The sequence below is a fragment of the Miniopterus natalensis genome, chromosome 11 (genome assembly GCF_054644295.1).
Source record: "Miniopterus natalensis isolate mMinNat1 chromosome 11, mMinNat1.hap1, whole genome shotgun sequence".
Taxonomy (NCBI): Eukaryota; Metazoa; Chordata; class Mammalia; order Chiroptera; family Miniopteridae; genus Miniopterus; species Miniopterus natalensis.
The window spans coordinates 3482937-3627115 of NC_142091.1; positions in this window are offsets into that span (position 1 = coordinate 3482937).

The following is a 144179-nucleotide window of genomic DNA, read 5'->3' on the forward strand; positions in this document are numbered from 1 at the left end:
CCTTCAACATAACCCTAACCCTTGGTCCAATCGGAACCCTAACCTGATATCTAACCCTAGCCCTCAACATAACCCTAACCCTAGGTCCAATCGGAACCCTAACCGGATCTCTAACCCTAGCCCTCAACATAACCCTATCCCTAGGTCCAATCGGAACCCTAACTGGATCTCTAACCCTAGCCCTCAACATAACCCTAACCCTAGGTCCAATCGAAACCCTAACCGGATCTCTAACCCTAGCCCTCAACATAACCCTAACCCTAGGTCCAATCGGAACCCAAAATGAATATCTAACCCTAGCCCTCAACATAACCTTAATCCTAGGTATATTTGGAACCCTAACAGGATCTCTACCCAGCCCTCAACATAACCCTAACCCTAGGTCCAATCGGAACCCTAACCGGATCTCTACCCCTCGCCCTCTACATAACCCTAACCCTAGGCCCAATCAGAACCCTAACCGGATCTCTAAACCTAGCCCTCAACATAACCCTAACCCTAGGTCCAATCGGAACCCTACCCGGAACTCTAACCCTAGCCCTCAACATAACCCTAACCCTAGGTTCAATCGGAACCCAAAACGGATATCTAACCCTAGCCCTCAACATAACCCCAACCCTAGGTCCAATCGGAAACCTAACCGGATATATAACCCTAGCCCTCAACATAACCCTAACCCTAGGTCCAATCGGAACCCTAACCGGATCTCTAACCCTAGCCCTCAACATAAACCTAACCCTAGGTTCAATCGGAACCCTAACTGGATCTCTAACCCTAGCACTCAACATAACCCTAACTCGAGGTCCAATCGGAACCCTAACCGGATCTCTAACCCTAGCGCTCAACATAACCCTAATCCGAGGTCCAATCGGAACCCTAACTGGATCTCTAAACCTAGACCTCAACATGACCCTAACCCTAGGTCCAATCGGAACCCTAACCGGAACTCTAACCCTAGCCCTCAAAATAACCCTAACCCTAGGTCCAATCGGAACCCTAACCGGATCTCTACCCCTCGCCTTCAACATAACCCTAACCTTTGGTCCAATCGGAACCCTAACCGGATATCTAAACCTAGCCCTCAACATAACCCTAACCCTAGTTCCAATCGGAACCCTAACAGGATCTCTAACCCTAGCCCTCAACATAACCCTAACCCTAGGTCCAATCGGAACCCTCACCGGATCTCTAACCCTAGCCCTCAACATAACCCTAAACCTAGGTCCAATCGGAACCCTAACCGGAACTCTAACCCTAGCCCTCAACATAACCCTAACCCTAGGTTCAATCGGAACCCAAAACGGATATCTAACCCTAGCCCTCAACATAACACTAACCCTAGGTCCAATCGGAAACCTAACCGGATATCTAACCCTAGCCCTCAACATAACCCTAACCCTAGGTCCAATCGGAACCCTAACCGGATCTCTAAACCTAGCCCTCAACATAACCCTAACCCTAGGTCCAATCGGAACCCTAACCGGATCTCTAACCCTAGCACTAAACATAAACCTAACCCGAGGTCCAATCGGAACCCTAACCGGATCTCTAACCCTAGCTCTCAACATAACCCAAACCCTAAGTCCAATTGGAACCCTAAACGGATCTCTAACACTAGCCCTCAACATAACCCTAACCCTAGGTTCAATCGGAACCCTAACCGGATCTCTAACCCTAGCACTCAACATAACCCTAATCCGAGGTCCAATCGGAACCCTAACCGGATCTCTATCCCTAGCCCTCAACATAACCCTAACCCTAGGTCCAATCAGAACCCTAACCGGATCTCTAAACCTAGCCCTCAACATAACCCTAACCCTAGGTACAATCGGAACCCTACCCGGAACTCTAACCCTAGCCCTCAACATAACCCTAACCCTAGGTTCAATCGGAACCCAAAACGATATCTAACCCTAGCCCTCAACATAACCCCAACCCTAGGTCCAATCGGAAACCTAACCGGATATATAACCCTAGCCCTCAACATAACCCTAACCCTAGGTCCAATCGGAACCCTAACCGGATCTCTAACCCTAGCCCTCAACATAACCCTAACCCTAGGTTCAATCGGAACCCTAACTGGATCTCTAACCCTAGCACTCAACATAACCCTAACTCGAGGTCCAATCGGAACCCTAACCGGATCTCTAACCCTAGCGCTCAACATAACCCTAATCCGAGGTCCAATCGGAACCCTAACTGGATCTCTAAACCTAGACCTCAACATAACCCTAACCCTAGGTCCAATCGGAACCCTAACCGGAACTCTAACCCTAGCCCTCAAAATAACCCTAACCCTAGGTCGAATCGGAACCCTAACCGGATCTCTAACCCTAGCCCTCAACATAACCCTACCCCTAGGTTCAATCGGAACCCTAACCGGATCTCTAACCCTAGCACTCAACATAACCCTAACTCAAGGTCCAATCGGAACCCTAACCGGATCTCTAACCCTAGCGCTCAACATAACCCTAATCTGAGGTCCAATCGGAACCCTAACAGGATCTCTAAACCTAGACCTCAACATAACCCTAACCCTAGGTCCAATCGGAACCCTAACCGGAACTCTAACCCTAGCCCTCAAAATAACCCTAACCCTAGGTCCAATCGGAACCCTAACCGGATCTCTAACCCTAGCCCTCAACATAACCCTAACCCTAGGTTCAATCGGAACCCTAACCGGATCTCTAACCCTAGCACTCAACATAACCCTAACTCGAGGTCCAATCGGAACCCTAACCGGATCTCTAACCCTAGCGCTCAACATAACAATAATCCGAGGTCCAATCGGAACCCTAACTGGATCTCTAAACCTAGACCTCAACATAACCCTAACCCTAGGTCCAATCGGAACCCTAACCGGATCTCTACCCCTCGCCTTCAACATAACCCTAACCCTTGGTCCAATCGGAACCCTAACCGGATATCTAAACCTAGCCCTCAACATAACCCTAACCCTAGTTCCAATCGGAACCCTCACCGGATCTCTAACCCTAGCCCTCAACATAACCCTAACCCTAGTTCCAATCGGAACCCTAACCGGATATCTAACCCTAGCCCTCAACATAACCCTAACCATAGGTCCAATCGGAACCCTAACCGGATCTCTATCCCTAGCCCTCAACATACCCCTAACCCTAGGTCCAATTGGAACCCTAACCGGATCTCTAACCCTAGCCCTCAACATAACCGTAACCCTAGGTTCAATCGGAACCCTAACCGGATCTCGAACCCTAGCCCTCAACATAACCCAAACCCTAAGTCCAATCGGAACCCTAAACGGATCTCTCACCCTAGCCCTCAACATAACCCTAACCCTATGTTCAATCGGAACCCTAACCGGATCTCTAACCCTAGCACTCAACATAACCCTAACCCGAGGTCCAATCGGAACCCTAACCGGATCTCTAACCCTAGCTCTCAACATAACCCAAACCCTAAGTCCAATCGGAACCCTAAACGGATCTCTAACCCTAGCCCTCAACATAACCCTAACCCTAGGTTCAATCGGAACCCTAACCGGATCTCTAACCCAAGCACTCAACATAACCCTAATCCGAGGTCCAATCGGAACCCTAACCGGATCTCTATCCCTTGCCCTCAACATAACCCTAACCCTAGGTCCAATCGGAACCCTAACCGGATCTCTAACCCTAGCCCTCAACATAACCGTAACCCTAGGTCCAATCGGAACCCTAACCGGATCTCTAACCCTAGCCCTCAACATAACCCTAACCCTAGGTCCAATCGGAACCCTAACCGGATCTCTAACCCTAGCCCACAACATAACCCTAACCCTAGGTCCAATCGGAACCCTAACAGGATCTCTACCCCAGCCCTCAACATAACCCTAACCCTAGGTCCAATCGGAACCCTTGCTGGATCTCTACCCCTCGCCCTCAACATAACCCTAACCCTAGGTCCAATCGGAACCCAAAATGAATATCTAACCCTAGCCCTCAACATAACCCTAACCCTAGGTCCAATCGGAACCCAAAATGAATATCTAACCCTAGCCCTCAACATAACCTTAATCGTAGGTATATTTGGAACCCTAACAGGATCTCTACCCAGCCCTCAACATAACCCTAACCCTAGGTCCAATCGGAACCCTAACCGGATATCTAACCCTAGCCCTCAACATAACCCTAACCATAGGTCCAATCGGAACCCTAACCGGATCTCTATCTCTAGCCCTCAACATACCCCTAACCCTAGGTCCAATTGGAACCCTAACCGGATCTCTAACCCTAGCCCTCAACATAACCGTAACCCTAGGTTCAATCGGAACCCTAACCGGATCTCTAACCCTAGCCCTCAACATAACCCAAACCCTAAGTCCAATCGGAACCCTAAACGGATCTCTCACCCTAGCCCTCAACATAACCCTAACCCTATGTTCAATCGGAACCCTAACCGGATCTCTAACCCTAGCACTCAACATAACCCTAACCCGAGGTCCAATCGGAACCCTAACCGGATCTCTAACCCTAGCGCTCAACATAACCCTAATCCGAGGTCCAATCGAAACCCTAACCGGATCTCTAACCCTAGCCCTCAACATAACCCTAACCCTAGGTCCAATCGAAACCCAAAATGAATATCTAACCCTAGCCCTCAACATAACCTTAATCCTAGGTATATTTGGAACCCTAACAGGATCTCTACCCAGCCCTCAACATAACCCTAACCCTAGGTCCAATCGGAACCCTAACCGGATCTCTACCCCTCGCCCTCTACATAACCCTAACCCTAGGCCCAATCAGAACCCTAACCGGATCTCTAAACCTAGCCCTCAACATAACCCTAACCCTAGGTCCAATCGGAACCCTACCCGGAACTCTAACCCTAGCCCTCAACATAACCCTAACCCTAGGTTCAATCGGAACCCAAAACGGATATCTAACCCTAGCCCTCAACATAACCCCAACCCTAGGTCCAATCGGAAACCTAACCGGACATATAACCCTAGCCCTCAACATGACCCTAACCCTAGGTCCAATCGGAACCCTAACCGGATCTCTAACCCTAGCCCTCAACATAACCCTAACCCTAGGTTCAAACGGAACCCTAACTGGATCTCTAACCCTAGCACTCAACATAACCCTAACTCGAGGTCCAATCGGAACCCTAACCGGATCTCTAACCCTAGCGCTCAACATAACCCTAATCCGAGGTCCAATCGGAACCCTAACTGGATCTCTAAACCTAGACCTCAACATGACCCTAACCCTAGGTCCAATCGGAACCCTAACCGGAACTCTAACCCTAGCCCTCAAAATAACCCTAACCCTAGGTCCAATCGGAACCCTAACCGGATCTCTACCCCTCGCCTTCAACATAACCCTAACCCTTGGTCCAATCGGAACCCTAACCGGATATCTAAACCTAGCCCTCAACATAACCCTAACCCTAGTTCCAATCGGAACCCTAACAGGATCTCTAACCCTAGCCCTCAACATAACCCTAACCCTAGGTCCAATCGGAACCCTCACCGGATCTCTAACCCTAGCCCTCAACATAACCCTAAACCTAGGTCCAATCGGAACCCTAACCGGAACTCTAACCCTAGCCCTCAACATAACCCTAACCCTAGGTTCAATCGGAACCCAAAACGGATATCTAACCCTAGCCCTCAACATAACACTAACCCTAGGTCCAATCGGAAACCTAACCGGATATCTAACCCTAGCCCTCAACATAACCCTAACCCTAGGTCCAATCGGAACCCTAACCGGATCTCTAAACCTAGCCCTCAACATAACCCTAACCCTAGGTCCAATCGGAACCCTAACCGGATCTCTAACCCTAGCACTAAACATAAACCTAACCCGAGGTCCAATCGGAACCCTAACCGGATCTCTAACCCTAGCTCTCAACATAACCCAAACCCTAAGTCCAATTGGAACCCTAAACGGATCTCTAACACTAGCCCTCAACATAACCCTAACGCTAGGTTCAATCGGAACCCTAACCGGATCTCTAACCCTAGCACTCAACATAACCCTAATCCGAGGTCCAATCGGAACCCTAACCGGATCTCTATCCCTAGCCCTCAACATAACCCTAACCCTAGGTCCAATCAGAACCCTAACCGGATCTCTAAACCTAGCCCTCAACATAACCCTAACCCTAGGTACAATCGGAACCCTACCCGGAACTCTAACCCTAGCCCTCAACATAACCCTAACCCTAGGTTCAATCGGAACCCAAAACGATATCTAACCCTAGCCCTCAACATAACCCCAACCCTAGGTCCAATCGGAAACCTAACCGGATATATAACCCTAGCCCTCAACATAACCCTAACCCTAGGTCCAATCGGAACCCTAACCGGATCTCTAACCCTAGCCCTCAACATAACCCTAACCCTAGGCTCAATCGGAACCCTAACTGGATCTCTAACCCTAGCACTCAACATAACCCTAACTCGAGGTCCAATCGGAACCCTAACCGGATCTCTAACCCTAGCGCTCAACATAACCCTAATCCGAGGTCCAATCGGAACCCTAACTGGATCTCTAAACCTAGAACTCAACATAACCCTAACCCTAGGTCCAATCGGAACCCTAACCGGAACTCTAACCCTAGCCCTCAAAATAACCCTAACCCTAGGTCCAATCGGAACCCTAACCGGATCTCTAACCCTAGCCCTCAACATAACCCTACCCCTAGGTTCAATCGGAACCCTAACCGGATCTCTAACCCTAGCACTCAACATAACCCTAACTCGAGGTCCAATCGGAACCCTAACCGGATCTCTAACCCTAGCGCTCAACATAACCCTAATCTGAGGTCCAATCGGAACCCTAACAGGATCTCTAAACCTAGACCTCAACATAACCCTAACCCTAGGTCCAATCGGAACCCTAACCGGAACTCTAACCCTAGCCCTCAAAATAACCCTAACCCTAGGTCCAATCGGAACCCTAACCGGATCTCTAACCCTAGCCCTCAACATAACCCTAACCCTAGGTTCAATCGGAACCCTAACCGGATCTCTAACCCTAGCACTCAACATAACCCTAACCCTAGGTCCAATCGGAACCCTAACCGGAACTCTAACCCTAGCCCTCAAAATAACCCTAACCCTAGGTCCAATCGGAACCCTAACCGGATCTCTACCCCTCGCCTTCAACATAACCCTAACCCTTGGTCCAATCGGAACCCTAACCGGATATCTAAACCTAGCCCTCAACATAACCCTAACCCTAGTTCCAATAGGAACCCTAACCGGATCTCTAACCCTAGCCCTCAACATAACCCTAACCCTAGGTCCAATCGGAACCCTCACCGGATCTCTAACCCTAGCCCTCAACATAACCCTAACCCTAGTTCCAATCGGAACCCTAACCGGATATCTAACCCTAGCCCTCAACATAACCCTAACCCTAGGTTCAATCGGAACCCAAAACGGATATCTAACCCTAGCCCTCAACATAACCCTAACCCTAGGTCCAATCGGAAACCTAACCGGATATCTAACCCTAGCCCTCAACATAACCCTAACCCTAGGTTCAATCGGAACCCTAACCGGATCTCTAACCCTAGCACTCAACATAACCCTAATCCGAGGTCCAATCGGAACCCTAACCGGATCTCTATCCCTAGCCCTCAACATAACCCTAACCCTAGGTCCAATCGGAACCCTAACCGGATCTCTAAACCTAGCCCTCAACATAACCCTAACCCTAGGTCCAATCGGAACCCTAACAAGATCTCTACCCCAGCCCTCAACATAACCCTAACCCTAGGTCCAATCGGAACCCTTGCTGCATCTCTACCCCTCGCCCTCAACATAACCCTAACCCTAGGTCCAATCGGAACCCTAACCGGATCTCTAACCCTAGCCCTCAACATAACCCTAACCCTAGGTCCAATCGGAACCCTAACCGGATCTCTACACCTCGCCTTCAACATAACCCTAAACCTTCGACCAATCGGAACCCTAACCGGATATCTAACCCTAGCCCTCAACATAACCCTAACCCTAGGTCCAATCGGAACCCTAACCGGATCTCTAACCCTAGCCCTCAACATAACCCTAACCCTAGGTCCAATCGGAACCCTAACCGGATCTCTAACCCTAGCCCTCAACATAACCCTAACCCTAGGTCCAATCGGAACCCTAAGCGGATCTCTAACCATAGCCCTCAACATAACCCTAACCCTAGGTCCAATCGGAACCCTAACCGGATCTCAAACCCTAGCCCTCAACATAACCCTAACCGTAGGTCCAATCGGAACCCTAACCGGATATCTAACCCTAGCCCTCAATATAACCTTAACCCTAGGTCCAATCGGAACCCTAACCGGATCTCTAACCCTAGCCCTCAACATAACCCTAACCCTAGGTCCAATCGGAACCCTAACCGGATCTCTAACCCTAGCCCTCAACATAACCCTAACCCTAGGTCCAATCGGAACCCTAACAGGATCTCTACCCCAGCCCTCAACATAACCCTAACCCTAGGTCCAATCGGAACCCTTGCTGGATCTCTACCCCTCGCCCTCAACATAACCCTAACCCTAGGTCCAATCGGAACCCTAACCGGATCTCTACCCCTCGCCCTCAACATAACCCTAACCCTTGGTCCAATCGGAACCCTAAACGGATATCTAACCCTAGCCCTCAACATAACCCTAACCCTAGGTCCAATCGGAACCCAAAATGAATATCTAACCCTAGCCCTCAACATAACCTTAATCCTAGGTATATTTGGAACCCTAACAGGATCTCTACCCAGCCCTCAACATAACCCTAACCCTAGGTCCAATCGGAACCCTAACCGGATCTCTACCCCTCGCCCTCTACATAACCCTAACCCTAGGTCCAATCAGAACCCTAACCGGATCTCTAAACCTAGCCCTCAACATAACCCTAACCCTCGGTCCAATCGGAACCCTACCCGGAACTCTAACCCTAGCCCTCAACATAACCCTAACCCTAGGTTCAATCGGAACCCAAAACGGATATCTAACCCTAGCCCTCAACATAACCCCAACCCTAGGTCCAATCGGAAACCTAACCGGATATCTAACCCTAGCCCTCAACATAACCCTAACCCTAGGTCTAATCGGAACCCTAACCGGATCTCTAACCCTAGCCCTCAACATAACCCTAACCCTAGGTCCAATCGGAACCCTAACCGGATCTCTAACCATAGCCCTCAACATAACCCTAACCCTAGGTCCAATCGGAACCCTAACCGGATCTCAAACCCTAGCCCTCAACATAACCTTAACCCTAGGTCCAATCGGAAACCTAAACGGATATCTAACCCTAGCCCTCAATATAACCCTAACCCTAGGTCCAATCGGAACCCTAACCGGATCTTTAACCCTAGCCCTCAACATAACCCTAACCCTAGGTTCAATCGGACCCTAACCGGATCTCTAACCCTAGCTCTCAACATAAACCAAACCCTATGTCCAATCGGAACCCTAAACGGATCTGAAACCCTAGCCCTCAACATAACCCTAACCCTAGGTTCAATCGGAACCCTAACCGGATCTCTAACCCTAGCACCCAACATAACCCTAATCCGAGGTCCAATCGGAACCCTAACCGGATCTCTATCCCTAGCCCTCAACATAACCCTAACCCTAAGTCCAATCGGAACCCTAACCGGATCTCTAACCCTAGCCCTCAACATAACCTTAACCCTAGGTCCAATCGGAACCCTAACCGGATCTCTAACCCTAGCCCTCAACATAACCCTAACCCTAGGTCCAATCGGAACCCTAACCGGATCTCTAACCCTAGCCCTCAACATAACCCTAACCCTAGGTCCAATCGGAACCCTAACAGGATCTCTACCCCAGCCCTCAACATAACCCTAACCCTAGGTCCAATCGGAACCCTTGCTGGATCTCTACCCCTCGCCCTCAACATAACCATAACCCTTGGTCCAATCGGAACCCTAAACGGATATCTAAACCTAGCCCTCAACATAACCCTAACCCTAGGTCCAATCGGAACCCAAAATGAATATCTAACCCTAGCCCTCAACATAACCTTAATCCTAGGTATATTTGGAACCCTAACAGGATCTCTACCCAGCCCTCAACATAACCCTAACCCTAGGTCCAATCGGAACCCTAACCGGATCTCTACCCCTCGCCCTCTACATAACCCTAACCCTAGGTCCAATCAGAACCCTAACCGGATCTCTAAACCTAGCCCTCAACATAACCCTAACCCTAGGTCCAATCGGAACCCTACCCGGAACTCTAACCCTAGCCCTCAACATAACCCTAACCTTGGTTCAATCGGAACCCAAAACGGATATCTAACCCTAGCCCTCAACATAACCCCAACCCTAGGTCCAATCGGAAACCTAACCGGATATCTAACCCTAGCCCTCAACATAACCCTAACCCTAGGTCCAATAGGAACCCTAACCGGATCTCTAACCCTAGCCCTCAACATAACCCTAACCCTAGGTTCAATCGGAACCCTAACCGGATCTCTAACCCTAGCACTCAACATAACCCTAACTCGAGGTCCAATCGGAACCCTAACCGGATCTCTAACCCTAGCGCTCAACATAACCCTAATCCGAGGTCCAATCGGAACCCTAACTGAATCTCTAAACCTAGACCTCAACATAACCCTAACCCTAGGTCCAATCGGAACCCTAACCGGAACTCTAACCCTAGCCCTCAAAATAACCCTAACCCTAGGTCCAATCGGAACCCTAACCGGATCTCTAACCCTAGCCCTCAACATAACCCTAACCCTAGGTTCAATCGGAACCCTAACCGGATCTCTAACCCTAGCACTCAACATAACCCTAACTCGAGGTCCAATCGGAACCCTAACAGGATCTCTACCCCAGCCCTCAACATAACCCTAACCCTAGGTCCAATCGGAACCCTTGCTGGATCTCTACCCCTCGCCCTCAACATAACCCTAACCCTAGGTCCAATCGGAACCCAAAATGAATATCTAACACTAGCCCTCAACATAACCCTAACCCTAGGTCCAATCGGAACCCAAAATGAATATCTAACCCTAGCCCTCAACATAACCTTAATCGTAGGTATATTTGGAACCCTAACAGGATCTCTACCCAGCCCTCAACATAACCCTAACCCTAGGTCCAATCGGAACCCTAACCGGATCTCTACCCCTCGCCCTCTACATAACCCTAACCCTAGGTCCAATCAGAACCCTAACCGGATCTCTAAACCTAGCCCTCAACATAACCCTAACCCTAGGTCCAATCGGAACCCTACCCGGAACTCTAAGCCTAGCCCTCAACATAACCCTAACCCTAGGTCCAATCGGAAACCTAACCGGATATCTAACCCTAGCCCTCAACATAACCCCAACCCTAGGTCCAATCGGAAACCTAACCGGATATCTAACCCTAGCCCTCAACATAACCCTAACCCTAGGTCCAATCGGAACCCTAACCGGATCTCTAACCCTAGCCCTCAACATAACCCTAACCCTAGGTTCAATCGGAACCCTAACCGGATCTCTAACCCTAGCCCTCAAAATAACCCTAACCCTAGGTCCAATCGGAACCCTAACCGGATCTCTACCCCTCGCCTTCAACATAACCCTAACCCTAGGTCCAATATGAACCCTAACCGGATCTCTAACCCTAGCCCTCAACATAACCCTAACCCTAAGTCCAATCGGAACCCTAACCGGATCTCTAACGCTAGGCCTCAACATAACCCCAACCCTAGGTCCATTCGGAACCCTAACCGGATCTCTAAACCTAGCCCTCAACATAACCTTAACCGTAGGTCCAATCGGAACCCTAACTGGATTTCTAACCCTAGCCCTCAACATAACCCTAACCCTAGGTCCAATCGGAACTCTAACCGGATCTCTAACCCTAGCCCTCAACATAACCCTAACCCTACGTCCAATCGGAACCCTAACTGGATTTCTAACCCTAGCCCTCAACATAACCCTAACCCTAGGTCCAATCGGAACCCTAACCGGATCTCTATCCCTGGCCCTCAACATATCCCTAACGCTAGGTCCAATCGGAACCCTAACCGGATCTCTAACCCTAGCACTCAACATAAGCCTAATCCGAGGTCCAATCGGAACCCTAACCGGATCTCTATCCCTAGCCCTCATCATAACCCTAACCCTAGGTCCAATCGGAACCCTTACTGGATCTCTACCCCTCGCCCTCAACATAACCTTAACCCTAGGTCCAATCGGAACCCTAACCGGATCTCTATCCCTCGCCCTCAACATAAGTGTAACCCTTGCTCCAATCGGAACCCTAACCGAATATCTAACCCTAACCCTCAACATAACCCTAACCCTAGGTCCAATCGGAACCCTAACCGGATCTCTACCCCTCGCCCTCAACATAACCCTAACCCTAGGTCCAATCGGAACTCTAACCGGAACTCTAAACCTAGCCCTCAACATAACCCTAACCCTAGGACCAATCGGAACCCTAACCGGATATCTAACCCTAGCCCTCAACATAACCCTAACCATAGGTCCAATCGGAACCCTAACCGGATCTCTATCCCTAGCCCTCAACATACCCCTAACCCTAGGTCCAATTGGAACCCTAACCGGATCTCTAACCCTAGCCCTCAACATAACCGTAACCCTAGGTTCAATCGGAACCCTAACCGGATCTCGAACCCTAGCCCTCAACATAACCCAAACCCTAAGTCCAATCGGAACCCTAACCGGATCTCTAACCCAAGCACTCAACATAACCCTAATCCGAGGTCCAATCGGAACCCTAACCGGATCTCTATCCCTTGCCCTCAACATAACCCTAACCCTAGGTCCAATCGGAACCCTAACCGGATCTCTAACCCTAGCCCTCAACATAACCGTAACCCTAGGTCCAATCGGAACCCTAACCGGATCTCTAACCCTAGCCCTCAACATAACCCTAACCCTAGGTCCAATCGGAACCCTAACCGGATCTCTAACCCTAGCCCACAACATAACCCTAACCCTAGGTCCAATCGGAACCCTAACAGGATCTCTACCCCAGCCCTCAACATAACCCTAACCCTAGGTCCAATCGGAACCCTTGCTGGATCTCTACCCCTCGCCCTCAACATAACCCTAACCCTAGGTCCAATCGGAACCCAAAATGAATATCTAACCCTAGCCCTCAACATAACCCTAACCCTAGGTCCAATCGGAACCCAAAATGAATATCTAACCCTAGCCCTCAACATAACCTTAATCGTAGGTATATTTGGAACCCTAACAGGATCTCTACCCAGCCCTCAACATAACCCTAACCCTAGGTCCAATTGGAACCCTAACCGGATCTCTAACCCTAGCCCTCAACATAACCGTAACCCTAGGTTCAATCGGAACCCTAACCGGATCTCTAACCCTAGCCCTCAACATAACCCAAACCCTAAGTCCAATCGGAACCCTAAACGGATCTCTCACCCTAGCCCTCAACATAACCCTAACCCTATGTTCAATCGGAACCCTAACCGGATCTCTAACCCTAGCACTCAACATAACCCTAACCCGAGGTCCAATCGGAACCCTAACCGGATCTCTAACCCTAGCGCTCAACATAACCGTAATCCGAGGTCCAATCGGAACCCTAACTGGATCTCTAACCCTAGCCCTCAACATAACCCTAACCCTAGGTCCAATCGGAACCCCAACCGGAACTCTAACCCTAGCCCTCAAAATAACCCTAACCCTAGGTCCAATCGGAACCCTAACCGGATCTCTAACCCTAGCCCTCAACATAACCCTAACCCTAGGTCTAATCGGAACCCTAACAGGATCTCTACCCTACCCCTCAACATAACCCTAACCCTAGGTCCAATCGTAACCCTTACTGGATCTCTACCCGTCGCCCTCAACATAACCCTAACCCTAGGTCCAAACGGAACCCTAACCGGATCTCTACCCCTCGCCTTCAACATAACCCTAACCCTTGGTCCAATCGGAACCCTAACCTGATATCTAACCCTAGCCCTCAACATAACCCTAACCCTAGGTCCAATCGGAACCCTAACCGGATCTCTAACCCTAGCCCTCAACATAACCCTATCCCTAGGTCCAATCGGAACCCTAACCGGATCTCTAACCCTAGCCCTCAACATAACCCTAACCCTAGGTCCAATCGAAACCCTAACCGGATCTCTAACCCTAGCCCTCAACATAACCCTAACCCTAGGTCCAATCGGAACCCAAAATGAATATCTAACCCTAGCCCTCAACATAACCTTAATCCTAGGTATATTTGGAACCCTAACAGGATCTCTACCCAGCCCTCAACATAACCCTAACCCTAGGTCCAATCGGAACCCTAACCGGATCTCTACCCCTCGCCCTCTACATAACCCTAACCCTAGGCCCAATCAGAACCCTAACCGGATCTCTAAACCTAGCCCTCAACATAACCCTAACCCTAGGTCCAATCGGAACCCTACCCGGAACTCTAACCCTAGCCCTCAACATAACCCTAACCCTAGGTTCAATCGGAACCCAAAACGGATATCTAACCCTAGCCCTCAACATAACCCCAACCCTAGGTCCAATCGGAAACCTAACCGGATATATAACCCTAGCCCTCAACATAACCCTAACCCTAGGTCCAATCGGAACCCTAACCGGATCTCTAACCCTAGCCCTCAACATAAACCTAACCCTAGGTTCAATCGGAACCCTAACTGGATCTCTAACCCTAGCACTCAACATAACCCTAACTCGAGGTCCAATCGGAACCCTAACCGGATCTCTAACCCTAGCGCTCAACATAACCCTAATCCGAGGTCCAATCGGAACCCTAACTGGATCTCTAAACCTAGACCTCAACATGACCCTAACCCTAGGTCCAATCGGAACCCTAACCGGAACTCTAACCCTAGCCCTCAAAATAACCCTAACCCTAGGTCCAATCGGAACCCTAACCGGATCTCTACCCCTCGCCTTCAACATAACCCTAACCTTTGGTCCAATCGGAACCCTAACCGGATATCTAAACCTAGCCCTCAACATAACCCTAACCCTAGTTCCAATCGGAACCCTAACAGGATCTCTAAACCTAGCCCTCAACATAACCCTAACCCTAGGTTCAATCGGAACCCAAAACGGATATCTAACCCTAGCCCTCAACATAACACTAACCCTAGGTCCAATCGGAAACCTAACCGGATATCTAACCCTAGCCCTCAACATAACCCTAACCCTAGGTCCAATCGGAACCCTAACCGGATCTCTAAACCTAGCCCTCAACATAACCCTAACCCTAGGTCCAATCGGAACCCTAACCGGATCTCTAACCCTAGCACTAAACATAAACCTAACCCGAGGTCCAATCGGAACCCTAACCGGATCTCTAACCCTAGCTCTCAACATAACCCAAACCCTAAGTCCAATTGGAACCCTAAACGGATCTCTAACACTAGCCCTCAACATAACCCTAACCCTAGGTTCAATCGGAACCCTAACCGGATCTCTAACCCTAGCACTCAACATAACCCTAATCCGAGGTCCAATCGGAACCCTAACCGGATCTCTATCCCTAGCCCTCAACATAACCCTAACCCTAGGTCCAATCAGAACCCTAACCGGATCTCTAAACCTAGCCCTCAACATAACCCTAACCCTAGGTACAATCGGAACCCTACCCGGAACTCTAACCCTAGCCCTCAACATAACCCTAACCCTAGGTTCAATCGGAACCCAAAACGATATCTAACCCTAGCCCTCAACATAACCCCAACCCTAGGTCCAATCGGAAACCTAACCGGATATATAACCCTAGCCCTCAACATAACCCTAACCCTAGGTCCAATCGGAACCCTAACCGGATCTCTAACCCTAGCCCTCAACATAACCCTAACCCTAGGTTCAATCGGAACCCTAACTGGATCTCTAACCCTAGCACTCAACATAACCCTAACTCGAGGTCCAATCGGAACCCTAACCGGATCTCTAACCCTAGCGCTCAACATAACCCTAATCCGAGGTCCAATCGGAACCCTAACTGGATCTCTAAACCTAGACCTCAACATAACCCTAACCCTAGGTCCAATCGGAACCCTAACCGGAACTCTAACCCTAGCCCTCAAAATAACCCTAACCCTAGGTCGAATCGGAACCCTAACCGGATCTCTAACCCTAGCCCTCAACATAACCCTACCCCTAGGTTCAATCGGAACCCTAACCGGATCTCTAACCCTAGCACTCAACATAACCCTAACTCAAGGTCCAATCGGAACCCTAACCGGATCTCTAACCCTAGCGCTCAACATAACCCTAATCTGAGGTCCAATCGGAACCCTAACAGGATCTCTAAACCTAGACCTCAACATAACCCTAACCCTAGGTCCAATCGGAACCCTAACCGGAACTCTAACCCTAGCCCTCAAAATAACCCTAACCCTAGGTCCAATCGGAACCCTAACCGGATCTCTAACCCTAGCCCTCAACATAACCCTAACCCTAGGTTCAATCGGAACCCTAACCGGATCTCTAACCCTAGCACTCAACATAACCCTAACTCGAGGTCCAATCGGAACCCTAACCGGATCTCTAACCCTAGCGCTCAACATAACAATAATCCGAGGTCCAATCGGAACCCTAACTGGATCTCTAAACCTAGACCTCAACATAACCCTAACCCTAGGTCCAATCGGAACCCTAACCGGAACTCTAACCCTAGCCCTCAAAATAACCCTAACCCTAGGTCCAATCGGAACCCTAACCGGATCTCTACCCCTCGCCTTCAACATAACCCTAACCCTTGGTCCAATCGGAACCCTAACCGGATATCTAAACCTAGCCCTCAACATAACCCTAACCCTAGTTCCAATCGGAACCCTCACCGGATCTCTAACCCTAGCCCTCAACATAACCCTAACCCTAGTTCCAATCGGAACCCTAACCGGATATCTAACCCTAGCCCTCAACATAACCCTAACCATAGGTCCAATCGGAACCCTAACCGGATCTCTATCCCTAGCCCTCAACATACCCCTAACCCTAGGTCCAATTGGAACCCTAACCGGATCTCTAACCCTAGCCCTCAACATAACCGTAACCCTAGGTTCAATCGGAACCCTAACCGGATCTCGAACCCTAGCCCTCAACATAACCCAAACCCTAAGTCCAATCGGAACCCTAAACGGATCTCTCACCCTAGCCCTCAACATAACCCTAACCCTATGTTCAATCGGAACCCTAACCGGATCTCTAACCCTAGCACTCAACATAACCCTAACCCGAGGTCCAATCGGAACCCTAACCGGATCTCTAACCCTAGCTCTCAACATAACCCAAACCCTAAGTCCAATCGGAACCCTAAACGGATCTCTAACCCTAGCCCTCAACATAACCCTAACCCTAGGTTCAATCGGAACCCTAACCGGATCTCTAACCCAAGCACTCAACATAACCCTAATCCGAGGTCCAATCGGAACCCTAACCGGATCTCTATCCCTTGCCCTCAACATAACCCTAACCCTAGGTCCAATCGGAACCCTAACCGGATCTCTAACCCTAGCCCTCAACATAACCGTAACCCTAGGTCCAATCGGAACCCTAACCGGATCTCTAACCCTAGCCCTCAACATAACCCTAACCCTAGGTCCAATCGGAACCCTAACCGGATCTCTAACCCTAGCCCACAACATAACCCTAACCCTAGGTCCAATCGGAACCCTAACAGGATCTCTACCCCAGCCCTCAACATAACCCTAACCCTAGGTCCAATCGGAACCCTTGCTGGATCTCTACCCCTCGCCCTCAACATAACCCTAACCCTAGGTCCAATCGGAACCCAAAATGAATATCTAACCCTAGCCCTCAACATAACCCTAACCCTAGGTCCAATCGGAACCCAAAATGAATATCTAACCCTAGCCCTCAACATAACCTTAATCGTAGGTATATTTGGAACCCTAACAGGATCTCTACCCAGCCCTCAACATAACCCTAACCCTAGGTCCAATCGGAACCCTAACCGGATATCTAACCCTAGCCCTCAACATAACCCTAACCATAGGTCCAATCGGAACCCTAACCGGATCTCTATCTCTAGCCCTCAACATACCCCTAACCCTAGGTCCAATTGGAACCCTAACCGGATCTCTAACCCTAGCCCTCAACATAACCGTAACCCTAGTTTCAATCGGAACCCTAACCGGATCTCTAACCCTAGCCCTCAACATAACCCAAACCCTAAGTCCAATCGGAACCCTAAACGGATCTCTCACCCTAGCCCTCAACATAACCCTAACCCTATGTTCAATCAGAACCCTAACCGGATCTCTAACCCTAGCACTCAACATAACCCTAACCCGAGGTCCAATCGGAACCCTAACCGGATCTCTAACCCTAGCGCTCAACATAACCCTAATCCGAGGTCCAATCGAAACCCTAACCGGATCTCTAACCCTAGCCCTCAACATAACCCTAACCCTAGGTCCAATCGGAACCCAAAATGAATATCTAACCCTAGCCCTCAACATAACCTTAATCCTAGGTATATTTGGAACCCTAACAGGATCTCTACCCAGCCCTCAACATAACCCTAACCCTAGGTCCAATCGGAACCCTAACCGGATCTCTACCCCTCGCCCTCTACATAACCCTAACCCTAGGCCCAATCAGAACCCTAACCGGATCTCTAAACCTAGCCCTCAACATAACCCTAACCCTAGGTCCAATCGGAACCCTACCCGGAACTCTAACCCTAGCCCTCAACATAACCCTAACCCTAGGTTCAATCGGAACCCAAAACGGATATCTAACCCTAGCCCTCAACATAACCCCAACCCTAGGTCCAATCGGAAACCTAACCGGACATATAACCCTAGCCCTCAACATGACCCTAACCCTAGGTCCAATCGGAACCCTAACCGGATCTCTAACCCTAGCCCTCAACATAACCCTAACCCTAGGTTCAATCGGAACCCTAACTGGATCTCTAACCCTAGCACTCAACATAACCCTAACTCGAGGTCCAATCGGAACCCTAACCGGATCTCTAACCCTAGCGCTCAACATAACCCTAATCCGAGGTCCAATCGGAACCCTAACTGGATCTCTAAACCTAGACCTCAACATGACCCTAACCCTAGGTCCAATCGGAACCCTAACCGGAACTCTAACCCTAGCCCTCAAAATAACCCTAACCCTAGGTCCAATCGGAACCCTAACCGGATCTCTACCCCTCGCCTTCAACATAACCCTAACCCTTGGTCCAATCGGAACCCTAACCGGATCTCTAAACCTAGCCCTCAACATAACCCTAACCCTAGGTCCAATCGGAACCCTACCCGGAACTCTAACCCTAGCCCTCAACATAACCCTAACCCTAGGTTCAATCGGAACCCAAAACGGATATCTAACCCTAGCCCTCAACATAACCCCAACCCTAGGTCCAATCGGAAACCTAACCGGATATATAACCCTAGCCCTCAACATAACCCTAACCCTAGGTCCAATCGGAACCCTAACCGGATCTCTAACCCTAGCCCTCAACATAAACCTAACCCTAGGTTCAATCGGAACCCTAACTGGATCTCTAACCCTAGCACTCAACATAACCCTAACTCGAGGTCCAATCGGAACCCTAACCGGATCTCTAACCCTAGCGCTCAACATAACCCTAATCCGAGGTCCAATCGGAACCCTAACTGGATCTCTAAACCTAGACCTCAACATGACCCTAACCCTAGGTCCAATCGGAACCCTAACCGGAACTCTAACCCTAGCCCTCAAAATAACCCTAACCCTAGGTCCAATCGGAACCCTAACCGGATCTCTACCCCTCGCCTTCAACATAACCCTAACCTTTGGTCCAATCGGAACCCTAACCGGATATCTAAACCTAGCCCTCAACATAACCCTAACCCTAGTTCCAATCGGAACCCTAACAGGATCTCTAAACCTAGCCCTCAACATAACCCTAACCCTAGGTTCAATCGGAACCCAAAACGGATATCTAACCCTAGCCCTCAACATAACACTAACCCTAGGTCCAATCGGAAACCTAACCGGATATCTAACCCTAGCCCTCAACATAACCCTAACCCTAGGTCCAATCGGAACCCTAACCGGATCTCTAAACCTAGCCCTCAACATAACCCTAACCCTAGGTCCAATCGGAACCCTAACCGGATCTCTAACCCTAGCACTAAACATAAACCTAACCCGAGGTCCAATCGGAACCCTAACCGGATCTCTAACCCTAGCTCTCAACATAACCCAAACCCTAAGTCCAATTGGAACCCTAAACGGATCTCTAACACTAGCCCTCAACATAACCCTAACCCTAGGTTCAATCGGAACCCTAACCGGATCTCTAACCCTAGCACTCAACATAACCCTAATCCGAGGTCCAATCGGAACCCTAACCGGATCTCTATCCCTAGCCCTCAACATAACCCTAACCCTAGGTCCAATCAGAACCCTAACCGGATCTCTAAACCTAGCCCTCAACATAACCCTAAACCTAGGTACAATCGGAACCCTACCCGGAACTCTAACCCTAGCCCTCAACATAACCCTAACCCTAGGTTCAATCGGAACCCAAAACGATATCTAACCCTAGCCCTCAACATAACCCCAACCCTAGGTCCAATCGGAAACCTAACCGGATATATAACCCTAGCCCTCAACATAACCCTAACCCTAGGTCCAATCGGAACCCTAACCGGATCTCTAACCCTAGCCCTCAACATAACCCTAACCCTAGGTTCAATCGGAACCCTAACTGGATCTCTAACCCTAGCACTCAACATAACCCTAACTCGAGGTCCAATCGGAACCCTAACCGGATCTCTAACCCTAGCGCTCAACATAACCCTAATCCGAGGTCCAATCGGAACCCTAACTGGATCTCTAAACCTAGACCTCAACATAACCCTAACCCTAGGTCCAATCGGAACCCTAACCGGAACTCTAACCCTAGCCCTCAAAATAACCCTAACCCTAGGTCGAATCGGAACCCTAACCGGATCTCTAACCCTAGCCCTCAACATAACCCTACCCCTAGGTTCAATCGGAACCCTAACCGGATCTCTAACCCTAGCACTCAACATAACCCTAACTCAAGGTCCAATCGGAACCCTAACCGGATCTCTAACCCTAGCGCTCAACATAACCCTAATCTGAGGTCCAATCGGAACCCTAACAGGATCTCTAAACCTAGACCTCAACATAACCCTAACCCTAGGTCCAATCGGAACCCTAACCGGAACTCTAACCCTAGCCCTCAAAATAACCCTAACCCTAGGTCCAATCGGAACCCTAACCGGATCTCTAACCCTAGCCCTCAACATAACCCTAACCCTAGGTTCAATCGGAACCCTAACCGGATCTCTAACCCTAGCACTCAACATAACCCTAACTCGAGGTCCAATCGGAACCCTAACCGGATCTCTAACCCTAGCGCTCAACATAACAATAATCCGAGGTCCAATCGGAACCCTAACTGGATCTCTAAACCTAGACCTCAACATAACCCTAACCCTAGGTCCAATCGGAACCCTAACCGGAACTCTAACCCTAGCCCTCAAAATAACCCTAACCCTAGGTCCAATCGGAACCCTAACCGGATCTCTACCCCTCGCCTTCAACATAACCCTAACCCTTGGTCCAATCGGAACCCTAACCGGATATCTAAACCTAGCCCTCAACATAACCCTAACCCTAGTTCCAATCGGAACCCTCACCGGATCTCTAACCCTAGCCCTCAACATAACCCTAACCCTAGTTCCAATCGGAACCCTAACCGGATATCTAACCCTAGCCCTCAACATAACCCTAACCATAGGTCCAATCGGAACCCTAACCGGATCTCTATCCCTAGCCCTCAACATACCCCTAACCCTAGGTCCAATTGGAACCCTAACCGGATCTCTAACCCTAGCCCTCAACATAACCGTAACCCTAGGTTCAATCGGAACCCTAACCGGATCTCGAACCCTAGCCCTCAACATAACCCAAACCCTAAGTCCAATCGGAACCCTAAACGGATCTCTCACCCTAGCCCTCAACATAACCCTAACCCTATGTTCAATCGGAACCCTAACCGGATCTCTAACCCTAGCACTCAACATAACCCTAACCCGAGGTCCAATCGGAACCCTAACCGGATCTCTAACCCTAGCTCTCAACATAACCCAAACCCTAAGTCCAATCGGAACCCTAAACGGATCTCTAACCCTAGCCCTCAACATAACCCTAACCCTAGGTTCAATCGGAACCCTAACCGGATCTCTAACCCAAGCACTCAACATAACCCTAATCCGAGGTCCAATCGGAACCCTAACCGGATCTCTATCCCTTGCCCTCAACATAACCCTAACCCTAGGTCCAATCGGAACCCTAACCGGATCTCTAACCCTAGCCCTCAACATAACCGTAACCCTAGGTCCAATCGGAACCCTAACCGGATCTCTAACCCTAGCCCTCAACATAACCCTAACCCTAGGTCCAATCGGAACCCTAACCGGATCTCTAACCCTAGCCCACAACATAACCCTAACCCTAGGTCCAATCGGAACCCTAACAGGATCTCTACCCCAGCCCTCAACATAACCCTAACCCTAGGTCCAATCGGAACCCTTGCTGGATCTCTACCCCTCGCCCTCAACATAACCCTAACCCTAGGTCCAATCGGAACCCAAAATGAATATCTAACCCTAGCCCTCAACATAACCCTAACCCTAGGTCCAATCGGAACCCAAAATGAATATCTAACCCTAGCCCTCAACATAACCTTAATCGTAGGTATATTTGGAACCCTAACAGGATCTCTACCCAGCCCTCAACATAACCCTAACCCTAGGTCCAATCGGAACCCTAACCGGATATCTAACCCTAGCCCTCAACATAACCCTAACCATAGGTCCAATCGGAACCCTAACCGGATCTCTATCTCTAGCCCTCAACATACCCGTAACCCTAGGTCCAATTGGAACCCTAACCGGATCTCTAACCCTAGCCCTCAACATAACCGTAACCCTAGTTTCAATCGGAACCCTAACCGGATCTCTAACCCTAGCCCTCAACATAACCCAAACCCTAAGTCCAATCGGAACCCTAAACGGATCTCTCACCCTAGCCCTCAACATAACCCTAACCCTATGTTCAATCAGAACCCTAACCGGATCTCTAACCCTAGCACTCAACATAACCCTAACCCGAGGTCCAATCGGAACCCTAACCGGATCTCTAACCCTAGCGCTCAACATAACCCTAATCCGAGGTCCAATCGAAACCCTAACCGGATCTCTAACCCTAGCCCTCAACATAACCCTAACCCTAGGTCCAATCGGAACCCAAAATGAATATCTAACCCTAGCCCTCAACATAACCTTAATCCTAGGTATATTTGGAACCCTAACAGGATCTCTACCCAGCCCTCAACATAACCCTAACCCTAGGTCCAATCGGAACCCTAACCGGATCTCTACCCCTCGCCCTCTACATAACCCTAACCCTAGGCCCAATCAGAACCCTAACCGGATCTCTAAACCTAGCCCTCAACATAACCCTAACCCTAGGTCCAATCGGAACCCTACCCGGAACTCTAACCCTAGCCCTCAACATAACCCTAACCCTAGGTTCAATCGGAACCCAAAACGGATATCTAACCCTAGCCCTCAACATAACCCCAACCCTAGGTCCAATCGGAAACCTAACCGGACATATAACCCTAGCCCTCAACATGACCCTAACCCTAGGTCCAATCGGAACCCTAACCGGATCTCTAACCCTAGCCCTCAACATAACCCTAACCCTAGGTTCAATCGGAACCCTAACTGGATCTCTAACCCTAGCACTCAACATAACCCTAACTCGAGGTCCAATCGGAACCCTAACCGGATCTCTAACCCTAGCGCTCAACATAACCCTAATCCGAGGTCCAATCGGAACCCTAACTGGATCTCTAAACCTAGACCTCAACATGACCCTAACCCTAGGTCCAATCGGAACCCTAACCGGAACTCTAACCCTAGCCCTCAAAATAACCCTAACCCTAGGTCCAATCGGAACCCTAACCGGATCTCTACCCCTCGCCTTCAACATAACCCTAACCCTTGGTCCAATCGGAACCCTAACCGGATATCTAAACCTAGCCCTCAACATAACCCTAACCCTAGTTCCAATCGGAACCCTAACAGGATCTCTAACCCTAGCCCTCAACATAACCCTAACCCTAGGTCCAATCGGAACCCTCACCGGATCTCTAACCCTAGCCCTCAACATAACCCTAAACCTAGGTCCAATCGGAACCCTAACCGGAACTCTAACCCTAGCCCTCAACATAACCCTAACCCTAGGTTCAATCGGAACCCAAAACGGATATCTAACCCTAGCCCTCAACATAACACTAACCCTAGGTCCAATCGGAAACCTAACCGGATATCTAACCCTAGCCCTCAACATAACCCTAACCCTAGGTCCAATCGGAACCCTAACCGGATCTCTAAACCTAGCCCTCAACATAACCCTAACCCTAGGTCCAATCGGAACCCTAACCGGATCTCTAACCCTAGCACTAAACATAAACCTAACCCGAGGTCCAATCGGAACCCTAACCGGATCTCTAACCCTAGCTCTCAACATAACCCAAACCCTAAGTCCAATTGGAACCCTAAACGGATCTCTAACACTAGCCCTCAACATAACCCTAACGCTAGGTTCAATCGGAACCCTAACCGGATCTCTAACCCTAGCACTCAACATAACCCTAATCCGAGGTCCAATCGGAACCCTAACCGGATCTCTATCCCTAGCCCTCAACATAACCCTAACCCTAGGTCCAATCAGAACCCTAACCGGATCTCTAAACCTAGCCCTCAACATAACCCTAACCCTAGGTACAATCGGAACCCTACCCGGAACTCTAACCCTAGCCCTCAACATAACCCTAACCCTAGGTTCAATCGGAACCCAAAACGATATCTAACCCTAGCCCTCAACATAACCCCAACCCTAGGTCCAATCGGAAACCTAACCGGATATATAACCCTAGCCCTCAACATAACCCTAACCCTAGGTCCAATCGGAACCCTAACCGGATCTCTAACCCTAGCCCTCAACATAACCCTAACCCTAGGCTCAATCGGAACCCTAACTGGATCTCTAACCCTAGCACTCAACATAACCCTAACTCGAGGTCCAATCGGAACCCTAACCGGATCTCTAACCCTAGCGCTCAACATAACCCTAATCCGAGGTCCAATCGGAACCCTAACTGGATCTCTAAACCTAGAACTCAACATAACCCTAACCCTAGGTCCAATCGGAACCCTAACCGGAACTCTAACCCTAGCCCTCAAAATAACCCTAACCCTAGGTCCAATCGGAACCCTAACCGGATCTCTAACCCTAGCCCTCAACATAACCCTACCCCTAGGTTCAATCGGAACCCTAACCGGATCTCTAACCCTAGCACTCAACATAACCCTAACTCGAGGTCCAATCGGAACCCTAACCGGATCTCTAACCCTAGCGCTCAACATAACCCTAATCTGAGGTCCAATCGGAACCCTAACAGGATCTCTAAACCTAGACCTCAACATAACCCTAACCCTAGGTCCAATCGGAACCCTAACCGGAACTCTAACCCTAGCCCTCAAAATAACCCTAACCCTAGGTCCAATCGGAACCCTAACCGGATCTCTAACCCTAGCCCTCAACATAACCCTAACCCTAGGTTCAATCGGAACCCTAACCGGATCTCTAACCCTAGCACTCAACATAACCCTAACCCTAGGTCCAATCGGAACCCTAACCGGAACTCTAACCCTAGCCCTCAAAATAACCCTAACCCTAGGTCCAATCGGAACCCTAACCGGATCTCTACCCCTCGCCTTCAACATAACCCTAACCCTTGGTCCAATCGGAACCCTAACCGGATATCTAAACCTAGCCCTCAACATAACCCTAACCCTAGTTCCAATAGGAACCCTAACCGGATCTCTAACCCTAGCCCTCAACATAACCCTAACCCTAGGTCCAATCGGAACCCTCACCGGATCTCTAACCCTAGCCCTCAACATAACCCTAACCCTAGTTCCAATCGGAACCCTAACCGGATATCTAACCCTAGCCCTCAACATAACCCTAACCCTAGGTTCAATCGGAACCCAAAACGGATATCTAACCCTAGCCCTCAACATAACCCTAACCCTAGGTCCAATCGGAAACCTAACCGGATATCTAACCCTAGCCCTCAACATAACCCTAACCCTAGGTTCAATCGGAACCCTAACCGGATCTCTAACCCTAGCACTCAACATAACCCTAATCCGAGGTCCAATCGGAACCCTAACCGGATCTCTATCCCTAGCCCTCAACATAACCCTAACCCTAGGTCCAATCGGAACCCTAACCGGATCTCTAAACCTAGCCCTCAACATAACCCTAACCCTAGGTCCAATCGGAACCCTAACAGGATCTCTACCCCAGCCCTCAACATAACCCTAACCCTAGGTCCAATCGGAACCCTTGCTGCATCTCTACCCCTCGCCCTCAACATAACCCTAACCCTAGGTCCAATCGGAACCCTAACCGGATCTCTAACCCTAGCCCTCAACATAACCCTAACCCTAGGTCCAATCGGAACCCTAACCGGATCTCTACACCTCGCCTTCAACATAACCCTAAACCTTCGACCAATCGGAACCCTAACCGGATATCTAACCCTAGCCCTCAACATAACCCTAACCCTAGGTCCAATCGGAACCCTAACCGGATCTCTAACCCTAGCCCTCAACATAACCCTAACCCTAGGTCCAATCGGAACCCTAACCGGATCTCTAACCCTAGCCCTCAACATAACCCTAACCCTAGGTCCAATCGGAACCCTAAGCGGATCTCTAACCATAGCCCTCAACATAACCCTAACCCTAGGTCCAATCGGAACCCTAACCGGATCTCAAACCCTAGCCCTCAACATAACCCTAACCGTAGGTCCAATCGGAACCCTAACCGGATATCTAACCCTAGCCCTCAATATAACCTTAACCCTAGGTCCAATCGGAACCCTAACCGGATCTCTAACCCTAGCCCTCAACATAACCCTAACCCTAGGTCCAATCGGAACCCTAACCGGATCTCTAACCCTAGCCCTCAACATAACCCTAACCCTAGGTCCAATCGGAACCCTAACAGGATCTCTACCCCAGCCCTCAACATAACACTAACCCTAGGTCCAATCGGAACCCTTGCTGGATCTCTACCCCTCGCCCTCAACATAACCCTAACCCTAGGTCCAATCGGAACCCTAACCGGATCTCTACCCCTCGCCCTCAACATAACCCTAACCCTTGGTCCAATCGGAACCCTAAACGGATATCTAACCCTAGCCCTCAACATAACCCTAACCCTAGGTCCAATCGGAACCCAAAATGAATATCTAACCCTAGCCCTCAACATAACCTTAATCCTAGGTATATTTGGAACCCTAACAGGATCTCTACCCAGCCCTCAACATAACCCTAACCCTAGGTCCAATCGGAACCCTAACCGGATCTCTACCCCTCGCCCTCTACATAACCCTAACCCTAGGTCCAATCAGAACCCTAACCGGATCTCTAAACCTAGCCCTCAACATAACCCTAACCCTAGGTCCAATCGGAACCCTACCCGGAACTCTAACCCTAGCCCTCAACATAACCCTAACCCTAGGTTCAATCGGAACCCAAAACGGATATCTAACCCTAGCCCTCAACATAACCCCAACCCTAGGTCCAATCGGAAACCTAACCGGATATCTAACCCTAGCCCTCAACATAACCCTAACCCTAGGTCTAATCGGAACCCTAACCGGATCTCTAACCCTAGCCCTCAACATAACCCTAACCCTAGGTCCAATCGGAACCCTAACCGGATCTCTAACCATAGCCCTCAACATAACCCTAACCCTAGGTCCAATCGGAACCCTAACCGGATCTCAAACCCTAGCCCTCAACATAACCTTAACCCTAGGTCCAATCGGAAACCTAAACGGATATCTAACCCTAGCCCTCAATATAACCCTAACCCTAGGTCCAATCGGAACCCTAACCGGATCTTTAACCCTAGCCCTCAACATAACCCTAACCCTAGGTTCAATCGGACCCTAACCGGATCTCTAACCCTAGCTCTCAACATAAACCAAACCCTATGTCCAATCGGAACCCTAAACGGATCTGAAACCCTAGCCCTCAACATAACCCTAACCCTAGGTTCAATCGGAACCCTAACCGGATCTCTAACCCTAGCACCCAACATAACCCTAATCCGAGGTCCAATCGGAACCCTAACCGGATCTCTATCCCTAGCCCTCAACATAACCCTAACCCTAAGTCCAATCGGAACCCTAACCGGATCTCTAACCCTAGCCCTCAACATAACCTTAACCCTAGGTCCAATCGGAACCCTAACCGGATCTCTAACCCTAGCCCTCAACATAACCCTAACCCTAGGTCCAATCGGAACCCTAACCGGATCTCTAACCCTAGCCCTCAACATAACCCTAACCCTAGGTCCAATCGGAACCCTAACAGGATCTCTACCCCAGCCCTCAACATAACCCTAACCCTAGGTCCAATCGGAACCCTTGCTGGATCTCTACCCCTCGCCCTCAACATAACCATAACCCTTGGTCCAATCGGAACCCTAAACGGATATCTAAACCTAGCCCTCAACATAACCCTAACCCTAGGTCCAATCGGAACCCAAAATGAATATCTAACCCTAGCCCTCAACATAACCTTAATCCTAGGTATATTTGGAACCCTAACAGGATCTCTACCCAGCCCTCAACATAACCCTAACCCTAGGTCCAATCGGAACCCTAACCGGATCTCTACCCCTCGCCCTCTACATAACCCTAACCCTAGGTCCAATCAGAACCCTAACCGGATCTCTAAACCTAGCCCTCAACATAACCCTAACCCTAGGTCCAATCGGAACCCTACCCGGAACTCTAACCCTAGCCCTCAACATAACCCTAACCTTGGTTCAATCGGAACCCAAAACGGATATCTAACCCTAGCCCTCAACATAACCCCAACCCTAGGTCCAATCGGAAACCTAACCGGATATCTAACCCTAGCCCTCAACATAACCCTAACCCTAGGTCCAATAGGAACCCTAACCGGATCTCTAACCCTAGCCCTCAACATAACCCTAACCCTAGGTTCAATCGGAACCCTAACCGGATCTCTAACCCTAGCACTCAACATAACCCTAACTCGAGGTCCAATCGGAACCCTAACCGGATCTCTAACCCTAGCGCTCAACATAACCCTAATCCGAGGTCCAATCGGAACCCTAACTGAATCTCTAAACCTAGACCTCAACATAACCCTAACCCTAGGTCCAATCGGAACCCTAACCGGAACTCTAACCCTAGCCCTCAAAATAACCCTAACCCTAGGTCCAATCGGAACCCTAACCGGATCTCTAACCCTAGCCCTCAACATAACCCTAACCCTAGGTTCAATCGGAACCCTAACCGGATCTCTAACCCTAGCACTCAACATAACCCTAACTCGAGGTCCAATCGGAACCCTAACCGGATCTCTAACCCTAGCGCTCAACATAACCCTAATCCGAGGTCCAATCGGAACCCTTGCTGGATCACTAAACCTAGACCTCAACATAACCCTAACCCTAGGTCCAATCGGAACCCTAACCGGAACTCTAACCCTAGCCCTCAACATAACCCTAACCCTAGGTCCAATCGGAACCCTAACCGGATCTCTAAACCTAGCCCTCAACATAACCCTAACCCTAGGTCCAATCGGAACCCTAACCGGATCTCTAACCCTAGCACTAAACATAAACCTAACCCGAGGTCCAATCGGAACCCTAACCGGATCTCTAACCCTAGCTCTCAACATAACCCAAACCCTAAGTCCAATCGGAACCCTAAACGGATCTCTAACCCTAGCCCTCAACATAACCCTAACCCTAGGTTCAATCGGAACCCTAACCGGATCTCTAACCCTAGCACTCAACATAACCCTAATCCGAGGTCCAATCGGAACCCTAACCGGATCTCTATCCCTAGCCCTCAACATAACCCTAACCCTAGGTCCAATCGGAACCCTAACCGTATCTCTAACCCTAGCCCTCAACATAACCCTAACCCTAGGTCCAATCGAAACCCTAACAGGATCTCTACCCCAGCCCTCAACATAACCCTAACCCTAGGTCCAATCGGAACCCTTGCTGGATCTCTACCCCTCGCCGTCAACATAACGCTAACCCTAGGTCCAATCGGAACCCTAACCGGATCTCTACCCCTCGCCCTCAACATAACCCTAACCCTAGGTCCAATCGGAACCCTAACCGGATCTCTAACCCTAGCCCTCAACATAACCCTAACCCTAGGTCCAATCGGAACCCTAAGCGGATCTCTAACCATAGCCCTCAACATAACCCTAACCCTAGGTCCAATCGGAACCCTAACCAGATCTCAAACCCTAGCCCTCAACATAACCTTAACCCTAGGTCCAATCGGAAACCTAAACGGATATCTAACCCTAGCCCTCAATATAACCTTAACCCTAGGTCCAATCGGAACCCTAACCGGATCTCTAACCCTAGCCCTCAACATAACCCTAACCCTAGGTCCAATCGGAACCCGTCACCGGATCTCTAACCCTAGCCCTCAACATAACCCTAACCCTAGGTCCAATCGGAACCCTAACAGGATCTCTACCCCAGCCCTCAACATAACCCTAACCCTAGGTCCAATCGGAACCCTTGCTGGATCTCTACCCCTCGCCCTCAACATAACCCTAACCCTAGGTCCAATCGGAACCCTAACCGGATCTCTACCCCTCGCCCTCAACATAACCCTAACCCTTGGTCCATTCGGAACCCTAAACGGATATCTAACCCTAGCCCTCAACATAACCCTAACCCTAGGTCCAATCGGAACCCAAAATGAATATCTAACCCTAGCCCTCAACATAACCTTAATCCTACGTATATTTGGAACCCTAACAGGATCTCTACCCAGCCCTCAACATAACCCTAACCCTAGGTCCAATCGGAACCCTAACCGGATATCTACCCCTCGCCCTCTACATAACCCTAACCCTAGGCAAATCAGAACCCTAACCGGATCTCTAAACCTAGCCCTCAACATAACCCTAACCCTAGGTCCAATCGGAACCCTACCCGGAACTCTAACCCTAGCCCTCAACATAACCCTAACCCTAGGTTCAATCGGAACCCAAAACGGATATCTAACCCTAGCCCTCAACATAACCCCAACCCTAGGTCCAATCGGAAACCTAACCGGATATCTAACCCTAGCCCTCAACATAACCCTAACCCTAGGTCCAATCGGAACCCTAACCGGATCTCTAACCCTAGCCCTCAACATAACCCTAACCCTAGGTCCAATCGGAACCCTAACCGGATCTCTAACCCTAGCCCTCAACATAACCCTAACCCTAGGTTCAATCGGAACCCTAACCGGATCTCTAACCCTAGCACTCAACATAACCCTAACTCGAGGTCCAATCGGAACCCTAACCGGATCTCTAACCCTAGCGCTCAACATAACCCTAATCCGAGGTCCAATCAGAACCCTAACTGGATCTCTAAACCTAGACCTCAACATAACCCTAACCCTAGGTCCAATCGGAACCCTAACCGGAACTCTAACCCTAGCCCTCAAAATAACCCTAACCCTAGGTCCAATCGGAACCCTAACCGGATCTCTACCCCTCGCCTTCAACATAACCCTAACCCTTGGTCCAATCGGAACCCTAACCGGATATCTAAACCTAGCCCTCAACATAACCCTAACCCTAGTTCCAATCGGAACCCTAACCGGATCTCTAACCCTAGCCCTCAACATAACCCTAACCCTAGGTCCAATCGGAACCCTCACCGGATCTCTAACCCTACCCATCAACATAACCCTAACCCTAGGTCCAATCGGAACCCTAACCGGAACTCTAACCCTAGCCCTCAACATAACCCTAACCCTAGGTTCAATCGGAACCCAAAACGTATATCTAACCCTAGCCCTCAACATAACCCTAACCCTAGGTCCAATCGGAAACCTAACCGGATATCTAACCCTAGCCCTCAACATAACGCTAACCCTAGGTCCAATCGGAACCCTAACCGGATCTCTAAACCTAGCCCTCAACATAACCCTAACCCTAGGTCCAATAGGAACCCTAACCGGATCTCTAACCCTAGCCCTTAACATAACCCTAACCCTAGGTCCAATAGAAACCCTAACCGATTCTCTAACTCTAGCACTAAACATAACCCTTACCCGAGGTCCAATCGGAACCCTAACCGGATCTCTAACCCTAGCGCTCAACATAACCCTAATCCGAGGTCCAAACGGAACCCTAACTGGATCTCTAACCCTAGCCCTCAACATAACCCAAACCCTAGGTCCAATCGGAACCCTAACCGGATCTCTACCCCTCGCCTTCAACATAACCCTAACCCTTGGTCCAATCGGAACCCTAACCGGATCTCTAACCCTAGCCTTCAACATAATCCTAACCCTAGGTCCAATCGGAACCCTAACCGGATCTCTAACCCTAGCCCTCAACATAACCCTAACCCAAGGTCCAATCGCAACCCTAACCGGATCTCTAACCCTAGCCCTCAACATAACCCTAACCCTAGGTCCAATCGGAACCCTAACCGGATCTCTAACCCTAGCCCTCAACATAACCCTAACCCTAGGTCCAATCGGAACCCTAAGCGGATCTCTAACCATAGCCCTCAACATAACCCTAACCCTAGGTCCAATCGGAACCCTAACCGGATCTCTAACCCTAGCCCTCAACATAACCCTAACCCTAGGTCCAATCGGAACCCTAAGCGGATCTCTAACCATAGCCCTCAACATAACCCTAACCCTAGGTCCAATCGGAACCCTAACCGGATCTCAAACCCTAGCCCTCAACATAACCTTAACCCTAGGTCCAATCGGAAACCTAAACGGATATCTAACCCTAGCCCTCAATATAACCCTAACCCTAGGTCCAATCGGAACCCTAACCGGATCTTTAACCCTAGCCCTCAACATAACCCTAACCCTAGGTCCAATCGGAACCCTAACCGGAACTCTAACCCTAGCCCTCAAAATAACCCTAACCCTAGGTCCAATCGGAACCCTAACCGGATCTCTAACCCTAGCCCTCAACATAACCCTAACCCTAGGTTCAATCGGAACCCTAACCGGATCTCTAACCCTAGCACTCAACATAACCCTAACTCGAGGTCCAATCGGAACCCTAACCGGATCTTTAACCCTAGCCCTCAACATAACCCTAACCCTAGGTTCAATCGGACCCTAACCGGATCTCTAACCCTAGCTCTCAACATAACCAAAACCCTAAGTCCAATCGGATCCCTAAACGGATCTCTCACCCTAGCCCTCAACATAACCCTAACCCTATGTTCAATCGGAACCCTAACCGGATCTCTAACCCTAGCACTCAACATAACCCTAACCCGAGGTCCAATCGGAACCCTAACCGGATCTCTAACCCTAGCGCTCAACATAACGCTAATCCGAGGTCCAATCGGAACCCTAACTGGATCTCTAACCCTAGCCCTCAACATAACCCTAACCCTAGGTCCAATCGGAACCCTAACCGGAACTCTAACCCTAGCCCTCAAAATAACCCTAACCCTAGGTCCAATCGGAACCCTAACCGGATCTCTAACCCTAGCCCTCAACATAACCCTAACCCTAGGTCTAATCGGAACCCTAACAGGATCTCTACCCCACCCCTCAACATAACCCTAACCCTAGGTCCAATCGGAACCCTTACTGGATCTCTACCCGTCGCCCTCAACATAACCCTAACCCTAGGTCCAATCGGAACCCTAATCGGATCTCTACCCCTCGCCTTCAACATAACCCTAACCCTTGGTCCAATCGGAACCCTAACCGGATATCTAACCCGAGCCCTCAACATAACCCTAACCCTAGGTCCAATCGGAACCCTAACCGGATCTCTAACCCTAGCCCTCAACATAACCCTAACCCTAGGTCCAATCGGAACCCTAACCGGATCTCTAACCCTAGCCCTCAACATAACCCTAACCCTAGGTCCAATCGGAACCCTAACCGGATCTCTAACCCTAGCCCTCAACATAACCCTAACCCTAGGTCCAATCGGAACCCAAAATGAATATCTAACCCTAGACCTCAACATAACCTTAATCCTAGGTATATTTGGAACCCTAACAGGATCTCTACCCAGCCCTCAACATAACCCTAACCCTAGGTCCAATCGGAACCCTAACCGGATCTTTACCCCTCGCCCTCTACATAACCCTAACCCTAGGTCCAATCAGAACCCTAACCGGATCTCTAAACCTAGCCCTCAACATAACCCTAACCCTAGGTCCAATCGGAACCCTACCCGGAACTCTAACCCTAGCCCTCAACATAACCCTAACCCTAGGTTCAATCGGAACCCAAAACGGATATCTAACCCTAGCCCTCAACATAACCCCAACCCTAGGTCCAATCGGAAACCTAACCGGATATCTAACCCTAGCCCTCAACATAACCCTAACCCTAGGTCCAATCGGAACCCTAACCGGATCTCTAACCCTAGCCCTCAACATAACCCTAACCCTAGGTTCAATCGGAACCCTAACCGGATCTCTAACCCTAGCACTCAACATAACCCTAACTCGAGGTCCAATCGGAACCCTAACCGGATCTCTAACCCTAGCGCTCAACATAACCCTAATCCGAGGTCCAATCGGAACCCTAACTGGATCTCTAAACCTAGACCTCAACATAACCCTAACCCTAGGTCCAATCGGAACCCTAACCGGAACTCTAACCCTAGCCCTCAAAATAACCCTAACCCTAGGTCCAATCGGAACCCTAACCGGATCTCTAACCCTAGCCCTCAACATAACCCTAACCCTAGGTAAAATCGGAACCCTAACCGGATCTCTAACCCTAGCACTCAACATAACCCTAACTCGAGGTCCAATCGGAACCCTAACCGGATCTCTAACCCTAGCGCTCAACATAACCCTAATCCGAGGTCCAATCGGAACCCTAACTGGATCTCTAAACCTAGACCTCAACATAACCCTAACCCTAGGTCCAATCGGAACCCTAACCGGAACTCTAACCCTAGCCCTCAAAATAACCCTAACCCTAGGTCCAATCGGAACCCTAACCGGATCTCTAACCCTAGCCCTCAACATAACCCTAACCCTAGGTTCAATCGGAACCCTAACCGGATCTCTAACCCTAGCACTCAACATAACCCTAACTCGAGGTCCAATCGGAACCCTAACCGGATCTCTAACCCTAGCGCTCAACATAACCCTAATCCGAGGTCCAATCGGAACCCTAACTGGATCTCTAAACCTAGACCTCAACATAACCCTAACCCTAGGTCCAATCGGAACCCTAACCGGAACTCTAACCCTAGCCCTCAAAATAACCCTAACCCTAGGTCCAATCGGAACCCTAACCGGATCTCTACCCCTCGCCTTCAACATAACCCTAACCCTTGGTCCAATCGGAACCCTAACCGGATATCTAAACCTAGCCCTCAACATAACCCTAACCCTAGTTCCAATCGGAACCCTAACCGGATCTCTAACCCTAGCCCTCAACATAACACTAACCCTAGGTCCAATCGGAACCCTCACCGGAACTCTAACCCTAGCCCTCAACATAACCCTAACCCTAGGTTCAATCGGAACCCAAAACGGATATCTAACCCTAGCCCTCAACATAACCCTAACCCTAGGTCCAATCGGAAACCTAACCGGATATCTAACCCTAGCCCTCAACATAACCCTAACCCTAGGTCCAATCGGAACCCTAACCGGATCTCTAACCCTAGCCCTCAACATAACCCTAACCCTAGGTTCAATCGGACCCTAACCGGATCTCTAACCCTAGCACTCAACATAACCCTAACTCGAGGTCCAATCGGAACCCTAACCGGATCTCTAACCCTAGCGCTCAACATAACCCTAATCCGAGGTCCAATCGGAACCCTAACTGGATCTCTAAACCCAGACCTCAACATAACCCTAACCCTAGGTCCAATCGGAACCCTAACCGGAACTCTAACCCTAGCCCTCAAAATAACCCTAACCCTAGGTCCAATCGGAACCCTAACCGGATCTCTAACCCTAGCCCTCAACATAACCCTAACCCTAGGTTCAATCGGAACCCTAACCGGATCTCTAACCCTAGCACTCAACATAACCCTAACTCGAGGTCCAATCGGAACCCTAACCGGATCTCTAACCCTAGCGCTCAACATAACCCTAATCCGAGGTCCAATCGGAACCCTTGCTGGATCACTAAACCTAGACCTCAACATAACCCTAACCCTAGGTCCAATCGGAACCCTAACCGGAACTCTAACCCTAGCCCTCAACATAACCCTAACCCTAGGTCCAATCGGAACCCTAACCGGATCTCTAAACCTAGCCCTCAACATAACCCTAACCCTAGGTCCAATCGGAACCCTAACCGGATCTCTAACCCTAGCACTAAACATAAACCTAACCCGAGGTCCAATCGGAACCCTAACCGGATCTCTAACTCTAGCTCTCAACATAACCCAAACCCTAAGTCCAATCGGAACCCTAACCGGATCTCTAACCCTAGCACTCAACATAACCCTAATCCGAGGTCCAATCGGAACCCTAACCGGATCTCTATCCCTAGCCCTCAACATAACCCTAACCCTAGGTCCAATCGGAACCCTAACCGGATCTCTAACCCTAGCCCTCAACATAACCCTAACCCTAGGTCCATCGGAACCCTAACAGGATCTCTACCCCAGCCCTCAACATAACCCTAACCCTAGGTCCAATCGGAACCCTTGCTGGATCTCTACCCCTCGCCGTCAACATAACCCTAACCCTAGGTCCAATCGGAACCCTAACCGGATCTCTACCCCTCGCCCTCAACATAACTCTAACCCTAGGTCCAATCGGAACCCTAACCGGATCTCTAACCCTAGCCCTCAACATAACCCTAACCCTAGGTCCAATCGGAACCCTAAGCGGATCTCTAACCATAGCCCTCAACATAACCCTAACCCTAGGTCCAATCGGAACCCTAACCAGATCTCAAACCCTAGCCCTCAACATAACCTTAACCCTAGGTCCAATCGGAAACCTAAACGGATATCTAACCCTAGCCCTCAATATAACCTTAACCCTAGGTCCAATCGGAACCCTAACCGGATCTCTAACCCTAGCCCTCAACATAACCCTAACCCTAGGTCCAATCGGAACCCTAACAGGATCTCTACCCCAGCCCTCAACATAACCCTAACCCTAGGTCCAATCGGAACCCTTGCTGGATCTCTACCCCTCGCCGTCAACATAACCCTAACCCTAGGTCCAATCGGAACCCTAACCGGATCTCTACCCCTCGCCCTCAACATAACCCTAACCCTAGGTCCAATCGGAACCCTAACCGGATCTCTAACCCTAGCCCTCAACATAACCCTAACCCTAGGTCCAATCGGAACCCTAAGCGGATCTCTAACCATAGCCCTCAACATAACCCTAACCCTAGGTCCAATCGGAACCCTAACAGGATCTCTACCCCAGCCCTCAACATAACCCTAACCCTAGGTCCAATCGGAACCCTTGCTGGATCTCTACCCCTCGCCCTCAACATAACCCTAACCCTAGGTCCAATCGGAACCCTAACCGGATCTCTACCCCTCGCCCTCAACATAACCCTAACCCTTGGTCCATTCGGAACCCTAAACGGATATCTAACCCTAGCCCTCAACATAACCCTAACCCTAAGTCCAATCGGAACCCAAAATGAATATCTTACCCTAGCCCTCAACATAACCTTAATCCTACGTATATTTGGAACCCTAACAGGATCTCTACCCAGCCCTCAACATAACCCTAACCCTAGGTCCAATCGGAAACCTAACCGGATATCTACCCCTCGCCCTCTACATAACCCTAACCCTAGGCAAATCAGAACCCTAACCGGATCTCTAAACCTAGCCCTCAACATAACCCTAACCCTAGGTCCAATCGGAACCCTACCCGGAACTCTAACCCTAGCCCTCAACATAACCCTAACCCTAGGTTCAATCGGAACCCAAAACGGATATCTAACCCTAGCCCTCAACATAACCCCAACCCTAGGTCCAATCGGAAACCTAACCGGATATCTAACCCTAGCCCTCAACATAACCCTAACCCTAGGTCCAATCGGAACCCTAACCGGATCTTTAAGCCTAGCCCTCAACATAACCCTAACCCTAGGTTCAATCGGACCCTAACCGGATCTCTAACCCTAGCCCTCAACATAACCCAAACCCTAAGTCCAATCGGAACCCTAACCGGATCTCTAACCCTAGCCCTCAACATAACCCAAACCCTAAGTCCAATCGGAGCCCTAACCGGATCTCTAACCCTAGCCCTCAACATAACCCTAACCCTTGGACCAATCGGAACCCTAACCGGATATCTAACCCTAGCCCTCAACATAACCCTAACCCTAGGTCCAATCGGAACCCTAACCGGATCTCTAACCCTAGCCCTCAACATAACCCTAACCCTAGGTCCAATCGGAACCCTAACCGGATATCTAACCCTAGCCCTCAACATAACCCTAACCCTAGGTCCAATCGGAACCCTAAGCGGATCTCTAACCATAGCCCTCAACATAACCCTAACCCTAGGTCCAATCGGAACCCTAACCGGATCTCAAACCCTAGCCCTCAACATAACCTTAACCCTAGGTCCAATCGGAAACCTAAACGGATATCTAACCCTAGCCCTCAATATAACCCTAACCCTAGGTCCAATCGGAACCCTAACCGGATCTTTAACCCTAGCCCTCAACATAACCCTAACCCTAGGTTCAATCGGACCCTAACCGGATCTCTAACCCTAGCTCTCAACATAACCCAAACCCTAAGTCCAATCGGAACCCTAAACGGATCTCTCACCCTAGCCCTCAACATAACCCTAACCCTATGTTCAATCGGAACCCTAACCGGATCTCTAACCCTAGCACTCAACATAACCCTAACCCGAGGTCCAATCGGAACCCTAACCGGATCTCTAACCCTAGCGCTCAACATAACGCTAATCCGAGGTCCAATCGGAACCCTAACTGGATCTCTAACCCTAGCCCTCAACATAACCCTAACCCTAGGTCCAATCGGAACCCTAACCGGAACTCTAACCCTAGCCCTCAAAATAACCCTAACCCTAGGTCCAATCGGAACCCTAACCGGATCTCTAACCCTAGCCCTCAACATAACCCTAACCCTAGGTCTAATCGGAACCCTAACAGGATCTCTACCCCACCCCTCAACATAACCCTAACCCTAGGTCCAATCGGAACCCTTACTGGATCTTTACCCGTCGCCCTCAACATAACCCTAACCCTAGGTCCAATCGGAACCCTAATCGGATCTCTACCCCTCGCCTTCAACATAACCCTAACCCTTGGTCCAATCGGAACCCTAACCGGATATCTTATCCGAGCCCTCAACATAACCCTAACCCTAGGTCCAATCGGAACCCTAACCGGATCTCTAACCCTAGCCCTCAACATAACCCTAACCCTAGGTCCAATCGGAACCCTAACCGGATCTCTAAACCTAGCCCTCAACATAACCCTAACCCTAGGTCCAATCGGAACCCTAACCGGATCTCTAACCCTAGCCCTCAACATAACCCTAACCCTAGGTCCAATCGGAACCCAAAATGAATATCTAACCCTAGCCCTCAACATAACCTTAATCCTAGGTATATTTGGAACCCTAACAGGATCTCTACCCAGCCCTCAACATAACCCTAACCCTAGGTCCAATCGGAACCCTAACCGGATCTTTACCCCTCGCCCTCTACATAACCCTAAACTTAGGTCCAATCAGAACCCTAACCGGATCTCTAAACCTAGCCCTCAACATAACCCTAACCCTAGGTCCAATCGGAACCCTACCCGGAACTCTAACCCTAGCCCTCAACATAACCCTAACCCTAGGTTCAATCGGAACCCAAAACGGATATCTAACCCTAGCCCTCAACATAACCCCAACCCTAGGTCCAATCGGAAACCTAACCGGATATCTAACCCTAGCCCTCAACATAACCCTAACCCTAGGTCCAATCGGAACCCTAACCGGATCTCTAACCCTAGCCCTCAACATAACCCTAACCCTAGGTTCAATCGGAACCCTAACCGGATCTCTAACCCTAGCACTCAACATAACCCTAACTCGAGGTCCAATCGGAACCCTAACCGGATCTCTAACCCTAGCGCTCAACATAACCCTAATCCGAGGTCCAATCGGAACCCTAACTGGATCTCTAAACCTAGACCTCAACATAACCCTAACTCTAGGTCCAATCGGAACCCTAACCGGAACTCTAACCCTAGCCCTCAAAATAACCCTAACCCTAGGTCCAATCGGAACCCTAACCGGATCTCTAACCCTAGCCCTCAACATAACCCTAACCCTAGGTAAAATCGGAACCCTAACCGGATCTCTAACCCTAGCACTCAACATAACCCTAACTCGAGGTCCAATCGGAACCCTAACCGGATCTCTAACCCTAGCGCTCAACATAACCCTAATCCGAGGTCCAATCGGAACCCTAACTGGATCTCTAAACCTAGACCTCAACATAACCCTAACCCTAGGTCCAATCGGAACCCTAACCGGAACTCTAACCCTAGCCCTCAAAATAACCCTAACCCTAGGTCCAATCGGAACCCTAACCGGATCTCTAACCCTAGCCCTCAACATAACCCTAACCCTAGGTTCAATCGGAACCCTAACCGGATCTCTAACCCTAGCACTCAACATAACCCTAACTCGAGGTCCAATCGGAACCCTAACCGGATCTCTAACCCTAGCGCTCAACATAACCCTAATCCGAGGTCCAATCGGAACCCTAACTGGATCTCTAAACCTAGACCTCAACATAACCCTAACCCTAGGTCCAATCGGAACCCTAACCGGAACTCTAACCCTAGCCCTCAAAATAACCCTAACCCTAGGTCCAATCGGAACCCTAACCGGATCTCTACCCCTCGCCTTCAACATAACCCTAACCCTTGGTCCAATCGGAACCCTAACCGGATATCTAAACCTAGCCCTCAACATAACCCTAACCCTAGTTCCAATCGGAACCCTAACCGGATCTCTAACCCTAGCCCTCAACATAACACTAACCCTAGGTCCAATCGGAACCCTCACCGGAACTCTAACCCTAGCCCTCAACATAACCCTAACCCTAGGTTCAATCGGAACCCAAAACGGATATCTAACCCTAGCCCTCAACATAACCCTAACCCTAGGTCCAATCGGAAACCTAACCGGATATCTAACCCTAGCCCTCAACATAACCCTAACCCTAGGTCCAATCGGAACCCTAACCGGATCTCTAACCCTAGCCCTCAACATAACCCTAACCCTAGGTTCAATCGGACCCTAACCGGATCTCTAACCCTAGCACTCAACATAACCCTAACTCGAGGTCCAATCGGAACCCTAACCGGATCTCTAACCCTAGCGCTCAACATAACCCTAATCCGAGGTCCAATCGGAACCCTAACTGGATCTCTAAACCCAGACCTCAACATAACCCTAACCCTAGGTCCAATCGGAACCCTAACCGGAACTCTAACCCTAGCCCTCAAAATAACCCTAACCCTAGGTCCAATCGGAACCCTAACCGGATCTCTAACCCTAGCCCTCAACATAACCCTAACCCTAGGTTCAATCGGAACCCTAACCGGATCTCTAACCCTAGCACTCAACATAACCCTAACTCGAGGTCCAATCGGAACCCTAACCGGATCTCTAACCCTAGCGCTCAACATAACCCTAATCCGAGGTCCAATCGGAACCCTTGCTGGATCACTAAACCTAGACCTCAACATAACCCTAACCCTAGGTCCAATCGGAACCCTAACCGGAACTCTAACCCTAGCCCTCAACATAACCCTAACCCTAGGTCCAATCGGAACCCTAACCGGATCTCTAAACCTAGCCCTCAACATAACCCTAACCCTAGGTCCAATCGGAACCCTAACCGGATCTCTAACCCTAGCACTAAACATAAACCTAACCCGAGGTCCAATCGGAACCCTAACCGGATCTCTAACTCTAGCTCTCAACATAACCCAAACCCTAAGTCCAATCGGAACCCTAACCGGATCTCTAACCCTAGCACTCAACATAACCCTAATCCGAGGTCCAATCGGAACCCTAACCGGATCTCTATCCCTAGCCCTCAACATAACCCTAACCCTAGGTCCAATCGGAACCCTAACCGGATCTCTAACCCTAGCCCTCAACATAACCCTAACCCTAGGTCCATCGGAACCCTAACAGGATCTCTACCCCAGCCCTCAACATAACCCTAACCCTAGGTCCAATCGGAACCCTTGCTGGATCTCTACCCCTCGCCGTCAACATAACCCTAACCCTAGGTCCAATCGGAACCCTAACCGGATCTCTACCCCTCGCCCTCAACATAACTCTAACCCTAGGTCCAATCGGAACCCTAACCGGATCTCTAACCCTAGCCCTCAACATAACCCTAACCCTAGGTCCAATCGGAACCCTAAGCGGATCTCTAACCATAGCCCTCAACATAACCCTAACCCTAGGTCCAATCGGAACCCTAACCAGATCTCAAACCCTAGCCCTCAACATAACCTTAACCCTAGGTCCAATCGGAAACCTAAACGGATATCTAACCCTAGCCCTCAATATAACCTTAACCCTAGGTCCAATCGGAACCCTAACCGGATCTCTAACCCTAGCCCTCAACATAACCCTAACCCTAGGTCCAATCGGAACCCTAACAGGATCTCTACCCCAGCCCTCAACATAACCCTAACCCTAGGTCCAATCGGAACCCTTGCTGGATCTCTACCCCTCGCCGTCAACATAACCCTAACCCTAGGTCCAATCGGAACCCTAACCGGATCTCTACCCCTCGCCCTCAACATAACCCTAACCCTAGGTCCAATCGGAACCCTAACCGGATCTCTAACCCTAGCCCTCAACATAACCCTAACCCTAGGTCCAATCGGAACCCTAAGCGGATCTCTAACCATAGCCCTCAACATAACCCTAACCCTAGGTCCAATCGGAACCCTAACAGGATCTCTACCCCAGCCCTCAACATAACCCTAACCCTAGGTCCAATCGGAACCCTTGCTGGATCTCTACCCCTCGCCCTCAACATAACCCTAACCCTAGGTCCAATCGGAACCCTAACCGGATCTCTACCCCTCGCCCTCAACATAACCCTAACCCTTGGTCCATTCGGAACCCTAAACGGATATCTAACCCTAGCCCTCAACATAACCCTAACCCTAAGTCCAATCGGAACCCAAAATGAATATCTTACCCTAGCCCTCAACATAACCTTAATCCTACGTATATTTGGAACCCTAACAGGATCTCTACCCAGCCCTCAACATAACCCTAACCCTAGGTCCAATCGGAAACCTAACCGGATATCTACCCCTCGCCCTCTACATAACCCTAACCCTAGGCAAATCAGAACCCTAACCGGATCTCTAAACCTAGCCCTCAACATAACCCTAACCCTAGGTCCAATCGGAACCCTACCCGGAACTCTAACCCTAGCCCTCAACATAACCCTAACCCTAGGTTCAATCGGAACCCAAAACGGATATCTAACCCTAGCCCTCAACATAACCCCAACCCTAGGTCCAATCGGAAACCTAACCGGATATCTAACCCTAGCCCTCAACATAACCCTAACCCTAGGTCCAATCGGAACCCTAACCGGATCTCTAACCCTAGCCCTCAACATAACCCTAACCCTAGGTCCAATCGGAACCCTAACCGGATCTCTAACCCTAGCCCTCAACATAACCCTAACCCTAGGTTCAATCGGAACCCTAACCGGATCTCTAACCCTAGCACTCAACATAACCCTAACTCGAGGTCCAATCGGAACCCTAACCGGATCTCTAACCCTAGCGCTCAACATAACCCTAATCCGAGGTCCAATCGGAACCCTAACTGGATCTCTAAACCTAGACCTCAACATAACCCTAACCCTAGGTCCAATCGGAACCCTAACCGGAACTCTAACCCTAGCCCTCAAAATAACCCTAACCCTAGGTCCAATCGGAACCCTAACCGGATCTCTACCCCTCGCCTTCAACATAACCCTAACCCTTGGTCCAATCGGAACCCTAACCGGATATCTAACCCTAGCCCTCAACATAACCCTAACCCTAGGTCCAATCAGAACCCTAACCGGATCTCTAACCCTAGCCTTCAACATAATCCTAACCCTAGGTCCAATCGGAACCCTAACCGGATCTCTAACCCTAGCCCTCAACATAACCCTAACCCTAGGTCCAATCGGAACCCTAACCGGATCTCTAACCATAGCCCTCAACATAATCCAAACGATATGTCCAATCGGAACCCTAACCGGATCTCAAAACCTAGCCCTCAACATAACCTTAACCCTAGGTCCAATCAGAAACCTAAACGGATATCTAACCCTAGCCCTCAACATAACCCTAACCGTAGATCCAATCGGAACCCTAACCGGATCTTTAAGCCTAGCCCTCAACATAACCCTAACCCTAGGTTCAATCGGACCCTAACCGGATCTCTAACCCTAGCCCTCAACATAACCCAAACCCTAAGTCCAATCGGAACCCTAACCGGATCTCTAACCCTAGCCCTCAACATAACCCAAACCCTAAGTCCAATCGGAGCCCTAACCGGATCTCTAACCCTAGCCCTCAACATAACCCTAACCCTTGGACCAATCGGAACCCTAACCGGATATCTAACCCTAGCCCTCAACATAACCCTAACCCTAGGTCCAATCGGAACCCTAACCGGATCTCTAACCCTAGCCCTCAACATAACCCTAACCCTAGGTCCAATCGGAACCCTAACCGGATCTCTAACCCTAGCCCTCAACATAACCCTAACCCTAGGTCCAATCGGAACCCTAAGCGGATCTCTAACCATAGCCCTCAACATAACCCTAACCCTAGGTCCAATCGGAACCCTAACCGGATCTCAAACCCTAGCCCTCAACATAACCTTAACCCTAGGTCCAATCGGAAACCTAAACGGATATCTAACCCTAGCCCTCAATATAACCCTAACCCTAGGTCCAATCGGAACCCTAACCGGATCTTTAACCCTAGCCCTCAACATAACCCTAACCCTAGGTTCAATCGGACCCTAACCGGATCTCTAACCCTAGCTCTCAACATAACCCAAACCCTAAGTCCAATCGGAACCCTAAACGGATCTCTCACCCTAGCCCTCAACATAACCCTAACCCTATGTTCAATCGGAACCCTAACCGGATCTCTAACCCTAGCACTCAACATAACCCTAACCCGAGGTCCAATCGGAACCCTAACCGGATCTCTAACCCTAGCGCTCAACATAACGCTAATCCGAGGTCCAATCGGAACCCTAACTGGATCTCTAACCCTAGCCCTCAACATAACCCTAACCCTAGGTCCAATCGGAACCCTAACCGGAACTCTAACCCTAGCCCTCAAAATAACCCTAACCCTAGGTCCAATCGGAACCCTAACCGGATCTCTAACCCTAGCCCTCAACATAACCCTAACCCTAGGTCTAATCGGAACCCTAACAGGATCTCTACCCCACCCCTCAACATAACCCTAACCCTAGGTCCAATCGGAACCCTTACTGGATCTTTACCCGTCGCCCTCAACATAACCCTAACCCTAGGTCCAATCGGAACCCTAATCGGATCTCTACCCCTCGCCTTCAACATAACCCTAACCCTTGGTCCAATCGGAACCCTAACCGGATATCTTATCCGAGCCCTCAACATAACCCTAACCCTAGGTCCAATCGGAACCCTAACCGGATCTCTAACCCTAGCCCTCAACATAACCCTAACCCTAGGTCCAATCGGAACCCTAACCGGATCTCTAAACCTAGCCCTCAACATAACCCTAACCCTAGGTCCAATCGGAACCCTAACCGGATCTCTAACCCTAGCCCTCAACATAACCCTAACCCTAGGTCCAATCGGAACCCAAAATGAATATCTAACCCTAGCCCTCAACATAACCTTAATCCTAGGTATATTTGGAACCCTAACAGGATCTCTACCCAGCCCTCAACATAACCCTAACCCTAGGTCCAATCGGAACCCTAACCGGATCTTTACCCCTCGCCCTCTACATAACCCTAAACTTAGGTCCAATCAGAACCCTAACCGGATCTCTAAACCTAGCCCTCAACATAACCCTAACCCTAGGTCCAATCGGAACCCTACCCGGAACTCTAACCCTAGCCCTCAACATAACCCTAACCCTAGGTTCAATCGGAACCCAAAACGGATATCTAACCCTAGCCCTCAACATAACCCCAACCCTAGGTCCAATCGGAAACCTAACCGGATATCTAACCCTAGCCCTCAACATAACCCTAACCCTAGGTCCAATCGGAACCCTAACCGGATCTCTAACCCTAGCCCTCAACATAACCCTAACCCTAGGTTCAATCGGAACCCTGACCGGATCTCTAACCCTAGCACTCAACATAACCCTAACTCGAGGTCCAATCGGAACCCTAACCGGATCTCTAACCCTAGCGCTCAACATAACCCTAATCCGAGGTCCAATCGGAACCCTAACTGGATCTCTAAACCTAGACCTCAACATAACCCTAACCCTAGGTCCAATCGGAACCCTAACCGGAACTCTAACCCTAGCCCTCAAAATAACCCTAACCCTAGGTCCAATCGGAACCCTAACCGGATCTCTAACCCTAGCCCTCAACATAACCCTAACCCTAGGTACAATCGGAACCCTAACCGGATCTCTAACCCTAGCACTCAACATAACCCTAACTCGAGGTCCAATCGGAACCCTAACCGGATCTCTAACCCTAGCGCTCAACATAACCCTAATCCGAGGTCCAATCGGAACCCTAACTGGATCTCTAAACCTAGACCTCAACATAACCCTAACCCTAGGTCCAATCGGAACCCTAACCGGAACTCTAACCCTAGCCCTCAAAATAACCCTAACCCTAGGTCCAATCGGAACCCTAACCGGATCTCTAACCCTAGCCCTCAACATAACCCTAACCCTAGGTTCAATCGGAACCCTAACCGGATCTCTAACCCTAGCACTCAACATAACCCTAACTCGAGGTCCAATCGGAACCCTAACCGGATCTCTAACCCTAGCGCTCAACATAACCCTAATCCGAGGTCCAATCGGAACCCTAACTGGATCTCTAAACCTAGACCTCAACATAACCCTAACCCTAGGTCCAATCGGAACCCTAACCGGAACTCTAACCCTAGCCCTCAAAATAACCCTAACCCTAGGTCCAATCGGAACCCTAACCGGATCTGTACCCCTCGCCTTCAACATAACCCTAACCCTTGGTCCAATCGGAACCCTAACCGGATATCTAAACCTAGCCCTCAACATAACCCTAACCCTAGTTCCAATCGGAACCCTAACCGGATCTCTAACCCTAGCCCTCAACATAACACTAACCCTAGGTCCAATCGGAACCCTCACCGGATCTCTAACCCTAGCCCTCAACATAACCCTAACCCTAGGTCCAATCGGAACCCTAACCGGAACTCTAACCCTAGCCCTCAATATAACCCTAACCCTAGGTTCAATCGGAACCCAAAACGGATATCTAACCCTAGCCCTCAACATAACCCTAACCCTAGGTCCAATCGGAAACCTAACCGGATATCTAACCCTAGCCCTCAACATAACCCTAACCGTAGGTCCAATCGGAACCCAAAATGAATATCTAACCCTAGCCCTCAACATAACCTTAATCCTACGTATATTTGGAACCCTAACAGGATCTCTACCCAGCCCTCAACATAACCCTAACCCTAGGTCCAATCGGAACCCTAACCGGATCTCTACCCCTCGCCCTCTACATAACCCTAACCCTAGGCAAATCAGAACCCTAACCGGATCTCTAAACCTAGCCCTCAACATAACCCTAACCCTAGGTTCAATCGGAACCCAAAACGGATATCTAACCCTAGCCCTCAACATAACCCCAACCCTAGGTCCAATCGGAAACCTAACCGGATATCTAACCCTAGCCCTCAACATAACCCTAACCCTAGGTCCAATCGGAACCCTAACCGGATCTCTAACCCTAGCCCTCAACATAACCCTAACCCTAGGTCCAATCGGAACCCTAACCGGATCTCTAACCCTAGCCCTCAACATAACCCTAACCCTAGGTTCAATCGGAACCCTAACCGGATCTCTAACCCTAGCACTCAACATAACCCTAACTCGAGGTCCAATCGGAACCCTAACCGGATCTCTAACCCTAGCGCTCAACATAACCCTAATCCGAGGTCCAATCGGAACCCTAACTGGATCTCTAAACCTAGATCTCAACATAACCCTAACCCTAGGTCCAATCGGAACCCTAACCGGAACTCTAACCCTAGCCCTCAAAATAACCCTAACCCTAGGTCCAATCGGAACCCTAACCGGATCTCTACCCCTCGCCTTCAACATAACCCTAACCCTTGGTCCAATCGGAACCCTAACCGGATATCTAAACCTAGCCCTCAACATAACCCTAACCCTAGTTCCAATCGGAACCCTAACCGGATCTCTAACCCTAGCCCTCAACATAACTTTAACCCTAGGTCCAATCGGAACCCTCACCGGATCTCTAACCCTACCCATCAACATAACCCTAACCCTAGGTCCAATCGGAACCCTAACCGGAACTCGAACCCTAGCCCTCAACATAAGCCTAACCGTAGGTCCAATCGGAAACCTAACCGGATATCTAACCCTAGCCCTCAACATAAGCTAACCCTAGGTCCAATCGGAACCCTAACCGGATCTCTAAACCTAGCCCTCAACATAACCCTAACCCTAGGTCCAATAGGAACCCTAACCGGATCTCTAACCCTAGCCCTTAACATAACCCTAACCCTAGGTCCAATAGAAACCCTAACCGATTCTCTAACCCTAGCACTAAACATAACCCTTACCCGAGGTCCAATCGGAACCCTAACCGGATCTCTAACCCTAGCGCTCAACATAACCCTAATCCGAGGTCCAAACGGAACCCTAACTGGATCTCTAACCCTAGCCCTCAACATAACCCAAACCCTAGGTCCAATCGGAACCCTAACCGGATCTCTACCCCTCGCCTTCAACATAACCCTAACCCTTGGTCCAATCGGAACCCTAACCGGATATCTAACCCTAGCCCTCAACATAACCCTAACCCTAGGTCCAATCGGAACCCTAACCGGATCTCTAACCCTAGCCTTCAACATAATCCTAACCCTAGGTCCAATCGGAACCCTAACCGGATCTCTAACCCTAGCCCTCAACATAACCCTAACCCTAGGTCCAATCGGAACCCTAACCGGATCTCTAACCATAGCCCTCAACATAACCCAAACGATAGGTCCAATCGGAACCCTAACCGGATCTCAAAACCTAGCCCTCAACATAACCTTAACCCTAGGTCCAATCGGAAACCTAACCGGATCTCTAACCCTAGCGCTCAACATAACCCTAATCCGAGGTCCAATCGGAACCCTAACTGGATCTCTAAACCTAGACCTCAACATAACCCTAACCCTAGGTCCAATCGGAACCCTAACCGGAACTCTAACCCTAGCCCTCAAAATAACCCTAACCCTAGGTCCAATCGGAACCCTAACCGGATCTCTACCCCTCGCCTTCAACATAACCCTAACCCTTGGTCCAATCGGAACCCTAACCGGATATCTAAACCTAGCCCTCAACATAACCCTAACCCTAGTTCCAATCGGAACCCTAACCGGATCTCTAACCCTAGCCCTCAACATAACACTAACCCTAGGTCCAATCGGAACCCTCACCGGATCTCTAACCCTAGCCCTCAACATAACCCTAACCCTAGGTCCAATCGGAACCCTAACCGGAACTCTAACCCTAGCCCTCAATATAACCCTAACCCTAGGTTCAATCGGAACCCAAAACGGATATCTAACCCTAGCCCTCAACATAACCCTAACCCTAGGTCCAATCGGAAACCTAACCGGATATCTAACCCTAGCCCTCAACATAACCCTAACCCTAGGTCCAATCGGAACCCAAAATGAATATCTAACCCTAGCCCTCAACATAACCTTAATCCTACGTATATTTGGAACCCTAACAGGATCTCTACCCAGCCCTCAACATAACCCTAACCCTAGGTCCAATCGGAACCCTAACCGGATCTCTACCCCTCGCCCTCTACATAACCCTAACCCTAGGCAAATCAGAACCCTAACCGGATCTCTAAACCTAGCCCTCAACATAACCCTAACCCTAGGTTCAATCGGAACCCAAAACGGATATCTAAACCTAGCCCTCAACATAACCCCAACCCTAGGTCCAATCGGAAACCTAACCGGATATCTAACCCTAGCCCTCAACATAACCCTAACCCTAGGTCCAATCGGAACCCTAACCGGATCTCTAACCCTAGCCCTCAACATAATCCTAACCCTAGGTCCAATCGGAACCCTAACCGGATCTCTAACCCTAGCCCTCAACATAACCCTAAACCTAGGTTCAATCGGAACCCTAACCGGATCTCTAACCCTAGCACTCAACATAACCCTAACTCGAGGTCCAATCGGAACCCTAACCGGATCTCTAACCCTAGCGCTCAACATAACCCTAATCCGAGGTCCAATCGGAACCCTAACTGGATCTCTAAACCTAGACCTCAACATAACCCTAACCCTAGGTCCAATCGGAACCCTAACCGGAACTCTAACCCTAGCCCTCAAAATAACCCTAACCCTAGGTCCAATCGGAACCCTAACCGGATCTCTACCCCTCGCCTTCAACATAACCCTAACCCTTGGTCCAATCGGAACCCTAACCGGATATCTAAACCTAGCCCTCAACATAACCCTAACCCTAGTTCCAATCGGAACCCTAACCGGATCTCTAACCCTAGCCCTCAACATAACCCTAACCCTAGGTCCAATCGGAACCCTCACCGGATCTCTAACCCTACCCATCAACATAACCCTAACCCTAGGTCCAATCGGAACCCTAACCCGAACTCTAACCCTAGCCCTCAACATAACCCTAACCCTAGGTCCAATCGGAAACCTAACCGGATATCTAACCCTAGCCCTCAACATAACGCTAACCCTAGGTCCAATCGGAACCCTAACCGGATCTCTAAACCTAGCCCTCAACATAACCCTAACCCTAGGTCCAATAGGAACCCTAACCGGATCTCTAACCCTAGCCCTTAACATAACCCTAACCCTAGGTCCAATAGAAACCCTAACCGATTCTCTAACCCTAGCACTAAACATAACCCTTACCCGAGGTCCAATCGGAACCCTAACCGGATCTCTAACCCTAGCGCTCAACATAACCCTAATCCGAGGTCCAAACGGAACCCTAACTGGATCTCTAACCCTAGCCCTCAACATAACCCAAACCCTAGGTCCAATCGGAACCCTAACCGGATCTCTACCCCTCGCCTTCAACATAACCCTAACCCTAGGTCCAATCGGAACCCTAACCGGATCTCTAACCCTAGCCTTCAACATAATCCTAACCCTAGGTCCAATCGGAACCCTAACCGGATCTCTAACCCTAGCCCTCAACATAACCCTAACCCTAGGTCCAATCGGAACCCTAACCGGATCTCAAACCCTAGCCCTCAACATAACCTTAACCCTAGGTCCAATCGGAAACCTAAACGGATATCTAACCCTAGCCCTCAATATAACCCTAACCCTAGGTCCAATCGGAACCCTAACCGGATCTTTAACCCTAGCCCTCAACATAACCCTAACCCTAGGTTCAATCGGACCCTAACCGGATCTCTAACCCTAGCTCTCAACATAACCCAAACCCTAAGTCCAATCGGAACCCTAAACGGATCTCTCACCCTAGCCCTCAACATAACCCTAACCCTATGTTCAATCGGAACCCTAACCGGATCTCTAACCCTAGCACTCAACATAACCCTAACCCGAGGTCCAATCGGAACCCTAACCGGATCTCTAACCCTAGCGCTCAACATAACGCTAATCCGAGGTCCAATCGGAACCCTAACTGGATCTCTAACCCTAGCCCTCAACATAACCCTAACCCTAGGTCCAATCGGAACCCTAACCGGAACTCTAACCCTAGCCCTCAAAATAACCCTAACCCTAGGTCCAATCGGAACCCTAACCGGATCTCTAACCCTAGCCCTCAACATAACCCTAACCCTAGGTCTAATCGGAACCCTAACAGGATCTCTACCCCACCCCTCAACATAACCCTAACCCTAGGTCCAATCGGAACCCTTACTGGATCTTTACCCGTCGCCCTCAACATAACCCTAACCCTAGGTCCAATCGGAACCCTAATCGGATCTCTACCCCTCGCCTTCAACATAACCGTAACCCTTGGTCCAATCGGAACCCTAACCGGATATCTTATCCGAGCCCTCAACATAACCCTAACCCTAGGTCCAATCGGAACCCTAACCGGATCTCTAACCCTAGCCCTCAACATAACCCTAACCCTAGGTCCAATCGGAACCCTAACCGGATCTCTAAACCTAGCCCTCAACATAACCCTAACCCTAGGTCCAATCGGAACCCTAACCGGATCTCTAACCCTAGCCCTCAACATAACCCTAACCCTAGGTCCAATCGGAACCCAAAATGAATATCTAACCCTAGCCCTCAACATAACCTTAATCCTAGGTATATTTGGAACCCTAACAGGATCTCTACCCAGCCCTCAACATAACCCTAACCCTAGGTCCAATCGGAACCCTAACCGGATCTTTACCCCTCGCCCTCTACATAACCCTAAACCTAGGTCCAATCAGAACCCTAACCGTATCTCTAAACCTAGCCCTCAACATAACCCTAACCCTAGGTCCAATCGGAACCCTACCCGGAACTCTAACCCTAGCCCTCAACATAACCCTAACCCTAGGTTCAATCGGAACCCAAAACGGATATCTAACCCTAGCCCTCAACATAACCCCAACCCTAGGTCCAATCGGAAACCTAACCGGATATCTAACCCTAGCCCTCAACATAACCCTAACCCTAGGTCCAATCGGAACCCTAACCGGATCTCTAACCCTAGCCCTCAACATAACCCTAACCCTAGGTTCAATCGGAACCCTAACCGGATCTCTAACCCTAGCACTCAACATAACCCTAACTCGAGGTCCAATCGGAACCCTAACCGGATCTCTAACCCTAGCGCTCAACATAACCCTAATCCGAGGTCCAATCGGAACCCTAACTGGATCTCTAAACCTAGACCTCAACATAACCCTAACCCTAGGTCCAATCGGAACCCTAACCGGAACTCTAACCCTAGCCCTCAAAATAACCCTAACCCTAGGTCCAATCGGAACCCTAACCGGATCTCTAACCCTAGCCCTCAACATAACCCTAACCCTAGGTACAATCGGAACCCTAACCGGATCTCTAACCCTAGCACTCAACATAACCCTAACTCGAGGTCCAATCGGAACCCTAACCGGATCTCTAACCCTAGCGCTCAACATAACCCTAATCCGAGGTCCAATCGGAACCCTAACTGGATCTCTAAACCTAGACCTCAACATAACCCTAACCCTAGGTCCAATCGGAACCCTAACCGGAACTCTAACCCTAGCCCTCAAAATAACCCTAACCCTAGGTCCAATCGGAACCCTAACCGGATCTCTAACCCTAGCCCTCAACATAACCCTAACCCTAGGTTCAATCGGAACCCTAACCGGATCTCTAACCCTAGCACTCAACATAACCCTAACTCGAGGTCCAATCGGAACCCTAACCGGATCTCTAACCCTAGCGCTCAACATAACCCTAATCCGAGGTCCAATCGGAACCCTAACTGGATCTCTAAACCTAGACCTCAACATAACCCTAACCCTAGGTCCAATCGGAACCCTAACCGGAACTCTAACCCTAGCCCTCAAAATAACCCTAACCCTAGGTCCAATCGGAACCCTAACCGGATCTGTACCCCTCGCCTTCAACATAACCCTAACCCTTGGTCCAATCGGAACCCTAACCGGATATCTAAACCTAGCCCTCAACATAACCCTAACCCTAGTTCCAATCGGAACCCTAACCGGATCTCTAACCCTAGCCCTCAACATAACACTAACCCTAGGTCCAATCGGAACCCTCACCGGATCTCTAACCCTAGCCCTCAACATAACCCTAACCCTAGGTCCAATCGGAACCCTAACCGGAACTCTAACCCTAGCCCTCAATATAACCCTAACCCTAGGTTCAATCGGAACCCAAAACGGATATCTAACCCTAGCCCTCAACATAACCCTAACCCTAGGTCCAATCGGAAACCTAACCGGATATCTAACCCTAGCCCTCAACATAACCCTAACCGTAGGTCCAATCGGAACCCAAAATGAATATCTAACCCTAGCCCTCAACATAACCTTAATCCTACGTATATTTGGAACCCTAACAGGATCTCTACCCAGCCCTCAACATAACCCTAACCCTAGGTCCAATCGGAACCCTAACCGGATCTCTACCCCTCGCCCTCTACATAACCCTAACCCTAGGCAAATCAGAACCCTAACCGGATCTCTAAACCTAGCCCTCAACATAACCCTAACCCTAGGTTCAATCGGAACCCAAAACGGATATCTAACCCTAGCCCTCAACATAACCCCAACCCTAGGTCCAATCGGAAACCTAACCGGATATCTAACCCTAGCCCTCAACATAACCCTAACCCTAGGTCCAATCGGAACCCTAACCGGATCTCTAACCCTAGCCCTCAACATAACCCTAACCCTAGGTCCAATCGGAACCCTAACCGGATCTCTAACCCTAGCCCTCAACATAACCCTAACCCTAGGTTCAATCGGAACCCTAACCGGATCTCTAACCCTAGCACTCAACATAACCCTAACTCGAGGTCCAATCGGAACCCTAACCGGATCTCTAACCCTAGCGCTCAACATAACCCTAATCCGAGGTCCAATCGGAACCCTAACTGGATCTCTAAACCTAGACCTCAACATAACCCTAACCCTAGGTCCAATCGGAACCCTAACCGGAACTCTAACCCTAGCCCTCAAAATAACCCTAACCCTAGGTCCAATCGGAACCCTAACCGGATCTCTACCCCTCGCCTTCAACATAACCCTAACCCTTGGTCCAATCGGAACCCTAACCGGATATCTAAACCTAGCCCTCAACATAACCCTAACCCTAGTTCCAATCGGAACCCTAACCGGATCTCTAACCCTAGCCCTCAACATAACTTTAACCCTAGGTCCAATCGGAACCCTCACCGGATCTCTAACCCTACCCATCAACATAACCCTAACCCTAGGTCCAATCGGAACCCTAACCGGAACTCTAACCCTAGCCCTCAACATAAGCCTAACCCTAGGTCCAATCGGAAACCTAACCGGATATCTAACCCTAGCCCTCAACATAAGCTAACCCTAGGTCCAATCGGAACCCTAACCGGATCTCTAAACCTAGCCCTCAACATAACCCTAACCCTAGGTCCAATAGGAACCCTAACCGGATCTCTAACCCTAGCCCTTAACATAACCCTAACCCTAGGTCCAATAGAAACCCTAACCGATTCTCTAACCCTAGCACTAAACATAACCCTTACCCGAGGTCCAATCGGAACCCTAACCGGATCTCTAACCCTAGCGCTCAACATAACCCTAATCCGAGGTCCAAACGGAACCCTAACTGGATCTCTAACCCTAGCCCTCAACATAACCCAAACCCTAGGTCCAATGGGAACCCTAACCGGATCTCTACCCCTCGCCTTCAACATAACCCTAACCCTTGGTCCAATCGGAACCCTAACCGGATATCTAACCCTAGCCCTCAACATAACCCTAACCCTAGGTCCAATCGGAACCCTAACCGGATCTCTAACCCTAGCCTTCAACATAATCCTAACCCTAGGTTCAATCGGAACCCTAACCGGATCTCTAACCCTAGCCCTCAACATAACCCTAACCCTAGGTCCAATCGGAACCCTAACCGGATCTCTAACCATAGCCCTCAACATAACCCAAACGATAGGTCCAATCGGAACCCTAACCGGATCTCAAAACCTAGCCCTCAACATAACCTTAACCCTAGGTCCAATCGGAAACCTAACCGGATCTCTAACCCTAGCGCTCAACATAACCCTAATCCGAGGTCCAATCGGAACCCTAACTGGATCTCTAAACCTAGACCTCAACATAACCCTAACCCTAGGTCCAATCGGAACCCTAACCGGAACTCTAACCCTAGCCCTCAAAATAACCCTAACCCTAGGTCCAATCGGAACCCTAACCGGATCTCTAACCCTAGCCCTCAACATAACCTTAACCCTAGGTTCAATCGGAACCCTAACCGGATCTCTTACCCTAGCACTCAACATAACCCTAACTCGAGGTCCAATCGGAACCCTAACCGGATCTCTAACCCTAGCGCTCAACATAACCCTAATCCGAGGTCCAATCGGAACCCTAACTGGATCTCTAAACCTAGACCTCAACATAACCCTAACCCTAGGTCCAATCGGAACCCTAACCGGAACTCTAACCCTAGCACTCAAAATAACCCTAACCCTAGGTCCAATCGGAACCCTAACCGGATCTCTACCCCTCGCCTTCAACATAACCCTAACCCTTGGTCCAATCGGAACCCTAACCGGATATCTAAACCTAGCCCTCAACATAACCCTAACCCTAGTTCCAATCGGAACCCTAACCGGATCTCTAACCCTAGCCCTCAACATAACACTAACCCTAGGTCCAATCGGAACCCTCACCGGATCTCTAACCCTAGCCCTCAACATAACCCTAACCCTAGGTCCAATCGGAACCCTAACCGGAACTCTAACCCTAGCCCTCAATATAACCCTAACCCTAGGTTCAATCGGAACCCAAAACGGATATCTAACCCTAGCCCTCAACATAACCCTAACCCTAGGTCCAATCGGAAACCTAACCGGATATCTAACCCTAGCCCTCAACATAACCCTAACCGTAGGTCCAATCGGAACCCAAAATGAATATCTAACCCTAGCCCTCAACATAACCTTAATCCTACGTATATTTGGAACCCTAACAGGATCTCTACCCAGCCCTCAACATAACCCTAACCCTAGGTCCAATCGGAACCCTAACCGGATCTCTACCCCTCGCCCTCTACATAACCCTAACCCTAGGTAAATCAGAACCCTAACCGGATCTCTAAACCTAGCCCTCAACATAACCCTAACCCTAGGTTCAATCGGAACCCAAAACGGATATCTAACCCTAGCCCTCAACATAACCCCAACCCTAGGTCCAATCGGAAACCTAACCGGATATCTAACCCTAGCCCTCAACATAACCCTAACCCTAGGTCCAATCGGAACCCTAACCGGATCTCTAACCCTAGCCCTCAACATAACCCTAACCCTAGGTCCAATCGGAACCCTAACCGGATCTCTAACCCTAGCCCTCAACATAACCCTAACCCTAGGTTCAATCGGAACCCTAACCGGATCTCTAACCCTAGCACTCAACATAACCCTAACTCGAGGTCCAATCGGAACCCTAACCGGATCTCTAACCCTAGCGCTCAACATAACCCTAATCCGAGGTCCAATCGGAACCCTAACTGGATCTCTAAACCTAGACCTCAACATAACCCTAACCCTAGGTCCAATCGGAACCCTAACCGGAACTCTAACCCTAGCCCTCAAAATAACCCTAACCCTAGGTCCAATCGGAACCCTAACCGGATCTCTACCCCTCGCCTTCAACATAACCCTAACCCTTGGTCCAATCGGAACCCTAACCGGATATCTAAACCTAGCCCTCAACATAACCCTAACCCTAGTTCCAATCGGAACCCTAACCGGATCTCTAACCCTAGCCCTCAACATAACTTTAACCCTAGGTCCAATCGGAACCCTCACCGGATCTCTAACCCTACCCATCAACATAACCCTAACCCTAGGTCCAATCGGAACCCTAACCGGATCTCTAACCATAGCCCTCAACATAACCCAAACGATAGGTCCAATCGGAACCCTAACCGGATCTCAAAACCTAGCCCTCAACATAACCTTAACCCTAGGTCCAATCGGAAACCTAACCGGATCTCTAACCCTAGCGCTCAACATAACCCTAATCCGAGGTCCAATCGGAACCCTAACTGGATCTCTAAACCTAGACCTCAACATAACCCTAACCCTAGGTCCAATCGGAACCCTAACCGGAACTCTAACCCTAGCCCTCAAAATAACCCTAACCCTAGGTCCAATCGGAACCCTAACCGGATCTCTAACCCTAGCCCTCAACATAACCCTAACCCTAGGTTCAATCGGAACCCTAACCGGATCTCTTACCCTAGCCCTCAACATAACCCTAACCCTAGGTTCAATCGGAACCCTAACCGGATCTCTTACCCTAGCCCTCAAAATAACCCTAACCCTAGGTCCAATCGGAACCCTAACCGGATCTCTACCCCTCGCCTTCAACATAACCCTAACCCTTGGTCCAATCGGAACCCTAACCGGATATCTAAACCTAGCCCTCAACATAACCCTAACCCTAGTTCCAATCGGAACCCTAACCGGATCTCTAACCCTAGCCCTCAACATAACACTAACCCTAGGTCCAATCGGAACCCTCACCGGATCTCTAACCCTAGCCCTCAACATAACCCTAACCCTAGGTCCAATCGGAACCCTAACCGGAACTCTAACCCTAGCCCTCAATATAACCCTAACCCTAGGTTCAATCGGAACCCAAAACGGATATCTAACCCTAGCCCTCAACATAACCCTAACCCTAGGTCCAATCGGAAACCTAACCGGATATCTAACCCTAGCCCTCAACATAACCCTAACCCTAGGTCCAATCGGAACCCAAAATGAATATCTAACCCTAGCCCTCAACATAACCTTAATCCTACGTATATTTGGAACCCTAACAGGATCTCTACCCAGCCCTCAACATAACCCTAACCCTAGGTCCAATCGGAACCCTAACCGGATCTCTACCCCTCGCCCTCTACATAACCCTAACCCTAGGCAAATCAGAACCCTAACCGGATCTCTAAACCTAGCCCTCAACATAACCCTAACCCTAGGTTCAATCGGAACCCAAAACGGATATCTAAACCTAGCCCTCAACATAACCCCAACCCTAGGTCCAATCGGAAACCTAACCGGATATCTAACCCTAGCCCTCAACATAACCCTAACCCTAGGTCCAATCGGAACCCTAACCGGATCTCTAACCCTAGCCCTCAACATAATCCTAACCCTAGGTCCAATCGGAACCCTAACCGGATCTCTAACCCTAGCCCTCAACATAACCCTAAACCTAGGTTCAATCGGAACCCTAACCGGATCTCTAACCCTAGCACTCAACATAACCCTAACTCGAGGTCCAATCGGAACCCTAACCGGATCTCTAACCCTAGCGCTCAACATAACCCTAATCCGAGGTCCAATCGGAACCCTAACTGGATCTCTAAACCTAGACCTCAACATAACCCTAACCCTAGGTCCAATCGGAACCCTCACCGGATCTCTAACCCTACCCATCAACATAACCCTAACCCTAGGTCCAATCGGAACCCTAACCCGAACTCTAACCCTAGCCCTCAACATAACCCTAACCCTAGGTCCAATCGGAAACCTAACCGGATATCTAACCCTAGCCCTCAACATAACGCTAACCCTAGGTCCAATCGGAACCCTAACCGGATCTCTAAACCTAGCCCTCAACATAACCCTAACCCTAGGTCCAATAGGAACCCTAACCGGATCTCTAACCCTAGCCCTTAACATAACCCTAACCCTAGGTCCAATAGAAACCCTAACCGATTCTCTAACCCTAGCACTAAACATAACCCTTACCCGAGGTCCAATCGGAACCCTAACCGGATCTCTAACCCTAGCGCTCAACATAACCCTAATCCGAGGTCCAAACGGAACCCTAACTGGATCTCTAACCCTAGCCCTCAACATAACCCAAACCCTAGGTCCAATCGGAACCCTAACCGGATCTCTACCCCTCGCCTTCAACATAACCCTAACCCTAGGTCCAATCGGAACCCTAACCGGATCTCTAACCCTAGCCCTCAACATAACCCTAACCCTAGGTCCAATCGGAACCCTAACCGGATCTCTAACCCTAGCCCTCAACATAACCCTAACCCTAGGTCCAATCGGAACCCTAACCGGATCTCTAACCATAGCCCTCAACATAACCCACACGATAGGTCCAATCGGAACCCTAACCGGATCTCAAAACCTAGCCCTCAACATAACCCAAACCCTAAGTCCAATCGGAACCCTAACCGAATCTCTAACCCTAGCACTCAACATAACCCTAACTCGAGGTCCAATCGGAACCCTAACCGGATCTCTAACCCTAGCGCTCAACATAACCCTAATCCGAGGTCCAATCGGAACCCTAACTGGATCTCTAAACCTAGACCTCAACATAACCCTAACCCTAGGTCCAATCGGAACCCTAACTGGAACTCTAACCCTAGCCCTCAAAATAACCCTAACCCTAGGTCCAATCGGAACCCTAACCGGATCTCTAACCCTAGCCCTCAACATAACCCTAACCCTAGGTACAATCGGAACCCTAACCGGATCTCTAACCCTAGCACTCAACATAACCCTAACTCGAGGTCCAATCGGAACCCTAACCGGATCTCTAACCCTAGCGCTCAACATAACCCTAATCCGAGGTCCAATCGGAACCCTAACTGGATCTCTAAACCTAGACCTCAACATAACCCTAACCCTAGGTCCAATCGGAACCCTAACCGGAACTCTAACCCTAGCCCTCAAAATAACCCTAACCCTAGGTCCAATCGGAACCCTAACCGGATCTCTAACCCTAGCCCTCAACATAACCCTAACCCTAGGTTCAATCGGAACCCTAACCGGATCTCTAACCCTAGCACTCAACATAACCCTAACTCGAGGTCCAATCGGAACCCTAACCGGATCTCTAACCCTAGCGCTCAACATAACCCTAATCCGAGGTCCAATCGGAACCCTAACTGGATCTCTAAACCTAGACCTCAACATAACCCTAACCCTAGGTCCAATCGGAACCCTAACCGGAACTCTAACCCTAGCCCTCAAAATAACCCTAACCCTAGGTCCAATCGGAACCCTAACCGGATCTCTACCCCTCGCCTTCAACATAACCCTAACCCTTGGTCCAATCGGAACCCTAACCGGATATCTAAACCTAGCCCTCAACATAACCCTAACCCTAGTTCCAATCGGAACCCTAACCGGATCTCTAACCCTAGCCCTCAACATAACACTAACCCTAGGTCCAATCGGAACCCTCACCGGAACTCTAACCCTAGCCCTCAACATAACCCTAACCCTAGGTTCAATCGGAACCCAAAACGGATATCTAACCCTAGCCCTCAACATAACCCTAACCCTAGGTCCAATCGGAAACCTAACCGGATATCTAACCCTAGCCCTCAACATAACCCTAACCCTAGGTCCAATCGGAACCCTAACCGGATCTCTAACCCTAGCCCTCAACATAACCCTAACCCTAGGTTCAATCGGACCCTAACCGGATCTCTAACCCTAGCACTCAACATAACCCTAACTCGAGGTCCAATCGGAACCCTAACCGGATCTCTAACCCTAGCGCTCAACATAACCCTAATCCGAGGTCCAATCGGAACCCTAACTGGATCTCTAAACCCAGACCTCAACATAACCCTAACCCTAGGTCCAATCGGAACCCTAACCGGAACTCTAACCCTAGCCCTCAAAATAACCCTAACCCTAGGTCCAATCGGAACCCTAACCGGATCTCTAACCCTAGCCCTCAACATAACCCTAACCCTAGGTTCAATCGGAACCCTAACCGGATCTCTAACCCTAGCACTCAACATAACCCTAACTCGAGGTCCAATCGGAACCCTAACCGGATCTCTAACCCTAGCGCTCAACATAACCCTAATCCGAGGTCCAATCGGAACCCTTGCTGGATCACTAAACCTAGACCTCAACATAACCCTAACCCTAGGTCCAATCGGAACCCTAACCGGAACTCTAACCCTAGCCCTCAACATAACCCTAACCCTAGGTCCAATCGGAACCCTAACCGGATCTCTAAACCTAGCCCTCAACATAACCCTAACCCTAGGTCCAATCGGAACCCTAACCGGATCTCTAACCCTAGCACTAAACATAAACCTAACCCGAGGTCCAATCGGAACCCTAACCGGATCTCTAACTCTAGCTCTCAACATAACCCAAACCCTAAGTCCAATCGGAACCCTAACCGGATCTCTAACCCTAGCACTCAACATAACCCTAATCCGAGGTCCAATCGGAACCCTAACCGGATCTCTATCCCTAGCCCTCAACATAACCCTAACCCTAGGTCCATCGGAACCCTAACAGGATCTCTACCCCAGCCCTCAACATAACCCTAACCCTAGGTCCAATCGGAACCCTTGCTGGATCTCTACCCCTCGCCGTCAACATAACCCTAACCCTAGGTCCAATCGGAACCCTAACCGGATCTCTACCCCTCGCCCTCAACATAACTCTAACCCTAGGTCCAATCGGAACCCTAACCGGATCTCTAACCCTAGCCCTCAACATAACCCTAACCCTAGGTCCAATCGGAACCCTAAGCGGATCTCTAACCATAGCCCTCAACATAACCCTAACCCTAGGTCCAATCGGAACCCTAACCAGATCTCAAACCCTAGCCCTCAACATAACCTTAACCCTAGGTCCAATCGGAAACCTAAACGGATATCTAACCCTAGCCCTCAATATAACCTTAACCCTAGGTCCAATCGGAACCCTAACCGGATCTCTAACCCTAGCCCTCAACATAACCCTAACCCTAGGTCCAATCGGAACCCTAACAGGATCTCTACCCCAGCCCTCAACATAACCCTAACCCTAGGTCCAATCGGAACCCTTGCTGGATCTCTACCCCTCGCCGTCAACATAACCCTAACCCTAGGTCCAATCGGAACCCTAACCGGATCTCTACCCCTCGCCCTCAACATAACCCTAACCCTAGGTCCAATCGGAACCCTAACCGGATCTCTAACCCTAGCCCTCAACATAACCCTAACCCTAGGTCCAATCGGAACCCTAAGCGGATCTCTAACCATAGCCCTCAACATAACCCTAACCCTAGGTCCAATCGGAACCCTAACAGGATCTCTACCCCAGCCCTCAACATAACCCTAACCCTAGGTCCAATCGGAACCCTTGCTGGATCTCTACCCCTCGCCCTCAACATAACCCTAACCCTAGGTCCAATCGGAACCCTAACCGGATCTCTACCCCTCGCCCTCAACATAACCCTAACCCTTGGTCCATTCGGAACCCTAAACGGATATCTAACCCTAGCCCTCAACATAACCCTAACCCTAAGTCCAATCGGAACCCAAAATGAATATCTTACCCTAGCCCTCAACATAACCTTAATCCTACGTATATTTGGAACCCTAACAGGATCTCTACCCAGCCCTCAACATAACCCTAACCCTAGGTCCAATCGGAAACCTAACCGGATATCTACCCCTCGCCCTCTACATAACCCTAACCCTAGGCAAATCAGAACCCTAACCGGATCTCTAAACCTAGCCCTCAACATAACCCTAACCCTAGGTCCAATCGGAACCCTACCCGGAACTCTAACCCTAGCCCTCAACATAACCCTAACCCTAGGTTCAATCGGAACCCAAAACGGATATCTAACCCTAGCCCTCAACATAACCCCAACCCTAGGTCCAATCGGAAACCTAACCGGATATCTAACCCTAGCCCTCAACATAACCCTAACCCTAGGTCCAATCGGAACCCTAACCGGATCTTTAAGCCTAGCCCTCAACATAACCCTAACCCTAGGTTCAATCGGACCCTAACCGGATCTCTAACCCTAGCCCTCAACATAACCCAAACCCTAAGTCCAATCGGAACCCTAACCGGATCTCTAACCCTAGCCCTCAACATAACCCAAACCCTAAGTCCAATCGGAGCCCTAACCGGATCTCTAACCCTAGCCCTCAACATAACCCTAACCCTTGGACCAATCGGAACCCTAACCGGATATCTAACCCTAGCCCTCAACATAACCCTAACCCTAGGTCCAATCGGAACCCTAACCGGATCTCTAACCCTAGCCCTCAACATAACCCTAACCCTAGGTCCAATCGGAACCCTAACCGGATCTCTAACCCTAGCCCTCAACATAACCCTAACCCTAGGTCCAATCGGAACCCTAAGCGGATCTCTAACCATAGCCCTCAACATAACCCTAACCCTAGGTCCAATCGGAACCCTAACCGGATCTCAAACCCTAGCCCTCAACATAACCTTAACCCTAGGTCCAATCGGAAACCTAAACGGATATCTAACCCTAGCCCTCAATATAACCCTAACCCTAGGTCCAATCGGAACCCTAACCGGATCTTTAACCCTAGCCCTCAACATAACCCTAACCCTAGGTTCAATCGGACCCTAACCGGATCTCTAACCCTAGCTCTCAACATAACCCAAACCCTAAGTCCAATCGGAACCCTAAACGGATCTCTCACCCTAGCCCTCAACATAACCCTAACCCTATGTTCAATCGGAACCCTAACCGGATCTCTAACCCTAGCACTCAACATAACCCTAACCCGAGGTCCAATCGGAACCCTAACCGGATCTCTAACCCTAGCGCTCAACATAACGCTAATCCGAGGTCCAATCGGAACCCTAACTGGATCTCTAACCCTAGCCCTCAACATAACCCTAACCCTAGGTCCAATCGGAACCCTAACCGGAACTCTAACCCTAGCCCTCAAAATAACCCTAACCCTAGGTCCAATCGGAACCCTAACCGGATCTCTAACCCTAGCCCTCAACATAACCCTAACCCTAGGTCTAATCGGAACCCTAACAGGATCTCTACCCCACCCCTCAACATAACCCTAACCCTAGGTCCAATCGGAACCCTTACTGGATCTTTACCCGTCGCCCTCAACATAACCCTAACCCTAGGTCCAATCGGAACCCTAATCGGATCTCTACCCCTCGCCTTCAACATAACCCTAACCCTTGGTCCAATCGGAACCCTAACCGGATATCTTATCCGAGCCCTCAACATAACCCTAACCCTAGGTCCAATCGGAACCCTAACCGGATCTCTAACCCTAGCCCTCAACATAACCCTAACCCTAGGTCCAATCGGAACCCTAACCGGATCTCTAAACCTAGCCCTCAACATAACCCTAACCCTAGGTCCAATCGGAACCCTAACCGGATCTCTAACCCTAGCCCTCAACATAACCCTAACCCTAGGTCCAATCGGAACCCAAAATGAATATCTAACCCTAGCCCTCAACATAACCTTAATCCTAGGTATATTTGGAACCCTAACAGGATCTCTACCCAGCCCTCAACATAACCCTAACCCTAGGTCCAATCGGAACCCTAACCGGATCTTTACCCCTCGCCCTCTACATAACCCTAAACTTAGGTCCAATCAGAACCCTAACCGGATCTCTAAACCTAGCCCTCAACATAACCCTAACCCTAGGTCCAATCGGAACCCTACCCGGAACTCTAACCCTAGCCCTCAACATAACCCTAACCCTAGGTTCAATCGGAACCCAAAACGGATATCTAACCCTAGCCCTCAACATAACCCCAACCCTAGGTCCAATCGGAAACCTAACCGGATATCTAACCCTAGCCCTCAACATAACCCTAACCCTAGGTCCAATCGGAACCCTAACCGGATCTCTAACCCTAGCCCTCAACATAACCCTAACCCTAGGTTCAATCGGAACCCTAACCGGATCTCTAACCCTAGCACTCAACATAACCCTAACTCGAGGTCCAATCGGAACCCTAACCGGATCTCTAACCCTAGCGCTCAACATAACCCTAATCCGAGGTCCAATCGGAACCCTAACTGGATCTCTAAACCTAGACCTCAACATAACCCTAACTCTAGGTCCAATCGGAACCCTAACCGGAACTCTAACCCTAGCCCTCAAAATAACCCTAACCCTAGGTCCAATCGGAACCCTAACCGGATCTCTAACCCTAGCCCTCAACATAACCCTAACCCTAGGTAAAATCGGAACCCTAACCGGATCTCTAACCCTAGCACTCAACATAACCCTAACTCGAGGTCCAATCGGAACCCTAACCGGATCTCTAACCCTAGCGCTCAACATAACCCTAATCCGAGGTCCAATCGGAACCCTAACTGGATCTCTAAACCTAGACCTCAACATAACCCTAACCCTAGGTCCAATCGGAACCCTAACCGGAACTCTAACCCTAGCCCTCAAAATAACCCTAACCCTAGGTCCAATCGGAACCCTAACCGGATCTCTAACCCTAGCCCTCAACATAACCCTAACCCTAGGTTCAATCGGAACCCTAACCGGATCTCTAACCCTAGCACTCAACATAACCCTAACTCGAGGTCCAATCGGAACCCTAACCGGATCTCTAACCCTAGCGCTCAACATAACCCTAATCCGAGGTCCAATCGGAACCCTAACTGGATCTCTAAACCTAGACCTCAACATAACCCTAACCCTAGGTCCAATCGGAACCCTAACCGGAACTCTAACCCTAGCCCTCAAAATAACCCTAACCCTAGGTCCAATCGGAACCCTAACCGGATCTCTACCCCTCGCCTTCAACATAACCCTAACCCTTGGTCCAATCGGAACCCTAACCGGATATCTAAACCTAGCCCTCAACATAACCCTAACCCTAGTTCCAATCGGAACCCTAACCGGATCTCTAACCCTAGCCCTCAACATAACACTAACCCTAGGTCCAATCGGAACCCTCACCGGAACTCTAACCCTAGCCCTCAACATAACCCTAACCCTAGGTTCAATCGGAACCCAAAACGGATATCTAACCCTAGCCCTCAACATAACCCTAACCCTAGGTCCAATCGGAAACCTAACCGGATATCTAACCCTAGCCCTCAACATAACCCTAACCCTAGGTCCAATCGGAACCCTAACCGGATCTCTAACCCTAGCCCTCAACATAACCCTAACCCTAGGTTCAATCGGACCCTAACCGGATCTCTAACCCTAGCACTCAACATAACCCTAACTCGAGGTCCAATCGGAACCCTAACCGGATCTCTAACCCTAGCGCTCAACATAACCCTAATCCGAGGTCCAATCGGAACCCTAACTGGATCTCTAAACCCAGACCTCAACATAACCCTAACCCTAGGTCCAATCGGAACCCTAACCGGAACTCTAACCCTAGCCCTCAAAATAACCCTAACCCTAGGTCCAATCGGAACCCTAACCGGATCTCTAACCCTAGCCCTCAACATAACCCTAACCCTAGGTTCAATCGGAACCCTAACCGGATCTCTAACCCTAGCACTCAACATAACCCTAACTCGAGGTCCAATCGGAACCCTAACCGGATCTCTAACCCTAGCGCTCAACATAACCCTAATCCGAGGTCCAATCGGAACCCTTGCTGGATCACTAAACCTAGACCTCAACATAACCCTAACCCTAGGTCCAATCGGAACCCTAACCGGAACTCTAACCCTAGCCCTCAACATAACCCTAACCCTAGGTCCAATCGGAACCCTAACCGGATCTCTAAACCTAGCCCTCAACATAACCCTAACCCTAGGTCCAATCGGAACCCTAACCGGATCTCTAACCCTAGCACTAAACATAAACCTAACCCGAGGTCCAATCGGAACCCTAACCGGATCTCTAACTCTAGCTCTCAACATAACCCAAACCCTAAGTCCAATCGGAACCCTAACCGGATCTCTAACCCTAGCACTCAACATAACCCTAATCCGAGGTCCAATCGGAACCCTAACCGGATCTCTATCCCTAGCCCTCAACATAACCCTAACCCTAGGTCCAATCGGAACCCTAACCGGATCTCTAACCCTAGCCCTCAACATAACCCTAACCCTAGGTCCATCGGAACCCTAACAGGATCTCTACCCCAGCCCTCAACATAACCCTAACCCTAGGTCCAATCGGAACCCTTGCTGGATCTCTACCCCTCGCCGTCAACATAACCCTAACCCTAGGTCCAATCGGAACCCTAACCGGATCTCTACCCCTCGCCCTCAACATAACTCTAACCCTAGGTCCAATCGGAACCCTAACCGGATCTCTAACCCTAGCCCTCAACATAACCCTAACCCTAGGTCCAATCGGAACCCTAAGCGGATCTCTAACCATAGCCCTCAACATAACCCTAACCCTAGGTCCAATCGGAACCCTAACCAGATCTCAAACCCTAGCCCTCAACATAACCTTAACCCTAGGTCCAATCGGAAACCTAAACGGATATCTAACCCTAGCCCTCAATATAACCTTAACCCTAGGTCCAATCGGAACCCTAACCGGATCTCTAACCCTAGCCCTCAACATAACCCTAACCCTAGGTCCAATCGGAACCCTAACAGGATCTCTACCCCAGCCCTCAACATAACCCTAACCCTAGGTCCAATCGGAACCCTTGCTGGATCTCTACCCCTCGCCGTCAACATAACCCTAACCCTAGGTCCAATCGGAACCCTAACCGGATCTCTACCCCTCGCCCTCAACATAACCCTAACCCTAGGTCCAATCGGAACCCTAACCGGATCTCTAACCCTAGCCCTCAACATAACCCTAACCCTAGGTCCAATCGGAACCCTAAGCGGATCTCTAACCATAGCCCTCAACATAACCCTAACCCTAGGTCCAATCGGAACCCTAACAGGATCTCTACCCCAGCCCTCAACATAACCCTAACCCTAGGTCCAATCGGAACCCTTGCTGGATCTCTACCCCTCGCCCTCAACATAACCCTAACCCTAGGTCCAATCGGAACCCTAACCGGATCTCTACCCCTCGCCCTCAACATAACCCTAACCCTTGGTCCATTCGGAACCCTAAACGGATATCTAACCCTAGCCCTCAACATAACCCTAACCCTAAGTCCAATCGGAACCCAAAATGAATATCTTACCCTAGCCCTCAACATAACCTTAATCCTACGTATATTTGGAACCCTAACAGGATCTCTACCCAGCCCTCAACATAACCCTAACCCTAGGTCCAATCGGAAACCTAACCGGATATCTACCCCTCGCCCTCTACATAACCCTAACCCTAGGCAAATCAGAACCCTAACCGGATCTCTAAACCTAGCCCTCAACATAACCCTAACCCTAGGTCCAATCGGAACCCTACCCGGAACTCTAACCCTAGCCCTCAACATAACCCTAACCCTAGGTTCAATCGGAACCCAAAACGGATATCTAACCCTAGCCCTCAACATAACCCCAACCCTAGGTCCAATCGGAAACCTAACCGGATATCTAACCCTAGCCCTCAACATAACCCTAACCCTAGGTCCAATCGGAACCCTAACCGGATCTCTAACCCTAGCCCTCAACATAACCCTAACCCTAGGTCCAATCGGAACCCTAACCGGATCTCTAACCCTAGCCCTCAACATAACCCTAACCCTAGGTTCAATCGGAACCCTAACCGGATCTCTAACCCTAGCACTCAACATAACCCTAACTCGAGGTCCAATCGGAACCCTAACCGGATCTCTAACCCTAGCGCTCAACATAACCCTAATCCGAGGTCCAATCGGAACCCTAACTGGATCTCTAAACCTAGACCTCAACATAACCCTAACCCTAGGTCCAATCGGAACCCTAACCGGAACTCTAACCCTAGCCCTCAAAATAACCCTAACCCTAGGTCCAATCGGAACCCTAACCGGATCTCTACCCCTCGCCTTCAACATAACCCTAACCCTTGGTCCAATCGGAACCCTAACCGGATATCTAAACCTAGCCCTCAACATAACCCTAACCCTAGTTCCAATCGGAACCCTAACCGGATCTCTAACCCTAGCCCTCAACATAACCCTAACCCTAGGTCCAATCGGAACCCTCACCGGATCTCTAACCCTACCCATCAACATAACCCTAACCCTAGGTCCAATCGGAACCCTAACCGGAACTCTAACCCTAGCCCTCAACATAACCCTAACCCTAGGTTCAATCGGAACCCAAAACGTATATCTAACCCTAGCCCTCAACAAAACCCTAACCCTAGGTCCAATCGGAAACCTAACCGGATATCTAACCCTAGCCCTCAACATAACGCTAACCCTAGGTCCAATCGGAACCCTAACCGGATCTCTAAACCTAGCCCTCAACATAACCCTAACCCTAGGTCCAATAGGAACCCTAACCGGATCTCTAACCCTAGCCCTAAACATAACTCTAACCCTAGGTCCAATAGAAACCCTAACCGATTCTCTAACCCTAGCACTAAACATAACCCTTACCCGAGGTCCAATCGGAACCCTAACCGGATCTCTAACCCTAGCGCTCAACATAACCCTAATCCGAGGTCCAAACGGAACCCTAACTGGATCTCTAACCCTAGCCCTCAACATAACCCAAACCCTAGGTCCAATCGGAACCCTAACCGGATCTCTACCCCTCGCCTTCAACATAACCCTAACCCTTGGTCCAATCGGAACCCTAACCGGATATCTAACCCTAGCCCTCAACATAACCCTAACCCTAGGTCCAATCAGAACCCTAACCGGATCTCTAACCCTAGCCTTCAACATAATCCTAACCCTAGGTCCAATCGGAACCCTAACCGGATCTCTAACCCTAGCCCTCAACATAACCCTAACCCTAGGTCCAATCGGAACCCTAACCGGATCTCTAACCATAGCCCTCAACATAATCCAAACGATATGTCCAATCGGAACCCTAACCGGATCTCAAAACCTAGCCCTCAACATAACCTTAACCCTAGGTCCAATCAGAAACCTAAACGGATATCTAACCCTAGCCCTCAACATAACCCTAACCGTAGATCCAATCGGAACCCTAACCGGATCTTTAAGCCTAGCCCTCAACATAACCCTAACCCTAGGTTCAATCGGACCCTAACCGGATCTCTAACCCTAGCCCTCAACATAACCCAAACCCTAAGTCCAATCGGAACCCTAACCGGATCTCTAACCCTAGCCCTCAACATAACCCAAACCCTAAGTCCAATCGGAGCCCTAACCGGATCTCTAACCCTAGCCCTCAACATAACCCTAACCCTTGGACCAATCGGAACCCTAACCGGATATCTAACCCTAGCCCTCAACATAACCCTAACCCTAGGTCCAATCGGAACCCTAACCGGATCTCTAACCCTAGCCCTCAACATAACCCTAACCCTAGGTCCAATCGGAACCCTAACCGGATCTCTAACCCTAGCCCTCAACATAACCCTAACCCTAGGTCCAATCGGAACCCTAAGCGGATCTCTAACCATAGCCCTCAACATAACCCTAACCCTAGGTCCAATCGGAACCCTAACCGGATCTCAAACCCTAGCCCTCAACATAACCTTAACCCTAGGTCCAATCGGAAACCTAAACGGATATCTAACCCTAGCCCTCAATATAACCCTAACCCTAGGTCCAATCGGAACCCTAACCGGATCTTTAACCCTAGCCCTCAACATAACCCTAACCCTAGGTTCAATCGGACCCTAACCGGATCTCTAACCCTAGCTCTCAACATAACCCAAACCCTAAGTCCAATCGGAACCCTAAACGGATCTCTCACCCTAGCCCTCAACATAACCCTAACCCTATGTTCAATCGGAACCCTAACCGGATCTCTAACCCTAGCACTCAACATAACCCTAACCCGAGGTCCAATCGGAACCCTAACCGGATCTCTAACCCTAGCGCTCAACATAACGCTAATCCGAGGTCCAATCGGAACCCTAACTGGATCTCTAACCCTAGCCCTCAACATAACCCTAACCCTAGGTCCAATCGGAACCCTAACCGGAACTCTAACCCTAGCCCTCAAAATAACCCTAACCCTAGGTCCAATCGGAACCCTAACCGGATCTCTAACCCTAGCCCTCAACATAACCCTAACCCTAGGTCTAATCGGAACCCTAACAGGATCTCTACCCCACCCCTCAACATAACCCTAACCCTAGGTCCAATCGGAACCCTTACTGGATCTTTACCCGTCGCCCTCAACATAACCCTAACCCTAGGTCCAATCGGAACCCTAATCGGATCTCTACCCCTCGCCTTCAACATAACCCTAACCCTTGGTCCAATCGGAACCCTAACCGGATATCTTATCCGAGCCCTCAACATAACCCTAACCCTAGGTCCAATCGGAACCCTAACCGGATCTCTAACCCTAGCCCTCAACATAACCCTAACCCTAGGTCCAATCGGAACCCTAACCGGATCTCTAAACCTAGCCCTCAACATAACCCTAACCCTAGGTCCAATCGGAACCCTAACCGGATCTCTAACCCTAGCCCTCAACATAACCCTAACCCTAGGTCCAATCGGAACCCAAAATGAATATCTAACCCTAGCCCTCAACATAACCTTAATCCTAGGTATATTTGGAACCCTAACAGGATCTCTACCCAGCCCTCAACATAACCCTAACCCTAGGTCCAATCGGAACCCTAACCGGATCTTTACCCCTCGCCCTCTACATAACCCTAAACTTAGGTCCAATCAGAACCCTAACCGGATCTCTAAACCTAGCCCTCAACATAACCCTAACCCTAGGTCCAATCGGAACCCTACCCGGAACTCTAACCCTAGCCCTCAACATAACCCTAACCCTAGGTTCAATCGGAACCCAAAACGGATATCTAACCCTAGCCCTCAACATAACCCCAACCCTAGGTCCAATCGGAAACCTAACCGGATATCTAACCCTAGCCCTCAACATAACCCTAACCCTAGGTCCAATCGGAACCCTAACCGGATCTCTAACCCTAGCCCTCAACATAACCCTAACCCTAGGTTCAATCGGAACCCTAACCGGATCTCTAACCCTAGCACTCAACATAACCCTAACTCGAGGTCCAATCGGAACCCTAACCGGATCTCTAACCCTAGCGCTCAACATAACCCTAATCCGAGGTCCAATCGGAACCCTAACTGGATCTCTAAACCTAGACCTCAACATAACCCTAACCCTAGGTCCAATCGGAACCCTAACCGGAACTCTAACCCTAGCCCTCAAAATAACCCTAACCCTAGGTCCAATCGGAACCCTAACCGGATCTCTAACCCTAGCCCTCAACATAACCCTAACCCTAGGTACAATCGGAACCCTAACCGGATCTCTAACCCTAGCACTCAACATAACCCTAACTCGAGGTCCAATCGGAACCCTAACCGGATCTCTAACCCTAGCGCTCAACATAACCCTAATCCGAGGTCCAATCGGAACCCTAACTGGATCTCTAAACCTAGACCTCAACATAACCCTAACCCTAGGTCCAATCGGAACCCTAACCGGAACTCTAACCCTAGCCCTCAAAATAACCCTAACCCTAGGTCCAATCGGAACCCTAACCGGATCTCTAACCCTAGCCCTCAACATAACCCTAACCCTAGGTTCAATCGGAACCCTAACCGGATCTCTAACCCTAGCACTCAACATAACCCTAACTCGAGGTCCAATCGGAACCCTAACCGGATCTCTAACCCTAGCGCTCAACATAACCCTAATCCGAGGTCCAATCGGAACCCTAACTGGATCTCTAAACCTAGACCTCAACATAACCCTAACCCTAGGTCCAATCGGAACCCTAACCGGAACTCTAACCCTAGCCCTCAAAATAACCCTAACCCTAGGTCCAATCGGAACCCTAACCGGATCTGTACCCCTCGCCTTCAACATAACCCTAACCCTTGGTCCAATCGGAACCCTAACCGGATATCTAAACCTAGCCCTCAACATAACCCTAACCCTAGTTCCAATCGGAACCCTAACCGGATCTCTAACCCTAGCCCTCAACATAACACTAACCCTAGGTCCAATCGGAACCCTCACCGGATCTCTAACCCTAGCCCTCAACATAACCCTAACCCTAGGTCCAATCGGAACCCTAACCGGAACTCTAACCCTAGCCCTCAATATAACCCTAACCCTAGGTTCAATCGGAACCCAAAACGGATATCTAACCCTAGCCCTCAACATAACCCTAACCCTAGGTCCAATCGGAAACCTAACCGGATATCTAACCCTAGCCCTCAACATAACCCTAACCGTAGGTCCAATCGGAACCCAAAATGAATATCTAACCCTAGCCCTCAACATAACCTTAATCCTACGTATATTTGGAACCCTAACAGGATCTCTACCCAGCCCTCAATATAACCCTAACCCTAGGTCCAATCGGAACCCTAACCGGATCTCTACCCCTCGCCCTCTACATAACCCTAACCCTAGGCAAATCAGAACCCTAACCGGATCTCTAAACCTAGCCCTCAACATAACCCTAACCCTAGGTTCAATCGGAACCCAAAACGGATATCTAACCCTAGCCCTCAACATAACCCCAACCCTAGGTCCAATCGGAAACCTAACCGGATATCTAACCCTAGCCCTCAACATAACCCTAACCCTAGGTCCAATCGGAACCCTAACCGGATCTCTAACCCTAGCCCTCAACATAACCCTAACCCTAGGTCCAATCGGAACCCTAACCGGATCTCTAACCCTAGCCCTCAACATAACCCTAACCCTAGGTTCAATCGGAACCCTAACCGGATCTCTAACCCTAGCACTCAACATAACCCTAACTCGAGGTCCAATCGGAACCCTAACCGGATCTCTAACCCTAGCGCTCAACATAACCCTAATCCGAGGTCCAATCGGAACCCTAACTGGATCTCTAAACCTAGATCTCAACATAACCCTAACCCTAGGTCCAATCGGAACCCTAACCGGAACTCTAACCCTAGCCCTCAAAATAACCCTAACCCTAGGTCCAATCGGAACCCTAACCGGATCTCTACCCCTCGCCTTCAACATAACCCTAACCCTTGGTCCAATCGGAACCCTAACCGGATATCTAAACCTAGCCCTCAACATAACCCTAACCCTAGTTCCAATCGGAACCCTAACCGGATCTCTAACCCTAGCCCTCAACATAACTTTAACCCTAGGTCCAATCGGAACCCTCACCGGATCTCTAACCCTACCCATCAACATAACCCTAACCCTAGGTCCAATCGGAACCCTAACCGGAACTCTAACCCTAGCCCTCAACATAAGCCTAACCGTAGGTCCAATCGGAAACCTAACCGGATATCTAACCCTAGCCCTCAACATAAGCTAACCCTAGGTCCAATCGGAACCCTAACCGGATCTCTAAACCTAGCCCTCAACATAACCCTAACCCTAGGTCCAATAGGAACCCTAACCGGATCTCTAACCCTAGCCCTTAACATAACCCTAACCCTAGGTCCAATAGAAACCCTAACCGATTCTCTAACCCTAGCACTAAACATAACCCTTACCCGAGGTCCAATCGGAACCCTAACCGGATCTCTAACCCTAGCGCTCAACATAACCCTAATCCGAGGTCCAAACGGAACCCTAACTGGATCTCTAACCCTAGCCCTCAACATAACCCAAACCCTAGGTCCAATCGGAACCCTAACCGGATCTCTACCCCTCGCCTTCAACATAACCCTAACCCTTGGTCCAATCGGAACCCTAACCGGATATCTAACCCTAGCCCTCAACATAACCCTAACCCTAGGTCCAATCGGAACCCTAACCGGATCTCTAACCCTAGCCTTCAACATAATCCTAACCCTAGGTCCAATCGGAACCCTAACCGGATCTCTAACCCTAGCCCTCAACATAACCCTAACCCTAGGTCCAATCGGAACCCTAACCGGATCTCTAACCATAGCCCTCAACATAACCCAAACGATAGGTCCAATCGGAACCCTAACCGGATCTCAAAACCTAGCCCTCAACATAACCTTAACCCTAGGTCCAATCGGAAACCTAACCGGATCTCTAACCCTAGCGCTCAACATAACCCTAATCCGAGGTCCAATCGGAACCCTAACTGGATCTCTAAACCTAGACCTCAACATAACCCTAACCCTAGGTCCAATCGGAACCCTAACCGGAACTCTAACCCTAGCCCTCAAAATAACCCTAACCCTAGGTCCAATCGGAACCCTAACCGGATCTCTACCCCTCGCCTTCAACATAACCCTAACCCTTGGTCCAATCGGAACCCTAACCGGATATCTAAACCTAGCCCTCAACATAACCCTAACCCTAGTTCCAATCGGAACCCTAACCGGATCTCTAACCCTAGCCCTCAACATAACACTAACCCTAGGTCCAATCGGAACCCTCACCGGATCTCTAACCCTAGCCCTCAACATAACCCTAACCCTAGGTCCAATCGGAACCCTAACCGGAACTCTAACCCTAGCCCTCAATATAACCCTAACCCTAGGTTCAATCGGAACCCAAAACGGATATCTAACCCTAGCCCTCAACATAACCCTAACCCTAGGTCCAATCGGAAACCTAACCGGATATCTAACCCTAGCCCTCAACATAACCCTAACCCTAGGTCCAATCGGAACCCAAAATGAATATCTAACCCTAGCCCTCAACATAACCTTAATCCTACGTATATTTGGAACCCTAACAGGATCTCTACCCAGCCCTCAACATAACCCTAACCCTAGGTCCAATCGGAACCCTAACCGGATCTCTACCCCTCGCCCTCTACATAACCCTAACCCTAGGCAAATCAGAACCCTAACCGGATCTCTAAACCTAGCCCTCAACATAACCCTAACCCTAGGTTCAATCGGAACCCAAAACGGATATCTAAACCTAGCCCTCAACATAACCCCAACCCTAGGTCCAATCGGAAACCTAACCGGATATCTAACCCTAGCCCTCAACATAACCCTAACCCTAGGTCCAATCGGAACCCTAACCGGATCTCTAACCCTAGCCCTCAACATAATCCTAACCCTAGGTCCAATCGGAACCCTAACCGGATCTCTAACCCTAGCCCTCAACATAACCCTAAACCTAGGTTCAATCGGAACCCTAACCGGATCTCTAACCCTAGCACTCAACATAACCCTAACTCGAGGTCCAATCGGAACCCTAACCGGATCTCTAACCCTAGCGCTCAACATAACCCTAATCCGAGGTCCAATCGGAACCCTAACTGGATCTCTAAACCTAGACCTCAACATAACCCTAACCCTAGGTCCAATCGGAACCCTAACCGGAACTCTAACCCTAGCCCTCAAAATAACCCTAACCCTAGGTCCAATCGGAACCCTAACCGGATCTCTACCCCTCGCCTTCAACATAACCCTAACCCTTGGTCCAATCGGAACCCTAACCGGATATCTAAACCTAGCCCTCAACATAACCCTAACCCTAGTTCCAATCGGAACCCTAACCGGATCTCTAACCCTAGCCCTCAACATAACCCTAACCCTAGGTCCAATCGGAACCCTCACCGGATCTCTAACCCTACCCATCAACATAACCCTAACCCTAGGTCCAATCGGAACCCTAACCCGAACTCTAACCCTAGCCCTCAACATAACCCTAACCCTAGGTCCAATCGGAAACCTAACCGGATATCTAACCCTAGCCCTCAACATAACGCTAACCCTAGGTCCAATCGGAACCCTAACCGGATCTCTAAACCTAGCCCTCAACATAACCCTAACCCTAGGTCCAATAGGAACCCTAACCGGATCTCTAACCCTAGCCCTTAACATAACCCTAACCCTAGGTCCAATAGAAACCCTAACCGATTCTCTAACCCTAGCACTAAACATAACCCTTACCCGAGGTCCAATCGGAACCCTAACCGGATCTCTAACCCTAGCGCTCAACATAACCCTAATCCGAGGTCCAAACGGAACCCTAACTGGATCTCTAACCCTAGCCCTCAACATAACCCAAACCCTAGGTCCAATCGGAACCCTAACCGGATCTCTACCCCTCGCCTTCAACATAACCCTAACCCTAGGTCCAATCGGAACCCTAACCGGATCTCTAACCCTAGCCTTCAACATAATCCTAACCCTAGGTCCAATCGGAACCCTAACCGGATCTCTAACCCTAGCCCTCAACATAACCCTAACCCTAGGTCCAATCGGAACCCTAACCGGATCTTTAACCCTAGCCCTCAACATAACCCTAACCCTAGGTTCAATCGGACCCTAACCGGATCTCTAACCCTAGCTCTCAACATAACCCAAACCCTAAGTCCAATCGGAACCCTAAACGGATCTCTCACCCTAGCCCTCAACATAACCCTAACCCTATGTTCAATCGGAACCCTAACCGGATCTCTAACCCTAGCACTCAACATAACCCTAACCCGAGGTCCAATCGGAACCCTAACCGGATCTCTAACCCTAGCGCTCAACATAACGCTAATCCGAGGTCCAATCGGAACCCTAACTGGATCTCTAACCCTAGCCCTCAACATAACCCTAACCCTAGGTCCAATCGGAACCCTAACCGGAACTCTAACCCTAGCCCTCAAAATAACCCTAACCCTAGGTCCAATCGGAACCCTAACCGGATCTCTAACCCTAGCCCTCAACATAACCCTAACCCTAGGTCTAATCGGAACCCTAACAGGATCTCTACCCCACCCCTCAACATAACCCTAACCCTAGGTCCAATCGGAACCCTTACTGGATCTTTACCCGTCGCCCTCAACATAACCCTAACCCTAGGTCCAATCGGAACCCTAATCGGATCTCTACCCCTCGCCTTCAACATAACCCTAACCCTTGGTCCAATCGGAACCCTAACCGGATATCTTATCCGAGCCCTCAACATAACCCTAACCCTAGGTCCAATCGGAACCCTAACCGGATCTCTAACCCTAGCCCTCAACATAACCCTAACCCTAGGTCCAATCGGAACCCTAACCGGATCTCTAAACCTAGCCCTCAACATAACCCTAACCCTAGGTCCAATCGGAACCCTAACCGGATCTCTAACCCTAGCCCTCAACATAACCCTAACCCTAGGTCCAATCGGAACCCAAAATGAATATCTAACCCTAGCCCTCAACATAACCTTAATCCTAGGTATATTTGGAACCCTAACAGGATCTCTACCCAGCCCTCAACATAACCCTAACCCTAGGTCCAATCGGAACCCTAACCGGATCTTTACCCCTCGCCCTCTACATAACCCTAAACCTAGGTCCAATCAGAACCCTAACCGTATCTCTAAACCTAGCCCTCAACATAACCCTAACCCTAGGTCCAATCGGAACCCTACCCGGAACTCTAACCCTAGCCCTCAACATAACCCTAACCCTAGGTTCAATCGGAACCCAAAACGGATATCTAACCCTAGCCCTCAACATAACCCCAACCCTAGGTCCAATCGGAAACCTAACCGGATATCTAACCCTAGCCCTCAACATAACCCTAACCCTAGGTCCAATCGGAACCCTAACCGGATCTCTAACCCTAGCCCTCAACATAACCCTAACCCTAGGTTCAATCGGAACCCTAACCGGATCTCTAACCCTAGCACTCAACATAACCCTAACTCGAGGTCCAATCGGAACCCTAACCGGATCTCTAACCCTAGCGCTCAACATAACCCTAATCCGAGGTCCAATCGGAACCCTAACTGGATCTCTAAACCTAGACCTCAACATAACCCTAACCCTAGGTCCAATCGGAACCCTAACCGGAACTCTAACCCTAGCCCTCAAAATAACCCTAACCCTAGGTCCAATCGGAACCCTAACCGGATCTCTAACCCTAGCCCTCAACATAACCCTAACCCTAGGTACAATCGGAACCCTAACCGGATCTCTAACCCTAGCACTCAACATAACCCTAACTCGAGGTCCAATCGGAACCCTAACCGGATCTCTAACCCTAGCGCTCAACATAACCCTAATCCGAGGTCCAATCGGAACCCTAACTGGATCTCTAAACCTAGACCTCAACATAACCCTAACCCTAGGTCCAATCGGAACCCTAACCGGAACTCTAACCCTAGCCCTCAAAATAACCCTAACCCTAGGTCCAATCGGAACCCTAACCGGATCTCTAACCCTAGCCCTCAACATAACCCTAACCCTAGGTTCAATCGGAACCCTAACCGGATCTCTAACCCTAGCACTCAACATAACCCTAACTCGAGGTCCAATCGGAACCCTAACCGGATCTCTAACCCTAGCGCTCAACATAACCCTAATCCGAGGTCCAATCGGAACCCTAACTGGATCTCTAAACCTAGACCTCAACATAACCCTAACCCTAGGTCCAATCGGAACCCTAACCGGAACTCTAACCCTAGCCCTCAAAATAACCCTAACCCTAGGTCCAATCGGAACCCTAACCGGATCTGTACCCCTCGCCTTCAACATAACCCTAACCCTTGGTCCAATCGGAACCCTAACCGGATATCTAAACCTAGCCCTCAACATAACCCTAACCCTAGTTCCAATCGGAACCCTAACCGGATCTCTAACCCTAGCCCTCAACATAACACTAACCCTAGGTCCAATCGGAACCCTCACCGGATCTCTAACCCTAGCCCTCAACATAACCCTAACCCTAGGTCCAATCGGAACCCTAACCGGAACTCTAACCCTAGCCCTCAATATAACCCTAACCCTAGGTTCAATCGGAACCCAAAACGGATATCTAACCCTAGCCCTCAACATAACCCTAACCCTAGGTCCAATCGGAAACCTAACCGGATATCTAACCCTAGCCCTCAACATAACCCTAACCGTAGGTCCAATCGGAACCCAAAATGAATATCTAACCCTAGCCCTCAACATAACCTTAATCCTACGTATATTTGGAACCCTAACAGGATCTCTACCCAGCCCTCAACATAACCCTAACCCTAGGTCCAATCGGAACCCTAACCGGATCTCTACCCCTCGCCCTCTACATAACCCTAACCCTAGGCAAATCAGAACCCTAACCGGATCTCTAAACCTAGCCCTCAACATAACCCTAACCCTAGGTTCAATCGGAATCCAAAACGGATATCTAACCCTAGCCCTCAACATAACCCCAACCCTAGGTCCAATCGGAAACCTAACCGGATATCTAACCCTAGCCCTCAACATAACCCTAACCCTAGGTCCAATCGGAACCCTAACCGGATCTCTAACCCTAGCCCTCAACATAACCCTAACCCTAGGTCCAATCGGAACCCTAACCGGATCTCTAACCCTAGCCCTCAACATAACCCTAACCCTAGGTTCAATCGGAACCCTAACCGGATCTCTAACCCTAGCACTCAACATAACCCTAACTCGAGGTCCAATCGGAACCCTAACCGGATCTCTAACCCTAGCGCTCAACATAACCCTAATCCGAGGTCCAATCGGAACCCTAACTGGATCTCTAAACCTAGACCTCAACATAACCCTAACCCTAGGTCCAATCGGAACCCTAACCGGAACTCTAACCCTAGCCCTCAAAATAACCCTAACCCTAGGTCCAATCGGAACCCTAACCGGATCTCTACCCCTCGCCTTCAACATAACCCTAACCCTTGGTCCAATCGGAACCCTAACCGGATATCTAAACCTAGCCCTCAACATAACCCTAACCCTAGTTCCAATCGGAACCCTAACCGGATCTCTAACCCTAGCCCTCAACATAACTTTAACCCTAGGTCCAATCGGAACCCTCACCGGATCTCTAACCCTACCCATCAACATAACCCTAACCCTAGGTCCAATCGGAACCCTAACCGGAACTCTAACCCTAGCCCTCAACATAAGCCTAACCCTAGGTCCAATCGGAAACCTAACCGGATATCTAACCCTAGCCCTCAACATAAGCTAACCCTAGGTCCAATCGGAACCCTAACCGGATCTCTAAACCTAGACCTCAACATAACCCTAACCCTAGGTCCAATAGGAACCCTAACCGGATCTCTAACCCTAGCCCTTAACATAACCCTAACCCTAGGTCCAATAGAAACCCTAACCGATTCTCTAACCCTAGCACTAAACATAACCCTTACCCGAGGTCCAATCGGAACCCTAACCGGATCTCTAACCCTAGCGCTCAACATAACCCTAATCCGAGGTCCAAACGGAACCCTAACTGGATCTCTAACCCTAGCCCTCAACATAACCCAAACCCTAGGTCCAATGGGAACCCTAACCGGATCTCTACCCCTCGCCTTCAACATAACCCTAACCCTTGGTCCAATCGGAACCCTAACCGGATATCTAACCCTAGCCCTCAACATAACCCTAACCCTAGGTCCAATCGGAACCCTAACCGGATCTCTAACCCTAGCCTTCAACATAATCCTAACCCTAGGTTCAATCGGAACCCTAACCGGATCTCTAACCCTAGCCCTCAACATAACCCTAACCCTAGGTCCAATCGGAACCCTAACCGGATCTCTAACCATAGCCCTCAACATAACCCAAACGATAGGTCCAATCGGAACCCTAACCGGATCTCAAAACCTAGCCCTCAACATAACCTTAACCCTAGGTCCAATCGGAAACCTAACCGGATCTCTAACCCTAGCGCTCAACATAACCCTAATCCGAGGTCCAATCGGAACCCTAACTGGATCTCTAAACCTAGACCTCAACATAACCCTAACCCTAGGTCCAATCGGAACCCTAACCGGAACTCTAACCCTAGCCCTCAAAATAACCCTAACCCTAGGTCCAATCGGAACCCTAACCGGATCTCTAACCCTAGCCCTCAACATAACCTTAACCCTAGGTTCAATCGGAACCCTAACCGGATCTCTTACCCTAGCACTCAACATAACCCTAACTCGAGGTCCAATCGGAACCCTAACCGGATCTCTAACCCTAGCGCTCAACATAACCCTAATCCGAGGTCCAATCGGAACCCTAACTGGATCTCTAAACCTAGACCTCAACATAACCCTAACCCTAGGTCCAATCGGAACCCTAACCGGAACTCTAACCCTAGCCCTCAAAATAACCCTAACCCTAGGTCCAATCGGAACCCTAACCGGATCTCTACCCCTCGCCTTCAACATAACCCTAACCCTTGGTCCAATCGGAACCCTAACCGGATATCTAAACCTAGCCCTCAACATAACCCTAACCCTAGTTCCAATCGGAACCCTAACCGGATCTCTAACCCTAGCCCTCAACATAACACTAACCCTAGGTCCAATCGGAACCCTCACCGGATCTCTAACCCTAGCCCTCAACATAACCCTAACCCTAGGTCCAATCGGAACCCTAACCGGAACTCTAACCCTAGCCCTCAATATAACCCTAACCCTAGGTTCAATCGGAACCCAAAACGGATATCTAACCCTAGCCCTCAACATAACCCTAACCCTAGGTCCAATCGGAAACCTAACCGGATATCTAACCCTAGCCCTCAACATAACCCTAACCGTAGGTCCAATCGGAACCCAAAATGAATATCTAACCCTAGCCCTCAACATAACCTTAATCCTACGTATATTTGGAACCCTAACAGGATCTCTACCCAGCCCTCAACATAACCCTAACCCTAGGTCCAATCGGAACCCTAACCGGATCTCTACCCCTCGCCCTCTACATAACCCTAACCCTAGGCAAATCAGAACCCTAACCGGATCTCTAAACCTAGCCCTCAACATAACCCTAACCCTAGGTTCAATCGGAACCCAAAACGGATATCTAACCCTAGCCCTCAACATAACCCCAACCCTAGGTCCAATCGGAAACCTAACCGGATATCTAACCCTAGCCCTCAACATAACCCTAACCCTAGGTCCAATCGGAACCCTAACCGGATCTCTAACCCTAGCCCTCAACATAACCCTAACCCTAGGTCCAATCGGAACCCTAACCGGATCTCTAACCCTAGCCCTCAACATAACCCTAACCCTAGGTTCAATCGGAACCCTAACCGGATCTCTAACCCTAGCACTCAACATAACCCTAACTCGAGGTCCAATCGGAACCCTAACCGGATCTCTAACCCTAGCGCTCAACATAACCCTAATCCGAGGTCCAATCGGAACCCTAACTGGATCTCTAAACCTAGACCTCAACATAACCCTAACCCTAGGTCCAATCGGAACCCTAACCGGAACTCTAACCCTAGCCCTCAAAATAACCCTAACCCTAGGTCCAATCGGAACCCTAACCGGATCTCTACCCCTCGCCTTCAACATAACCCTAACCCTTGGTCCAATCGGAACCCTAACCGGATATCTAAACCTAGCCCTCAACATAACCCTAACCCTAGTTCCAATCGGAACCCTAACCGGATCTCTAACCCTAGCCCTCAACATAACTTTAACCCTAGGTCCAATCGGAACCCTCACCGGATCTCTAACCCTACCCATCAACATAACCCTAACCCTAGGTCCAATCGGAACCCTAACCGGATCTCTAACCATAGCCCTCAACATAACCCAAACGATAGGTCCAATCGGAACCCTAACCGGATCTCAAAACCTAGCCCTCAACATAACCTTAACCCTAGGTCCAATCGGAAACCTAACCGGATCTCTAACCCTAGCGCTCAACATAACCCTAATCCGAGGTCCAATCGGAACCCTAACTGGATCTCTAAACCTAGACCTCAACATAACCCTAACCCTAGGTCCAATCGGAACCCTAACCGGAACTCTAACCCTAGCCCTCAAAATAACCCTAACCCTAGGTCCAATCGGAACCCTAACCGGATCTCTAACCCTAGCCCTCAACATAACCCTAACCCTAGGTTCAATCGGAACCCTAACCGGATCTCTTACCCTAGCCCTCAACATAACCCTAACCCTAGGTTCAATCGGAACCCTAACCGGATCTCTTACCCTAGCCCTCAAAATAACCCTAACCCTAGGTCCAATCGGAACCCTAACCGGATCTCTACCCCTCGCCTTCAACATAACCCTAACCCTTGGTCCAATCGGAACCCTAACCGGATATCTAAACCTAGCCCTCAACATAACCCTAACCCTAGTTCCAATCGGAACCCTAACCGGATCTCTAACCCTAGCCCTCAACATAACACTAACCCTAGGTCCAATCGGAACCCTCACCGGATCTCTAACCCTAGCCCTCAACATAACCCTAACCCTAGGTCCAATCGGAACCCTAACCGGAACTCTAACCCTAGCCCTCAATATAACCCTAACCCTAGGTTCAATCGGAACCCAAAACGGATATCTAACCCTAGCCCTCAACATAACCCTAACCCTAGGTCCAATCGGAAACCTAACCGGATATCTAACCCTAGCCCTCAACATAACCCTAACCCTAGGTCCAATCGGAACCCAAAATGAATATCTAACCCTAGCCCTCAACATAACCTTAATCCTACGTATATTTGGAACCCTAACAGGATCTCTACCCAGCCCTCAACATAACCCTAACCCTAGGTCCAATCGGAACCCTAACCGGATCTCTACCCCTCGCCCTCTACATAACCCTAACCCTAGGCAAATCAGAACCCTAACCGGATCTCTAAACCTAGCCCTCAACATAACCCTAACCCTAGGTTCAATCGGAACCCAAAACGGATATCTAAACCTAGCCCTCAACATAACCCCAACCCTAGGTCCAATCGGAAACCTAACCGGATATCTAACCCTAGCCCTCAACATAACCCTAACCCTAGGTCCAATCGGAACCCTAACCGGATCTCTAACCCTAGCCCTCAACATAATCCTAACCCTAGGTCCAATCGGAACCCTAACCGGATCTCTAACCCTAGCCCTCAACATAACCCTAAACCTAGGTTCAATCGGAACCCTAACCGGATCTCTAACCCTAGCACTCAACATAACCCTAACTCGAGGTCCAATCGGAACCCTAACCGGATCTCTAACCCTAGCGCTCAACATAACCCTAATCCGAGGTCCAATCGGAACCCTAACTGGATCTCTAAACCTAGACCTCAACATAACCCTAACCCTAGGTCCAATCGGAACCCTCACCGGATCTCTAACCCTACCCATCAACATAACCCTAACCCTAGGTCCAATCGGAACCCTAACCCGAACTCTAACCCTAGCCCTCAACATAACCCTAACCCTAGGTCCAATCGGAAACCTAACCGGATATCTAACCCTAGCCCTCAACATAACGCTAACCCTAGGTCCAATCGGAACCCTAACCGGATCTCTAAACCTAGCCCTCAACATAACCCTAACCCTAGGTCCAATAGGAACCCTAACCGGATCTCTAACCCTAGCCCTTAACATAACCCTAACCCTAGGTCCAATAGAAACCCTAACCGATTCTCTAACCCTAGCACTAAACATAACCCTTACCCGAGGTCCAATCGGAACCCTAACCGGATCTCTAACCCTAGCGCTCAACATAACCCTAATCCGAGGTCCAAACGGAACCCTAACTGGATCTCTAACCCTAGCCCTCAACATAACCCAAACCCTAGGTCCAATCGGAACCCTAACCGGATCTCTACCCCTCGCCTTCAACATAACCCTAACCCTAGGTCCAATCGGAACCCTAACCGGATCTCTAACCCTAGCCTTCAACATAATCCTAACCCTAGGTCCAATCGGAACCCTAACCGGATCTCTAACCCTAGCCCTCAACATAACCCTAACCCTAGGTCCAATCGGAACCCTAACCGGATCTCTAACCATAGCCCTCAACATAACCCACACGATAGGTCCAATCGGAACCCTAACCGGATCTCAAAACCTAGCCCTCAACATAACCTTAACCCTAGGTCCAATCGGAAACCTAAACGGATATCTAACCCTAGCCCTCAACATAACCCTAAACGTAGATCCAATCGGAACCCTAACCGGATCTTTAACCCTAGCCCTCAACATAACCCTAACCCTAGGTTCAATCGGACCCTAACCGGATCTCTAACCCTAGCCCTCAACATAACCCAAACCCTAAGTCCAATCGGACCCTAACCGGATCTCTAACCCTAGCCCTCAACATAACCCAAACCCTAAGTCCAATCGGAACCCTAACCGGATCTCTAACCCTAGCCCTCAACATAACCCAAACCCTAAGTCCAATCGGAACCCTAACCGAATCTCTAACCCTAGCACTCAACATAACCCTAACTCGAGGTCCAATCGGAACCCTAACCGGATCTCTAACCCTAGCGCTCAACATAACCCTAATCCGAGGTCCAATCGGAACCCTAACTGGATCTCTAAACCTAGACCTCAACATAACCCTAACCCTAGGTCCAATCGGAACCCTAACTGGAACTCTAACCCTAGCCCTCAAAATAACCCTAACCCTAGGTCCAATCGGAACCCTAACCGGATCTCTAACCCTAGCCCTCAACATAACCCTAACCCTAGGTACAATCGGAACCCTAACCGGATCTCTAACCCTAGCACTCAACATAACCCTAACTCGAGGTCCAATCGGAACCCTAACCGGATCTCTAACCCTAGCGCTCAACATAACCCTAATCCGAGGTCCAATCCGAACCCTAACTGGATCTCTAAACCTAGACCTCAACATAACCCTAACCCTAGGTCCAATCGGAACCCTAACCGGAACTCTAACCCTAGCCCTCAAAATAACCCTAACCCTAGGTCCAATCGGAACCCTAACCGGATCTCTAACCCTAGCCCTCAACATAACCCTAACCCTAGGTTCAATCGGAACCCTAACCGGATCCCTAACCCTAGCACTCAACATAACCCTAACTCGAGGTCCAATCCGAACCCTAACCGGATCTCTAACCCTAGCGCTCAACATAACCCAAACCCTAAGTCCAATCGGACCCTAACCGGATCTCTAACCCTAGCCCTCAACATAACCCAAACCCTAAGTCCAATCGGAACCCTAACCGGATCTCTAACCCTAGCCCTCAACATAACCCAAACCCTAAGTCCAATCGGAACCCTAACCGAATCTCTAACCCTAGCACTCAACATAACCCTAACTCGAGGTCCAATCGGAACCCTAACCGGATCTCTAACCCTAGCGCTCAACATAACCCTAATCCGAGGTCCAATCGGAACCCTAACTGGATCTCTAAACCTAGACCTCAACATAACCCTAACCCTAGGTCCAATCGGAACCCTAACTGGAACTCTAACCCTAGCCCTCAAAATAACCCTAACCCTAGGTCCAATCGGAACCCTAACCGGATCTCTAACCCTAGCCCTCAACATAACCCTAACCCTAGGTACAATCGGAACCCTAACCGGATCTCTAACCCTAGCACTCAACATAACCCTAACTCGAGGTCCAATCGGAACCCTAACCGGATCTCTAACCCTAGCGCTCAACATAACCCTAATCCGAGGTCCAATCCGAACCCTAACTGGATCTCTAAACCTAGACCTCAACATAACCCTAACCCTAGGTCCAATCGGAACCCTAACCGGAACTCTAACCCTAGCCCTCAAAATAACCCTAACCCTAGGTCCAATCGGAACCCTAACCGGATCTCTAACCCTAGCCCTCAACATAACCCTAACCCTAGGTTCAATCGGAACCCTAACCGGATCCCTAACCCTAGCACTCAACATAACCCTAACTCGAGGTCCAATCCGAACCCTAACCGGATCTCTAACCCTAGCGCTCAACATAACCCTAATCCGAGGTCCAATCGGAACCCTAACTGGATCTCTAAACCTAGACCTCAACATAACCCTAACCCTAGGTCCAATCGGAACCCTAACCGGAACTCTAACCCTAGCCCTCAAAATAACCCTAACCCTAGGTCCAATCGGAACCCTAACCGGATCTCTACCCCTCGCCTTCAACATAACCCTAACCCTTGGTCCAATCAAAACCCTAACCGGATATCTAAACCTAGCCCTCAACATAACCCTAACCCTAGTTCCAATCGGAACCCTAACCGGATCTCTAACCCTAGCCCTCAACATAACACTAACCCTAGGTCCAATCGGAACCCTCACCGGGTCTCTAACCCTAGCCCTCAACATAACCCTAACCCTAGGTCCAATCGGAACCCTAACCGGATCTCTAACCCTAGCCCTCAACATAACCCTAACCCTAGGTTCAATCGGAACCCAAAACGGATATCTAACCCTAGCCCTCAACATAACCCTAACCCTAGGTCCAATCGGAAACCTAACCGGATATCTAACCCTAGCCCTCAACATAACCCTAACCCTAGGTCCAATCGGAACCCAAAATGAATATCTAACCCTAGCCCTCAACATAACCTTAATCCTACGTATATTTGGAACCGTAACAGGATCTCTACCCAGCCCTCAACATAACCCTAACCCTAGGTCCAATCGGAACCCTAACCGGATCTCTACCCCTCGCCCTCTACATAACCCTAACCCTAGGCAAATCAGAACCCTAACCGGATCTCTAAACCTAGCCCTCAACATAACCCTAACCCTAGGTTCAATCGGAACCCAAAACGGATATCTAACCCTAGCCCTCAACATAACCCCAACCCTAGGTCCAATCGGAAACCTAACCGGATATCTAACCCTAGCCCTCATCATAACCCTAACCCTAGGTTCAATCGGACCCTAACTGGATCTCTAACCCTAGCTCTCAACATAACCCAAACCCTAAGTCCAATCGGAACCCTAAACGGATCTCTCACCCTAGCCCTCAACATAACCCTAACCCTATGTTCAATCGGCACCCTAACCGGATCTCTAACCCTAGCACTCAACATAACCCTAACCCGAGGTCCAATCGGAACCCTAACCGGATCTCTAACCCTAGCGCTCAACATAACGCTAATCCGAGGTCCAATCGGAACCCTAACTGGATCTCTAACCCTAGCCCTCAACATAACCCTAACCCTAGGTCCAATCGGAACCCTAACCGGAACTCTAACCCTAGCCCTCAAAATAACCCTAACCCTAGGTCCAATCGGAACCCTAACCGGATCTCTAACCCTAGCCCTCAACATAACCCTAACCCTAGGTCTAATCGGAACCCTAACAGGATCTCTACCGCACCCCTCAACATAACCCTAACCCTAGGTCCAATCGGAACCCTTACTGGATCTCTACCCGTCGCCCTCAACATAACCCTAACCCTAGGTCCAATCGGAACCCTAACCGGATCTCTACCCCTCGCATTCAACATAACCCTAACCCTTGGTCCAATCGGAACCCTAACCGGATATCTAACCCGAGCCCTCAACATAACCCTAACCCTAGGTCCAATCGGAACCCTAACCGGATCTCTAACCCTAGCCCTCAACATAACCCTAACCCTAGGTCCAATCGGAACCCTAACCGGATCTCTAACCATAGCCCTCAACATAACCCTAACCCTAGGTCCAATCGGAACCCTAACCGGATCTCTAACCCTAGCCCTCAACATAACCCTAACCCTAGGTCCAATCGGAACCCAAAATGAATATCTAACCCTAGCCCTCAACATAACCTTAATCCTAGGTATATTTGGAACCCTAACAGGATCTCTACCCAGCCCTCAACATAACCCTAACCCTAGGTCCAATCGGAACCCTAACCGGATCTTTACCCCTCGCCCTCTACATAACCCTAACCCTAGGTCCAATCAGAACCCTAACCGGATCTCTAAACCTAGCCCTCAACATAACCCTAACCCTAGGTCCAATCGGAACCCTACCCGGAACTCTAACCCTAGCCCTCAACATAACCCCAACCCTAGGTCCAATCGGAAACCTAACCGGATATCTAACCCTAGCCCTCAACATAACCCTAACCCTAGGTCCAATCGGAACCCTAACCGGATCTCTAACCCTAGCCCTCAACATAACCCTAACCCTAGGTTCAATCGGAACCCAAAACGAATATCTAACCCTAGCCCTCAACATAACCCTAACCCTAGGTCCAATCGGAACCCTAACCGGATCTCTAACCCTAGCCCTCAACATAACCCTAACCCTAGGTTCAATCGGAACCCTAACCGGATCTCTAACCCTAGCACTCAACATAACCCTAACCCGAGGTCCAATCGGAACCTTAACCGGATCTCTAACCCTAGCGCTCAACATAACCCTAATCCGAGGTCCAATCGGAACCCTAACTGGATCTCTAAACCTAGACCTCAACATAACCCTAACCCTAGGTCCAATCGGAACCCTAACCGGAACTCTAACCCTAGCCCTCAAAATAACCCTAACCCTAGGTCCAATCGGAACCCTAACCGGATCTCTAACCCTAGCCCTCAACATAACTCTAACCCTAGGTTCAATCGGAACCCTAACCGGATCTCTAACCCTAGCACTCAACATAACCCTAACTCGAGGTCCAATCGGAACCCTAACCGGATCTCTAACCCTAGCGCTCAACATAACCCTAACTCGAGGTCCAATCGGAACCCTAACCGGATCTCTAACCCTAGCGCTCAACATAACCCTAACCCTAGGTCCAATCGGAACCCTAACCGTAACTCTAACCCTAGCCCTCAAAATAACCCTAACCCTAGGTCCAATCGGAACCCTAACCGGATCTCTAACCCTAGCCCTCAACATAACCCTAACCCTAGGTTCAATCGGAACCCTAACCGGATCTCTAACCCTAGCACTCAACATAACCCTAACCCGAGGTCCAATCGGAACCCTAACCGGATCGCTAACCCTAGCGCTCAACATAACCCTAATCCGAGGTCCAATCGGAACCCTAACTGGATCTCTAAACCTAGACCTCAACATAACCCTAACCCTAGGTCCAATCGGAACCCTAACCGAAACTCTAACCCTAGCCCTCAAAATAACCCTAACCCTAGGTCCAATCGGAACCCTAACCGGATCTCTACCCCTCGCCTTCAACATAACCCTAACCCTTGGTCCAATCGGAACCCTAACCGGATATCTAAACCTAGCCCTCAACATAACCCTAACCCTAGTTCCAATCGGAACCCTAACCGGATCTCTAACCCTAGCCCTCAACATAACACTAACCCTAGGTCCAATCGGAACCCTCACCGGATCTCTAACCCTAGCCCTCAACATAACCCTAACCCTAGGTCCAATCGGAACCCTAACCGGAACTCTAACCCTAGCCCTCAACATAACCCTAACCCTAGGTTCAATCGGAACCCAAAACGGATATCTAACCCTAGCCCTCAACATAACCCTAACCCTAGGTCCAATCGGAAACCTAACCGGATATCTAACCCTAGCCCTCAACATAACCCTAACCCTAGGTCCAATCGGAACCCTAACCGGATCTCTAAACCTAGCCCTCAACATAACCCTAACCCTAGGTCCAATCGGAACCCTAACCGGATCTCTAACCCTAGCACTAAACATAAACCTAACCCGAGGTCCAATCGGAACCCTAACCGGATCTCTACCCCTCGCCTTCAACATAACCCTAACCCTTGGTCCAATCGGAACCCTAACCGGATATCTAAACCTAGCCCTCAACATAACCCTAACCCTAGTTCCAATCGGAACCCTAACCGGATCTCTAACCCTAGCCCTCAACATAACCCTAACCCTAGGTCCAATCGGAACCCTCACCGGATCTCTAACCCTAGCCCTCAACATAACCCTAACCCTAGTTCCAATCGGAACCCTAACCGGATATCTAACCCTAGCCCTCAACATAACCCTAACCCTAGGTTCAATCGGAACCCAAAACGGATATCTAACCCTAGCCCTCAACATAACCCTAACCCTAGGTCCAATCGGAAACCTAACCGGATATCTAACCCTAGCCCTCAACATAACCCTAACCCTAGGTTCAATCGGAACCCTAACCGGATCTCTAACCCTAGCACTCAACATAACCCTAAACCGAGGTCCAATCGGAACCCTAACCGGATCTCTATCCCTAGCCCTCAACATAACCCTAACCCTAGGTCCAATCGGAACCCTAACCGGATCTCTAAACCTAGCCCTCAACATAACCCTAACCCTAGGTCCAATCGGAACCCTAACAGGATCTCTACCCCAGCCCTCAACATAACCCTAACCCTAGGTCCAATCGGAACCCTTGCTGCATCTCTACCCCTCGCCCTCAACATAACCCTAACCCTAGGTCCAATCGGAACCCTAACCGGATCTCTAACCCTAGCCCTCAACATAACCCTAACCCTAGGTCCAATCGGAACCCTAACCGGATCTCTACACCTCGCCTTCAACATAACCCTAACCCTTCGACCAATCGGAACCCTAACCGGATATCTAACCCTAGCCCTCAACATAACCCTAACCCTAGGTCCAATCGGAACCCTAACCGGATCTCTAACCCTAGCCCTCAACATAACTCTAACCCTAGGTTCAATCGGAACCCAAAACGAATATCTAACCCTAGCCCTCAACATAACCCCAACCCTAGGTCCAATCGGAAACCTAACCGGATATCTAACCCTAGCCCTCAACATAACCCTAACCCTAGGTCCAATCGGAACCCTAACCGGATCTCTAACCCTAGCCCTCAACATAACCCTAACCCTAGGTTCAATCGGAACCCAAAACGAATATCTAACCCTAGCCCTCAACATAACCCCAACCCTAGGTCCAATCGGAAACCTAACCGGATATCTAACCCTAGCCCTCAACATAACCCTAACCCTAGGTCCAATCGGAACCCTAACCGGATCTCTAACCCTAGCCCTCAACATAACCCTAACCCTAGGTTCAATCGGAACCCTAACCGGATCTCTAACCCTAGCACTCAACATAACCCTAACTCGAGGTCCAATCGGAACCTTAACCGGATCTCTAACCCTAGCGCTCAACATAACCCTAATCCGAGGTCCAATCGGAACCCTAACTGGATCTCTAAACCTAGACCTCAACATAACCCTAACCCTAGGTCCAATCGGAACCCTAACCGGAACTCTAACCCTAGCCCTCAAAATAACCCTAACCCTAGGTCCAATCGGAACCCTAACCGGATCTCTAACCCTAGCCCTCAACATAACTCTAACCCTAGGTTCAATCGGAACCCTAACCGGATCTCTAACCCTAGCACTCAACATAACCCTAACTCGAGGTCCAATCGGAACCCTAACCGGATCTCTAACCCTAGCGCTCAACATAACCCTAATCCGAGGTCCAATCGGAACCCTAACTGGATCTCTAAACCTAGACCTCAACATAACCCTAACCCTAGGTCCAATCGGAACCCTAACCGGAACTCTAACCCTAGCCCTCAAAATAACCCTAACCCTAGGTCCAATCGGAACCCTAACCGGATCTCTAACCCTAGCCCTCAACATAACCCTAACCCTAGGTTCAATCGGAACCCTAACCGGATCTCTAACCCTAGCACTCAACATAACCCTAACTCGAGGTCCAATCGGAACCCTAATCGGATCGCTAACCCTAGCGCTCAACATAACCCTAATCCGAGGTCCAATCGGAACCCTAACTGGATCTCTAAACCTAGACCTCAACATAACCCTAACCCTAGGTCCAATCGGAACCCTAACCGGAACTCTAACCCTAGCCCTCAAAATAACCCTAACCCTAGGTCCAATCGGAACCCTAACCGGATCTCTACCCCTCGCCTTCAACATAACCCTAACCCTTGGTCCAATCGGAACCCTAACCGGATATCTAAACCTAGCCCTCAACATAACCCTAACCCTAGTTCCAATCGGAACCCTAACCGGATCTCTAACCCTAGCCCTCAACATAACACTAACCCTAGGTCCAATCGGAACCCTCACCGGATCTCTAACCCTAGCCCTCAACATAACCCTAACCCTAGGTCCAATCGGAACCCTAACCGGAACTCTAACCCTAGCCCTCAACATAACCCTAACCCTAGGTTCAATCGGAACCCAAAACGGATATCTAACCCTAGCCCTCAACATAACCCTAACCCTAGGTCCAATCGGAACCCTAACCGGATCTCTAACCCTAGCCCTCAACATAACCCTAACCCTAGGTTCAATCGGAACCCTAACCGGATCTCTAACCCTAGCACTCAACATAACCCTAACCCGAGGTCCAATCGGAACCTTAACCGGATCTCTAACCCTAGCGCTCAACATAACCCTAATCCGAGGTCCAATCGGAACCCTAACTGGATCTCTAAACCTAGACCTCAACATAACCCTAACCCTAGGTCCAATCGGAACCCTAACCGGAACTCTAACCCTAGCCCTCAAAATAACCCTAACCCTAGGTCCAATCGGAACCCTAACCGGATCTCTAACCCTAGCCCTCAACATAACTCTAACCCTAGGTTCAATCGGAACCCTAACCGGATCTCTAACCCTAGCACTCAACATAACCCTAACTCGAGGTCCAATCGGAACCCTAACCGGATCTCTAACCCTAGCGCTCAACATAACCCTAACTCGAGGTCCAATCGGAACCCTAACCGGATCTCTAACCCTAGCGCTCAACATAACCCTAACCCTAGGTCCAATCGGAACCCTAACCGTAACTCTAACCCTAGCCCTCAAAATAACCCTAACCCTAGGTCCAATCGGAACCCTAACCGGATCTCTAACCCTAGCCCTCAACATAACCCTAACCCTAGGTTCAATCGGAACCCTAACCGGATCTCTAACCCTAGCACTCAACATAACCCTAACCCGAGGTCCAATCGGAACCCTAACCGGATCGCTAACCCTAGCGCTCAACATAACCCTAATCCGAGGTCCAATCGGAACCCTAACTGGATCTCTAAACCTAGACCTCAACATAACCCTAACCCTAGGTCCAATCGGAACCCTAACCGAAACTCTAACCCTAGCCCTCAAAATAACCCTAACCCTAGGTCCAATCGGAACCCTAACCGGATCTCTACCCCTCGCCTTCAACATAACCCTAACCCTTGGTCCAATCGGAACCCTAACCGGATATCTAAACCTAGCCCTCAACATAACCCTAACCCTAGTTCCAATCGGAACCCTAACCGGATCTCTAACCCTAGCCCTCAACATAACACTAACCCTAGGTCCAATCGGAACCCTCACCGGATCTCTAACCCTAGCCCTCAACATAACCCTAACCCTAGGTCCAATCGGAACCCTAACCGGAACTCTAACCCTAGCCCTCAACATAACCCTAACCCTAGGTTCAATCGGAACCCAAAACGGATATCTAACCCTAGCCCTCAACATAACCCTAACCCTAGGTCCAATCGGAAACCTAACCGGATATCTAACCCTAGCCCTCAACATAACCCTAACCCTAGGTCCAATCGGAACCCTAACCGGATCTCTAAACCTAGCCCTCAACATAACCCTAACCCTAGGTCCAATCGGAACCCTAACCGGATCTCTAACCCTAGCACTAAACATAAACCTAACCCGAGGTCCAATCGGAACCCTAACCGGATCTCTACCCCTCGCCTTCAACATAACCCTAACCCTTGGTCCAATCGGAACCCTAACCGGATATCTAAACCTAGCCCTCAACATAACCCTAACCCTAGTTCCAATCGGAACCCTAACCGGATCTCTAACCCTAGCCCTCAACATAACCCTAACCCTAGGTCCAATCGGAACCCTCACCGGATCTCTAACCCTAGCCCTCAACATAACCCTAACCCTAGTTCCAATCGGAACCCTAACCGGATATCTAACCCTAGCCCTCAACATAACCCTAACCCTAGGTTCAATCGGAACCCAAAACGGATATCTAACCCTAGCCCTCAACATAACCCTAACCCTAGGTCCAATCGGAAACCTAACCGGATATCTAACCCTAGCCCTCAACATAACCCTAACCCTAGGTTCAATCGGAACCCTAACCGGATCTCTAACCCTAGCACTCAACATAACCCTAAACCGAGGTCCAATCGGAACCCTAACCGGATCTCTATCCCTAGCCCTCAACATAACCCTAACCCTAGGTCCAATCGGAACCCTAACCGGATCTCTAAACCTAGCCCTCAACATAACCCTAACCCTAGGTCCAATCGGAACCCTAACAGGATCTCTACCCCAGCCCTCAACATAACCCTAACCCTAGGTCCAATCGGAACCCTTGCTGCATCTCTACCCCTCGCCCTCAACATAACCCTAACCCTAGGTCCAATCGGAACCCTAACCGGATCTCTAACCCTAGCCCTCAACATAACCCTAACCCTAGGTCCAATCGGAACCCTAACCGGATCTCTACACCTCGCCTTCAACATAACCCTAACCCTTCGACCAATCGGAACCCTAACCGGATATCTAACCCTAGCCCTCAACATAACCCTAACCCTAGGTCCAATCGGAACCCTAACCGGATCTCTAACCCTAGCCCTCAACATAACTCTAACCCTAGGTTCAATCGGAACCCAAAACGAATATCTAACCCTAGCCCTCAACATAACCCCAACCCTAGGTCCAATCGGAAACCTAACCGGATATCTAACCCTAGCCCTCAACATAACCCTAACCCTAGGTCCAATCGGAACCCTAACCGGATCTCTAACCCTAGCCCTCAACATAACCCTAACCCTAGGTTCAATCGGAACCCAAAACGAATATCTAACCCTAGCCCTCAACATAACCCCAACCCTAGGTCCAATCGGAAACCTAACCGGATATCTAACCCTAGCCCTCAACATAACCCTAACCCTAGGTCCAATCGGAACCCTAACCGGATCTCTAACCCTAGCCCTCAACATAACCCTAACCCTAGGTTCAATCGGAACCCTAACCGGATCTCTAACCCTAGCACTCAACATAACCCTAACTCGAGGTCCAATCGGAACCTTAACCGGATCTCTAACCCTAGCGCTCAACATAACCCTAATCCGAGGTCCAATCGGAACCCTAACTGGATCTCTAAACCTAGACCTCAACATAACCCTAACCCTAGGTCCAATCGGAACCCTAACCGGAACTCTAACCCTAGCCCTCAAAATAACCCTAACCCTAGGTCCAATCGGAACCCTAACCGGATCTCTAACCCTAGCCCTCAACATAACTCTAACCCTAGGTTCAATCGGAACCCTAACCGGATCTCTAACCCTAGCACTCAACATAACCCTAACTCGAGGTCCAATCGGAACCCTAACCGGATCTCTAACCCTAGCGCTCAACATAACCCTAATCCGAGGTCCAATCGGAACCCTAACTGGATCTCTAAACCTAGACCTCAACATAACCCTAACCCTAGGTCCAATCGGAACCCTAACCGGAACTCTAACCCTAGCCCTCAAAATAACCCTAACCCTAGGTCCAATCGGAACCCTAACCGGATCTCTAACCCTAGCCCTCAACATAACCCTAACCCTAGGTTCAATCGGAACCCTAACCGGATCTCTAACCCTAGCACTCAACATAACCCTAACTCGAGGTCCAATCGGAACCCTAATCGGATCGCTAACCCTAGCGCTCAACATAACCCTAATCCGAGGTCCAATCGGAACCCTAACTGGATCTCTAAACCTAGACCTCAACATAACCCTAACCCTAGGTCCAATCGGAACCCTAACCGGAACTCTAACCCTAGCCCTCAAAATAACCCTAACCCTAGGTCCAATCGGAACCCTAACCGGATCTCTACCCCTCGCCTTCAACATAACCCTAACCCTTGGTCCAATCGGAACCCTAACCGGATATCTAAACCTAGCCCTCAACATAACCCTAACCCTAGTTCCAATCGGAACCCTAACCGGATCTCTAACCCTAGCCCTCAACATAACACTAACCCTAGGTCCAATCGGAACCCTCACCGGATCTCTAACCCTAGCCCTCAACATAACCCTAACCCTAGGTCCAATCGGAACCCTAACCGGAACTCTAACCCTAGCCCTCAACATAACCCTAACCCTAGGTTCAATCGGAACCCAAAACGGATATCTAACCCTAGCCCTCAACATAACCCTAACCCTAGGTCCAATCGGAAACCTAACCGGATATCTAACCCTAGCCCTCAACATAACCCTAACCCTAGGTCCAATCGGAACCCTAACCGGATCTCTAAACCTAGCCCTCAACATAACCCTAACCCTAGGTCCAATCGGAACCCTAACCGGATCTCTAACCCTAGCACTAAACATAAACCTAACCCGAGGTCCAATCGGAACCCTAACCGGATCTCTACCCCTCGCCTTCAACATAACCCTAACCCTTGGTCCAATCGGAACCCTAACCGGATATCTAAACCTAGCCCTCAACATAACCCTAACCCTAGTTCCAATCGGAACCCTAACCGGATCTCTAACCCTAGCCCTCAACATAACCCTAACCCTAGGTCCAATCGGAACCCTCACCGGATCTCTAACCCTAGCCCTCAACATAACCCTAACCCTAGTTCCAATCGGAACCCTAACCGGATATCTAACCCTAGCCCTCAACATAACCCTAACCCTAGGTTCAATCGGAACCCAAAACGGATATCTAACCCTAGCCCTCAACATAACCCTAACCCTAGGTCCAATCGGAAACCTAACCGGATATCTAACCCTAGCCCTCAACATAACCCTAACCCTAGGTTCAATCGGAACCCTAACCGGATCTCTAACCCTAGCACTCAACATAACCCTAAACCGAGGTCCAATCGGAACCCTAACCGGATCTCTATCCCTAGCCCTCAACATAACCCTAACCCTAGGTCCAATCGGAACCCTAACCGGATCTCTAAACCTAGCCCTCAACATAACCCTAACCCTAGGTCCAATCGGAACACTAACAGGATCTCTACCCCAGCCCTCAACATAACCCTAACCCTAGGTCCAATCGGAACCCTTGCTGCATCTCTACCCCTCGCCCTCAACATAACCCTAACCCTAGGTCCAATCGGAACCCTAACCGGATCTCTAACCCTAGCCCTCAACATAACCCTAACCCTAGGTCCAATCGGAACCCTAACCGGATCTCTACACCTCGCCTTCAACATAACCCTAACCCTTCGACCAATCGGAACCCTAACCGGATATCTAACCCTAGCCCTCAACATAACCCTAACCCTAGGTCCAATCGGAACCCTAACCGGATCTCTAACCCTAGCCCTCAACATAACCCTAACCCTAGGTCCAATCGGAACCCTAACCGGATCTCTAACCCTAGCCCTCAACATAACCCTAACCCTAGGTCCAATCGGAACCCTAAGCGGATCTCTAACCATAGCCCTCAACATAACCCTAACCCTAGGTCCAATCGGAACCCTAACCGGATCTCAAACCCTAGCCCTCAACATAACCTTAACCCTAGGTCCAATCGGAACCCTAACCGGATATCTAACCCTAGCCCTCAATATAACCTTAACCCTAGGGCCAATCGGAACCCTAACCGGATCTCTAACCCTAGCCCTCAACATAACCCTAACCCTAGGTCCAATCGGAACCCTAACCGGATCTCTAACCCTAGCCCTCAACATAACGCTAACCCTAGGTCCAATCGGAACGCTAACAGGATCTCTACCCCAGCCCTCAACATAACCCTAACCCTAGGTCCAATCGGAACCCTTGCTGGATCTCTACCCCTCGCCCTCAACATAACCCTAACCCTAGGTCCAATCGGAACCCTAACCGGATCTCTACCCCTCGCCCTCAACATAACCCTAACCCTTGGTCCAATCGGAACCCTAAACGGATATCTAACCCTAGCCCTCAACATAACCCTAACCCTAGGTCCAATCGGAACCCAAAATGAATATCTAACCCTAGCCCTCAACATAACCTTAATCCTAGGTATATTTGGAACCCTAACAGGATCTCTACCCAGCCCTCAACATAACCCTAACCCTAGGTCCAATCGGAACCCTAACCGGATCTCTACCCCTCGCCCTCTACATAACCCTAACCCTAGGTCCAATCAGAACCCTAACCGGATCTCTAAACCTAGCCCTCAACATAACCCTAACCCTAGGTCCAATCGGAACCCTACCCGGAACTCTAACCCTAGCCCTCAACATAACCCTAACCCTAGGTTCAATCGGAACCCAAAACGGATATCTAACCCTAGCCCTCAACATAACCCCAACCCTAGGTCCAATCGGAAACCTAACCGGATATCTAACCCTAGCCCTCAACATAACCCTAACCCTAGGTCTAATCGGAACCCTAACCGGATCTCTAACCCTAGCCCTCAACATAACCCTAACCCTAGGTCCAATCGGAACCCTAAACGGATATCTAAACCTAGCCCTCAACATAACCCTAACCCTAGGTCCAATCGGAACCCTAACCGGATCTCTACCCCTCACCCTCTACATAACCCTAACCCTAGGTCCAATCAGAACCCTAACCGGATCTCTAAACCTAGCCCTCAACATAACCCTAACCCTAGGTCCAATCGGAACCCTACCCGGAACTCTAACCCTAGCCCTCAACATAACCCTAACCTTGGTTCAATCGGAACCCAAAACGGATATCTAACCCTAGCCCTCAACATAACCCCAACCCTAGGTCCAATCGGAAACCTAACCGGATATCTAACCCTAGCCCTCAACATAACCCTAACCCTAGGTCCAATAGGAACCCTAACCGGATCTCTAACCCTAGCCCTCAACATAACCCTAACCCTAGGTTCAATCGGAACCCTAACCGGATCTCTAACCCTAGCACTCAACATAACCCTAATCCGAGGTCCAATCGGAACCCTAACCGGATCTCTATCCCTAGCCCTCAACATAACCCTAACCCTAGGTCCAATCGGAACCCTAACCGGATCTCTAACCCTAGCCCTCAACATAACCCTAACCCTAGGTCCAATCGGAACCCTAACAGGATCTCTACCCCAGCCCTCAACATAACCCTAACCCTAGGTCCAATCGGAACCCTTGCTGGATCTCTACCCCTCGCCGTCAACATAACGCTAACCCTAGGTCCAATCGGAACCCTAACCGGATCTCTACCCCTCGCCCTCAACATAACCCTAACCCTAGGTCCAATCGGAACCCTAACCGGATCTCTAACCCTAGCCCTCAACATAACCCTAACCCTAGGTCCAATCGGAACCCTAAGCGGATCTCTAACCATAGCCCTCAACATAACCCTAACCCTAGGTCCAATCGGAACCCTAACCAGATCTCAAACCCTAGCCCTCAACATAACCTTAACCCTAGGTCCAATCGGAAACCTAAACGGATATCTAACCCTAGCCCTCAATATAACCTTAACCCTAGGTCCAATCGGAACCCTAACCGGATCTCTAACCCTAGCCCTCAACATAACCCTAACCCTAGGTCCAATCGGAACCCGTCACCGGATCTCTAACCCTAGCCCTCAACATAACCCTAACCCTAGGTCCAATCGGAACCCTAACAGGATCTCTACCCCAGCCCTCAACATAACCCTAACCCTAGGTCCAATCGGAACCCTTGCTTGATCTCTACCCCTCGCCCTCAACATAACCCTAACCCTAGATCCAATCGGAACCCTAACCGGATCTCTACCCCTCGCCCTCAACATAACCCTAACCCTAGGTCCAATCGGAACCCAAAATGAATATCTAACCCTAGCCCTCAACATAACCTTAATCCTACGTATATTTGGAACCCTAACAGGATCTCTACCCAGCCCTCAACATAACCCTAACCCTAGGTCCAATCGGAACCCTAACCGGATATCTACCCCTCGCCCTCTACATAACCCTAACCCTAGGCAAATCAGAACCCTAACCGGATCTCTAAACCTAGCCCTCAACATAACCCTAACCCTAGGTCCAATCGGAACCCTACCCGGAACTCTAACCCTAGCCCTCAACATAACCCTAACCCTAGGTTCAATCGGAACCCAAAACGGATATCTAACCCTAGCCCTCAACATAACCCCAACCCTAGGTCCAATCGGAAACCTAACCGGATATCTAACCCTAGCCCTCAACATAACCCTAACCCTAGGTCCAATCGGAACCCTAACCGGATCTCTAACCCTAGCCCTCAACATAACCCTAACCCTAGGTCCAATCGGAACCCTAACCGGATCTCTAACCCTAGCCCTCAACATAACCCTAACCCTAGGTTCAATCGGAACCCTAACCGGATCTCTAACCCTAGCACTCAACATAACCCTAACTCGAGGTCCAATCGGAACCCTAACCGGATCTCTAACCCTAGCGCTCAACATAACCCTAATCCGAGGTCCAATCGGAACCCTAACTGGATCTCTAAACCTAGACCTCAACATAACCCTAACCCTAGGTCCAATCGGAACCCTAACCGGAACTCTAACCCTAGCCCTCAACATAACCCTAACCCTAGGTCCAATCGGAACCCTAACCGGATCTCTACCCCTCGCCTTCAACATAACCCTAACCCTTGGTCCAATCGGAACCCTAACCGGATATCTAAACCTAGCCCTCAACATAACCCTAACCCTAGTTCCAATCGGAACCCTAACCGGATCTCTAACCCTAGCCCTCAACATAACCCTAACCCTAGGTCCAATCGGAACCCAAAATGAATATCTAACCCTAGCCCTCAACATAACCTTAATCCTAGGTATATTTGGAACCCTAACAGGATCTCTACCCAGCCCTCAACATAACCCTAACCCTAGGTCCAATCGGAACCCTAACCGGATCTTTACCCCTCGCCCTCTACATAACCCTAACCCTAGGTCCAATCAGAACCCTAACCGGATCTCTAAACCTAGCCCTCAACATAACCCTAACCCTAGGTCCAATCGGAACCCTACCCGGAACTCTAACCCTAGCCCTCAACATAACCCCAACCCTAGGTCCAATCGGAAACCTAACCGGATATCTAACCCTAGCCCTCAACATAACCCTAACCCTAGGTCCAATCGGAACCCTAACCGGATCTCTAACCCTAGCCCTCAACATAACCCTAACCCTAGGTTCAATCGGAACCCAAAACGAATATCTAACCCTAGCCCTCAACATAACCCCAACCCTAGGTCCAATCGGAAACCTAACCGGATATCTAACCCTAGCCCTCAACATAACCCTAACCCTAGGTCCAATCGGAACCCTAACCGGATCTCTAACCCTAGCCCTCAACATAACCCTAACCCTAGGTTCAATCGGAACCCTAACCGGATCTCTAACCCTAGCCCTCAACATAACCCTAACCCTAGGTCCAATCGGAACCCTCACCGGATCTCTAACCCTAGCCCTCAACATAACCCTAACCCTAGTTCCAATCGGAACCCTAACCGGATATCTAACCCTAGCCCTCAACATAACCCTAACCCTAGGTTCAATCGGAACCCAAAACGGATATCTAACCCTAGCCCTCAACATAACCCTAACCCTAGGTCCAATCGGAAACCTAACCGGATATCTAACCCTAGCCCTCAACATAACCCTAACCCTAGGTTCAATCGGAACCCTAACCGGATCTCTAACCCTAGCACTCAACATAACCCTAAACCGAGGTCCAATCGGAACCCTAACCGGATCTCTATCCCTAGCCCTCAACATAACCCTAACCCTAGGTCCAATCGGAACCCTAACCGGATCTCTAAACCTAGCCCTCAACATAACCCTAACCCTAGGTCCAATCGGAACCCTAACAGGATCTCTACCCCAGCCCTCAACATAACCCTAACCCTAGGTCCAATCGGAACCCTTGCTGCATCTCTACCCCTCGCCCTCAACATAACCCTAACCCTAGGTCCAATCGGAACCCTAACCGGATCTCTAACCCTAGCCCTCAACATAACCCTAACCCTAGGTCCAATCGGAACCCTAACCGGATCTCTACACCTCGCCTTCAACATAACCCTAACCCTTCGACCAATCGGAACCCTAACCGGATATCTAACCCTAGCCCTCAACATAACCCTAACCCTAGGTCCAATCGGAACCCTAACCGGATCTCTAACCCTAGCCCTCAACATAACTCTAACCCTAGGTTCAATCGGAACCCAAAACGAATATCTAACCCTAGCCCTCAACATAACCCCAACCCTAGGTCCAATCGGAAACCTAACCGGATATCTAACCCTAGCCCTCAACATAACCCTAACCCTAGGTCCAATCGGAACCCTAACCGGATCTCTAACCCTAGCCCTCAACATAACCCTAACCCTAGGTTCAATCGGAACCCAAAACGAATATCTAACCCTAGCCCTCAACATAACCCCAACCCTAGGTCCAATCGGAAACCTAACCGGATATCTAACCCTAGCCCTCAACATAACCCTAACCCTAGGTCCAATCGGAACCCTAACCGGATCTCTAACCCTAGCCCTCAACATAACCCTAACCCTAGGTTCAATCGGAACCCTAACCGGATCTCTAACCCTAGCACTCAACATAACCCTAACTCGAGGTCCAATCGGAACCTTAACCGGATCTCTAACCCTAGCGCTCAACATAACCCTAATCCGAGGTCCAATCGGAACCCTAACTGGATCTCTAAACCTAGACCTCAACATAACCCTAACCCTAGGTCCAATCGGAACCCTAACCGGAACTCTAACCCTAGCCCTCAAAATAACCCTAACCCTAGGTCCAATCGGAACCCTAACCGGATTTCTAACCCTAGCCCTCAACATAACTCTAACCCTAGGTTCAATCGGAACCCTAACCGGATCTCTAACCCTAGCACTCAACATAACCCTAACTCGAGGTCCAATCGGAACCCTAACCGGATCTCTAACCCTAGCGCTCAACATAACCCTAATCCGAGGTCCAATCGGAACCCTAACTGGATCTCTAAACCTAGACCTCAACATAACCCTAACCCTAGGTCCAATCGGAACCCTAACCGGAACTCTAACCCTAGCCCTCAAAATAACCCTAACCCTAGGTCCAATCGGAACCCTAACCGGATCTCTAACCCTAGCCCTCAACATAACCCTAACCCTAGGTTCAATCGGAACCCTAACCGGATCTCTAACCCTAGCACTCAACATAACCCTAACTCGAGGTCCAATCGGAACCCTAATCGGATCGCTAACCCTAGCGCTCAACATAACCCTAATCCGAGGTCCAATCGGAACCCTAACTGGATCTCTAAACCTAGACCTCAACATAACCCTAACCCTAGGTCCAATCGGAACCCTAACCGGAACTCTAACCCTAGCCCTCAAAATAACCCTAACCCTAGGTCCAATCGGAACCCTAACCGGATCTCTACCCCTCGCCTTCAACATAACCCTAACCCTTGGTCCAATCGGAACCCTAACCGGATATCTAAACCTAGCCCTCAACATAACCCTAACCCTAGTTCCAATCGGAACCCTAACCGGATCTCTAACCCTAGCCCTCAACATAACACTAACCCTAGGTCCAATCGGAACCCTCACCGGATCTCTAACCCTAGCCCTCAACATAACCCTAACCCTAGGTCCAATCGGAACCCTAACCGGAACTCTAACCCTAGCCCTCAACATAACCCTAACCCTAGGTTCAATCGGAACCCAAAACGGATATCTAACCCTAGCCCTCAACATAACCCTAACCCTAGGTCCAATCGGAAACCTAACCGGATATCTAACCCTAGCCCTCAACATAACCCTAACCCTAGGTCCAATCGGAACCCTAACCGGATCTCTAAACCTAGCCCTCAACATAACCCTAACCCTAGGTCCAATCGGAACCCTAACCGGATCTCTAACCCTAGCACTAAACATAAACCTAACCCGAGGTCCAATCGGAACCCTAACCGGATCTCTACCCCTCGCCTTCAACATAACCCTAACCCTTGGTCCAATCGGAACCCTAACCGGATATCTAAACCTAGCCCTCAACATAACCCTAACCCTAGTTCCAATCGGAACCCTAACCGGATCTCTAACCCTAGCCCTCAACATAACCCTAACCCTAGGTCCAATCGGAACCCTCACCGGATCTCTAACCCTAGCCCTCAACATAACCCTAACCCTAGTTCCAATCGGAACCCTAACCGGATATCTAACCCTAGCCCTCAACATAACCCTAACCCTAGGTTCAATCGGAACCCAAAACGGATATCTAACCCTAGCCCTCAACATAACCCTAACCCTAGGTCCAATCGGAAACCTAACCGGATATCTAACCCTAGCCCTCAACATAACCCTAACCCTAGGTTCAATCGGAACCCTAACCGGATCTCTAACCCTAGCACTCAACATAACCCTAAACCGAGGTCCAATCGGAACCCTAACCGGATCTCTATCCCTAGCCCTCAACATAACCCTAACCCTAGGTCCAATCGGAACCCTAACCGGATCTCTAAACCTAGCCCTCAACATAACCCTAACCCTAGGTCCAATCGGAACACTAACAGGATCTCTACCCCAGCCCTCAACATAACCCTAACCCTAGGTCCAATCGGAACCCTTGCTGCATCTCTACCCCTCGCCCTCAACATAACCCTAACCCTAGGTCCAATCGGAACCCTAACCGGATCTCTAACCCTAGCCCTCAACATAACCCTAACCCTAGGTCCAATCGGAACCCTAACCGGATCTCTACACCTCGCCTTCAACATAACCCTAACCCTTCGACCAATCGGAACCCTAACCGGATATCTAACCCTAGCCCTCAACATAACCCTAACCCTAGGTCCAATCGGAACCCTAACCGGATCTCTAACCCTAGCCCTCAACATAACCCTAACCCTAGGTCCAATCGGAACCCTAACCGGATCTCTAACCCTAGCCCTCAACATAACCCTAACCCTAGGTCCAATCGGAACCCTAAGCGGATCTCTAACCATAGCCCTCAACATAACCCTAACCCTAGGTCCAATCGGAACCCTAACCGGATCTCAAACCCTAGCCCTCAACATAACCTTAACCCTAGGTCCAATCGGAACCCTAACCGGATATCTAACCCTAGCCCTCAATATAACCTTAACCCTAGGGCCAATCGGAACCCTAACCGGATCTCTAACCCTAGCCCTCAACATAACCCTAACCCTAGGTCCAATCGGAACCCTAACCGGATCTCTAACCCTAGCCCTCAACATAACGCTAACCCTAGGTCCAATCGGAACGCTAACAGGATCTCTACCCCAGCCCTCAACATAACCCTAACCCTAGGTCCAATCGGAACCCTTGCTGGATCTCTACCCCTCGCCCTCAACATAACCCTAACCCTAGGTCCAATCGGAACCCTAACCGGATCTCTACCCCTCGCCCTCAACATAACCCTAACCCTTGGTCCAATCGGAACCCTAAACGGATATCTAACCCTAGCCCTCAACATAACCCTAACCCTAGGTCCAATCGGAACCCAAAATGAATATCTAACCCTAGCCCTCAACATAACCTTAATCCTAGGTATATTTGGAACCCTAACAGGATCTCTACCCAGCCCTCAACATAACCCTAACCCTAGGTCCAATCGGAACCCTAACCGGATCTCTACCCCTCGCCCTCTACATAACCCTAACCCTAGGTCCAATCAGAACCCTAACCGGATCTCTAAACCTAGCCCTCAACATAACCCTAACCCTAGGTCCAATCGGAACCCTACCCGGAACTCTAACCCTAGCCCTCAACATAACCCTAACCCTAGGTTCAATCGGAACCCAAAACGGATATCTAACCCTAGCCCTCAACATAACCCCAACCCTAGGTCCAATCGGAAACCTAACCGGATATCTAACCCTAGCCCTCAACATAACCCTAACCCTAGGTCTAATCGGAACCCTAACCGGATCTCTAACCCTAGCCCTCAACATAACCCTAACCCTAGGTCCAATCGGAACCCTAAACGGATATCTAAACCTAGCCCTCAACATAACCCTAACCCTAGGTCCAATCGGAACCCTAACCGGATCTCTACCCCTCACCCTCTACATAACCCTAACCCTAGGTCCAATCAGAACCCTAACCGGATCTCTAAACCTAGCCCTCAACATAACCCTAACCCTAGGTCCAATCGGAACCCTACCCGGAACTCTAACCCTAGCCCTCAACATAACCCTAACCTTGGTTCAATCGGAACCCAAAACGGATATCTAACCCTAGCCCTCAACATAACCCCAACCCTAGGTCCAATCGGAAACCTAACCGGATATCTAACCCTAGCCCTCAACATAACCCTAACCCTAGGTCCAATAGGAACCCTAACCGGATCTCTAACCCTAGCCCTCAACATAACCCTAACCCTAGGTTCAATCGGAACCCTAACCGGATCTCTAACCCTAGCACTCAACATAACCCTAACTCGAGGTCCAATCGGAACCCTAACCGGATCTCTAACCCTAGCGCTCAACATAACCCTAATCCGAGGTCCAATCGGAACCCTAACTGGATCTCTAAACCTAGACCTCAACATAACCCTAACCCTAGGTCCAATCGGAACCCTAACCGGAACTCTAACCCTAGCCCTCAAAATAACCCTAACCCTAGGTCCAATCGGAACCCTAACCGGATCTCTAACCCTAGCCCTCAACATAACCCTAACCCTAGGTTCAATCGGAACCCTAACCGGATCTCTAACCCTAGCACTCAACATAACCCTAACTCGAGGTCCAATCGGAACCCTAACCGGATCTCTAACCCTAGCGCTCAACATAACCCTAATCCGAGGTCCAATCGGAACCCTTGCTGGATCTCTAAACCTAGCCCTCAACATAACCCTAACCCTAGGTCCAATCGGAACCCTAACCGGATCTCTAACCCTAGCACTAAACATAAACCTAACCCGAGGTCCAATCGGAACCCTAACCGGATCTCTAACCCTAGCTCTCAACATAACCCAAACCCTAAGTCCAATCGGAACCCTAAACGGATCTCTAACCCTAGCCCTCAACATAACCCTAACCCTAGGTTCAATCGGAACCCTAACCGGATCTCTAACCCTAGCACTCAACATAACCCTAATCCGAGGTCCAATCGGAACCCTAACCGGATCTCTATCCCTAGCCCTCAACATAACCCTAACCCTAGGTCCAATCGGAACCCTAACCGGATCTCTAACCCTAGCCCTCAACATAACCCTAACCCTAGGTCCAATCGGAACCCTAACAGGATCTCTACCCCAGCCCTCAACATAACCCTAACCCTAGGTCCAATCGGAACCCTTGCTGGATCTCTACCCCTCGCCGTCAACATAACGCTAACCCTAGGTCCAATCGGAACCCTAACCGGATCTCTACCCCTCGCCCTCAACATAACCCTAACCCTAGGTCCAATCGGAACCCTAACCGGATCTCTAACCCTAGCCCTCAACATAACCCTAACCCTAGGTCCAATCGAAACCCTAAGCGGATCTCTAACCATAGCCCTCAACATAACCCTAACCCTAGGTCCAATCGGAACCCTAACCAGATCTCAAACCCTAGCCCTCAACATAACCTTAACCCTAGGTCCAATCGGAAACCTAAACGGATATCTAACCCTAGCCCTCAATATAACCTTAACCCTAGGTCCAATCGGAACCCTAACCGGATCTCTAACCCTAGCCCTCAACATAACCCTAACCCTAGGTCCAATCGGAACCCGTCACCGGATCTCTAACCCTAGCCCTCAACATAACCCTAACCCTAGGTCCAATCGGAACCCTAACAGGATCTCTACCCCAGCCCTCAACATAACCCTAACCCTAGGTCCAATCGGAACCCTTGCTTGATCTCTACCCCTCGCCCTCAACATAACCCTAACCCTAGGTCCAATCGGAACCCTAACCGGATCTCTACCCCTCGCCCTCAACATAACCCTAACCCTAGGTCCAATCGGAACCCAAAATGAATATCTAACCCTAGCCCTCAACATAACCTTAATCCTACGTATATTTGGAACCCTAACAGGATCTCTACCCAGCCCTCAACATAACCCTAACCCTAGGTCCAATCGGAACCCTAACCGGATATCTACCCCTCGCCCTCTACATAACCCTAACCCTAGGCAAATCAGAACCCTAACCGGATCTCTAAACCTAGCCCTCAACATAACCCTAACCCTAGGTCCAATCGGAACCCTACCCGGAACTCTAACCCTAGCCCTCAACATAACCCTAACCCTAGGTTCAATCGGAACCCAAAACGGATATCTAACCCTAGCCCTCAACATAACCCCAACCCTAGGTCCAATCGGAAACCTAACCGGATATCTAACCCTAGCCCTCAACATAACCCTAACCCTAGGTCCAATCGGAACCCTAACCGGATCTCTAACCCTAGCCCTCAACATAACCCTAACCCTAGGTCCAATCGGAACCCTAACCGGATCTCTAACCCTAGCCCTCAACATAACCCTAACCCTAGGTTCAATCGGAACCCTAACCGGATCTCTAACCCTAGCACTCAACATAACCCTAACTCGAGGTCCAATCGGAACCCTAACCGGATCTCTAACCCTAGCGCTCAACATAACCCTAATCCGAGGTCCAATCGGAACCCTAACTGGATCTCTAAACCTAGACCTCAACATAACCCTAACCCTAGGTCCAATCGGAACCCTAACCGGAACTCTAACCCTAGCCCTCAAAATAACCCTAACCCTAGGTCCAATCGGAACCCTAACCGGATCTCTACCCCTCGCCTTCAACATAACCCTAACCCTTGGTCCAATCGGAACCCTAACCGGATATCTAAACCTAGCCCTCAACATAACCCTAACCCTAGTTCCAATCGGAACCCTAACCGGATCTCTAACCCTAGCCCTCAACATAACCCTAACCCTAGGTCCAATCGGAACCCTCACCGGATCTCTAACCCTACCCATCAACATAACCCTAACCCTAGGTCCAATCGGAACCCTAACCGGAACTCTAACCCTAGCCCTCAACATAACCCTAACCCTAGGTTCAATCGGAACCCAAAACGTATATCTAACCCTAGCCCTCAACATAACCCTAACCCTAGGTCCAATCGGAAACCTAACCGGATATCTAACCCTAGCCCTCAACATAACGCTAACCCTAGGTCCAATCGGAACCCTAACCGGATCTCTAAACCTAGCCCTCAACATAACCCTAACCCTAGGTCCAATAGGAACCCTAACCGGATCTCTAACCCTAGCCCTTAACATAACCCTAACCCTAGGTCCAATAGAAACCCTAACCGATTCTCTAACCCTAGCACTAAACATAACCCTTACCCGAGGTCCAATCGGAACCCTAACCGGATCTCTAACCCTAGCGCTCAACATAACCCTAATCCGAGGTCCAAACGGAACCCTAACTGGATCTCTAACCCTAGCCCTCAACATAACCCAAACCCTAGGTCCAATCGGAACCCTAACCGGATCTCTACCCCTCGCCTTCAACATAACCCTAACCCTTGGTCCAATCGGAACCCTAACCGGATATCTAACCCTAGCCCTCAACATAACCCTAACCCTAGGTCCAATCGGAACCCTAACCGGATCTCTAACCCTAGCCTTCAACATAATCCTAACCCTAGGTCCAATCGGAACCCTAACCGGATCTCTAACCCTAGCCCTCAACATAACCCTAACCCTAGGTCCAATCGGAACCCTAACCGGATCTCTAACCCTAGCCCTCAACATAACCCTAACCCTAGGTCCAATCGGAACCCTAACCGGATCTCTAACCCTAGCCCTCAACATAACCCTAACCCTAGGTCCAATCGGAACCCTAAGCGGATCTCTAACCATAGCCCTCAACATAACCCTAACCCTAGGTCCAATCGGAACCCTAACCGGATCTCAAACCCTAGCCCTCAACATAACCTTAACCCTAGGTCCAATCGGAAACCTAAACGGATATCTAACCCTAGCCCTCAATATAACCCTAACCCTAGGTCCAATCGGAACCCTAACCGGATCTTTAACCCTAGCCCTCAACATAACCCTAACCCTAGGTTCAATCGGACCCTAACCGGATCTCTAACCCTAGCTCTCAACATAACCCAAACCCTAAGTCCAATCGGAACCCTAAACGGATCTCTCACCCTAGCCCTCAACATAACCCTAACCCTAGGTCCAATCGGAACCCTAACCGGATCTCTAACCCTAGCCCTCAACATAACCCTAACCCTAGGTTCAATCGGAACCCTAACCGGATCTCTAACCCTAGCACTCAACATAACCCTAACTCGAGGTCCAATCGGAACCTTAACCGGATCTCTAACCCTAGCGCTCAACATAACCCTAATCCGAGGTCCAATCGGAACCCTAACTGGATCTCTAAACCTAGACCTCAACATAACCCTAACCCTAGGTCCAATCGGAACCCTAACCGGAACTCTAACCCTAGCCCTCAAAATAACCCTAACCCTAGGTCCAATCGGAACCCTAACCGGATCTCTAACCCTAGCCCTCAACATAACTCTAACCCTAGGTTCAATCGGAACCCTAACCGGATCTCTAACCCTAGCACTCAACATAACCCTAACTCGAGGTCCAATCGGAACCCTAACCGGATCTCTAACCCTAGCGCTCAACATAACCCTAATCCGAGGTCCAATCGGAACCCTAACCGGATCTCTAACCCTAGCCCTCAACATAACGCTAACCCTAGGTCCAATCGGAACGCTAACAGGATCTCTACCCCAGCCCTCAACATAACCCTAACCCTAGGTCCAATCGGAACCCTTGCTGGATCTCTACCCCTCGCCCTCAACATAACCCTAACCCTAGGTCCAATCGGAACCCTAACCGGATCTCTACCCCTCGCCCTCAACATAACCCTAACCCTTGGTCCAATCGGAACCCTAAACGGATATCTAACCCTAGCCCTCAACATAACCCTAACCCTAGGTCCAATCGGAACCCAAAATGAATATCTAACCCTAGCCCTCAACATAACCTTAATCCTAGGTATATTTGGAACCCTAACAGGATCTCTACCCAGCCCTCAACATAACCCTAACCCTAGGTCCAATCGGAACCCTAACCGGATCTCTACCCCTCGCCCTCTACATAACCCTAACCCTAGGTCCAATCAGAACCCTAACCGGATCTCTAAACCTAGCCCTCAACATAACCCTAACCCTAGGTCCAATCGGAACCCTACCCGGAACTCTAACCCTAGCCCTCAACATAACCCTAACCCTAGGTTCAATCGGAACCCAAAACGGATATCTAACCCTAGCCCTCAACATAACCCCAACCCTAGGTCCAATCGGAAACCTAACCGGATATCTAACCCTAGCCCTCAACATAACCCTAACCCTAGGTCTAATCGGAACCCTAACCGGATCTCTAACCCTAGCCCTCAACATAACCCTAACCCTAGGTCCAATCGGAACCCTAAACGGATATCTAAACCTAGCCCTCAACATAACCCTAACCCTAGGTCCAATCGGAACCCTAACCGGATCTCTACCCCTCGCCCTCTACATAACCCTAACCCTAGGTCCAATCAGAACCCTAACCGGATCTCTAAACCTAGCCCTCAACATAACCCTAACCCTAGGTCCAATCGGAACACTACCCGGAACTCTAACCCTAGCCCTCAACATAACCCTAACCTTGGTTCAATCGGAACCCAAAACGGATATCTAACCCTAGCCCTCAACATAACCCCAACCCTAGGTCCATTCGGAAACCTAACCGGATATCTAACCCTAGCCCTCAACATAACCCTAACCCTAGGTCCAATAGGAACCCTAACCGGATCTCTAACCCTAGCCCTCAACATAACCCTAACCCTAGGTTCAATCGGAACCCTAACCGGATCTCTAACCCTAGCACTCAACATAACCCTAACTCGAGGTCCAATCGGAACCCTAACCGGATCTCTAACCCTAGCGCTCAACATAACCCTAATCCGAGGTCCAATCGGAACCCTAACTGGATCTCTAAACCTAGACCTCAACATAACCCTAACCCTAGGTCCAATCGGAACCCTAACCGGAACTCTAACCCTAGCCCTCAAAATAACCCTAACCCTAGGTCCAATCGGAACCCTAACCGGATCTCTAACCCTAGCCCTCAACATAACCCTAACCCTAGGTTCAATCGGAACCCTAACCGGATCTCTAACCCTAGCACTCAACATAACCCTAACTCGAGGTCCAATCGGAACCCTAACCGGATCTCTAACCCTAGCGCTCAACATAACCCTAATCCGAGGTCCAATCGGAACCCTTGCTGGATCTCTAAACCTAGCCCTCAACATAACCCTAACCCTAGGTCCAATCGGAACCCTAACCGGATCTCTAACCCTAGCACTAAACATAAACCTAACCCGAGGTCCAATCGGAACCCTAACCGGATCTCTAACCCTAGCTCTCAACATAACCCAAACCCTAAGTCCAATCGGAACCCTAAACGGATCTCTAACCCTAGCCCTCAACATAACCCTAACCCTAGGTTCAATCGGAACCCTAACCGGATCTCTAACCCTAGCACTCAACATAACCCTAATCCGAGGTCCAATCGGAACCCTAACCGGATCTCTATCCCTAGCCCTCAACATAACCCTAACCCTAGGTCCAATCGGAACCCTAACCGGATCTCTAACCCTAGCCCTCAACATAACCCTAACCCTAGGTCCAATCGGAACCCTAACAGGATCTCTACCCCAGCCCTCAACATAACCCTAACCCTAGGTCCAATCGGAACCCTTGCTGGATCTCTACCCCTCGCCGTCAACATAACGCTAACCCTAGGTCCAATCGGAACCCTAACCGGATCTCTACCCCTCGCCCTCAACATAACCCTAACCCTAGGTCCAATCGGAACCCTAACCGGATCTCTAACCCTAGCCCTCAACATAACCCTAACCCTAGGTCCAATCGGAACCCTAAGCGGATCTCTAACCATAGCCCTCAACATAACCCTAACCCTAGGTCCAATCGGAACCCTAACCAGATCTCAAACCCTAGCCCTCAACATAACCTTAACCCTAGGTCCAATCGGAAACCTAAACGGATATCTAACCCTAGCCCTCAATATAACCTTAACCCTAGGTCCAATCGGAACCCTAACCGGATCTCTAACCCTAGCCCTCAACATAACCCTAACCCTAGGTCCAATCGGAACCCGTCACCGGATCTCTAACCCTAGCCCTCAACATAACCCTAACCGTAGGTCCAATCGGAACCCTAACAGGATCTCTACCCCAGCCCTCAACATAACCCTAACCCTAGGTCCAATCGGAACCCTTGCTGGATCTCTACCCCTCGCCCTCAACATAACCCTAACCCTAGGTCCAATCGGAACCCTAACCGGATCTCTACCCCTCGCCCTCAACATAACCCTAACCCTAGGTCCAATCGGAACCCAAAATGAATATCTAACCCTAGCCCTCAACATAACCTTAATCCTACGTATATTTGGAACCCTAACAGGATCTCTACCCAGCCCTCAACATAACCCTAACCCTAGGTCCAATCGGAACCCTAACCGGATATCTACCCCTCGCCCTCTACATAACCCTAACCCTAGGCAAATCAGAACCCTAACCGGATCTCTAAACCTAGCCCTCAACATAACCCTAACCCTAGGTCCAATCGGAACCCTACCCGGAACTGTAACCCTAGCCCTCAACATAACCCTAACCCTAGGTTCAATCGGAACCCAAAACGGATATCTAACCCTAGCCCTCAACATAACCCCAACCCTAGGTCCAATCGGAAACCTAACCGGATATCTAACCCTAGCCCTCAACATAACCCTAACCCTAGGTCCAATCGGAACCCTAACCGGATCTCTAACCCTAGCCCTCAACATAACCCTAACCCTAGGTCCAATCGGAACCCTAACCGGATCTCTAACCCTAGCCCTCAACATAACCCTAACCCTAGGTTCAATCGGAACCCTAACCGGATCTCTAACCCTAGCACTCAACATAACCCTAACTCGAGGTCCAATCGGAACCCTAACCGGATCTCTAACCCTAGCGCTCAACATAACCCTAATCCGAGGTCCAATCGGAACCCTAACTGGATCTCTAAACCTAGACCTCAACATAACCCTAACCCTAGGTCCAATCGGAACCCTAACCGGAACTCTAACCCTAGCCCTCAAAATAACCCTAACCCTAGGTCCAATCGGAACCCTAACCGGATCTCTACCCCTCGCCTTCAACATAACCCTAACCCTTGGTCCAATCGGAACCCTAACCGGATATCTAAACCTAGCCCTCAACATAACCCTAACCCTAGTTCCAATCGGAACCCTAACCGGATCTCTAACCCTAGCCCTCAACATAACCCTAACCCTAGGTCCAATCGGAACCCTCACCGGATCTCTAACCCTACCCATCAACATAACCCTAACCCTAGGTCCAATCGGAACCCTAACCGGAACTCTAACCCTAGCCCTCAACATAACCCTAACCCTAGGTTCAATCGGAACCCAAAACGTATATCTAACCCTAGCCCTCAACATAACCCTAACCCTAGGTCCAATCGGAAACCTAACCGGATATCTAACCCTAGCCCTCAACATAACGCTAACCCTAGGTCCAATCGGAACCCTAACCGGATCTCTAAACCTAGCCCTCAACATAACCCTAACCCTAGGTCCAATAGGAACCCTAACCGGATCTCTAACCCTAGCCCTTAACATAACCCTAACCCTAGGTCCAATAGAAACCCTAACCAATTCTCTAACCCTAGCACTAAACATAACCGTTACCCGAGGTCCAATCGGAACCCTAACCGGATCTCTAACCCTAGCGCTCAACATAACCCTAATCCGAGGTCCAAACGGAACCCTAACTGGATCTCTAACCCTAGCCCTCAACATAACCCAAACCCTAGGTCCAATCGGAACCCTAACCGGATCTCTACCCCTCGCCTTCAACATAACCCTAACCCTTGGTCCAATCGGAACCCTAACCGGATATCTAACCCTAGCCCTCAACATAACCCTAACCCTAGGTCCAATCGGAACCCTAACCGGATCTCTAACCCTAGCCTTCAACATAATCCTAACCCTAGGTCCAATCGGAACCCTAACCGGATCTCTAACCCTAGCCCTCAACATAACCCTAACCCTAGGTCCAATCGGAACCCTAACCGGATCTCTAACCCTAGCCCTCAACATAACCCTAACCCTAGGTCCAATCGGAACCCTAACCGGATCTCTAACCCTAGCCCTCAACATAACCCTAACCCTAGGTCCAATCGGAACCCTAAGCGGATCTCTAACCATAGCCCTCAACATAACCCTAACCCTAGGTCCAATCGGAACCCTAACGGGATCTCAAACCCTAGCCCTCAACATAACCTTAACCCTAGGTCCAATCGGAAACCTAAACGGATATCTAACCCTAGCCCTCAATATAACCCTAACCCTAGGTCCAATCGGAACCCTAACCGGATCTTTAACCCTAGCCCTCAACATAACCCTAACCCTAGGTTCAATCGGACCCTAACCGGATCTCTAACCCTAGCTCTCCACATAACCCAAACCCTAAGTCCAATCGGAACCCTAAACGGATCTCTCACCCTAGCCCTCAACATAACCCTAACCCTATGTTCAATCGGAACCCTAACCGGATCTCTAACCCTAGCACTCAACATAACCCTAACCCTAGGTCCAATCGGAACCCTAACCGGATCTCTAACCCTAGCCCTCAACATAACCCTAACCCTAGGTTCAATCGGAACCCAAAACGGATATCTAACCCTAGCCCTCAACATAACCCCAACCCTAGGTCCAATCGGAAACCTAACCGGATATCTAACCCTAGCCCTCAACATAACCCTAACCCTAGGTCCAATCGGAACCCTAACCGGATCTCTAACCCTAGCCCTCAACATAACCCTAACCCTAGGTTCAATCGGAACCCTAACCGGATCTCTAACCCTAGCACTCAACATAACCCTAACTCGAGGTCCAATCGGAACCTTAACCGGATCTCTAACCCTAGCGCTCAACATAACCCTAATCCGAGGTCCAATCGGAACCCTAACTGGATCTCTAAACCTAGACCTCAACATAACCCTAACCCTAGGTCCAATCGGAACCCTAACCGGAACTCTAACCCTAGCCCTCAAAATAACCCTAACCCTAGGTCCAATCGGAACCCTAACCGGATCTCTAACCCTAGCCCTCAACATAACTCTAACCCTAGGTTCAATCGGAACCCTAACCGGATCTCTAACCCTAGCACTCAACATAACCCTAACTCGAGGTCCAATCGGAACCCTAACCGGATCTCTAACCCTAGCGCTCAACATAACCCTAATCCGAGGTCCAATCGGAACCCTAACTGGATCTCTAAACCTAGACCTCAACATAACCCTAACCCTAGGTCCAATCGGAACCCTAACCGGAACTCTAACCCTAGCCCTCAAAATAACCCTAACCCTAGGTCCAATCGGAACCCTAACCGGATCTCTAACCCTAGCCCTCAACATAACCCTAACCCTAGGTTCAATCGGAACCCTAACCGGATCTCTAACCCTAGCACTCAACATAACCCTAACTCGAGGTCCAATCGGAACCCTAACTGGATCTCTAAACCTAGACCTCAACATAACCCTAACCCTAGGTCCAATCGGAACCCTAACCGGAACTCTAACCCTAGCCCTCAAAATAACCCTAACCCTAGGTCCAATCGGAACCCTAACCGGATCTCTATCCCTCGCCTTCAACATAACCCTAACCCTTGGTCCAATCGGAACCCTAACCGGATATCTAAACCTAGCCCTCAACATAACCCTAACCCTAGTTCCAATCGGAACCCTAACCGGATCTCTAACCCTAGCCCTCAACATAACACTAACCCTAGGTCCAATCGGAACCCTCACCGGATCTCTAACCCTAGCCCTCAACATAACCCTAACCCTAGGTCCAATCGGAACCCTAACCGGAACTCTAACCCTAGCCCTCAACATAACCCTAACCCTAGGTCCAATCGGAACCCTAACCGGATCTCTAACCCTAGCCCTCAACATAACCCTAACCCTAGGTCCAATCGGAAACCTAACCGGATATCTAACCCTAGCCCTCAACATAACCCTAACCCTAGGTCCAATCGGAACCCTAACCGGATCTCTAAACCTAGCCCTCAACATAACCCTAACCCTAGGTCCAATCGGAACCCTAACCGGATCTCTAACCCTAGCACTAAACATAAACCTAACCCGAGGTCCAATCGGAACCCTAACCGGATCTCTACCCCTCGCCTTCAACATAACCCTAACCCTAGGTCCAATCGGAACCCTCACCGGATCTCTAACCCTAGCCCTCAACATAACCCTAACCCTAGTTCCAATCGGAACCCTAACCGGATATCTAACCCTAGCCCTCAACATAACCCTAACCCTAGGTTCAATCGGAACCCAAAACGGATATCTAACCCTAGCCCTCAACATAACCCTAACCCTAGGTCCAATCGGAAACCTAACCAGATATCTAACCCTAGCCCTCAACATAACCCTAACCCTAGGTTCAATCGGAACCCTAACCGGATCTCTAACCCTAGCACTCAACATAACCCTAATCCGAGGTCCAATCGGAACCCTAACCGGATCTCTATCCCTAGCCCTCAACATAACCCTAACCCTAGGTCCAATCGGAACCCTAACCGGATCTCTAAACCTAGCCCTCAACATAACCCTAACCCTAGGTCCAATCGGAACCCTAACAGGATCTCTACCCCAGCCCTCAACATAACCCTAACCCTAGGTCCAATCGGAACCCTTGCTGCATCTCTACCCCTCGCCCTCAACATAACCCTAACCCTAGGTCCAATCGGAACCCTAACCGGATCTCTAACCCTAGCCCTCAACATAACCCTAACCCTAGGTCCAATCGGAACCCTAACCGGATCTCTACACCTCGCCTTCAACATAACCCTAACCCTTCGACCAATCGGAACCCTAACCGGATATCTAACCCTAGCCCTCAACATAACCCTAACCCTAGGTCCAATCGGAACCCTAACCGGATCTCTAACCCTAGCCCTCAACATAACCCTAACCCTAGGTCCAATCGGAACCCTAACCGGATCTCTAACCCTAGCCCTCAACATAACCCTAACCCTAGGTCCAATCGGAACCCTAAGCGGATCTCTAACCATAGCCCTCAACATAACCCTAACCCTAGGTCCAATCGGAACCCTAACCGGATATCTAACCCTAGCCCTCAATATAACCTTAACCCTAGGTCCAATCGGAACCCTAACCGGATCTCTAACCCTAGCCCTCAACATAACCCTAACCCTAGGTCCAATCGGAACCCTAACCGGATCTCTAACCCTAGCCCTCAACATAACCCTAACCCTAGGTCCAATCGGAACGCTAACAGGATCTCTACCCCAGCCCTCAACATAACCCTAACCCTAGGTCCAATCGGAACCCTTGCTGGATCTCTACCCCTCGCCCTCAACATAACCCTAACCCTAGGTCCAATCGGAACCCTAACCGGATCTCTACCCCTCGCCCTCAACATAACCCTAACCCTTGGTCCAATCGGAACCCTAAACGGATATCTAACCCTAGCCCTCAACATAACCCTAACCCTAGGTCCAATCGGAACCCAAAATGAATATCTAACCCTAGCCCTCAACATAACCTTAATCCTAGGTATATTTGGAACCCTAACAGGATCTCTACCCAGCCCTCAACATAACCCTAACACTAGGTCCAATCGGAACCCTAACCGGATCTCTACCCCTCGCCCTCTACATAACCCTAACCCTAGGTCCAATCAGAACCCTAACCGGATCTCTAAACCTAGCCCTCAACATAACCCTAACCCTAGGTCCAATCGGAACCCTACCCGGAACTCTAACCCTAGCCCTCAACATAACCCTAACCCTAGGTTCAATCGGAACCCAAAACGGATATCTAACCCTAGCCCTCAACATAACCCCAACCCTAGGTCCAATCGGAAACCTAACCGGATATCTAACCCTAGCCCTCAACATAACCCTAACCCTAGGTCTAATCGGAACCCTAACCGGATCTCTAACCCTAGCCCTCAACATAACCCTAACCCTAGGTCCAATCGGAACCCTAACCGGATCTCTAACCATAGCCCTCAACATTACCCTAACCCTAGGTCCAATCGGAACCCTAACCGGATCTCAAACCCTAGCCCTCAACATAACCTTAACCCTAGGTCCAATCGGAAACCTAAACGGATATCTAACCCTAGCCCTCAATATAACCCTAACCCTAGGTCCAATCGGAACCCTAACCGGATCTTTAACCCTAGCCCTCAACATAACCCTAACCCTAGGTTCAATCGGACCCTAACCGGATCTCTAACCCTAGCTCTCAACATAACCCAAACCCTAAGTCCAATCGGAACCCTAAACGGATCTCTCACCCTAGCCCTCGACATAACCCTAACCCTATGTTCAATCGGAACCCTAACCGGATCTCTAACCCTAGCACTCAACATAACCCTAACCCTAGGTCCAATCGGAACCCTAACCGGATCTCTAACCCTAGCCCTCAACATAACCCTAACCCTAGGTTCAATCGGAACCCAAAACGGATATCTAACCCTAGCCATCAACATAACCCCAACCCTAGGTCCAATCGGAAACCTAACCGGATATCTAACCCTAGCCCTCAACATAACCCTAACCCTAGGTCTAATCGGAACCCTAACCGGATCTCTAACCCTAGCCCTCAACATAACCCTAACCCTAGGTCCAATCGGAACCCTAACCGGATCTCTAACCATAGCCCTCAACATAACCCAAACCCTAAGTCCAATCGGAACCCTAAACGGATCTCTCACCCTAGCACTCAACATAACCCTAACCCTAGGTCCAATCGGAACCCTAACCGGATCTCTAACCCTAGCCCTCAACATAACCCTAACCCTAGGTTCAATCGGAACCCAAAACGGATATCTAACCCTAGCCCTCAACATAACCCCAACCCTAGGTCCAATCGGAAACCTAACCGGATATCTAACCCTAGCCCTCAACATAACCCTAACCCTAGGTCCAATCGGAACCCTAACCGGATCTCTAACCCTAGCCCTCAACATAACCCTAACCCTAGGTTCAATCGGAACCCTAACCGGATCTCTAACCCTAGCACTCAACATAACCCTAACTCGAGGTCCAATCGGAACCTTAACCGGATCTCTAACCCTAGCGCTCAACATAACCCTAATCCGAGGTCCAATCGGAACCCTAACTGGATCTCTAAACCTAGACCTCAACATAACCCTAACCCTAGGTCCAATCGGAACCCTAACCGGAACTCTAACCCTAGCCCTCAAAATAACCCTAACCCTAGGTCCAATCGGAACCCTAACCGGATCTCTAACCCTAGCCCTCAACATAACTCTAACCCTAGGTTCAATCGGAACCCTAACCGGATCTCTAACCCTAGCCCTCAACATAACCCTAACCCTAGGTTCAATCGGAACCCTAACCGGATCTCTAACCCTAGCCCTCAACATAACCCTAACCCTAGGTTCAATCGGAACCCTAACCGGATCTCTAACCCTAGCACTCAACATAACCCTAACTCGAGGTCCAATCGGAACCCTAACTGGATCTCTAAACCTAGACCTCAACATAACCCTAACCCTAGGTCCAATCGGAACCCTAACCGGAACTCTAACCCTAGCCCTCAAAATAACCCTAACCCTAGGTCCAATCGGAACCCTAACCGGATCTCTACCCCTCGCCTTCAACATAACCCTAACCCTTGGTCCAATCGGAACCCTAACCGGATATCTAAACCTAGCCCTCAACATAACCCTAACCCTAGTTCCAATCGGAACCCTAACCGGATCTCTAACCCTAGCCCTCAACATAACACTAACCCTAGGTCCAATCGGAACCCTCACCAGATCTCTAACCCTAGCCCTCAACATAACCCTAACCCTAGGTCCAATCGGAACCCTAACCGGAACTCTAACCCTAGCCCTCAACATAACCCTAACCCTAGGTTCAATCGGAACCCAAAACGGATATCTAACCCTAGCCCTCAACATAACCCTAACCCTAGGTCCAATCGGAAACCTAACCGGATATCTAACCCTAGCCCTCAACATAACCCTAACCCTAGGTCCAATCGGAACCCTAACCGGATCTCTAAACCTAGCCCTCAACATAACCCTAACCCTAGGTCCAATCGGAACCCTAACCGGATCTCTAACCCTAGCACTAAACATAAACCTAACCCGAGGTCCAATCGGAACCCTAACCGGATCTCTACCCCTCGCCTTCAACATAACCCTAACCCTTGGTCCAATCGGAACCCTAACCGGATATCTAAACCTAGCCCTCAACATAACCCTAACCCTAGTTCCAATCGGAACCCTAACCGGATCTCTAACCCTAGCCCTCAACATAACCCTAACCCTAGGTCCAATCGGAACCCTCACCGGATCTCTAACCCTAGCCCTCAACATAACCCTAACCCTAGTTCCAATCGGAACCCTAACCGGATATCTAACCCTAGCCCTCAACATAACCCTAACCCTAGGTTCAATCGGAACCCAAAACGGATATCTAACCCTAGCCCTCAACATAACCCTAACCCTAGGTCCAATCGGAAACCTAACCGGATATCTAACCCTAGCCCTCAACATAACCCTAACCCTAGGTTCAATCGGAACCCTAACCGGATCTCTAACCCTAGCACTCAACATAACCCTAATCCGAGGTCCAATCGGAACCCTAACCGGATCTCTATCCCTAGCCCTCAACATAACCCTAACCCTAGGTCCAATCGGAACCCTAACCGGAACTCTAAACCTAGCCCTCAACATAACCCTAACCCTAGGTCCAATCGGAACCCTAACAGGATCTCTACCCCAGCCCTCAACATAACCCTAACCCTAGGTCCAATCGGAACCCTTGCTGCATCTCTACCCCTCGCCCTCAACATAACCCTAACCCTAGGTCCAATCGGAACCCTAACCGGATCTCTAACCCTAGCCCTCAACATAACCCTAACCCTAGGTCCAATCGGAACCCTAACCGGATCTCTACACCTCGCCTTCAACATAACCCTAACCCTTCGACCAATCGGAACCCTAACCGGATATCTAACCCTAGCCCTCAACATAACCCTAACCCTAGGTCCAATCGGAACCCTAACCGGATCTCTAACCCTAGCCCTCAACATAACCCTAACCCTAGGTCCAATCGGAACCCTAACCGGATCTCTAACCCTAGCCCTCAACATAACCCTAACCCTAGGTTCAATCGGAACCCAAAACGGATATCTAACCCTAGCCCTCAACATAACCCCAACCCTAGGTCCAATCGGAAACCTAACCGGATATCTAACCCTAGCCCTCAACATAACCCTAATCCGAGGTCCAATCGGAACCCTAACTGGATCTCTAAACCTAGACCTCAACATAACCCTAACCCTAGGTCCAATCGGAACCCTAACCGGAACTCTAACCCTAGCCCTCAAAATAACCCTAACCCTAGGTCCAATCGGAACCCTAACCGGATCTCTAACCCTAGCCCTCAACATAACTCTAACCCTAGGTTCAATCGGAACCCTAACCGGATCTCTAACCCTAGCCCTCAACATAACCCTAACCCTAGGTTCAATCGGAACCCTAACCGGATCTCTAACCCTAGCCCTCAACATAACCCTAACCCTAGGTTCAATCGGAACCCTAACCGGATCTCTAACCCTAGCACTCAACATAACCCTAACTCGAGGTCCAATCGGAACCCTAACTGGATCTCTAAACCTAGACCTCAACATAACCCTAACCCTAGGTCCAATCGGAACCCTAACCGGAACTCTAACCCTAGCCCTCAAAATAACCCTAACCCTAGGTCCAATCGGAACCCTAACCGGATCTCTACCCCTCGCCCTCTACATAACCCTAACCCTAGGTCCAATCAGAACCCTAACCGGATCTCTAAACCTAGCCCTCAACATAACCCTAACCCTAGGTCCAATCGGAACCCTACCCGGAACTCTAACCCTAGCCCTCAACATAACCCTAACCCTAGGTTCAATCGGAACCCAAAACGGATATCTAACCCTAGCCCTCAACATAACCCCAACCCTAGGTCCAATCGGAAACCTAACCGGATATCTAACCCTAGCCCTCAACATAACCCTAACCCTAGGTCTAATCGGAACCCTAACCGGATCTCTAACCCTAGCCCTCAACATAACCCTAACCCTAGGTCCAATCGGAACCCTAACCGGATCTCTAACCATAGCCCTCAACATAACCCTAACCCTAGGTCCAATCGGAACCCTAACCGGATCTCAAACCCTAGCCCTCAACATAACCTTAACCCTAGGTCCAATCGGAAACCTAACCGGAACTCTAACCCTAGCCCTCAAAATAACCCTAACCCTAGGTCCAATCGGAACCCTAACCGGATCTTTAACCCTAGCCCTCAACATAACCCTAACCCTAGGTTCAATCGGACCCTAACCGGATCTCTAACCCTAGCTCTCAACATAAACCAAACCCTATGTCCAATCGGAACCCTAAACGGATCTGAAACCCTAGCCCTCAACATAACCCTAACCCTAGGTTCAATCGGAACCCTAACCGGATCTCTAACCCTAGCACTCAACATAACCCTAATCCGAGGTCCAATCGGAACCCTAACCGGATCTCTATCCCTAGCCCTCAACATAACCCTAACCCTAAGTCCAATCGGAACCCTAACCGGATCTCTAACCATAGCCCTCAACATAACCCTAACCCTAGGTCCAATCGGAACCCTAACCGGATCTCAAACCCTAGCCCTCAACATAACCTTAACCCTAGGTCCAATCGGAAACCTAAACGGATATCTAACCCTAGCCCTCAATATAACCCTAACCCTAGGTCCAATCGGAACCCTAACCGGATCTTTAACCCTAGCCCTCAACATAACCCTAACCCTAGGTCCAATCGGAACCCTAACCGGATCTCTAACCATAGCCCTCAACATAAACCAAACCCTATGTCCAATCGGAACCCTAAACGGATCTGAAACCCTAGCCCTCAACATAACCCTAACCCTAGGTTCAATCGGAAACCTAACCGGATCTCTAACCCTAGCCCTCAACATAACCCTAATCCGAGGTCCAATCGGAACCCTAACCGGATCTCTATCCCTAGCCCTCAACATAACCCTAACCCTAAGTCCAATCGGAACCCTAACCGGATCTCTAACCCTAGCACTCAACATAACCCTAACCCTAGGTCCAATCGGAACCCTACCCGGAACTCTAACCCTAGCCCTCAACATAACCCTAACCCTAGGTTCAATCGGAACCCAAAACGGATATCTAACCCTAGCCCTCAACATAACCCCAACCCTAGGTCCAATCGGAAACCTAACCGGATATCTAACCCTAGCCCTCAACATAACCCTAACCCTAGGTCCAATCGGAACCCTAACCGGATCTCTAACCCTAGCCCTCAAAATAACCCTAACCCTAGGTCCAATCGGAACCCTAACCGGATCTCTAACCCTAGCCCTCAACATAACCCTAACCCTAGGTCTAATCGGAACCCTAACAGGATCTCTACCCCAACCCTCAACATAACCCTAACCCTAGGTCCAATCGGAACCCTTACTGGATCTCTACCCGTCGCCCTCAACATAACCCTAACCCTAGGTCCAATCGGAACCCTAATCGGATCTCTACCCCTCGCCTTCAATATAACCCTAACGCTTGGTCCAATCGGAACCCTAACCGGATATCTAACCCGAGCCCTCAACATAACCCTAACCCTAGGTCCAATCGGAACCCTAACCGGATCTCTAACCCTAGCCCTCAACATAACCCTAACCCTAGGTCCAATCGGAACCCTAACCGGATCTCTAACCCTAGCCCTCAACATAACCCTAACCCTAGGTCCAATCGGAACCCTAACCGGATCTCTAACCCTAGCCCTCAACATAACCCTAACCCTAGGTCCAATCGGAACCCAAAATGAATATCTAACCCTAGCCCTCAACATAACCTTAATCCTAGGTATATTTGGAACCCTAACAGGATCTCTACCCACCCCTCAACATAACCCTAACCCTAGGTCCAATCGGAACCCTAACCGGATCTTTACCCCTCGCCCTCTACATAACCCTAACCCTAGGTCCAATCAGAACCCTAACCGGATCTCTGAACCTAGCCCTCAACATAACCCTAACCCTAGGTCCAATCGGAACCCTACCCGGAACTCTAACCCTAGCCCTCAACATAACCCTAACCCTAGGTTCAATCGGAACCCAAAACGGATATCTAACCCTAGCCCTCAACATAACCTTAACCCTAGGTCCAATCGGAAACCTAAACGGATATCTAACCCTAGCCCTCAATATAACCCTAACCCTAGGTCCAATCGGAACCCTAACCGGATCTTTAACCCTAGCCCTCAACATAACCCTAACCCTAGGTTCAATCGGACCCTAACCGGATCTCTAACCCTAGCTCTCAACATAAACCAAACCCTATGTCCAATCGGAACCCTAAACGGATCTGAAACCCTAGCCCTCAACATAACCCTAACCCTAGGTTCAATCGGAACCCTAACCGGATCTCTAACCCTAGCACTCAACATAACCCTAATCCGAGGTCCAATCTGACCCCTAACCGGATCTCTATCCCTAGCCCTCAACATAACCCTAACCCTAAGTCCAATCGGAACCCTAACCGGATCTCTAATCCTAGCCCTCAACATAACCTTAACCCTAGGTCCAATCGGAACCCTAACCGGATCTCTAACCCTAGCCCTCAACATAACCCTAACCCTAGGTCCAATCGGAACCCTAACCGGATCTCTAACCCTAGCCCTCAACATAACCCTAACCTTAGGTCCAATCGGAACCCTAACAGGATCTCTACCCCAGCCCTCAACATAACCCTAACCCTAGGTCCAATCGGAACCCTTGCTGGATCTCTACCCCTCGCCCTCAACATAACCCTAACCCTTGGTCCAATCGGAACCCTAAACGGATATCTAAACCTAGCCCTCAACATAACCCTAACCCTAGGTCCAATCGGAACCCAAAATGAATATCTAACCCTAGCCCTCAACATAACCTTAATCCTAGGTATATTTGGAACCCTAACAGGATCTCTACCCAGCCCTCAACATAACCCTAACCCTAGGTCCAATCGGAACCCTAACCGGATCTCTACCCCTCGCCCTCTACATAACCCTAACCCTAGGTCCAATCAGAACCCTAACCGGATCTCTAACCCTAGCCCTCAATATAACCCTAACCCTAGGTCCAATCGGAACCCTAACCGGGTCTTTAACCCTAGCCCTCAACATAACCCTAACCCTAGGTTCAATCGGACCCTAACCGGATCTCTAACCCTAGCTCTCAACATAACCCAAACCCTAAGTCCAATCGGAACCCTAAACGGATCTCTCACCCTAGCCCTCAACATAACCCTAACCCTATGTTCAATCGGAACCCTAACCGGATCTCTAACCCTAGCACTCAACATAACCCTAACCCGAGGTCCAATCGGAACCCTAACCGGATCTCTAACCCTAGCGCTCAACATAACTCTAATCCGAGGTCCAATCGGAACCCTAACTGGATCTCTAACCCTAGCCCTCAACATAACCCTAACCCTAGGTCCAATCGGAACCCTAACCGGAACTCTAACCCTAGCCCTCAAAATATCCCTAACCCTAGGTCCAATCGGAACCCTAACCGGATCTCTAACCCTAGCCCTCAACATAACCCTAACCCTAGGTCTAATCGGAACCCTAACCGGATCTCAAACCCTAGCCCTCAACATAACCTTAACCCTAGGTCCAATCGGAACCCTAACCGGATATCTAACCCTAGCCCTCAATATAACCTTAACCCTAGGTCCAATCGGAACCCTAACCGGATATCTAACCCTAGCCCTCAATATAACCCTAACCCTAGGTCCAATCGGAACCCTAACCGGATCTCTAACCCTAGCCCTCAACATAACCCTAACCCTAGGTCCAATCGGAACGCTAACAGGATCTCTACCCCAGCCCTCAACATAACCCTAACCCTAGGTCCAATCGGAACCCTTGCTGGATCTCTACCCCTCGCCCTCAACATAACCCTAACCCTAGGTCCAATCGGAACCCTAACCGGATCTCTACCCCTCGCCCTCAACATAACCCTAACCCTTGGTCCAATCGGAACCCTAAACGGATATCTAACCCTAGCCCTCAACATAACCCTAACCCTAGGTCCAATCGGAACCCAAAATGAATATCTAACCCTAGCCCTCAACATAACCTTAATCCTAGGTATATTTGGAACCCTAACAGGATCTCTACCCAGCCCTCAACATAACCCTAACCCTAGGTCCAATCGGAACCCTAACCGGATCTCTACCCCTCGCCCTCTACATAACCCTAACCCTAGGTCCAATCAGAACCCTAACCGGATCTCTAAACCTAGCCCTCAACATAACCCTAACCCTAGGTCCAATCGGAACCCTACCCGGAACTCTAACCCTAGCCCTCAACATAACCCTAACCCTAGGTTCAATCGGAACCCAAAACGGATATCTAACCCTAGCCCTCAACATAACCCCAACCCTAGGTCCAATCGGAAACCTAACCGGATATCTAACCCTAGCCCTCAACATAACCCTAACCCTAGGTCTAATCGGAACCCTAACCGGATCTCTAACCCTAGCCCTCAACATAACCCTAACCCTAGGTCCAATCGGAACCCTAACCGGATCTCTAACCATAGCCCTCAACATAACCCTAACCCTAGGTCCAATCGGAACCCTAACCGGATCTCAAACCCTAGCCCTCAACATAACATTAACCCTAGGTCCAATCGGAAACCTAAACGGATATCTAACCCTAGCCCTCAATATAACCCTAACCCTAGGTCCAATCGGAACCCTAACCGGATCTTTAACCCTAGCCCTCAACATAACCCTAACCCTAGGTTCAATCGGACCCTAACCGGATCTCTAACCCTAGCTCTCAACATAAACCTAACCCTATGTCCAATCGGAACCCTAAACGGATCTGAAACCCTAGCCCTCAACATAACCCTAACCCTAGGTTCAATCGGAACCCTAACCGGATCTCTAACCCTAGCACTCAACATAACCCTAATCCGAGGTCCAATCGGAACCCTAACCGGATCTCTATCCCTAGCCCTCAACATAACCCTAACCCTAAGTCCAATCGGAACCCTAACCGGATCTCTAACCCTAGCCCTCAACATAACCTTAACCCTAGGTCCAATCGGAACCCTAACCGGATCTCTAACCCTAGCCCTCAACATAACCCTAACCCTAGGTCCAATCGGAACCCTAACCGGATCTCTAACCCTAGCCCTCAACATAACCCTAACCCTGGGTCCAATCGGAACCCTAACAGGATCTCTACCCCAGCCCTCAACATAACCCTAACCCTAGGTCCAATCGGAACCCTTGCTGGATCTCTACCCCTCGCCCTCAACATAACCCTAACCCTTGGTCCAATCGGAACCCTAAACGGATATCTAAACCTAGCCCTCAACATAACCCTAACCCTAGGTCCAATCGGAACCCAAAATGAATATCTAACCCTAGCCCTCAACATAACCTTAATCCTAGGTATATTTGGAACCCTAACAGGATCTCTACCCAGCCCTTAACATAACCCTAACCCTAGGTCCAATCGGAACCCTAACCGGATCTCTACCCCTCGCCCTCTACATAACCCTAACCCTAGGTCCAATCAGAACCCTAACCGGATCTCTAAACCTAGCCCTCAACATAACCCTAACCCTAGGTCCAATCGGAACCCTACCCGGAACTCTAACCCTAGCCCTCAACATAACCCTAACCCTAGGTTCAATCGGAACCCAAAACGGATATCTAACCCTAGCCCTCAACATAACCCCAACCCTAGGTCCAATCGGAAACCTAACCGGATATCTAACCCTAGCCCTCAACATAACCCTAACCCTAGGTCTAATCGGAACCCTAACCGGATCTCTAACCCTAGCCCTCAACATAACCCTAACCCTAGGTCCAATCGGAACCCTAACCGGATCTCTAACCCTAGCCCTTAACATAACCCTAACCCTAGGTCCAATAGAAACCCTAACCGATTCTCTAACCCTAGCACTAAACATAACCCTTACCCGAGGTCCAATCGGAACCCTAACCGGATCTCTAACCCTAGCGCTCAACATAACCCTAATCCGAGGTCCAAACGGAACCCTAACTGGATCTCTAACCCTAGCCCTCAACATAACCCAAACCCTAGGTCCAATCGGAACCCTAACCGGATCTCTACCCCTCGCCTTCAACATAAACCTAACCCTTGGTCCAATCGGAACCCTAACCGGATATCTAACCCTAGCCCTCAACATAACCCTAACCCTAGGTCCAATCGGAACCCTAACCGGATCTCTAACCCTAGCCTTCAACATAATCCTAACCCTAGGTCCAATCGGAACCCTAACCGGATCTCTAACCCTAGCCCTCAACATAACCCTAACCCTAGGTCCAATCGGAACCCTAACCGGATCTCTAACCCTAGCCCTCAACATAACCCTAACCCTAGGTCCAATCGGAACCCTAACCGGATCTCTAACCCTAGCCCTCAACATAACCCTAACCCTAGGTCCAATCGGAACCCTAAGCGGATCTCTAACCATAGCCCTCAACATAACCCTAACCCTAGGTCCAATCGGAACCCTAACCGGATCTCAAACCCTAGCCCTCAACATAACCTTAACCCTAGGTCCAATCGGAAACCTAAACGGATATCTAACCCTAGCCCTCAATATAACCCTAACCCTAGGTCCAATCGGAACCCTAACCGGGTCTTTAACCCTAGCCCTCAACATAACCCTAACCCTAGGTTCAATCGGACCCTAACCGGATCTCTAACCCTAGCTCTCAACATAACCCAAACCCTAAGTCCAATCGGAACCCTAAACGGATCTCTCACCCTAGCCCTCAACATAACCCTAACCCTATGTTCAATCGGAACCCTAACCGGATCTCTAACCCTAGCACTCAACATAACCCTAACCCGAGGTCCAATCGGAACCCTAACCGGATCTCTAACCCTAGCGCTCAACATAACTCTAATCCGAGGTCCAATCGGAACCCTAACTGGATCTCTAACCCTAGCCCTCAACATAACCCTAACCCTAGGTCCACTCGGAACCCTAACCGGAACTCTAACCCTAGCCCTCAAAATATCCCTAACCCTAGGTCCAATCGGAACCCTAACCGGATCTCTAACCCTAGCCCTCAACATAACCCTAACCCTAGGTCTAATCGGAACCCTAACCGGATCTCAAACCCTAGCCCTCAACATAACCTTAACCCTAGGTCCAATCGGAACCCTAACCGGATCTCAAACCCTAGCCCTCAACATAACCTTAACCCTAGGTCCAATCGGAACCCTAACCGGATATCTAACCCTAGCCCTCAATATAACCTTAACCCTAGGTCCAATCGGAACCCTAACCGGATCTCTAACCCTAGCCCTCAACATAACCCTAACCCTAGGTCCAATCGGAACCCTAACCGGATCTCTAACCCTAGCCCTCAACATAACCCTAACCCTAGGTCCAATCGGAACGCTAACAGGATCTCTACCCCAGCCCTCAACATAACCCTAACCCTAGGTCCAATCGGAACCCTTGCTGGATCTCTACCCCTCGCCCTCAACATAACCCTAACCCTAGGTCCAATCGGAACCCTAACCGGATCTCTACCCCTCGCCCTCAACATAACCCTAACCCTTGGTCCAATCGGAACCCTAAACGGATATCTAACCCTAGCCCTCAACATAACCCTAACCCTAGGTCCAATCGGAACCCAAAATGAATATCTAACCCTAGCCCTCAACATAACCTTAATCCTAGGTATATTTGGAACCCTAACAGGATCTCTACCCAGCCCTCAACATAACCCTAACCCTAGGTCCAATCGGAACCCTAACCGGATCTCTACCCCTCGCCCTCTACATAACCCTAACCCTAGGTCCAATCAGAACCCTAACCGGATCTCTAAACCTAGCCCTCAACATAACCCTAACCCTAGGTCCAATCGGAACCCTACCCGGAACTCTAACCCTAGCCCTCAACATAACCCTAACCCTAGGTTCAATCGGAACCCAAAACGGATATCTAACCCTAGCCCTCAACATAACCCCAACCCTAGGTCCAATCGGAAACCTAACCGGATATCTAACCCTAGCCCTCAACATAACCCTAACCCTAGGTCTAATCGGAACCCTAACCGGATCTCTAACCCTAGCCCTCAACATAACCCTAACCCTAGGTCCAATCGGAACCCTAACCGGATCTCTAACCATAGCCCTCAACATAACCCTAACCCTAGGTCCAATCGGAACCCTAACCGGATCTCAAACCCTAGCCCTCAACATAACATTAACCCTAGGTCCAATCGGAAACCTAAACGGATATCTAACCCTAGCCCTCAATATAACCCTAACCCTAGGTCCAATCGGAACCCTAACCGGATCTTTAACCCTAGCCCTCAACATAACCCTAACCCTAGTTTCAATCGGACCCTAACCGGATCTCTAACCCTAGCTCTCAACATAAACCTAACCCTATGTCCAATCGGAACCCTAAACGGATCTGAAACCCTAGCCCTCAACATAACCCTAACCCTAGGTTCAATCGGAACCCTAACCGGATCTCTAACCCTAGCACTCAACATAACCCTAATCCGAGGTCCAATCGGAACCCTAACCGGATCTCTATCCCTAGCCCTCAACATAACCCTAACCCTAAGTCCAATCGGAACCCTAACCGGATCTCTAACCCTAGCCCTCAACATAACCTTAACCCTAGGTCCAATCGGAACCCTAACCGGATCTCTAACCCTAGCCCTCAACATAACCCTAACCCTAGGTCCAATCGGAACCCTAACCGGATCTCTAACCCTAGCCCTCAACATAACCCTAACCCTAGGTCCAATCGGAACCCTAACAGGATCTCTACCCCAGCCCTCAACATAACCCTAACCCTAGGTCCAATCGGAACCCTTGCTGGATCTCTACCCCTCGCCCTCAACATAACCCTAACCCTTGGTCCAATCGGAACCCTAAACGGATATCTAAACCTAGCCCTCAACATAACCCTAACCCTAGGTCCAATCGGAACCCAAAATGAATATCTAACCCTAGCCCTCAACATAACCTTAATCCTAGGTATATTTGGAACCCTAACAGGATCTCTACCCAGCCCTTAACATAACCCTAACCCTAGGTCCAATCGGAACCCTAACCGGATCTCTACCCCTCGCCCTCTACATAACCCTAACCCTAGGTCCAATCAGAACCCTAACCGGATCTCTAAACCTAGCCCTCAACATAACCCTAACCCTAGGTCCAATCGGAACCCTACCCGGAACTCTAACCCTAGCCCTCAACATAACCCTAACCCTAGGTTCAATCGGAACCCAAAACGGATATCTAACCCTAGCCCTCAACATAACCCCAACCCTAGGTCCAATCGGAAACCTAACCGGATATCTAACCCTAGCCCTCAACATAACCCTAACCCTAGGTCTAATCGGAACCCTAACCGGATCTCTAACCCTAGCCCTCAACATAACCCTAACCCTAGGTCCAATCGGAACCCTAACCGGATCTCTAACCATAGCCCTCAACATAACCCTAACCCTAGGTCCAATCGGAACCCTAACCGGATCTCAAACCCTAGCCCTCAACATAACCTTAACCCTAGGTCCAATCGGAAACCTAAACGGATATCTAACCCTAGCCCTCAATATAACCCTAACCCTAGGTCCAATCGGAACCCTAACCGGATCTTTAACCCTAGCCCTCAACATAACCCTAACCCTAGGTTCAATCGGACCCTAACCGGATCTCTAACCCTAGCTCTCAACATAAACCAAACCCTATGTCCAATCGGAACCCTAAACGGATCTGAAACCCTAGCCCTCAACATAACCCTAACCCTAGGTTCAATCGGAACCCTAACCGGATCTCTAACCCTAGCACTCAACATAACCCTAATCCGAGGTCCAATCGGAACCCTAACCGGATCTCTATCCCTAGCCCTCAACATAACCCTAACCCTAAGTCCAATCGGAACCCTAACCGGATCTCTAACCCTAGCCCTCAACATAACCTTAACCCTAGGTCCAATCGGAACCCTAACCGGATCTCTAACCCTAGCCCTCAACATAACCCTAACCCTAGGTCCAATCGGAACCCTAACCGGATCTCTAACCCTAGCCCTCAACATAACCCTAACCCTAGGTCCAATCGGAACCCTAACAGGATCTCTACCCCAGCCCTCAACATAACCCTAACCCTAGGTCCAATCGGAACCCTTGCTGGATCTCTACCCCTCGCCCTCAACATAACCCTAACCCTTGGTCCAATCGGAACCCTAAACGGATATCTAAACCTAGCCCTCAACATAACCCTAACCCTAGGTCCAATCGGAACCCAAAATGAATATCTAACCCTAGCCCTCAACATAACCTTAATCCTAGGTATATTTGGAACCCTAACAGGATCTCTACCCAGCCCTTAACATAACCCTAACCCTAGGTCCAATCGGAACCCTAACCGGATCTCTACCCCTCGCCCTCTACATAACCCTAACCCTAGGTCCAATCAGAACCCTAACCGGATCTCTAAACCTAGCCCTCAACATAACCCTAACCCTAGGTCCAATCGGAACCCTACCCGGAACTCTAACCCTAGCCCTCAACATAACCCTAACCTTGGTTCAATCGGAACCCAAAACGGATATCTAACCCTAGCCCTCAACATAACCCCAACCCTAGGTCCAATCGGAAACCTAACCGGATATCTAACCCTAGCCCTCAACATAACCCTAACCCTAGGTCCAATAGGAACCCTAACCGGATCTCTAACCCTAGCCCTCAACATAACCCTAACCCTAGGTTCAATCGGAACCCTAACCGGATCTCTAACCCTAGCACTCAACATAACCCTAACTCGAGGTCCAATCGGAACCCTAACCGGATCTCTAACCCTAGCGCTCAACATAACCCTAATCCGAGGTCCAATCGGAACCCTAACTGGATCTCTAAACCTAGACCTCAACATAACCCTAACCCTAGGTCCAATCGGAACCCTAACCGGAACTCTAACCCTAGCCCTCAAAATAACCCTAACCCTAGGTCCAATCGGAACCCTAACCGGATCTCTAACCCTAGCCCTCAACATAACCCTAACCCTAGGTTCAATCGGAACCCTAACCGGATCTCTAACCCTAGCACTCAACATAACCCTAACTCGAGGTCCAATCGGAACCCTAACCGGATCTCTAACCCTAGCGCTCAACATAACCCTAATCCGAGGTCCAATCGGAACCCTTGCTGGATCACTAAACCTAGACCTCAACATAACCCTAACCCTAGGTCCAATCGGAACCCTAACCGGAACTCTAACCCTAGCCCTCAACATAACCCTAACCCTAGGTCCAATCGGAACCCTAACCGGATCTCTAAACCTAGCCCTCAACATAACCCTAACCCTAGGTCCAATCGGAACCCTAACCGGATCTCTAACCCTAGCACTAAACATAAACCTAACCCGAGGTCCAATCGGAACCCTAACCGGATCTCTAACCCTAGCTCTCAACATAACCCAAACCCTAAGTCCAATCGGAACCCTAAACGGATCTCTAACCCTAGCCCTCAACATAACCCTAACCCTAGGTTCAATCGGAACCCTAACCGGATCTCTAACCCTAGCACTCAACATAACCCTAATCCGAGGTCCAATCGGAACCCTAACCGGATCTCTATCCCTAGCCCTCAACATAACCCTAACCCTAGGTCCAATCGGAACCCTAACCGGATCTCTAACCCTAGCCCTCAACATAACCCTAACCCTAGGTCCAATCGGAACCCTAACAGGATCTCTACCCCAGCCCTCAACATAACCCTAACCCTAGGTCCAATCGGAACCCTTGCTGGACCTCTACCCCTCGCCGTCAACATAACGCTAACCCTAGGTCCAATCGGAACCCTAACCGGATCTCTACCCCTCGCCCTCAACATAACCCTAACCCTAGGTCCAATCGGAACCCTAACCGGATCTCTAACCCTAGCCCTCAACATAACCCTAACCCTAGGTCCAATCGGAACCCTACGCGGATCTCTAACCATAGCCCTCAACATAACCCTAACCCTAGGTCCAATCGGAACCCTAACCGGATCTCTACCCCTCGCCCTCAACATAACCCTAACCCTAGGTCCAATCGGAACCCAAAATGAATATCTAACCCTAGCCCTCAACATAACCTTAATCCTACGTATATTTGGAACCCTAACAGGATCTCTACCCAGCCCTCAACATAACCCTAACCCTAGGTCCAATCGGAACCCTAACCGGATATCTACCCCTCGCCCTCTACATAACCCTAACCCTAGGCAAATCAGAACCCTAACCGGATCTCTAAACCTAGCCCTCAACATAACCCTAACCCTAGGTCCAATCGGAACCCTACCCGGAACTCTAACCCTAGCCCTCAACATAACCCTAACCCTAGGTCCAATCGGAAACCTAACCGGATCTCTACCCCTAGCACTAAACATAACCCTAACCCTTGGTCCAATCGGAACCCTAACCGGATCTCTAACCCTAGCCCTCAACATAACCCTAACCCTAGGTCCAATCGGAACCCTAAGCGGATCTCTAACCATAGCCCTCAACATAACCCTAACCCTAGGTCCAATCGGAACCCTAACCGGATCTCAAACCCTAGCCCTCAACATAACCTTAACCCTAGGTCCAATCGGAAACCTAAACGGATATCTAACCCTAGCCCTCAATATAACCCTAACCCTAGGTCCAATCGGAACCCTAACCGGGTCTTTAACCCTAGCCCTCAACATAACCCTAACCCTAGGTTCAATCGGACCCTAACCGGATCTCTAACCCTAGCTCTCAACATAACCCAAACCCTAAGTCCAATCGGAACCCTAAACGGATCTCTCACCCTAGCCCTCAACATAACCCTAACCCTATGTTCAATCGGAACCCTAACCGGATCTCTAACCCTAGCACTCAACATAACCCTAACCCGAGGTCCAATCGGAACCCTAACCGGATCTCTAACCCTAGCGCTCAACATAACTCTAATCCGAGGTCCAATCGGAACCCCAACTGGATCTCTAACCCTAGCCCTCAACATAACCCTAACCCTAGGTCCAATCGGAACCCTAACCGGAACTCTAACCCTAGCCCTCAAAATATCCCTAACCCTAGGTCCAATCGGAACCCTAACCGGATCTCTAACCCTAGCCCTCAACATAACCCTAACCCTAGGTCTAATCGGAACCCTAACCGGATCTCAAACCCTAGCCCTCAACATAACCTTAACCCTAGGTCCAATCGGAACCCTAACCGGATATCTAACCCTAGCCCTCAATATAACCTTAACCCTAGGTCCAATCGGAACCCTAACCGGATCTCTAACCCTAGCCCTCAACATAACCCTAACCCTAGGTCCAATCGGAACCCTAACCGGATCTCTAACCCTAGCCCTCAACATAACCCTAACCCTAGGTCCAATCGGAACGCTAACAGGATCTCTACCCCAGCCCTCAACATAACCCTAACCCTAGGTCCAATCGGAACCCTTGCTGGATCTCTACCCCTCGCCCTCAACATAACCCTAACCCTAGGTCCAATCGGAACCCTAACCGGATCTCTACCCCTCGCCCTCAACATAACCCTAACCCTTGGTCCAATCGGAACCCTAAACGGATATCTAACCCTAGCCCTCAACATAACCCTAACCCTAGGTCCAATCGGAACCCAAAATGAATATCTAACCCTAGCCCTCAACATAACCTTAATCCTAGGTATATTTGGAACCCTAACAGGATCTCTACCCAGCCCTCAACATAACCCTAACCCTAGGTCCAATCGGAACCCTAACCGGATCTCTACCCCTCGCCCTCTACATAACCCTAACCCTAGGTCCAATCAGAACCCTAACCGGATCTCTAAACCTAGCCCTCAACATAACCCTAACCCTAGGTCCAATCGGAACCCTACCCGGAACTCTAACCCTAGCCCTCAACATAACCCTAACCCTAGGTTCAATCGGAACCCAAAACGGATATCTAACCCTAGCCCTCAACATAACCCCAACCCTAGGTCCAATCGGAAACCTAACCGGATATCTAACCCTAGCCCTCAACATAACCCTAACCCTAGGTCCAATCGGAAACCTAACCGGATATCTAACCCTAGCACTCAACATAACCCTAACTCGAGGTCCAATCGGAACCCTAACCGGATCTCTAACCCTAGCGCTCAACATAACCCTAATCCGAGGTCCAATCGGAACCCTAACTGGATCTCTAAACCTAGACCTCAACATAACCCTAACCCTAGGTCCAATCGGAACCCTAACCGGAACTCTAACCCTAGCCCTCAAAATAACCCTAACCCTAGGTCCAATCGGAACCCTAACCGGATCTCTACCCCTCGCCTTCAACATAACCCTAACCCTTGGTCCAATCGGAACCCTAACCGGATATCTAAACCTAGCCCTCAACATAACCCTAACCCTAGTTCCAATCGGAACCCTAACCGGATCTCTAACCCTAGCCCTCAACATAACCCTAACCCTAGGTCCAATCGGAACCCTCACCGGATCTCTAACCCTACCCATCAACATAACCCTAACCCTAGGTCCAATCGGAACCCTAACCGGAACTCTAACCCTAGCCCTCAACATAACCCTAACCCTAGGTTCAATCGGAACCCAAAACGTATATCTAACCCTAGCCCTCAACATAACCCTAACCCTAGGTCCAATCGGAAACCTAACCGGATATCTAACCCTAGCCCTCAACATAACGCTAACCCTAGGACCAATCGGAACCCTAACCGGATCTCTAAACCTAGCCCTCAACATAACCCTAACCCTAGGTCCAATAGGAACCCTAACCGGATCTCTAACCCTAGCCCTTAACATAACCCTAACCCTAGATCCAATAGAAACCCTAACCGATTCTCTAACCCTAGCACTAAACATAACCCTAACCCTAGGTCCAATCGGAACCCTTGCTGCATCTCTACCCCTCGCCCTCAACATAACCCTAACCCTAGGTCCAATCGGAACCCTAACCGGATCTCTAACCCTAGCCCTCAACATAACCCTAACCCTAGGTCCAATCGGAACCCTAACCGGATCTCTAACCCTAGCCCTCAACATAACCCTAACCCTTCGACCAATCGGAACCCTAACCGGATATCTAACCCTAGCCCTCAACATAACCCTAACCCTAGGTCCAATCGGAACCCTAACCGGATCTCTAACCCTAGCCCTCAACATAACCCTAACCCTAGGTCCAATCGGAACCCTAACCGGATCTCTAACCCTAGCCCTCAACATAACCCTAACCCTAGGTCCAATCGGAACCCTAAGCGGATCTCTAACCATAGCCCTCAACATAACCCTAACCCTAGGTCCAATCGGAACCCTAACCGGATCTCAAACCCTAGCCCTCAACATAACCTTAACCCTAGGTCCAATCGGAACCCTAACCGGATATCTAACCCTAGCCCTCAATATAACCTTAACCCTAGGTCCAATCGGAACCCTAACCGGATCTCTAACCCTAGCCCTCAACATAACCCTAACCCTAGGTCCAATCGGAACCCTAACCGGATCTCTAACCCTAGCCCTCAACATAACCCTAACCCTAGGTCCAATCGGAACCCTAACAGGATCTCTACCCCAGCCCTCAACATAACCCTAACCCTAGGTCCAATCGGAACCCTTGCTGGATCTCTACCCCTCGCCCTCAACATAACCCTAACCCTAGGTCCAATCGGAACCCTAACCGGATCTCTACCCCTCGCCCTCAACATAACCCTAACCCTTGGTCCAATCGGAACCCTAAACGGATATCTAACCCTAGCCCTCAACATAACCCTAACCCTAGGTCCAATGGGAACCCAAAATGAATATCTAACCCTAGCCCTCAACATAACCTTAATCCTAGGTATATTTGGAACCCTAACAGGATCTCTACCCAGCCCTCAACATAACCCTAACCCTAGGTCCAATCGGAACCCTAACCGGATCTCTACCCCTCGCCTTCTACATAACCCTAACCCTAGGTCCAATCAGAACCCTAACCGGATCTCTAAACCTAGCCCTCAACATAACCCTAACCCTAGGTCCAATCGGAACCCTACCCGGAACTCTAACCCTAGCCCTCAACATAACCCTAACCCTAGGTTCAATCGGAACCCAAAACGGATATCTAACCCTAGCCCTCAACATAACCCCAACCCTAGGTCCAATCGGAAACCTAACCGGATATCTAACCCTAGCCCTCAACATAACCCTAACCCTAGGTCTAATCGGAACCCTAACCGGATCTCTAACCCTAGCCCTCAACATAACCCTAACCCTAGGTCCAATCGGAACCCTAACCGGATCTCTAACCATAGCCCTCAACATAACCCTAACCCTAGGTCCAATCGGAACCCTAACCGGATCTCAAACCCTAGCCCTCAACATAACCTTAACCCTAGGTCCAATCGGAAACCTAAACGGATATCTAACCCTAGCCCTCAATATAACCCTAACCCTAGGTCCAATCGGAACCCTAACCGGATCTTTAACCCTAGCCCTCAACATAACCCTAACCCTAGGTTCAATCGGACCCTAACCGGATCTCTAACCCTAGCTCTCAACATAAACCAAACCCTATGTCCAATCGGAACCCTAAACGGATCTGAAACCCTAGCCCTCAACATAACCCTAACCCTAGGTTCAATCGGAACCCTAACCGGATCTCTAACCCTAGCACTCAACATAACCCTAATCCGAGGTCCAATCGGAACCCTAACCGGATCTCTATCCCTAGCCCTCAACATAACCCTAACCCTAAGTCCAATCGGAACCCTAACCGGATCTCTAACCCTAGCCCTCAACATAACCTTAACCCTAGGTCCAATCGGAATCCTAACCGGATCTCTAACCCTAGCCCTCAACATAACCCTAACCCTAGGTCCAATCGGAACCCTAACCGGATCTCTAACCCTAGCCCTCAACATAACCCTAACCCTAGGTCCAATCGGAACCCTAACAGGATCTCTACCCCAGCCCTCAACATAACCCTAACCCTAGGTCCAATCGGAACCCTTGCTGGATCTCTACCCCTCGCCCTCAACATAACCCTAACCCTTGGTCCAATCGGAACCCTAAACGGATATCTAAACCTAGCCCTCAACATAACCCTAACCCTAGGTCCAATCGGAACCCAAAATGAATATCTAACCCTAGCCCTCAACATAACCTTAATCCTAGGTATATTTGGAACCCTAACAGGATCTCTACCCAGCCCTCAACATAACCCTAACCCTAGGTCCAATCGGAACCCTAACCGGATCTCTACCCCTCGCCCTCTACATAACCCTAACCCTAGGTCCAATCAGAACCCTAACCGGATCTCTAAACCTAGCCCTCAACATAACCCTAACCCTAGGTCCAATCGGAACCCTAACCGGAACTCTAACCCTAGCCCTCAACATAACCCTAACCCTAGGTCCAATCGGAACCCTAACCGGAACTCTAACCCTAGCCCTCAAAATAACCCTAACCCTAGGTCCAATCGGAACCCTAACAGGATCTCTACCCCAGCCCTCAACATAACCCTAACCCTAGGTCCAATCGGAACCCTTGCTGGATCTCTACCCCTCGCCGTCAACATAACGCTAACCCTAGGTCCAATCGGAACCCTAACCGGATCTCTACCCCTCGCCCTCAACATAACCCTAACCCTAGGTCCAATCGGAACCCTAACCGGATCTCTAACCCTAGCCCTCAACATAACCCTAACCCTTCGACCAATCGGAACCCTAACCGGATATCTAACCCTAGCCCTCAACATAACCCTAACCCTAGGTCCAATCGGAACCCTAACCGGATCTCTAACCCTAGCCCTCAACATAACCCTAACCCTAGGTCCAATCGGAACCCTAACCGGATCTCTAACCCTAGCCCTCAACATAACCCTAACCCTAGGTCCAATCGGAACCCTAAGCGGATCTCTAACCATAGCCCTCAACATAACCCTAACCCTAGGTCCAATCGGAACCCTAACCGGATCTCAAACCCTAGCCCTCAACATAACCTTAACCCTAGGTCCAATCGGAACCCTAACCGGATATCTAACCCTAGCCCTCAATATAACCTTAACCCTAGGTCCAATCGGAACCCTAACCGGATCTCTAACCCTAGCCCTCAACATAACCCTAACCCTAGGTCCAATCGGAACCCTAACCGGATCTCTAACCCTAGCCCTCAACATAACCCTAACCCTAGGTCCAATCGGAACCCTAACAGGATCTCTACCCCAGCCCTCAACATAACCCTAACCCTAGGTCCAATCGGAACCCTTGCTGGATCTCTACCCCTCGCCCTCAACATAACCCTAACCCTAGGTCCAATCGGAACCCTAACCGGATCTCTACCCCTCGCCCTCAACATAACCCTAACCCTTGGTCCAATCGGAACCCTAAACGGATATCTAACCCTAGCCCTCAACATAACCCTAACCCTAGGTCCAATCGGAACCCAAAATGAATATCTAACCCTAGCCCTCAACATAACCTTAATCCTAGGTATATTTGGAACCCTAACAGGATCTCTACCCAGCCCTCAACATAACCCTAACCCTAGGTCCAATCGGAACCCTAACCGGATCTCTACCCCTCGCCTTCTACATAACCCTAACCCTAGGTCCAATCAGAACCCTAACCGGATCTCTAAACCTAGCCCTCAA